General features: G+C 42.3%; 13 protein-coding genes across 23 annotated transcripts; 6 read left to right on the forward strand and 7 right to left on the reverse strand.

Moving 5' to 3' along the window:
- Positions 1-2736: 2736 nt before the first annotated feature.
- LOC118319416 (serine protease 23) lies at positions 2737-7473 on the forward strand. Its single transcript, XM_035649798.2, has 2 exons — positions 2737-3026; positions 4769-7473. The coding sequence occupies exon 2, from the start codon at positions 4783-4785 to the stop codon at positions 5938-5940; it is 1158 nt and encodes a 385-aa protein (XP_035505691.1). The 5' UTR covers positions 2737-3026; positions 4769-4782; the 3' UTR covers positions 5941-7473.
- Positions 7180-13226, reverse strand: cfl1 (cofilin 1). 2 transcript variants are annotated; one of them, XM_035649801.2, is made up of 4 exons: positions 13069-13226; positions 9333-9643; positions 9176-9252; positions 7180-8193 (listed from the first exon to the last, which is right to left on the reverse strand). In XM_035649801.2, the coding sequence occupies exons 1-4, from the start codon at positions 13069-13071 to the stop codon at positions 8081-8083; spliced, it is 504 nt and encodes a 167-aa protein (XP_035505694.1). In that variant the 5' UTR covers positions 13072-13226; the 3' UTR covers positions 7180-8080. The 2 variants fall into 2 exon arrangements, with proteins under 2 accessions (XP_035505694.1, XP_035505693.1); XM_035649800.2 differs by lacking the exon at positions 13069-13226 and adding an exon at positions 11138-11218.
- Positions 13227-17321: 4095 nt separating this feature from the next.
- On the reverse strand, positions 17322-24318 carry atl3 (atlastin 3). Its single transcript, XM_035650022.2, has 14 exons — positions 24145-24318; positions 22537-22759; positions 21716-21850; positions 21369-21473; positions 21233-21283; positions 20978-21034; positions 20790-20882; positions 20517-20655; positions 20267-20394; positions 20114-20170; positions 19938-20009; positions 18815-19006; positions 18412-18651; positions 17322-17676 (listed from the first exon to the last, which is right to left on the reverse strand). The coding sequence occupies exons 2-14, from the start codon at positions 22738-22740 to the stop codon at positions 17614-17616; spliced, it is 1536 nt and encodes a 511-aa protein (XP_035505915.1). The 5' UTR covers positions 22741-22759; positions 24145-24318; the 3' UTR covers positions 17322-17613.
- A 488-nt stretch (positions 24319-24806) lies between these two features.
- si:ch211-145o7.3 (forkhead box protein N2) lies at positions 24807-30333 on the reverse strand. Of its 4 annotated transcripts, none has more exons than XM_035649073.2 (6): positions 30169-30333; positions 28731-29388; positions 28295-28416; positions 27582-27637; positions 26495-26836; positions 24807-26133 (listed from the first exon to the last, which is right to left on the reverse strand). In XM_035649073.2, the coding sequence occupies exons 2-6, from the start codon at positions 29337-29339 to the stop codon at positions 26021-26023; spliced, it is 1242 nt and encodes a 413-aa protein (XP_035504966.1). In that variant the 5' UTR covers positions 29340-29388; positions 30169-30333; the 3' UTR covers positions 24807-26020. The 4 variants fall into 4 exon arrangements, with proteins under 4 accessions (XP_035504966.1, XP_035504964.1, XP_035504965.1 ...); XM_035649071.2 differs by having other exon boundaries at positions 28731-29395; positions 30169-30332; XM_035649072.2 differs by lacking the exon at positions 30169-30333 and adding an exon at positions 29643-30107 and having other exon boundaries at positions 28731-29395.
- A 600-nt stretch (positions 30334-30933) lies between these two features.
- yif1a (Yip1 interacting factor homolog A (S. cerevisiae)) lies at positions 30934-37858 on the reverse strand. 3 transcript variants are annotated; one of them, XM_035649079.2, is made up of 9 exons: positions 37518-37858; positions 37086-37137; positions 35377-35621; positions 34561-34665; positions 33444-33522; positions 33301-33358; positions 33038-33193; positions 32776-32869; positions 30934-31674 (listed from the first exon to the last, which is right to left on the reverse strand). In XM_035649079.2, exons 2-9 carry the CDS (start codon positions 37114-37116, stop codon positions 31516-31518), a joined length of 927 nt encoding a protein of 308 aa, XP_035504972.1. In that variant the 5' UTR covers positions 37117-37137; positions 37518-37858; the 3' UTR covers positions 30934-31515. The 3 variants fall into 3 exon arrangements, with proteins under 3 accessions (XP_035504972.1, XP_035504970.1, XP_035504971.1); XM_035649077.2 differs by having other exon boundaries at positions 37514-37856; XM_035649078.1 differs by lacking the exon at positions 37518-37858 and adding an exon at positions 37374-37494.
- A 3541-nt stretch (positions 37859-41399) lies between these two features.
- Positions 41400-44863, forward strand: fosl1a (FOS like 1, AP-1 transcription factor subunit a). The gene is made up of 5 exons (XM_035649076.1): positions 41400-41591; positions 41700-41840; positions 42127-42384; positions 43338-43445; positions 43562-44863. Exons 2-5 carry the CDS (start codon positions 41724-41726, stop codon positions 44114-44116), a joined length of 1038 nt encoding a protein of 345 aa, XP_035504969.1. The 5' UTR covers positions 41400-41591; positions 41700-41723; the 3' UTR covers positions 44117-44863.
- A 974-nt stretch (positions 44864-45837) lies between these two features.
- Positions 45838-51277, reverse strand: ccdc85b (coiled-coil domain containing 85B). The gene is made up of 2 exons (XM_035649080.2): positions 51140-51277; positions 45838-48561 (listed from the first exon to the last, which is right to left on the reverse strand). The coding sequence occupies exon 2, from the start codon at positions 47706-47708 to the stop codon at positions 47106-47108; it is 603 nt and encodes a 200-aa protein (XP_035504973.1). The 5' UTR covers positions 47709-48561; positions 51140-51277; the 3' UTR covers positions 45838-47105.
- On the forward strand, positions 51232-56053 carry fibpa (fibroblast growth factor (acidic) intracellular binding protein a). The gene is made up of 11 exons (XM_035649075.2): positions 51232-51557; positions 51663-51747; positions 52396-52594; positions 52746-52872; positions 53055-53155; positions 54011-54144; positions 54571-54679; positions 54779-54842; positions 54952-55038; positions 55191-55288; positions 55756-56053. Exons 2-11 carry the CDS (start codon positions 51663-51665, stop codon positions 55823-55825), a joined length of 1074 nt encoding a protein of 357 aa, XP_035504968.1. The 5' UTR covers positions 51232-51557; the 3' UTR covers positions 55826-56053.
- A 1535-nt stretch (positions 56054-57588) lies between these two features.
- efemp2a (EGF containing fibulin extracellular matrix protein 2a) lies at positions 57589-66785 on the forward strand. Its single transcript, XM_035649069.2, has 11 exons — positions 57589-57796; positions 61567-61888; positions 62479-62527; positions 62632-62820; positions 63345-63467; positions 63587-63703; positions 64315-64434; positions 64536-64655; positions 64804-64930; positions 65619-65814; positions 65920-66785. The coding sequence occupies exons 2-11, from the start codon at positions 61787-61789 to the stop codon at positions 66079-66081; spliced, it is 1305 nt and encodes a 434-aa protein (XP_035504962.1). The 5' UTR covers positions 57589-57796; positions 61567-61786; the 3' UTR covers positions 66082-66785.
- Positions 66786-81681: 14896 nt separating this feature from the next.
- npas4a (neuronal PAS domain protein 4a) lies at positions 81682-87665 on the forward strand. The gene is made up of 8 exons (XM_035650814.2): positions 81682-82261; positions 82666-82829; positions 82941-83043; positions 83147-83450; positions 83559-83668; positions 83826-83961; positions 84076-85856; positions 85983-87665. The coding sequence occupies exons 1-8, from the start codon at positions 82087-82089 to the stop codon at positions 86009-86011; spliced, it is 2802 nt and encodes a 933-aa protein (XP_035506707.2). The 5' UTR covers positions 81682-82086; the 3' UTR covers positions 86012-87665.
- Positions 87666-89977: 2312 nt separating this feature from the next.
- mrpl11 (mitochondrial ribosomal protein L11) lies at positions 89978-125799 on the reverse strand. 3 transcript variants are annotated; one of them, XM_035650151.2, is made up of 6 exons: positions 125680-125799; positions 113108-113286; positions 95877-95972; positions 92538-92631; positions 91953-92112; positions 89978-90219 (listed from the first exon to the last, which is right to left on the reverse strand). In XM_035650151.2, the coding sequence occupies exons 2-6, from the start codon at positions 113228-113230 to the stop codon at positions 90108-90110; spliced, it is 585 nt and encodes a 194-aa protein (XP_035506044.1). In that variant the 5' UTR covers positions 113231-113286; positions 125680-125799; the 3' UTR covers positions 89978-90107. The 3 variants fall into 3 exon arrangements, with proteins under 3 accessions (XP_035506044.1, XP_035506046.1, XP_035506045.1); XM_035650153.2 differs by having other exon boundaries at positions 125684-125789; XM_035650152.2 differs by having other exon boundaries at positions 125556-125694.
- Positions 98031-108144, forward strand: tmem265 (transmembrane protein 265). Of its 3 annotated transcripts, none has more exons than XM_047334475.1 (2): positions 98031-98218; positions 105162-108144. In XM_047334475.1, exon 2 carries the CDS (start codon positions 105164-105166, stop codon positions 106226-106228), a length of 1065 nt encoding a protein of 354 aa, XP_047190431.1. In that variant the 5' UTR covers positions 98031-98218; positions 105162-105163; the 3' UTR covers positions 106229-108144. The 3 variants fall into 3 exon arrangements, with proteins under 3 accessions (XP_047190431.1, XP_035506043.1, XP_047190430.1); XM_035650150.2 differs by lacking the exon at positions 98031-98218 and adding an exon at positions 98545-98700; XM_047334474.1 differs by lacking the exon at positions 98031-98218 and adding an exon at positions 102170-102478.
- A 2025-nt stretch (positions 125800-127824) lies between the features above and the next one.
- On the reverse strand, positions 127825-137114 carry si:rp71-46j2.7. Its single transcript, XM_035650351.2, has 16 exons — positions 136803-137114; positions 136232-136334; positions 135556-135769; positions 135056-135198; positions 133576-133750; positions 133386-133441; positions 132292-132482; positions 132089-132199; positions 131827-131952; positions 130721-130819; positions 130486-130644; positions 129528-130170; positions 129002-129065; positions 128737-128921; positions 128552-128640; positions 127825-128460 (listed from the first exon to the last, which is right to left on the reverse strand). The coding sequence occupies exons 1-16, from the start codon at positions 136983-136985 to the stop codon at positions 128362-128364; spliced, it is 2640 nt and encodes an 879-aa protein (XP_035506244.2). The 5' UTR covers positions 136986-137114; the 3' UTR covers positions 127825-128361.
- Between the last annotated feature and the right edge of the window lie 2505 nt (positions 137115-139619).

The raw sequence follows: 139619 nt of genomic DNA on the forward strand, positions 1-139619 counted from the left end.
CTAAATAGCCAAAGGGTGACCAATAAAATGACGGTTCCACCTGGTGTTCATGTATAAATGAGCACAGTTTGTGATGTGAACGTGTGTTTGCAGTGGGGAGAACACGACACCATCAAACAGAAGCAGCAGTGCATCAGTGTCATGGGGAAGATCCTTCTACAGGGATTTTGTTTCATCTGGATTTAACAGGTTTTCCCTGCGGTCAGTTGCGTGCCCTCCGACATGCCAAAGACATGGAAGTAAAGTAAATTTAGAGTCCCCCTGTGATGGATTGTCTGTGACTGTGAGAGTTTATTTATACTTTTCCACCACCAAAAGCATGCTAGGAGATTATTTCTAGGATCCAGCGTCAAAATGTTTAACTGCTCCTTCAATAATTGTGTCTGTATATTCTCTCCCCCTGGAAAAGAGAACGGGGAGGACTTTCTCTGAGGAAGAACAAAAAGAACACGGAAGAGAAAAAATCCAAAGAGGAACACAATCCAGGTTGGTTGATGCCAAACATAAACACAAAGGACATCTTGTCCTCACAGTGATACCATCTTCACACACAGCGTGCTCACAGTGTTACACCTCTCTGCTTTTTGCCTGCTACCTTCCTTCCCATCCTCAATTATTTCCTTCACTATGTCTGAGGGAATATAGGACACTTATTCTTTCAACGTAAAACCATCCAGGGTGCAGTAACAGTAGCGGTGACTGTCCCATCCCAGGGATGAGGAGCAGGTTGGGTAGGTATTTCCTCCGGGGTGACGTTTTGGCTCTGAGGACAACAGCGGTCACACTGTGCTGACAGCCTGACCTGTGTCCTTGTTGGGAGATTCCTCAGCATTCCTGAAAGCACTGTCGCTGTGACTGGGAGCTCTGTTTCGGCACCCCTGCAACTGAGAAAAAACCCCCATGGGAGCGTCAGTTTCGCAGCTTCCCAAATTCCACAGGTTCACGGAGAGATGAAAGACCTCTTGGAGATCAAGGTCAGACAGCAGTGGAAGAAGGTGTGTGCTGCAGCCAACAAGCCCCAACAGTCCTCTGCCTGCCTGCTAGTTGGCACTCATGATAATTGTAGGGCACTAATTCCAGAAACAAGACTTTTCTTGGTTGGGTTACCGTAGGCCATCAATGTACGTGCCAAATGCCTGATATGATTAATATAAACACTTTGGATTTATAACTGAGTCAGAAATGGAAAAAGAGCAATCTATGTTGAATCATTGCTGGATGTTTATTATTTCTTCATTTCATGTATAATGAATAATTGAGTGATCAACATTTCTTTTTTAAAGGCGTATGAAAGTTTTGAGCCACAGTGGTGTCAAGGCATGGACGTTGATGTCTAGTCAGTTGATCAGTCCAGACTGAAATATCTCACCAAATAGTGAATAAGATTGCCCTGAGACTGTGGCGATCGCCTGACTTCTCCTCAAGTGCCACCATGAGGTTTACTTATTAGCTAGACTGCAATGAAAATGGTACTTCTGAGCTTGTGGTTGTGTCTTGGGAACTCCTGCACACGGCATGCTTAATGTTCAAGTGGTTGAGTCGTGAGAACACGGCTGATAGTCAATGGCAACATGAACTGTAATATTAGAAATAAGCTAGCAGGCATGTAACATAATGCAGTAAATACAAAAGGCACAATGACAGGGGGGAAAGATGAGACCTTTGGGAATGTCAACATCGTCCTCAGACATATTATAAAAGTCTTTGAAATTACAATATATTAACTATGCAAACACGTCACAACTCGTGAACTCTGAGCTTTCTGAAAATCCCAAGGTTTCAGGTTGTGGGGTTATGCTTGTTAGCGTACTTGCGTAGTATGTTCTCATTATGCTAGCTGTATGTTAGCTGTATTTGACCAAATCTTTGATGTTCTCTTCTCTTAGCCTCAGCTCTACATTTGTGTTTAGTGCTAATTAGCAGATGTTAGCATGTCTCATTAAAATACTTGATATTTTTGTATTTTTTTAAGCATGTTAGTCTGTTTGCATAGTTGATTTTGAACAAATGACTGAACTGATAACATTCCCAACAGCCTTAGCTGTTTGTTTTTTAGTTCTAATTAACAAATATTAGCATGCCAAGACGATAAACTATGATATCTGATAAATATTCTTGATTGATTACCCTCTAAACATGTCAGTATTTTTCATAAGCATGTTAGTATGTTAGCATTGTTGAATTGCGTGAAGTGCTAAAATAGCAAATGATGTCATAATTTGAATTTGCTTAAATTAATATAATAATCATTTCATTTATATAGCACCTTTCAGAAGTAGTTTCACAAAGTGCTTTCACAAAAACATACAAATCACAGAAAAATTTAAATCAGCATTCCAACAATAATACGGTTTTCAGGTCACATATCTGTATAAAAAAAAGATATAAAAAGACGATATAAAAATCACATAAAAGCAATTCTATAGAAATGGGTTTTTAAAAGTGACTTACAATAAGGCACAGACTCTGCCAACCTTATAAATGAACCATCAAATGTGCTTGTTTTCTACACAGGCGTGGTTTTCATGAACATATCTCCATGTGTACAGTCTCCAACCTGATTTACTCCACGTGTTATTCAATGTTATTAATATAATAAATGGTCTTAACTTGTGACGATAACGTGTAACTGAAGGGTTACACCAGACAGGGTCCCCTCTCCGCGGGCAGGGGCGGGGCGGGGGAGAGGAGGGGGCGGGGCGTTGGGACGTGGGACCGGGAGGAAACTCTGTGTTTCAGACAAGAGACTTTTATTTGTTGCTCTGTGTCTGAGCTGGGCGGGTTACTGAGGAAGGGCCGGACATCCATCTGCATCTCGTGGGCTTCTTCTGTGTGTGTGAAAAAAACTAAAACGAGAGAGATCTGTAATTGCAGGGCGAGGAGACGGAGACAGAGGAGGGACAAAGTACCTGCCTGTCACCGGAGATGATGAGGAAAACCTGGCAAGTGATCGCGAAGGACTCGTCTGATGATGAGGACAACTTGACTGGGATGTGAACACGGACCATCAACCCCCTGATCAGGAGGTAATGTGATGTATTAGATTTGGTGATGTTTCATTTTAGACGTTCCCAACAGAGACAGGGCAGAAGTTCCCCTCTCCCCCTGGTCTGCCTCTGCAGGGATGCCCCACATCGCCAGACTGACACACCATCACTGTCACCTTAACAGCTGTTATTAATACATGCAAAGTAATGGATTGTGTAGCCAGATTTAAGACGATCATTCGATCATTCGGTCCAGATATTTGGGTGAAATGATCATCAAGACATTAAATGTTGCATATCTTGTGTGAGGTTTCAGGTGTTTTAGAGATCCCCATGTGCTCCGTAGTGACAGAGGACAGGGAGTCCTCCACCTCAGTGTTTTGGATATCTGCTTGTATCATTTCTACACTAAAAGTTTCCGTCTTATCTGCTGCATAGCATTTGTGAAAATAATAATTTTTTCCTTCTCAAAGCATCCTATAGTGTCCAGACTCCACGTTGGTGCTGCTGCCCCAAAAAAACATTGCTCTTGCCTCGTCTCCGGTCGCGTGTTGCTGCAGGGATGAGTTCTGGATCACTTTCCTGTGGTTTTCACAGCCTCTTGACCCCGAGCGAGAGCTGTGGTCTATGGTTTTAGAGCCTGAACATTTTAATCGAGAGAGTCAAATAATGTGTTTCGAGGCTGGAGCGGGATCTGAGAACAGTCACTTGGATCCCATCAGTGTTACCACAGCCTGGTTAACAGCAGTTGACATTTTGCTTATAAACGCATCAGTTTTTATGGTTTTAAATCCGCTGTACTGCAGGTTCATGTCCTATATCTGCCACTCCTTTGTCAGACAATCTTCCACTTAAGATCTTCTGTCGCTGGAGTGTGCCAGAGCTGTCATGTATCTCAACACATCAACATGGCAGCATATTTGCACTTTCCCTGCCTACAGGAGCTCCTTTTTGTGACTCTGCCTCCTTTGTAGTGCTACATTGAATAGCACATAGGTGTGTGCACAGGCTCCACCCTGTTTTTTTGTCAGCAGTACTGCTCTGTTTTAACGCCGTGCCTCGACTTGTTCTTTTTTTTCTTCCCACTTTTTACACACCTGCTCTCGTCGTGCCATGGGTGCCTCGGGGTCCACAGCGTCTAGAGGGGATCAAGTATCTCTTTGTCCCTGCTAATCTGCCTTGAAAGCCCCACGTACACTGTGAAGTAGTTAATGTTTGATAGAAAGCAACTTCTTACCTCTGAGCTTTGACAAACATCCCAACCTCTTGTAGACATATTGAGTCTGCCACATTGGACTATTTCTGTCCTGAAGATCATGTCTGGGAAACAATATCCTGATTTAAAAAAAGACACGTTGTTTCAAGTAATCAAAAACTGGATTTATTTTCATTGTGGAGCATTTACCACTCAGCTTTGTTCCGGATTTTCAGCTTTGCCTGTGGCCACTACGCTTCCTCTGCGATTGAACCTTTCCTGGGACTTTTTGTACCAAACAGACATTAAAATGCTTGTTTGCTTCTGTCGGGCTGAAATCTTATTTTCCCGCTAATCTATATGATTGGAACAAGAGGTTCATTGTTGCCTCGACACACGAGATGAAACTCAGGCCTGCATTGCAACATTGGATTTTCAAGCTGCCCTCACTTAGGCATAGGCTCTGTGATTTATAATGAGCCGTGAGAGCGATTAGGGTTTGTGTGTTTGTGAGTCCATACAATCTCTCAGTGATTAGTTGATCAGCTGTTCCTCTCATGCATGTGATTCTTTTCTGTCATTGCAGTGTTTCCCATCACCATGATGACGCCACGTGAGAGCTCCCTCCTCACCCACCTGCTCCTGCTCCTGCAGCTTCTCCTCCCCCTCACCCTGTCCTTTCTGCACCCTCCTCACCCCCCGCAGGTCCACGTCCCCACACTGGTCCCTCGCACACCAACGCCGCTCACCCGCTCTCGCTTCAGTGCTCAGGCTCACCTGGACTTCACCACTCACTGCAACTCCAGCTGCTTCCACAGAGGAGAGCAGGACGAGGAGCTGACCGACAAACTGGCCTTCGAGACCCTGTACGCTGACGGCTCCCGCACTCTCACTGCTGTGGACGTGGAGAGCGAGGATGATCTTGAGGGGGATGTTCGTCTCTTTGCCTACTCTTCACCCAGCAGAGGAGCCAGAGTGAAGCCCAGACACAAGCGTGTAAGGCGGCAGATCTATGGGGCGGACGGCCGCTTTAACATTCAGGGCGACAACTTCCTGTTGGATTACCCTTTCTCCACAGCTGTGCGGATCTCCACGGGCTGCACCGGCGTTCTTGTGTCTCAGCAGCACATACTCACAGCTGCGCACTGCGTGCATGATGGGAAGGATTATGTGAAAGGGGCAAGGAAACTGAGGGTGGGCTTCCTGATCCCACCATCTATCAATAGCACAAAAGAAGACCTTAATTCTGCCAAGAAGCCTCTGGTCCGCTGGGTGAGGGTGAAACGTACCCGCGTGCCAAAGGGCTGGATCCAGGGCCCTCAGGAGGTCAGCATGGACTTTGACTATGCCCTGCTGGAGCTGCGCTGGCCTCACCGACGTCCCTTCATGCGTCTCTCTGTGGCTCCCTCCTCTGATGATTTGGCAGGGAAGCGCATCCACTTCTCTGGTTTTGACAGCGACAGACCCGGGGAGCTGGTTTACAGATTTTGCCCTGTGGAAGAAGAGTCCAGTGACCTGATATACCAGCACTGTGATGCCCGACCGGGAGCCAGTGGCTCTGGAGTGTACGGAAGAGTATGGGACAACAGCCTAGAGCGCTGGGAAAGAAAGGTCATCGGCATTTTCTCTGGTCACCAGTGGCTGGAGATAGATGGGGAGAACCGCGATTACAATGTGGCCGTGCGCATCACTCCTCTGAAGTTTGCTCAGATCTGTTACTGGGTACATGGTAACCGACTAGACTGTGTCCAGGACTAAGAGGGACAGAAGTAGGAGGATGTGAAAGTATAGCATGAGAAACACAAGAAAGCACTAAGTGACTAAAAATACATGGTGGAATGTCATTTCACGTAAAGAAAACCGGAGTGAAACAGGATTAAATCCATACAAACATGTCAGTGATTCATTAAAGCAGATTTACTTTGTGACTTTTGGACCTAGTTTCCCTCCACTAAGGCATTTCTCTCTTGTGTTTAATTTACTCCCTGTAATTCCTGGGCCTATTAAACAAATCTGCCTGTGAGATCATCACTGCGGCATCTTTTAATATGTATTTGCCAAGAGTCAGTGTTTCCACTGTATTAACATAAACCACTTTTTTATAAGAGGGCAACAAAAAAAACATTTTCCATTTTGTGTGCCGTGTGTTAGTAGACACAATATTTTCCATCTGTGGAGGATGGCAGTCTACTATGTCTCTTCATGTACTTTATTGGGGAAATGGTTTGGTATTTTGGTACAGTAGCTCTTCAAGGATCATTCAGCTTCCTGTACCATGATCTGCATTCTGATAGAAACACAGCTATAGAACAACTGACCATAGTTTATTGAGACCACTGAAACCACAGCAGGTTGTTCTTCTCAATGTGGACTGGAAAGTGTTAATTTTTATTTTTAAAAAGTGCTTGTTATATTTTAATAAACAGAGATCTATAGGTGTTTGTGTCGTTTTGTTTTCTATTTTAAGTTGTGTTGGGTTGTCCTCCTGTGGTCATAACAGGTACTGCACCACCAACTGACATGAACAACGGGGAAGAGATTCAGCTTGGTTTACATTAAGAGTTGTATTGATAAGTCAGTTGATGTGACATGATCATTAATCATTTTCTCAAATTAGAATGCTAAAAGAGAACCTGAGAGCCAAATATTTGAAGTTTTTTTGCAAACCATGATCAGTTTTAGACTTGGTTGGACAAAGATTAGTAAAATATTTAATCTTGGGATTTCAGACGCTTATTTTACATTTTACCAAACAAAGAGTTAATACTGAAAATAATAATCTGCCATAGCACTAACTGAATTAGATGAGCAGCCTCTTGTCATCCAATCATTTGTGCAGTAGTATCTGAACCTGAACCATTCACCATGATGCCATTGGAGGTGAAATTAATCTGATGTGACAGATGACCATATGATTAAAATATGACAAATTTGAAAAAGTAGGCAAAGAGGTTTGATTTTCCACAAGAAAAAAAATAGCAAAAAGCAGAACAAGTCAATAGTTTAGTGCTTTTTATTAGAGATAAGGAGACGATACAAAACATCCACCATTCAATAATCAGTCTGAGCTCCAACTGCTGGTCCTTCATATACACATCGCTCCCCATCAAACTTCATAACACCAAAGATTTTAAATCAAGGAAGTCCTGGTTTTAACATGTACAAGGAATGTTGTATGTTTACTACATCAAATGCCATGGTTTTTCTGACCCAGACCTGAAAATAATAAAAGGAATTGCTTAAGTTTTGGAATTTGCATGTTAATAAAATGAGGAGAAAACCATGGAGAAACGGGAGAAAGAAAAAAAACAAGAACACCCAACCACACGCGCGCACACAGAAAAGAAAATATATTTAACCATGTTCCCCCAGAGAAGGTTTTGATACATCTTGTGCAATCAAGAGTAAATTAGGTCATACTACACTTAGTCTCAACTACACACTTAACTAGAAGTTTGGCAAAAAAAATGTAGCTGAATGAAGATTTGTCGGGATTCAATGGTTGGAAAACTAAAGGTTGATGCTCGTCCCTTTCTCTGTAATTTTTCAATTGGAACCCAGGAAGAGCGAAACCCTGTTCTTAAGCATGAATAATGTGTATTTATCATCAACATCCTTCCTCCGTTGTATCTTTTTTTTCTTCCTTTGTGTATGTGATTTGTTCATATCCTTTATGTTTCTTGAACTGGAATGACAGTTTTTATTTATGGAATCTCTCTTTTTTTTTAATCTTTACTCTCACTTGACCCTAGCCCACCCACAATATCCCTCCCCGAGAGTCCCGCATATGGTGCCGATTCTGCTTTTGCCCTTTTCCGAACCCCACTGGAATGAACAGCTAAACTCAACAGATGTGTCTGAAAGGCCTCGATTGAAGCCGGAGAGGAGGAGGTAATATTTATATAGGTAATCCTTCCAGACTGACTACTGACGTGCCGCCAAGCCTTTCTGCCAGGGTGCGCCGATCTTTGAGCTCGTCCAAACCGTTCACCTGCCACTCGTGCTTGATGCCTATGGGAGAGACAGATCAGAATTACACACAAAAATGATGAAAAATTGATAAACAGAATGTCAGACTATTCCTTTAAGTAAGCAATTGGTCAATCACCATAAGGACTTGAAGTTCCCACACTGCTACAACCAACAGGCTGACTATCAGTGAGAGATGTGTAAGTATTATGAAGACAGACCACTGACTTCAGTGACTAAATGTTTAAATTTAGATACTTTGAGACTGACATTTTAAAAATTAAATAAATAATCCCCATCAATAATTATATGCTTTCTAGTGGCTTTTTGTATGATAATTTCCAAACATTTAATTTCAATCAATCCTTACTTGAAAAATGAAAACAGGGCAAATACTGGATCTATAATTTTGTTGTTTGAGTTTAGATGTATGAGGAGAGAAATGTTGATTGACTGAAGACGGCTAGTTTAAGCAAAATGTTACATTAACGGCTTTAAGATTTTTTTAAACTGTATTTATTTGTCCACCTGGGGGCAGCCGAACAAGAGGTTAAAAAGCTGACCAGCTGACAAAATAGTCAAAATATTTGCTTTTTTAGTTCAGAATTTTGGAGAAAAATCAGATAATTCCTGAATGATACATATGGCTCTTTAGCTGCCTAATGCTACACTGTGTCCACCTGCTCGTTGCAAACTTTACCTGTTCAAACAGCGGACAGACCATATAAAGAACAGAGCTTTTTCACCTTACTATGAAAGTAGGAGAGTGAACCTGACGCGTATAGAAACACAAAATAATGAGCTAAAAGAGCTCAAAAAGCTGGCTGTAGGTAAGTGCAAAGTCGGGTCTTCGTTTTCTGTGGTGTGTCACTGTGAGCAATTCCACATTTGACCCGTTTGCCTTGTGCAGCTTCAGGTTCACGTGTGGCTTGGTGTGCGGTTAAGGTTGTTTTAATCAATGTGTTTTTGCAGCTTGACGATTCTCCATCTGTTAATACTGTAGTATATATATATTCTGACTCGCCTTCAAATTTCCTCTTGATAGCATCTTTCGAGCTGGCATAGATCATCTTGCTCTTCAAGGGGGCATTTTCTGGAGCCCTGTGAAGGAAGGAAAATGATTGAATTTTTTTTAAATGGAAGCTCATAAATCCCTAACGTTTGATAGTAGTCATCCTTACCAGAAGATAAAGACCAGGTCCTCCTTCTTTGTTTCTTTGGTCTCAAAGGTGGCGTCATACAGGGCGTAGCGGCAGTCGTTTGGTGGCAGCATCCCCACAAAGTGCTGGTATGGGTCCTGGACGGTCGTTCCCACGTCACCCTGCAGGATCTGTTTTTCTTCATCCAGGACAATGCTCTTGAGGTCCTTGCTCAGGCAAAACAGAATGGCCTTCTTCCTCTTCCTCTTCTCCTCCTCTTTCGCCTGAGCCTTACGCACCTTCATTTCATTGAAGACCACGACAACTTCATCTGTGACTTTAACACCGGAGGCCTGTGGAGAGAACAAACTGTTGACTCAGAGTCTAATGTATTTACAGTTGAATGTGGCAATTATCATTACTTCAAATATAGTAAAAGACTCACAATAACCCTCATTGATAATAATAATAAATTATATATAGGACAAAATATATATTTTTTAAGGTAATGTATGCTACAACTTTGAAGTTATACCTAACTTTTGATTAATATAATCATGAACAAGACAAATATCAATAGTTGGTGGTCAATTTTCATCCATTTTGAAATATCATTTTTGACTTTTTCTTCTTCAAACCCGACAGCCGCACCATGTACAACATGTCCCTTCCTAACTCCACTAAAATCAATTGACTATCAATCAAGTTGCATTAACTTTCTCTTGATCAACTAATCAATAATGTACTAATCTTTGCAGCGCCAACATTTATAATTGCTGATATTCCAAGTCATCAAAGATATTGAACTAAATATCTGCCTTTAAACTGTTGCAAAATTAAGCACTTAAATATAACATGGGCTTTAGGAAATTACGATGGAGATTTCTTTTATATTTTCTAAGCATTTATGGACAAACAATCTACAAAAAAAAAAAGACTGACAAGGAAATAACTTAGTTGAGCTCTACTCCACTGTGATAGCTTTGTCTAAACAAGACAGCAGTTGTCATTGTGTTTCACCGGCCAGAAGTGACGACTCGCTCGACGGAACATCATGAAACTGAAAAAAAGGCCTGAGAGGGCGTCATGTGACTGTCACACAAATCAAGAAGCTTATGGCTGATAAGGAGGATTGAAATGTAAAAGGTGTGGCCCTGATAAGATGTTAGCCATGGCGCTGGACGAGTTGAGCTGTGTATTACAATCTGAAAAACTGCCAACACAGTGGATGAAAATGAAATCGACACTGACAGTTCAGACAATAGAGCTATCTAAATCCATGTATTATGTACGAGGTCAGAATGTAAGAAAACTGAGGTACAGAAATAAAATATGTGGCCAGTACTGATTGTACAAAGTCCACTTTGAATGACTCGGGCAGGACCAGCAGGTATAAAACCTTACGCAAGTTCCCTCAGCAAGCACAGGGACAATCAACGTATCTCTACCACGCCACATAGATGAGGGTGTAGTCAGGAATTAAGTGTTTCAGTGCAGCGTTCTTCATAGACAATGGGGCTTCTGTTGAAATATAGAATACACTGAATCACAGCTGCCCTATAAACTCAGTCAGATCTTCTGACTCTGTTTAAGGCACTCAATCACAGGAAAATCCAGTCTCAGGAGACGATGGACGAAAACAGCCATCTACCAGCAATGTGTCAGTGTGTGATGGGGGGGAAAAAAAAAAAAAAAAAGACAATGAAAAGGAAATAAGGGACAGGAAAGATAGAAAAGAACCTAACTGCAAACAGCATGGGCAGCCACTGTTTGCTCAGGGCGTCAAAGGCCTGTGTGAGATAAGTGAATCTTAGAGTAATAATTAACCAGAAAACAACTGTACTCACTTCCTTACTCCTTCCATCAATAAAATAAGCACTTCGATATGAGCGTTGTGATATCTTTTTCAACATTCCCTACTGCTGAAGCCATTTCCAAAATATTTTCCTGGATATGTAAATAACTATGGTCTTTGCACACGAGTCAGAACATGACACATACGTCTCACTGCAATCGTGACAAAGCAAGATCAAAGTCTTTTAATTTCTCATTTTCATGTGAACATTACATCACCTCACCGCGGCTTAGTTTGGCCCAATTGGTTAAGATTGTTTGTTTTTGTTGTCGTAGCAGCGAATTTCACCATGGTGACCACTTAACTGTCACTTTATCTAATCTGAAGCATGGTAAATTTTCTTTACAGATGTCAAGGTTCAAGTGACTCAATCCAGATCTAGTCTTGAATACCTTTATATGCTCAAGATTACAGGCCTCGTAGGCTATTATCACTAGTCCATGTTGCTCTAGCAAACATTGATGATCTTTAAACTCTTAAAAAAACAAAAAATCCATCCCTGTCAGGGAAAGGGGAAGGTGTGCAGCAGGCCGATTCAGTGCACGTCAGATTGTTAATGGTGCTGACTCAGCAAAAAATGAGATGGACCACACAGATGGATGCTAAAAAAAACGGACAAAATGTATTGATTTGTTTTTTATTTTACACATAGTAGAGATACCAATCAACTGACGCATATTCCGCGATGTCCTGCATGGGAATGAATGAATGAATGAGCCGATGTTAATGTTTGCCTCTTGGTAGTGTGTAGTTATCTGAAACCCTGACGACCATGTGGTGTAAAACAATGATAAACAAATTAGATGCGCAATTTATAAAAATAGAAAAGAAAAAAAAAAATCAAAATCAAAATGCGCAGCGGCCACCACGAACATTCACAGCCACTGGCCCGTTAGCTTCAGCTAGCGAATCGGACACTGCCAAACATTTACCGTTACATAATGGTGACAATTCTGTCTAATATCTGCTACACCCGAGTGGAAACATCGCAGTTTTCCCCACGTCGCCAACGACAGCAGATGAAACCCGGAGCGCAGAGGCGCTAACAGACGGCACCGAACAAAATGGTCTTGCACCAAATTCAGGGTGGGGCCATGAATGCAGCACGCGCACGTGTGTGCGCTAGCTTGCTATATAAGGCGAAACTCGGACCGTTCGTCTGTCAATTCACGCGAATTCCGTCACGACGCGAAATTGGCCACAGACGAATCACAAAAAAATCGAATCACAAAAAAATCGGGTAAAAAAAATGGTCAAATTGAGAGCAAACGGTCAACCAGGAGGCCGAAGGACCGGTAGCGAGGGAGCCGCACACAGACAAAGAAGGAGAAAATCAGAGCTAGCCCCAGTCAAAATGGGTGTCATTCTCCGCCGCTGCTAACGGAGCTAGCTCAGCTAACAATAGTGTTAGCTCGGCGGCCCCGCGGCGCCGCTGCACCTGTCGGCGCCGCGCCGCTCCTCGCCAGAGAAGCTGAGGCCAAATTACGAAAATATGATACAGTGAAAACACAGTGGACCAGTGTCCGAACAGCGGCGCGGGCAGACGAGCAGGCGGGGCCTGCAGTAAGTCGGCCTTTATATCAGGCGAAACACCGGCAGACGAACGTAATGGCGCCCGCTGTGTGGGACCGTTATGTGCCGCAGGGCGAGTGGTGTAACGTGCGGCCCCGTCGTGCTGCGTCGAGGCATCACAAGGTTTTCCAGCCTCCCGCAGCGGGGGCCGATCACCGCCTAGCCCCGGTGCTAGCAGGGGCTGCTGCGGAGACAGAGCCGGCTTGACGCCGAAATCAATTCCGTTGTCCACATAAAAACAATCGAATTAACTGTAAACCTCCCTGAGTCTTGAGGTCGACGGTACGACGGACAATGGAAGTAGCGAGAAGACATATTGTGGTTAAAAACAAAAAACGTCTTTCAACCTACCATCGCTGTGGATCGGGCAGGTCAGCGCCGGGGCAGAAACTGAATGGACTGTGACGATCAACTGCCGCTCGCGCTCTCTGAATACGTAACGGGAGCGCGCCTATAAGCGCGACCCCGGCTCGAGCAAAGTGCACGAGCGGGAGCGCCCGTCTGCTGACCATGAGCAGGCGACTGTTTTTATTTCCTGCTTTCGTGTTTACTATCGATACATGTATATAATCACCAGATCAGAAATCAGCTTCAGTCTGTTAAACACACACTGAAACATGTAATGACAGAATTTCACCTCATCATTTCATTTGTACATTCAGCACATCTTTCCCCAGTGATATATTATATTCATAGTTTTATCACCGACACAATTCCAAAAGGGGCAGCGGGGAGCATTATGGGAATATGTGTTTGTGTTGTATTTGAATACAAATCCCTGTTGATAGAGACATACTGTCAAGTATATTATTTAAGTATTGGTGTACAATAGGAGTGACACCATACATATATTTATTGTAACACATTAAAAACAAACTTTGCTAAATGTATATTTGTGCGTGTGAATGTGTAAATACAGCGATGTCCTTTGAGTTGAATGCGTGCTATTAATTATTACACCCATGGCGTGAGGGGTGATTAATAAATAAGGAGGCAGTGCTTGGTTTGACCGACATTCAGCTGCTCGCTCGGCGCAAAACGGTTTTCAAGGAGGGAGGAAACGCTCAGCCGTCTCTCCTCTGCCTCCCCCCTCCCCCCTTCCTCCCTCCCGCCCCTGCGGTTTTTGTTGAACTCACTTCCAAATATGGAAGCGAACGGTGAGCGCCGGCGGAGACCGGTGAACGCGCCTCGCTCCTCGCGCGCGAGGAGGGGTCGAGCCGCGACGCTCATCACCATATAAGGAAACAAGGGACACGAAATTCTCTATAGCAGATTTTTTGTTCGGCACCGCGTCGAGAGAGAGAGAGAGAGAGAGAGAGAGAGGGAGGGAGGGAGGGAGAGAGAGAGAGAGAGAGAGAGACACACACACACACACACACAGGGGAGGTCAGTGAGGGGATGAGAGGCAGCGGTAGACTTCAGGCTGTGGGAGGAGAGGAGCGGAAGATGAGCAGGAAGCTGGATCCACACATTTCTACAGAGGGATAATATGATGCTTAAATAATATGATGCGCGCGCACACACAGACACAGACACACACACACACACACACACACACACAGCCAGTGACGATTCACAATGAGGCAGTGTTTGGTTTCTTTGGGTGGGACATGTGACCAGTAACCTATTGTGGTCGTCAAACATAACGCATATTAACTGTGACCTATATTAATTTAAATAAATGTAATTGATAGCACACAAAGTAAATTTGAGACCCGTTTCCGACCAAAATATGCAGCTATAATGGAAAAAACAGTAGTGAGGGTTCAGCCTAGAGTTACTTATTGTATCATTTAAAAAAAGAAAATCAGAATCAACCACTTCATAAGAAGAAAGATTTATTTATGTAACTTCACCCAACTTTTTGCTAAAATCTGCACTTTCTATTTCCTGTATCTAACGGTTTTGACACTGCTGACGTCTGATGGGGCTGAATGAAACAGGAACTCACAACGATCTTACTTTTAGCATATAGGTCAAACACATGTCATGACAGCCTGCAATCATATACAACAACAAATTGGAACTACCATCGTTGCCAACAGCAGACAAGACACGAGACTCATAACTTGTCTACTCAGGTCTTGTGTTGCGGAAACTGAATTAAGGATTTCACAGACCCCTGAAAATGTTCTGTTTCACTCATCTTTCTGTACATACTGATCATCAATGGTGGAAGAAGTATTCAGATCCTGCTTTCTCACACATAAAATTTAAAAAGGAGAAAAAATGTATTGTACCTATCATAGTTGCATCCCACTATGTCATACATATTCTATACTGCTTTATTTTTCATTTTATACAGTCATTCATATTTGTAATATCTATATGGACTTTGCAACTGTTTACACTATCATTTACTATACATGTCTGTCTATAATCTGATGTGAGTCAGATACTCAAATAGTCTGAAACTAATACATTTGTTGCAGCACAATTACATTGAAGGACAACCTAATGAAACAGAAGCCTGACGTAATTAGTATTTTTGTGAAATAGAAGTGAAATAAAAAAATATTCAGTTGTTTTATCATTACTTTGCCACAAATAATTCATTTCTAATAGTGAATCTGCTGTGTGTGTGTGTGCGTGCGTGCGTGCATGCGTGCGCGTGTGTGGTCAGGGACCTGAAAAGAGCCTATATCCATTTTTTCAGTTTTACATAACCTTTATACAACTTTAATCAAACTTCATCCCTGGGGTCATTTTGTAAAATAACCACAATTATTGCCTCCGACCACAGCTATTGTTGGCACAAAGGCAGAAAAACAATTGAATTAATGTTTTGGAAAGATGCATTAACACTGTCAAGCCCCGTCTATTTTTCTATAAAACAGCATTCCTCAAGTGAAGGCCACCTCACCCCCGCAAGAAATGATAACAATAGCCGTCACTACAATATAGCACGCATTTATTCACTTTGGAATGAGCAGTGTGCAAAAAGCACCAAAGAGAAGAGTAAGTGCAATAGTCTGTGCTTGTAAAACATCTGGGAAGTTTCCTCCTCTTGTGGAAAGGGAACAGCCATGGAATGTGCAAAATGATGGTCAAAAATCGTGGACCATAAATTTCTTAGTTTCTCACTCTCCATATTTCTCACGGTCACTTTTGGCCTTGAATTCTTATGACTTATACCAACGGTGGCACATAATTAGTGTTAGTAGTGTTTAGTGACCAATCAATCAGCTTTGTCTTTTTATTCTGTATAAAATAAGCAAGTTCTTTAATAATCTTAAACAACTTGCGAATTTTATACAATGAAAATTATGACAGAATAAAGTTTTCTTCTTTCGCAATCAGGTCACACAATATTGTGGAATTTAGAATCATCATATTCAGAGATGTAGGGCATAGTTGCAAATTAGTCCTTTAATCCAATGCCTGATTTATTCTGATTTGGCCTGAGACGCTCTGTTTGGGCCTCCCAATGGAAAAATAAAACCTAATAAATCCAACAATTAATCCCAAATTCATTATTTTTCCTTTCCTGGAATGCAGTTTGATTATGTTATGCCACATTTCATGTCAGACATTTGACCTGAGCAAGCAGAGTCTTCAGGCTGGATTGATCACCATGTATAATGTTTTTTATTTTTTATTTTTAGACTGAAAAAAAATTGAAATTGTGAAATAGTTGAAATGTGCAATGTTACCTGAAGCCAGATGAATGATGTGAACTTTCTGTACTGCTTCACAGTGCGTTTTCTCACAGTGGAGCTGAAAGCACAGGTCACTATAAAAAAATAACACAAATCATTTCTGAGGTGCAAACATACAAACAGGAGGACTATGTGTTAAGGATTTTTGAAAACGACCAAATTTGGTGATAATCTGTCCAAGTGATATTTTGAAAACTGAGGTGCATGTAGAAAAAGGCAAACAGTCCAAATTACTGGTGCTTGTTAAAATTGTGGTCTGCACGGTATGTTTAAGGCTTACACTGTTTGAGTAACAAAGCATTTTTCCAACTGCTGTCATTGCAGTCATTTTTAATTGTTTGAAGGAATAACTCCAGTTTACATGGCAGGATATATTTTAGCTGATATTTCCTGATGTTTGAAGTCACAGGAGTACGAGGCCTATGTATAATTCAAACATTTAAAGCTGTCTCTTTGGTTGTGTTGGGCGGTCAACACCTTCTAGTATTACAATAATGTCGTTTTTATTTTGTTTTGCAGAATATAAGTTCCTATATAGATTTTTTTTATTTAGAAGAGTCTTGTTTATAGTATAAAAATCTACAAAGAATAAACAGCAAAGCACTCAACCGAATTCCCATCACACGAAGCTTCCAAAACCTGCTGAACTAAATACAAAGTGCATTTCCTCTTGACCTTTCAAAAGTAGTGACAGTTCACCCGTCTCTTAATGCTCACATACATCACATAAACAGCAAATCTACAAACGGAAGAACGGAATGTTTTAAGCCAAATAAGTAAAAAAAAAAAAATAGAGCGACAAAAAATATGTCCAAATGTATAAGCATTAAAGCCAGCATTATTTAAAGATATACTGCAGAAGCTTTGTTTGAAGAGCACCCTGACGACCCCTGCCTGAACAATATACAGCCATGTAAGATGCATTCAGGTCAAATAGAAAATACGTTGTTTTTTTTAAGTAAACATTGACTTGTCTGTTGAGACTAATTGTAAAATGATGGCAGTGTCAATTTAAGACATGATGAGAGATGAGAGAGACTGGGATAGTTTAACTCCCCGAGTGATTCTGCACCAACAGCGATGCTGGTGAATTGGCTTCATATTTGAACCCTGTGCCAATGCGGTTTAGCTGCATGTTTGCTCCAGTGGGTGGCATAATAAGGCCCTACTGCTTGAATGTGTGTTTGTGTCGTGTGCTGGTTGCATTGCATCAAGATCATGAAGGGTCAGACGTCCTCTAACTGGATTTCTTCCCGTCACCAGTGCTCGTCCCTCTCGATTTGTTCATCACCACAGTGGCCTGAAAACAGAGGGGGGAGGGGGGTGTAAAAAAGGGGAAGACAGTTCGTTGAAACTTTGCAGCCACCGGTAACGAACCAGCCACTGGGGACTGTTGGGGCTTTAAGACTAAACTTAGCTGTTATTGGTTTCACTTTCTATGTCTGCTCTGTTAGACTGACTCACCGAATGTAGGCTATAGGTATAAGCCCGCCACTTGCCCCATGTCTCAGGCAGCATTCTCCTCCCTGACTGCTACACGCCTGCTATAGTTTTCAAAATGTCCCTTTGCTGCGGGTACAACAACCTGTGAGCTAGCAACCAACAATGTGGAAATGCCAAGTTTTCACAAAGGTTTGGATTATGCAATTACAGGATCGACATATACGACTTTCAATGTTTTTTGTGGCGTTTTCTTTGTTGGGAATTTACCCTTTAAATGACATTGATCACCTTGCCACATGAAAAGTTCCATCAAAGCGAGTTCCCTTAAATTCCGACTCAATTGTGCAGGGGCATCATTGCAAGCTCATCATCCGTTTTACCACACGTTGGCAGGTGAGTCAGGAACTAGATTTATTTATTCTGTGACTGTTAGATACTGTTCTGTTGTTCTATCCAATATTGATAGCTCCCTCTAGTGGCTTTAATGGGTTCATGCACTGAAACCAATTTCACTACTGGTCATGAACTGAAAAGCTGCGAAACCCATTTGGACAGAAAAACACAAACTGAGCTCCAGTCTCAAAATTCTCACCTGCTCCAGGACGACACCTGCAGCCTGGTCGATGGCTCCTCCTACGGTCCGGTACCGACCAGAGTAGCGGATGAAGGCCCATGTCAGCATAGACATCATGACCACGCCCAGAGTACAGTCACACACCAAGGCGAAGGTTGACAGGCCAACAAAGAGCAACACCCCAGACAGCACGTACAGGAGGCACACCAGGACAAACAGCACTGCAGGTGTCCGGAAGGCGCTGAAGACATTTTTTGACTTTTGCAACAAAGAGAAAAGCAGATGATTGGGAACAATCTTGAATTCACATCAAAGTAAAAAGAAAACATGCGTATCAAGTACTTGTGTTAGATTCAGACGTTTAACTCTTAAAGTTTTGTAATTAAATCTTAAATTTTATGTTTTTGAAATAGTCCTTTACCTCATTGTATTTGCTGAGAGACTGCCACGTTTCCTCAAGCTCCTTCTCCAGCTGTGCCTGGTACTTATCACAGAACTCCTGTCCGCCCATCTTCTTCGTGGACGCGAAGGCGTGAAGAGCCTCTTGGAGGTTGAACTGATGCTTCTCCTCCAGATGGTCAGGGGCCACATAGGGCAGGTCTCCCCCACAAACCTTAGAAAAGAAAAACATAAAGGAGAGAGACTTAAGGCTGAGCTCATGCATTACGATTGTTGTGCTCTTTATCTGATCGGACCAAGTTGGACCGTGGTCTGTGGACTATGTTGACAGATAAAACCCTTAGTCTTGGGAGATCAGATCGCAGGGGGACAGCTTCTACATCAGTTCAAACCTGACATGTCGATTAGTCTCCAACACACCTGTCTCCAGTGACCACTACATCATTTCAAATGTGTTGTTGTTTTTAGTCAGTCTCACACACTGCCAGAAGAACGTGGCCATAAGCAGCAGAGACCACTTCCGAATATCGTCTGCATCATCGGACCACAAATGCGTCCTCAGTGCATCTTGGGTGAGCTAACAACTGTTACTTAACAGGATCATCTGCAACGCATGTTAAGCCAGGTCTGAACAGGGCAAACATCTATTCTCAGGTCTTCAGATCAAGTTGTTCTCATGAATTTTTTTTTAACATGTTTTTGAGTTTGACTAGTGTGTCGCCCCAGGTACATGTTCAATTGAATAAACAAAAGAACAAAAAGAAGGCGAGTGGGCAAATGTACGGAAAAACTCAAATGGAAGATCTCCCCCAAATGTCACTGTATATAAACAAAAGTCACTTATCAGTTGTTCAGTTTGGTGTCTGGAGTATTTATTCAGGTGTAATGTTTATGCTCCTTCCTGACAAATGGAAAAAAAAGTCCCAAAAAGACCTGTTCAAATTGGTGGAAACAATCTTATGTATGGTTGGTCCAGTCTTTGCAGATTTAGGTTTGTCCTAAACTTTATGAAAGAAAGCTTGTGGTCATTCATATAGTTTGAATAAAAGATTATTCATATTTTCAATATTGTTTACAGAAGCAAATAATCTCTGAAGCACAGGGAAATAAACTTAAATGAAGTGTTTGATGCAAAGTGAACTCACCTTCTCCATGCTCTTGTTATACTGATCTTTGGCTGTTGCCACAGCTGCCAGGTTGTTGGCCTCTGCCGTAGCCTGGTGAAACAAAGATGGAAATGTTCAACAAAAAGAAGTAAAAATTACCCCGGCTCATAGTTGAGTGAATGTCTTGTGCACAGTTTTGTTAATCCTGCACATACCATGAGCATCGTCTTTGGCTGTGGTAAGTCTTCCCCCTGGTAAATCTTGATGTAAGCCTGGTAAGACAAGAGAATATGCGAAAAATGATGTCAGACACACAGTAGAAAACTGATTATGGTTGAGCAAGAACACTCAGGTGAAGACGATATTACCTTGAAGAACTCAAGAAGGCCCCTGCAGGTGACCTTGTTGCCATTTATCTCTTTCTCAGCCAGACGATCTGGATGCAGCAGCTTAGGAATCAGACTCTTCAGCTGCTCTTTGAACTCTGGCGCCACTTCTGATAAAGTTAATGTACCAACAGTTTGGACAACACTCAGTATATTGGGCATTCTGCTAAAACAAACAAAAAAAACCACCAAGATAAACAAAGTGGAATAAAATCCAAAAATAGATTTTTACCACTAAGCTGTCCCTCAAATGCAGGGTTGGTGGCAACCTTCAGCCCAGGGTGAGGCAACAAGAAGCAGGAGATTTTGGTGAAGCAAGAATGGATGTGATCCCTCACTGTTTGCAGCTCCGCGTGTTGGTCCTCCTTCACCTGTGAAAAACAACAAACTAGTAAGATAAAAATCCCAAACTCTGAACTCAAATTTCAGATAAAGCAACTATATGTAGCTGAAGTCCAAGTTCTACATATAATACTCAGCCAATTCAACAAGGCATCGCTGGTACCTGTAACCGTTTATCCAGGAATTCACTGCCTCCCTTAAAACCGTAGATGTATTCATAGGGAAAGCTCCAATCCCTGATTAGAAACATCAAAGACTGTAGGAAGAAGGGAAAGATATTACATTGAAAGAAAAAAAAACCATTTATGTCCAACATAAGCAAAAATACATACAATTTGTGGCTTCTCTTACCTGAAAGGGTTTTTGAAAGATTTCATCCATAGCAAGACGACCATACTCTGTGAACAGCTGTGAGGAGGAGGCAAAACATTAATCAATAATTATTAGAGATGCAATAGTCTACGAAAGAGTTTCAGGATCTTTACATTTCATGTCATTTGTCTTGAAAATCAAGACTTAATCACTCTCTTTGATGGAAATTCAAAGCAGGTGTTTTGCATCAGGATACCTGAGTTCCACATCAGGTTGACTCTAATGTAAACAGACCTGTAGCTGCTGCAGGTCGTCCTCTTGAATGTTCTGTGACAGGTTGTAGATCTACAAAGAAGAAACTATGTGAGCATACCTTACAGGAATATTGAGAAAAATATATAATCAGTGATGATCGAAAGAGATCCGTCACCTGTATTGAGCTGGTCATGGTGCTCAGGGCAAAGATGGTGGCACAGTCCTTCACGGTGGACTGATCGTCAAATGCTCCCTGAGTGTCCATCAACAACACTGCCACCTACAGCCGCAGAGACCAAACAGAAACATGATGTGGAACAGGGAGTACTATAAGAGGGAATACTCCTATTTGTGTCTTTTTAATGGATGGGCTTTTAATAGGATTTCTTCAAGTTACAAACAAACAAAATTTCGAGGGAACAAAAATATAATAATACTAAATGTAAATCAAGTATCGAATACTTTTTCAGGAATCAATGCTGTTTGTTGACAAAAGAATGAATAAGTAAAACGTGCGAGCACCTCTGTTCCATCGCTCCTTTGGATGAGGAAAACTTCACTCCACAGCTGGATGCCAGTTGTCTCTGGTTCTGAACCACCTCTCCAGGAAAATCCAGTCAGTGGCTCATCATCCCCACCCAGCCAGTTCTCTTCCCCCTGAAGAACACAAACTACTCTTTCAGACCTGTGAGGGGAGGGCTGAGTGTTTTCACTGAAACTAATTTGCCTGCACTGCGTAGATGATAGAAAATATTAAAAGATAACCAACAATAAGCCTGGTGGTGGCACGGTAGGAAAGTCAACAGAGTTATCAATACAAAAAGATTTATCAATGAGCAAACATAATGCGAAGCATGAAGTTAGTTTTCAACACACATACAGAAAAACAAACAGAGAGCTCCACTCCCTAATAAAAGACATAACTAAATTCTCGGTTCCTATTGTTCAGTAACGAGTTAGTTTACATTGTAAAACTGGTAGTTATGTTGTATGACTGCATGTTTTTTTTTCTTTTTTTTTCCTTCATCTGATCTGTGCCAAAATGCAATGGGTTCTTCCTTGACCTGCGTCCAATCCTACCACCAATTCTCATGGAAAACCATTTATTAGTTACTGCATAATCCTGTTAACAAATTAGCGAAGAACCCAACCAACCAACCAACCAACCAACCATCAAAAACCAACAAACAGACAGGGGTGAAAACATAACCTCCATGGCAAAGGTAAAAAGGACTCCAATTATAAATCAACTATTATCGGCTAGTGATCTTGGCCTGAGTACTTTGGGCAGATATAATGTCTGGACAAGTGAGACGCAGAGATCGTGTTGCAGCTCGACTCACCTTCCTGTACATGTAGCGAAGCATGAAATCCAGCAGGAAGCTCTTTCCTTTTCTGAAAGCTCCGGCCACTGACAGCACCACCACATGTTTGTCTTGGACCTCAGGAGCCAACAGAATCTGGGACAGAGCCTCCGTGTCCAACCCGAAGGAGTGATCGTCCTTAGACACTGTTACGATCTGAACTGGGCCTGGTTCAACCCTCATCCTTCAGACGTTCTAGTGCCTGTGGAAACCACACACAGAAAACATCAAGTTGATTTTAGTACTGGACCAAATTTTAAAGCAACCACTAAAAACTAACATCATTTATTTTTGATTTTGCTGACTATTATTATTATTATTATTATTATTATTATTATTATTATGATTATATTAAAGTGTTTTGATGAATTGCATACTCTATATCTGACTATTGTGACAATTGAAAATCGAGACATGCAACAAATATGAATTTACTGATTACATTGAGTTCAGAAAAGCAAAGTGAAGCTTTGACATTTTTCCTGTAAATAAACGAGTTTGACAAAGAAAAATAAAAAAAGAAGTGGTCATTTACTTGGCATAAAAAAACTTTTTTTTTTAAATCCTCTGAATCTGCCCCTTACTCCACCACAGCACCAAAATGTAATGGGTTCTTCCCAGAACCCCATTCCTGACGAAAAGTTTGGTGGAAATCAGTTTAGTAGACTTTGCATCATCCTGCTAAGACATAAACCAACAAACAAATGAAATCAACACACAAACACTCGGCGGAGGTAATGAAAATAACCATTACCATGACTGATTTTCTTTCCGGCTTCACTGAGAGAAGACATTTGGTTCACTGAACGCCGTTAAAATCACCTACTTCAATATCATTTCAGAACAATCAGTCATGCACTGATCTCTCCAGGGGAACAACATCCAGCTGTGTGTAAAGTTGACTGTGGTGTGTGCGTGTGGGCATCATGCTGCTTTGCCTGCAGCAGCAAACACAGCTGCTTCAATGGACTGCATTGTTGCTGCTGTCTGAGGAGGATGCCCGCTCCCATGATGAGTAACACAGGGAGTTGGTGCTTTCACAACAGTTGATCTGTGATCGCAATACCAAAAAGCTCTCACTCTCTCTCCTCTCACAAAAACGCAACGCCTCGAAGGTGTGGCAACCAGGGACACAGCATACCGGGCATTTCTCTGCAGTGAGTGTCAAAAGACCCGAGTTGAGCAAGTGTAAAAAAAAAAGAAAAAAAGAACAACTTGTAATTTGTAATCCGTCTGTGTTTCACATAAGCAGGGACCGCATGAGACCAAGTAGATTATATCTTCAGTACCACTGTTCATATCATATTGCAGCTGCCACTGGGCGCTGGCAGCGATGTTGGCAACGTTGGCAACGCTGCAAGTACTGAAGCTAAACAGTTTCTTCACGTGTTGAATTGATTTATTCCATCAGCTTAGAAGCGACCCTCACCAGTTTAAGCCCATAACTATTAACGGGCCAGCTAACTAGCTCACACTACACATGTCACGCTGCGTGTGTCCAACCACAAACAGTGACAAGCAATCGAACACGTCAACCGTCGTCATTCGCAGGAAACTTTTAGGACACAAGAGTTAGCTCGTAAATACCTTCTCGTTTCGTCGTTTGCTGTTTCACTGAGTTCTGTCACCTGTGGTGTCTTCAAACGGCTGCGACACAAGTGTGGACAAACTGTTTTTCTTTTCTTTTTTTTACTGGCATGGAAACAATCATGAGAACTTTTTTCCAACCACGAAACTCGCTCACTTCCGGTTCCAGCCTGCGCAGTGCCTCCTGGGAAATGGAGTTCAACTGTGGTTTCCTGCTCGTGACTTTCGTCTGTGTAGGAAACACGTTACCCACTGTTCAAACGTGAAAGCCTCGTAGTTGTGGGAAATGTAGTTTTTGATATACTAGTTACGAATGCGGAAGTGTCCGGTAGGTAATCTAAAGCAGGAGTAATGTGTTTATTATATCTGAAAGATATGAACAAGACACGGTTGCTGAGCAACAGGTTTCTTTTCGTAGGACATGAATATTTAACAGACTTTGTTTAGTCTGCTGAGATGTGATGTCACGCCCTCTAATGGTGAAAATCATATAAACAGCAAAATATCCAAACGTGTTTGTCGTGTACATCTAAGCAACACACTTGTAGTTGTTGTGTGTCTCTTTTGTTGTTTTGCATCTCTTTGTAATCGTCTTTTCCTATTTTTTGTGAACATTTCTAAACAGAAATGTAGAATATCAAAAGCCTGTCAGGCGCGTTCAGTCATTTTAATACACATCTCAGATTTTATTCGTTACATTACAAAATCCTGAACTTTTCAAAAAATACATAAGATTTACAAACAGAAATGCAGTGTATCCTGAAAATGTAACATGTTTCAAATGGCAGTGGGTTCATCTTACATTTTAAGTAAAAATTCCAATCAACTTTTCCTGGTTGAACACAGCATAGCTAAGTTTACGAGATCTTTTTCAAATTCGCATAACATCATAACATGTACATAAAAACAACTGTGGGGAACATGATCTGAAGAATGACAATTAATAAGTTAATAAGATATAAAAATTGATAAGAGTAGAGTAATGTAGTGCTTTCTTACTGTTTGAGTACAGTCTACAATTTGACCTATATTATAAATAAAGTGTTTTTTACTACTACAACTACTTTTAGAAAAACAACAGACTACAATAAGTGTTAGAGGGCAAGATATTCAACTTGAGATTGTTCTTTTCTCATAAAGTAATCTGTGCTAAAACATTCTTATTAAGAAATGTTGCTTACCAATTGAAAGAATTGGAAAATTGGTTGGGAAGACATTTTCATATTGAAATGTTAACAGAGTAGCCGTGAGTCAGGGTATTCAACCAGAACACAGCTACTTTTTTACTGTCATTGTGCAGCTTCCAATCCTATATAAATCCTGCTTTGATTTGGGAAGTATTTAAATCAAGGAACAGTGCTTATACTTCAGGTAGAACAAACCACTCCTTCCACTCCTGAGAATGAACTTATTCTGTACAGAAAATCACAGTGGAAACTGTAATAACCTATTGTATTGAAGACCATACACCACTAATACTTTCTTCTCAGTTTTTAGAATCTCAGAGTATAATTGTGTCCATATACATCAGTTTAATGTTACACTCTCAAGTCTTTGGTTGAGAGCAGTTATCGTATGGCATCGTATGATGGTAAACTCAGCTTCTTGTCTGTTTAACTCCCACCCGGGTCACGGCACCAATGTAACAGGGGTGTCCTGGAACACCCCGACGTCCAGCTTGGGAGACGGACATTCTAGCAAGGAGGCTAGAGTGTTTACACACACTGCACAGCACTTGACTGGCTGCCCTCTGTTACATCTGGATACAATCAATGTCATCCACAGTTTTGTTAGTCCATCAGTTAAGTTGAGCTATGTTTTAATCTAACTACACAACAATTCTCATTCTCGCATGGGGGCAGCAGGAACTGCTCATCTAAATCCCGTCTGTTTTCCTTCCTGGTTCTTCAATGACATCAGGACAGCAGAATCCCTTGAATGCTTCCGTCGCAGGTTGAAAACTCACCTGTTCAGACAGCACCTTACTCCCTGAATTTATCAAAAAAATGTAATTAAATTAGAAAAAACAGCACTTTAAGCTGTTTTTGCCTATTTGATAAATGTTTATGCACTCTAAGATTGTTGCACTTTGGGTAATATCTTCATGGTTGAATGCACTTATTGTAAGACTCTCTGGACAATAGCGTCTGCTAAATGAATGTAATGTATTGTAATGGAATACACAAGACACAGGGCAGTGTTGGTGTCTCAGGAAGAAGCAGCCAATTTACCAAACATGACACGACATAAATCTCATTTACAGTATGTCGCTCTGCTGGAGTATTTGCTTACAGAGGATTGAAGCATTGCATCAGTTGTGACTTAAATGAGATGTCAAGTTAATATCCACCTCCTGCTAGGTCCAGCAGTGACCCAGCCGCCTCCTGGGCCTCTGCATCCAGCTGGAGGATCTCCACAGTCTCCAGGTCCAGCTCGGTGTCACCAGGCAGCACCAGGTACTGGTACTGTTGAGACTGGTAGTAGTGTAACTCGATGTACCCGCTGTCTGACAGGGGGTCCTTCTCCATCTCCTCGCTGACCTGCTCTTGGTTGTATTCAGCCGACTCCATGGTGATAAGCTCCTCGTGATCCAGATTCAAACGGCACGTTGGGTTTTCAGCAAAACTTGGATTGTCAAGGGTCATGGTTTGGGGTGAGTCCATGGAGAGGAGGAGGGTCTGAGCAAGTGGATCTGCATAAACAAAATATAAATGCATTAAAAGAAGAACGGAATAATGATAATATATGATTATTTTGCTATTTAGGATGTGATAAGGATGTAAAGATTTATCCGTCCCACTTCTCTTCCTGATTTCTCTAAGAGGAGTTGATATTATGTTGTCGAGCTGTCTATGTATGTATCTATCTAAGGTCTCAAGTCATCATAACAAGTACATTGTTTGAGGTTTATGTCAAGATTAATTGTGAGTATGGAAGTCAAACTTTGTGTACTCTTTTCCACTAAAGTGTTGCAAATATAATTATATGGAGCCCAGGGAGGGTAGCTACTGTTACAATATGGCAGCTAATGGGGAATTGAACGAAAAAAAACAAATCAGTCTTAGTGCAAGACATAAATATTAATGAAGCTTTGAACTACCACTTGTCAGATTCTTCAGTGAGCACGTGGACCAATATAGTGCATATGCTCGCAAATAAAATGAGGGGACATAAAGGACTCTGAGCTAGGCTACTGCTGGTTGCCACGGTAATAGAAGGTTGTTGCCATGACAACTGAACACAAACACAGGAACAATGTTGCATGCTGAGAAAGCTGCAGAGACGGAGAAAAGCTGCAGGTAATAAAAGTGTCACAGAGAGCTGTTACCCCATTGATTAAATATAATGTGTACCAAAAGAAATTCATAAAGTGTCAAATATGAAAGTTCCTGCGCTAATTAAGTGACATGAGCCGACTGTGAGTCTCCATCACGAACCTGAGATTTCCATAGAGTCGCAGACTTCAGGCACCCCATAGTCAGCTCCATCCAACCTGAACACAAGAAACACAGAGAAAGATCGTTAGACAACTGGGAAAATATAGTTTGTTTGTTTGTGTTTTTGAAATAAACCTATCATAAAATAGAAACAAAGTGTAATTAAAATGCAAAAATACAAGGAAAAGGAAAATACATATTTCTATAACTCTGATGGCAATCCAGAAAATTTTTATAAAAAAACAGAAAATAGTGAAAGATGCCCAACGACAACTCTATGTCTTTCATCAAATTCTAAAATTTTAGAATCTGGTGCCAGCAAATATTTAAAAATGTCTGTGGATAAGTGACAACAAATTACCAAACTGTTGCCAAAATATTTTATTCTTCAATGAGTTACAAACGGTTTGTATTACCACTATTAAAATTTAAACTACTATCTAACCTAGAGTCAACAAACAGAAAATATCTATTCCACCTTTAGTTCTCACTTATTTAAGACATTAAGTTAATACAGTAAACCCAGCAGCTGGTTCAAACTATTCACAGATGCAAGGTGCTATTTGCTCTTATTTAGCCAATACTGTATAATGATTAATTGAACACTTGGGGGCTTTGGGAAATTTATGGAGTTAAACATTAATAAAAAAAGATGAAAAAGAAAATCATTTTTGCTGTTGCTGCACACATTTAAGCCGTGTGACTCTACTCACAGTGCAGGCTTGTTTATCAGATTGCTGTCAGTGCTGTGATAACTGTGGGTCTTCCTCAGCACCTCGAGGAGCGCTGGCCGATACTCTGGACAGACACACCACAGCGATCCCTTCCCCACTGACTGGAACAGAAACACAAAACAACTTGAAACACTGAAACAGCAACAAACTCACACAGAGATTACAGTCTTAAGAATCACTGACACATTACATAATATAAGAACCTCAACACATGTGTGGTACATTACAATCATTTCCCTGTAGGGTAGTTTAACTGCTGACCTCACTACAGGGCAGCATATGTGGATTCAATGTGTCACTTAAAGGCATTTCAGCAGGTTAGATGCTTTAAGATATTGATTCTTGAATTATCTCCAATAATTCAAGCACAGTCTCTTTACTTGCTACATGACCCTATCACTCTTAATGTCCCCACCTGGCTCTTGTCCCTCTGAATGCGACAGAAGCTCTTGCTCAGCGACAGGTTGTGTCTGACGGAGTTCCTCCAGCCTCCAGACGCTGTTTTGTAGTACGGGAAATTGTTCACAATCCATTCGTAGATGTCCTTAACAGGAAGTCTCTTGTCAGGCGAATCCTCTATCGCCATGAAAATCAGACTGCTGAAGGAGTAGGGCGGCTTGGACAGAGCAGGGGGAAGAGGCTGGGTAGGTGCGGAGGACTCTAGCTGAGGCAGTAGTGTCATTTTGGGAAGGGGCTGCAGTGGTAGCAGGTTGCCTCTCTGATGTAGCCAGCTGAGGCAGGTCAGGTCATCCTGGTCAGATATGTTTCCAAGTCCAGGGCCTTCTACATTTTGTGTTTCGAGGCACTGAGTTGCTGTGCAGTGTGAGAGAGGGGAGGAGGAGCGAAAGCACTCGGCTGTCGCTGGAGAAAGTGAGCTTGGGGACGGGGGGAAGGAAATGGGTGAGAGTGGGAGTGACATTCTGCCGCTGCATGTCTGCTGTGGCGAGGAGGAGAAAGACAGGGACCCTCCAAAGGTGTTGGGACATGGGGACGAGGGTGGCAGTGTTTGAGAGGAATTATTCATCTCTCTCCCGGCATGAGGAAACTTCCAGGGTCATTCAGCTGTACCGCCCCTAAAATCTGACAGAGATGAATAAAAGTTACTGCTGCAAGGAAGGATTCATGTAGAAGTTGGCAACTTTGCACATAGTACTGAAGTCGAGTGTGTTGTATCTACATTGAATCCCTAAAATTCCACATTTGCCTCAGATGGATAAACAATACGTGCAATATGCAACCAGAATAACCTACTTGACTATATATCATGTGTAATACTTCGTTTGTACAGAATAGACAGACAATATCCAAACCTAACTTGAAAAACTACCTTTCAAAATGAATGCAAACTCAAAGGAGCAGGCTCTCTACTCCAGGTTCATAGCAAAATGTTCGACGACAGCCAGATTCAGTTAAATGTTAGCTCTCCGTTCTCCTCAGATGAGCATCGTCCACTAACAGAAGATCAAAGTCCACGCATGTGTACTGATGTGTTCTCTACAGGAGCAGCTCCCGTTTCGTCAGACACACACAAAACATTCTTTTTTCCCTAGGTGCACAAGTGCAGGTCGCTTCATTAGAAACTCAAAGTTGCTCGTGGAAATACAGGTGCTCTGACAATGGCGTAGATTAAAAAGCATTTAAATAAACTAAACGGATCGATTTACTGCGAGTTAGATCAGGCTTATAACACTCAGAGATTGTGTGACAGTCTACCACATGGCTCAACAAAGCAGTTCACAGGGCAAATGGCGGAACAATATAAAGTTTCATTTAGTCAAGGAAGGCGCCTTTTCCCCCCCTCACAGGTGAGTCGGTGATGGTCGCCCGTGCAAAAGCAAAATATCAACACTCACCAAATGAGCAGAACTATTATTCTGGCGGATTTCCTCTAGAGTCCACAACACGTCGGTGAAAAGTTAAAAAGTGAGATTGTGGTGTAGAAAACTGGAGTCTAGGTCGGACAGCTCCGTCTGCGTATTGTGTTGCCGTCCGTGGTTTCCAAGGAAACGAATGGGACGCTTTGCAGTGCGCGCGCGCTCCCCAGGCGCGCTCCCGCAGCCGTGGGTCCGGTCCACCAGGGGCGGTGAGGTACAATACACTCGATATACAGTACCTCGTGCTTTTTACTCAAGTAAAAGTATGGACAGTGCTTCATCAGCAGCAACATTTTAGTGATGTGAACTTATCAATAGTTAGAATCCAATAATATATTACTTATTCCGAAAATGAAAAGAGTACCAGAAATATGCTGTATCATAAGTAGTCATTACGCAGGATAATAACCTTGATTGTATTATTATTGCTATATTAAAAATGTTATAAATTTATATACGAAAATGGCACAGTATGCTGCCAAAGTGTAATGGAGTACACATAAAATCCCACAAAATGGCAACTCTTACATGACCCAACAAATTCACCACAACACAGTCATGTTGTATAAATGAATTTCAGCTACGTTCCACTTCTGAAAACAATTGTATAATTTTGCAACCTATATCTGTCTCATAATGTCATGAACAGATATCAGAAAGGAAATACATTAAATGCAACATATATAAAATAACATACCCTCAAGATGTAGCCACAGAAAAAAAATTGTCACAAACCATTCCAACTGAATTCGCAACGCTAAATATATTTATTTTTTTCTACCAAAAATCGAAACATTGTCATGCTTTTTCAAATGTAGATAAATAAAATCCAGGAGGGCAGGTCATTCAGCAAAATTACCAGACAAGAAACACAGTACAGGAATCATAAATGTAATGTACGTTTCTGTTTGTGGGGTGTGTACTGTCTGGCTGTGATCTGTAAATACTGGAAATCGTGTCCACTGACATTTTATAAAATGAAACTGAATCCAAGTTATGATCAAAGGAATCTCAGTAAAAGCCCGTGTTCAAAGTTAGGTGGCCAAAAACTAGCATTTGCCAGTGTTACTGTGCTCTCACTGGGGAAAACAAGTCTTCCATTGAGACTTTTTCTGTCAAACTTTCTTGTTAAAGCAATGAAACGACTGCATTGTGGACACGTCCATCTGACAAGCTGTACACACACGGCAGCTCAACACTGTCTATATACGTTTTGGGTTTACTGATACAAGTGTATAAATGTACATTAGGTGTACAAACTCTCAACCACAACTTTTTTTTTTGGGTCCAGTACACATGGACTTCAGGTTATTAAACACCTCGAGGTCACCTGACCAAGTGAGAGGTTAACCAATATATAATGATTGGCTGAAAGACTGCGGTGGCCACAGTGATATAAAGGCGGAACTGAGGTTTGGCACTTGATCCCGTTCCCATGGCGTCCGTGGAGAGAGAGGGAAGGATCTTCATTTTCAGAGATCGAACCTGCAGAGATCAAAATAATGACACAAAAGTTACAAATCTGACTTCCTTTAAGAAAAAGACCGAGATTTTGGGAAATGTGCTAATCCGATTTCTTATCAGGAGGTATATGAGAAGACTGACACCACTCAAGTCACATGCTGGTTCTGCCTAAAGCTAAGAATATAATAATAAGTTCACTTTTTCACATGTTACACCCCGTTTTTAATCTTTACAAAAACTAATGCTTATAGCAGCCATATACACCAGTCTTTGTGCTAAGATAAGCTAACCAGCAGCTGGCTGCAGATTCATATTTTACTATGACATGAGGTGTACTCATCCATTCATTTAACTTGTCAATACATACGAAATATTTCTCAAAATGTTCAACTATTCCTTTAAAAATCCATATTGATTAATTTTGATTGTAAATCAAATAGCAACAAATGGATTAAAAACATTAGTAACATAATAAAACAGGTTAAACAGTTCCGTCCTTCCTTTGGCCATTAGGTTTTCTTTTTCTCCATTTTTCAGCAGCATATTGCAGCATTTATGAACAAACTGCTACCGTATTTTAGTTATTGATGTAATTAAATGTAATAATACAACAGTGCAATAGTGGATAATGCTAAAAGCTGACATATTTTGATGTTGCACCCTGTAAATCTGAAACCTACTGAATGTTTACACGATGTTGCATTTTAATGTACAGCGATTGAATTAGGTTTTGTGTGTTGTCCTTTTGTGTGTTAGTTTCTTCAGTATTGTATTTTTAAACATCCTGAGGAAGAAAGAAAAAATAAATGGAAAAGAAAACACCATCTAATTATGTTAATATCTGACCTAATTATGGAATATAATGAATTATAATTACATAGACAATCAACAACTATAATATGCCACTGTAAAGAAACATAAACTTGCATTAGGGAGATAATTAGATTGGAGCTTAGAAATTTGGTTGTGTGGAGTGAAATAATAAAAAAGGTGTATTATATAATGTTTAACCACATATTATGTTGAATATTTACAACTCGTGATAATATTGAGTTTAAATTAGTGTAATCAGGCTGGGCTTTAATGTAATGGAGGATTTTACTAAGGACTCATAATACTTACAATGAAGAACATAAGGGCACAAGAAGACCAGGCAAGGGCCACAAAATATCCATCACTGCCAAACAGTAAGCCACACAACACCGTGAAGATCATCCTGGAGGAAAGACATAAAAATATTCAAACCGTTTACATGAACCAAGTTACAGTTTGACCTGTCCTTATTCACTGAAACAAAAACTGAACCACTGCAACAGCGTGCTTTGTCAATAAAGAGTTATTAATTGATTTTATTTTTAAATATTTGCATCTGAGGTCTATTTACCCAACATATTTGTATCCACTGTAGGCGATGAGATCAAAAGTTGACAGGTCACTGTGCACTGTCAGCAGGTACAGACTCAGCAGCATCACCAGGACCTCAATGATGACCCACACCAGAGCAGTGCTGGCACACAACCCAAGAACCTCTGGACTGAACCTTCACCCAAGGACAACACACACTGCTTATTTATCGTCCTCGGTACAAACACATTTATTATAATGTCATAAAATAAATTAATAAATACACTTGGAGGAATTACTCACCTTTTCTGAATGCCAAGGGCCATTCCAGCAAGTAAAATGTAGGTAATGAAAGCCATTGCTAGAAGACAAAAAAAACAGCTCACACAAAACAGGCGTCTCAAAATACTCTTCAATTGAAAAATGAGTTTTTATAGAAAACTTACATGGTATGTAAAGATCAGGGGCATTTACATCTTGTCTTGGAGTCAGCGGAGTGTCCCGATGGTAACGAACTTCCCAGTCCTATAAGACCACACAAACACTGGTGAGTCACCCAGGAGAGTCGAACAGAGTTGCATGCAAATGATGCTTAGTGCTATTTTGTGTATGTGGGATTGACTCAAACTAACTACATGTTAATTGTTCTGAAGGACCATGTCAGGCGTTAACTCGTCAGTTGACAGTGCAGTCTAGCAAAGGGTTAACCAACATGAAAAGAAAAAGGCATTAACTTGTCAGTGGAATGGATTCTACAGAGGATAAAGTGAACCAGGATGCCACACGATGTAATGCCAGTTGAACACATCTGATCCAACATCTGCCAGATCCGACGGTCAAATACTTTTTTGAGACTGGAAAAAATATCAATTTGCAAAGAGTGATCTATGAGCATTTTGTGTAAGTTATTAAATATTGCTGGATGTCCCGAAAATGCAAAAGTCCATCACAACGTTTCACAGCACACATCATCAAATGCTAATTCAGTAGACATAGCCCAACCCTTCTAACTATTATGATCTGTTCGTTGTTTCAAAGGATTTGTTGATGACAAAAAAGAAAAGAAAAAGAATATCACCTGACTAGCTCCTGTAAGTAAACAGGAGCTAGTCAGGCTACAGCCATGATGTATTCTATGCAGACTAAGTAGCAAATAAGTGTTGAGTAAATAAGTAGAAAAGAATAGTCAGGGTCATACAGTCCAATCTATGTGACCCTGTTCTTGTAAGGAGATATTGCACTCTGTGTAGTTTGTACATTATCAGGGCACAGAATGTTTGGAGTGATGACTTAATTTACAATCTGTATACATTAAAGTGTGTGGGAATGAACAAAGATTACTGTGCTTTGGGACAGGCACACCATTATGATGTTCACAAATCTAGTTGGAACACTGATTAAGTGGCTGTTTATCTTGTGTGAATGGTTTCAATGTGATAAGCAGTTAAAATGATATGCTACCGGAGAAAAACTACAGGCATTATTTAAATATTACATGTTTTGTGTTGTGCCTATACGTTGTTGTCCGGACAAGGTCTGACAGAATGAATGGTTTTTGATTACCTGATGTGTATAAGGGAACATGAGGATCATAAGTTTCTTCATTACGTATCTGGTATCAACGGCAAAGAAGTATTTCAGCTTGTTCACAGGCATGAATCTGCTGATCTGAAAGGAAGGAGAAATGCAAACATCAGCTTATCAAGTGACGAGTGATATTCTGCCAAAAACACGAGTCACTGGCCTCGGGATTGTGCATCACTTTGGCTTGACACCCAGTCTATGAATTCTGAACCACCTGCATATTAAAGCTGCCAAACCAGTATAACAACATCAGTATTGTTTATCTGCCATCCATGGCTAATCAGTTCAAATTTAAAGAGAATCGGTTTAATTGAAAACCTGTCAACACGGCTCAGGATGTGACTAATATCAGGCAAAAGATCCTTAAAGAGTAGCTGATCAGCAAAAAAAAAAATGCTTCTCCTGGGGAGACACTAAGTCAATGTGAGAACACATCTGTGTTTCTTTATGATGAAAAACATCAAGTTATGAACTGTCCGTTAAAAAAATAGGCACAAGAATACACCTTCATGGAGGAAAACATTGTTACCCAGCTGTAAAACAACTTGCTGCATTTCAGATGGTTTAGTTGGGTCTAGATCTGTGAGCTCAGTCCAACGGCTACAGAGAAACTTCAAAACTTTGTGAAAATGATTCAGAATGTGGTTATGGGTGCATTCAAGCCCATATTTAGGACTATTAACTTGTGTTTAAAACACAAATGTTGCAAGTTACCCAATCTAGGCCATGACCTTAACTAAAGATGAATATACACCATATCAGAAGGAACCCTGTGAATATCCTTCTTTTCCTCACCTCTTTGTTCACCATATCCTTTCCTTGGTTGGCTAAGGAGGAGCCGTACATCATTGCAGCGTTGGCCATTGGGTCAGCGAAAAGGTTGTTCACTGCAGGACCTCCCTGCATGTCATTTGAGGGTCCTGCCATATTGTACCCAGGAGTGTAGTATCCCTGACTGCTCATTGCCGGTGCTCCAGAGCTGGTATCTTCAAACAGGACAGAGTCGGCTGTGGGGGGAGCTGCACGAGCTCTCGGTTTAGCTGTGGAAAAAATGGACACAACGGAGAAAGTGGTTACTAATTTATTATGAACAACATTAAATTCACACACATACCCTTAAATCTACCCTGATTGTCTATTATGTTAATCCTATCAGTTAAGATACTCTGTGCGATGACCAAGATAACATATGAAGCTCCTGCTGTTCATCAACATTGTAAAGAACTGGTGATGTGATACCTCGTGAGATAAGTAATGATATCTCAGCAACAACCCAACCCATCAACTATTCTAAAAATTCATAATGCATTCTGTTTAGATATACGTTTAAATATGGAGCTGTAAAAACGCTTTCAATTAACGTGAGAACCATTTTTTATTTTTTTATTTTTACCAATATCATGGGCGATACGGCTAATCAAAGTCGGAGTCCCGTTAAAAAATGTAAACTTCGTTAGCCCAAATCTCCCTTACTTGGGATCTGACTGTGAGACATGCAATTTAGGTTCCATGGGTTTCCTGTGTGACCAAATGAGCAAGTCAAATACCTAGAACGATGCGGGCCAAGAGTGTGAAGACTTAACGTGTTTTGCACTTTGGTTGTTTAATTTCTTACACATCAAGCAAAAGCATCAAACAAAATCAATCTGCAGCATGACAAAGACCCACAACACACAGTCCAAGTCACAGAGAACTACAGTATCTTCAGTGACAAGAACACGGAGTCCATCAACAGATTGTCTGGTCCCCACAGAGCCCGGGGGCCTGTATTACGAAGCAGGATTTGCGGTTATCGAGGTTAACTCCATCCCACGAAGATGGTTCTCTTCTTCTCGGGGTAAATCACCATGGTAACTTATGCTGAACAGCTAACCTGCTCCAGAACAGGTGAGGTGAAGTTCTAGATACTAGATCAAAGCCAGTCAACAGTCAAACAATGAGATCACTGGAAACCAGAGTCGCCATTCTACATGATCCTGACCAAAATGACCTGCACGTATCAGCGCTTCTTCTAGTATCATATTAAAAACTATTATCTATGGTTCTGGCGATGCCTCATACAGGCTCATAACTGGGAAACCCCACGGTTGACTGCGACAGTTGATATCCAGCTTCGTAGCACAGGTTGTCAGGACGGCCAGTGTTAGGTTAAGTCAATCCAGATAACTATATCATGTCCTGGGTATGTTGAACTCACCCAGATCTCAACATTAACTTTATTGCATTATGATTGAAAACAGCCTCTCTTTATTGTAAGTGCCTAAACCTTTTGTGCAGAGGACAGACATTATAACCCACATGAAGATCGAATGCAGCACAGGTATGTGCGTCTGGGTTAGTTAGTTGAGTTGCACCTGCAAGTGCACATCAACAGCCTGATGACAGCACGTCTAGTGTCTTCAGGGAGAAGACAGGAAGTAGCTACTTTGGGTGGACATTTTGGCAAAAGAATTTCAGAACTGTTAACAGATGGTTACGAGGTGATGCATCTTCTACACACTTACTCGCTCGGTACCCGTGTTGAGGCAAGTCCATCGTGACGCTCGCTGACGTTAGCTTGAAGTAAAAACAGTGACACGTTAGCAACATTTCATCATCCTGAACAGAGTGTGTCGTGGAGAGCGGACTAAAGGAGAACAACGGTAACACGACGCGTCGAACTCAACACGGTGACTCCACTGCTTGCTAGCTAGCTAGCTAGCTAGCTAACCTCCGTATAAACTTATTGAACGGAACCGCCGTTGCTGCTAGCTAACGGTGCTAGCGTGCTAAGTAAAAAAAACAAAACATACTATTTCCCGGTGATTCTCCACAAATCAGAACAGGCGACACGCCGACTTTGATACGCGCTGTTGCACAACGTAAACGCGACATGCTTTCAGCAATAAAAATGACGACAAGGAGGAGAAGAGCGAGGACAAGAGGCTCTTACCTACACCGCTAACGGGGGCAGCTAGCTACGTGGCTGCCGGACGGCCGTGTCTGACCCCGCCCACCCGCTGCAGTTGGTCGACTCCTCTGCCTGCGTGGCACGAGACATGTCCGTCCGCCGGCGACACTCTTCTGTCCGCTCCTCTCACACGAGACGACCAGGGCCGTGGAGTCCACACGACGGACACGGAGACCGACGCTATCTCCAACAGTCCCATGCTACAAGCAAAGTTCTTTATCCGCAAATCCAAATGGAGGAAAATGAAACCACTTTTCTCTGTTTAAAAGGGACCTTGTTGAAAATGACCCGAGTTCCTCGGAGCTCATGAAAAGGAAACAGGCCAAATTGCTCCTCAGAGCTAATGACTCTTCGAAAACCTTTGAACACTGACCTCTATGACCTCTATGACCTCCTGTGCGCTCAGGGAATCTACTTTTTCATTATTATTTATGTTATTATTATTTTATTTTATCATTATTTATTTTGCATATTATTTATTTGTTATTTTTTGGACACTTGTTTAATGTATCCTTATGTGCCTTGAATGTTTTGTAAGGGTCAATATTGAGATCTTAATGACAAATGTTCTGTATATGATCTGTGTTCAATAATAAAAATAAAAAATGTCAGTCCACCGGTTCCTCAGTGTGGTGCTCTCCATGTGTGAACCTTCTGCTTTGTGGGCACAAGTTGCATTTTAACTTTGACGAGCCACAAACTAATGACAGTATATAAATGTAGTGCACATTATAAGCTCATAAGACATTACTAGAGCCCTCAGTGGCCTATTGGCTGTGGAGCTGCAACAGTTAATCGATTAAATCGATTAGTAATCGATTACTAAATTAATCGTAGACTATTTTGATAGTCGATTCATTGTTTCAAGTAGTTTTTATGGGGGGGGGAAGTAAATATTCTCTGATTTCATCTTCTTAAATGTGAATATTTTCTGGTTTCTTTGCTCCTCCATGACAGCAAACTTAATATATTTGGTGTGTGGATGAAACAAAACATCATTTTGGGGTTTTGGGAAACAAGATCAACATTTTCACCATTTTATGACATTTCATGGACCAAACAACTAATCGCATAATCGAGAAAATAATCAACAGATTAATCAATTATGAAGATAATCGTAAGCTGCAGCCCAAATTTGCTGTGGTAAAATTTATCAAAGCTACATCAACTCTAGATTATACTTAGTATAATAAATATCATAAATGATCATCACAATTTCAACTAAAAATAACTGATGTCTAGAGTTTTACAAGATTTGTCTTTCTGTAACGCAATGAATTGATATATTAAGCAAACTAGAGCACTCAGAGAGTGCCTGGACGAAAAAAGAAAGAAAAGAATCACAATGTGCATTTACTCGAGTTCTCTGCTGAAGTCGCATTTTGAGGTGCTTTTTCTCTGAGCATTTTTTATTTCATTTTTCAATTCAGGATTCATAATTTTACAACAATGTTGATGTATTAATAATTGTGTGGCTCTGCACCTCTAAGGAATAGGCCTTCTGAATGACTCATACATCAAGGATATACTTGAAAATCTATTATATTATATTTCCTACAACATTTACAATACGAACAGTGTATTTGGATTGTTGTAGTATGTATTTAATATCATTCAAATGTCATTTACTTGTAGACACTGTCAGTTTATCATGATTGCAGGAGAAAGGACAAACGTACAGTATGTCAATATTACCTCAATAAACCATGGCTGAGACAACAAGGTAAATCTTGGTACAGTGATGTTCCAAACTATAGTGTTCCTTCACAGTGAGATAATGTAGAGTGAATCGACAAGGCATGAACTGCAACACCCACTAACCAAATAAATTCAAGTGGCATGAGGATGCAGTTATATGCGCGTGGGATGAGTATGTGGGTGTGGGTGAGGTATGTGAATACATGTGGAGATTTTAGGGATGAGTAAATTGTAATGGAATCTAACCCACTGGGGTCAACCAGTAAAATCTATGAGAGGGAAAATATGTAGTGAGACAGAAAACGTTTAATAAAACAGCAAAAAATGTGAAGTAAAATGCAAAGACAATAATTTACTAATGATTCAAACATACATGGACATAAAAACATTTTTATTTAGCAAAATGGGAATATGTGTGAAGCAGATTTTTCCATACATATAAAAGATAAAAGACACAATAGACAGATGAATGTAGGTGTAATCAGAGTTTTAAAAAAAATGGTGGTCAACATGTTGTGACATGATACTATTCGAGACATAGAAAGTGTCGTCATTGCATTCCTGATGCTTGAGTCATCTTCGCTCACCTTTATCCCATATTCTCCTCAAACCATCCTGCATGTCTGTCCTCATTATTACAGGGTGTGTTATTGTTGTAATGTGAAATATGAAACTCAGCAGTTCAGTGGGTCATTGAGCAGCAGGTACACACTTTGAAAATTGACTATTGTTTTCTGTTTCTATTCTCATTCATAAATTACAGTATAATGGTTCAATACCTATGGATGCAATGTTTAATGTTTAAGTCCAGAAAGGAGACTTCTTTTAAGTTGACTTTTTAATTAACTTGGATTTTTTCATTAGGCTTATTGACAGTCTTTATTCCCAGGAGTAGTATTCATAGTAACACGAGACACTGTCGCAACAGTCAGCAGCCAGGAGAAACCAGCCTTTGCCGGGAACTCTGTCCTCAGCAAGGTCAGCAGCTGTTGACAGACTAAGCTCACCAGATCTACAGTGTGCAGATTTTAAATCTTTACTAGGAGCTATATTGTGCTTGCAAGTAAAAAAACAGTCCTTGAAAAGACTTTGAAATAAATGAGCAGCTTTTTGGAAATTGCCTGACTCATCTCCACAGGCATGTGCACATTGATGTGGTTTGTGAAGTGAGAGTGACTGCCAAAAACCTCAACACAATTAGGCACATGCACCCAACTTTGCCTTCACTTTAATTTACTGACTGTAATATACGCTACATGCATCCTTGAATCTGATTCATATAAGAGTCGCATTTATGTCTTCCTGATGTTTCTCTAATGATAAAAGTAATTGCCCTTCGACCTGAAAAGAAATGGTGGAATTTCTTCTTGTGATGTAACAGCATTTTAACATTTTGGAGAACATTTCAAAGTCCAAAAGTTCACATTAATATAAAATATTAGCAGGGTACTACATCTACCACTACATAGAAATGTTTTCATCATTGCAAGATTAGTTCTGGCTTCAAAGTAAAAATAAAACGAGAAATTGTAATTTGACTTGACTTAAATAATAATAATTATAATAATAATAATAATACAATAATAATAAATTGTATTAATTTACATTAAGTTAATTATAAAACAATTGTTGATTATTAGTGGATTTAACTCCTGCACAATGTTTTACACTGCGAATTTAAAGTTAGTAATTTCACTTTGATAGTCAACATAACTCTACTAAGTGGCATACTGCATTTGAAATGACATTTATTAATGAATCATATTTTTTTTAATTCATTCTCCACAGGCCCTGGAAATTGGAAAGTCACAAACGGTAAACTAATATTTCTTAAAGTTACATGTTAACAGTAATGTTGATGATCGCATCTAAAAGAAATAATAGAGCAAACAAAACATTATATGAGTGCCTACGCTTTCACATGAGCAGGAAGTAATAGTAACATTTCCACCACTATACGAGAAAGCAGAACACAGAAGCTACTACTAGAAACTACCAGAATCGAACCATGAGGTGAAGCAGTCTGAGGAATCCCGTTTGTTCCTCTCAGGAGGAAAGTCTCACCAAATATGGTCAATGACGTGGTGGGCCACGTGACGAGGTTCGTGAGAGATTCCAGACAGCACTATTTCCCGTAATCACAGAGGGGCGTGGTAAAACTAGGGCCCCGCTTTAAGACTTTACAACTTCGCGATCATCCACAGACTGTGGCTTCTGGACGTGTGACTAACGATGACGGCGTGTTCTGAAAGTCACTTTCGGAGGTTTTAGCGCCATTTGAAAAAAGGGTGAGGCGATTTCTTCTTCCTTGTCCCCCCTTGGAGACGGAGCCGGTTGGACTCTACCGACTTACTGCAATAAGGTGGGCTTACCCCCAGTTTGAATTGACACGCGATACTCAACTCGAAAGTTATCTCGTGAGTCTTGAAGGCCATACATTTCCATTTGGGAACTGTTTTCTCCTCATTAGACGAAAAAGGGTTTAACGGAAAGGATGTATCGCAACTTTGCGGGTCAAGGACGAGGCAACCCGACGCACCCAGGCAGCGTGTCCGAGTCGAACGCTGCATCCCCGGGAAGCAGCAGCACCTCAGCTACACACCAGGACCAGGTAGGTGAACCTTCATTGAACCAGGGAGTCGGATCAGCTTCAGACTGTTTGAATGAAAAGTCACCAAAAAAGTTGTGACTTTTGAGTTACAATAATATAGGAAGCATATAATACCCGTAATATTGTTCACTTGATGTGTATTGTTATGTAGTTATTTATACAACTTATTATACTGCCCGTGTATGTAATAAAAAGTTTAACTTTATGTATATTAACATTATTTTATCATCTCCTTCATCAGTCATCTGGCACTGTAATAATTTTTGATTTTTGTTTTGTTTTATAGAAATATGCCATGGCAGGCACCAGTCAGTTTGTACCAAGCCTCAATGCCATCACGAGCAGCCAGGACCTCCAGTGGCTGGTCCAACCCTCCCTCATGCATCCACCAGGCCCCTCAAGGTCCCCAGTGCCTCCTTACCCAATCCTCTCGGGGGTACGGACCCTGGGTCCACCACTGTCCCATTCCCATCTTTTCAGACCAGGGGTCATAAGAGCAGCTGCCCACACTCCAGGTTCGACAAGGCGCAGGAACGATGAACATGTAAGTAGTACCTAAGTAACAGAATCTGAAACTGTTAGGACTTATATTTATATTAACACCAAAAATCTATTTCGACGAGAAACAGGAAATCATAGATGTTTTGTTGTGAGGTGTGGAGAGAAGCTCTGTAATTTCGGTATAATATATAAAGTATGTGTGATATGTTACACTGTGACACGTTTTATTTTCTTTAGACTTGTACATTAGATTAATGCCTTTAGCAATTGGAAGATAATTTTTTTAAATGTTATTTAATACCTCATTTAAATAATACCTCCAGAGGCAAATGCACTTTTTTTCTGTTCTTTTTCTGTGTTTACCTTGAGTCGATGTTGACTCAGTAAAATGATCACCTGTGACGCAGTGTTTGTAAAGATCTGCTTTCTTTCAGCAGAGCAAAACAGCAGAGCAAAAACTCATCAGAAATTTTTCACCACCAGAAAATTATTTTTTGGGTTTCATTGGACACATGTTGGCACACATCCCTCTCACAATTTGGTTCCTGGAGAGGTAATTTCATGGTACAGGAAGTATGTCATGTCATGTGACTCACAGGGGCAAGTCATTTTCTATGACTCACACCCGAGTCACTGCTGGAGTGTGAGCGTGACTCATCATCTCAAAAGGGCGGGAAACATGGGACGAGTGGTAATTATTCAGTAGGGTGCTGGATGAAGTCAGAGTTAGGGTGTTACAAAGGCACAAAAGCTCCGACATTTCAAAATCGTTCATCCGCCATTGACTGTGGTGACTCAGAGCACACACATGGTGGTAGTGTTTCTCCTGTTTCATGCTGCGTATGGTGGACTCAAAAGGTCTGACTATACAATTGATATATATGATAGCAAGAAGGCCACACAATCCCACTTAAAACATGAAATTGGGCTTTGATTTGATTTGATTTTCATTTCATATTTTTCAAAAATATGTTTTTCTTCTCTTTCTCATCAAAGTTATCCCAGGAAGAGATGGACAGACGCAGAGTTAGAAGGGAGCGGAATAAATTGGCAGCAGCAAAATGTCGCAATCGCCGACGGGAGCTCACAGACTCGCTGCAAGGTGTAAGTAAACATTGTTTAATATGTCATAACACACCTGACACCACGAGCTACCAGTCCCAGTCAAGTGTCAGAAGATTCTAACACTGTATGTCTTTGTCTGTTTTCCACCTGTGTAGGAGACTGACGAGCTGGAAGATGAAAAGTCCCGTTTACAGAAGGAAATAGCTGAATTAGAAAAGGAGAAAGATAAGCTTGAGCTGGTCCTGGAAGCTCACCGTCCCATCTGTAAAATAGAGGACTCTGATTCGGATTCTGACCCAAATCCATCAATTTCCTCTTTGGGAGGCATCAAAATGGAGCCAAAGGACTCCATTAGATCTGCACCTCGACCTCAAACGAAGATAGAGAAACCCAAACCGAAGATAACAATCCCCACCAAGCCTGTGACCTCATTTGCCTTGTCTGTTTCCACTGAATCGGAGTCACTCCATACCCCAGTACTCACGTCGACTCCCTCACTAATGGCGTTCACAGCTGGAATGGTTTTCACCTATCCCTCCTCCTCATTGGACACCAATGCCTCCATCGCATCCCATGCTAGTACATCACTTCAAGGGAATGTCCATCAGCCTCAGGTCCCACAGCCCTGTGGGATAGCTCATCGCCGCAGCAGCAGCAGTGGCGACCAATCAGATCACTCCCTGCACTCCCCGACCATCCTCACACTGTGACTGGTGGCCCATTGATCCTGGCAAAACACTAATGTTCGTTTCCACACAGTCCTTACGTGTGTGTGTGACAAAAAGGATCTCTGAGAAACCTGACGGAAATGAAAATAATGATATGATAACCAATTCAAAATTAACCACGTACAGCTGCTTCATGTCATCTCTTTAGAAAGTTGATTCTGTACGTAGATAGCGTGCAAATTAGTGGATTTATCAGGTTCTGAATGTTACTCTTTTTTGAGATTTGATATAAATATACACTTTATATTTCTAATTTTAAAAAGCTATATGATGTGCATGCAGAATATATTCACTAAATATTCATGAAAGGATTATACAAGCCTTCTAAAAAATAACTGTGATAACACCATCTAATGATGTATAACAGTAATAATTCTTATATAATATTATACATATGTATAATTTTTCATTTAATGACCTGTTACATTGTTACATCACGTTATGTAACACTTTATAAATTTCCTCTGCAAGGAAAATAGTACTTACAAATTAAAGGGCATTATTTTTGTATGAATCTAATATAGTCTATGCAAATTATTGACCTCTAAGGCTGGGCCATAGGAGTTAATATAGATTTAATAATCACGTATTTATTATTCAGAGTGTAATATATTTTTGGTAGTGCATTTTTAATTTCCCCAGCAAATGAACTGTTTGGGTGGGCAGTGCCTTATTTTTATGTTTTGTCAAAGCTGTACTACTTCACAGATAATAAAGAATAAACGTTCATAACTGTGTGGAAATTGTTATTATATAATATTGTTTGTTAAAGACAGACAAACAACAGGATGAGTAGCGTGAAATGCAACAGATTTATCAGATTCTGAAAAAGATTTGAACAAATTTGTAAAGTGAACACTGAGATGCTGGATAAGTCCAAACTGGAATACAATAATGTGGGAATGAAACTGAGATTGTCTCATGCATGCAATCAAGCACAAATATAAAATATTCTATGCTTTACTCTTTTTCCAAATTGAGGATTTGCTTATTTTCTGTTTTGTATATCAACGTAAAGAGAATATCTTTGACCCTAGTTAGAAAAAAACCCAAGCAATTTAAAAACATTACCTTTGACCCTGGGAAATGATATTAAGCCCATTTCATTATTTTGTTAACATTCGACAGATGAAACGATTAATGGAGAAAATGATCAGGAGAACAACTGATAATGAGAAAAGTCATAAACTGAGGCCTTTTTACTGACGCTTGGTAGCTGCAATACTGACAAACTGTAATGACCATCCTGTAAACCCCTGTGCACACTGTTTTTTCTCTGTTACACCATTTCCAAAAAATGAAGCGAATCTCTTGCTAATACATACATGGCTCAGAGGGCATCAGATCACTCTGCTAAAAAGGGGTTAGAGAGAGAGAGGGACATGGAAATAGAGCCAGATTGAGAGCTAGGGAGCATGAGGGTAAGATCAGTGTGTACATGCTGCTGTCAAAGGACGTCTGTGCATCACTAAGTGGGTAAAAGCATCACTGCCTTCTTCAGCTCTGCAGACTAAAAATAAAACTGATGAACATCCATAAAGTCAGTCTGTGTGACATAAAGGGAGCATCAATAACGCACAGTTGGTTCAGACATGAAGGTCAAACCAACAAGTGCAGAAATCAATCCTTCATTCTGTGTCATATGAATATGAATGCTTGTTTCTGCAAAGTCAAACACGTAAAGAAAGGGTCCGAACAGCACGCAAGTGTCATTCCCACTGTATTAAAAGCTCTCCAATGCTCTATGAGCATTGCCCACCAATAAAAACAGCTAACGACAAAATAAATCGTTTCTAATCCATGTGCATTAGCTATGATTTAAACTGATATTGGTAAGTAATGCTAGTTAAAACAGATAAATCAAGATAAATGAGGGTCAAAGTTAGGAAAGTTAAGATCGCTAAAGTTACAGGGTAAATACAAAGCATGAGTTACAGAGGAGGAGTCTGACCTTTGCCCAACTTAAACAAATTGTGATATGCTAATAAAACATCAGCGACAAATAGGTAAGAAAAATAAAAAGTCCTACGAGTGAATTTAAAGAGCTTGGCTTGGATAGAGGAGAAGAGAATAGAAATAATTAAAACTTGTAGACCTTCCAGTTTGATAAAAAGAGTTCCCAGTTGGATTTAAAAAACGTGTCAGAACTGACTCAGTTCAGCTCCGAGTGAGGTCCAGGGACATTTATCATGTCTTAACAAGTGCGCTGGCTTGCAGGCTCCAGCACGTTAACGTTATACACAGCAGCCCCACCTGCAGTGAACCTGAAGGGCCTTCAACACCAGTCTGCTTCACAGGCCTGTACAACGTGTGACAATCATCATGCACATATGGCACTCCAATCCTGTCCTGAGGAAGAGAGTGCATAAAATATTACACATTATTGGGCATCTAGCAAAAGCAAATATCAAATAGTCTCATATTTTTTCTGTTTATCACAACTCATCATCTCTGTCAGTGCTATTGGAATTCAGAGGACTTAATATGGCTCAAAACTGGATTGAAATGGATCTTTAGATCTGGGATGTAAAGATCCAATTGTAACGCTGTCCAGTGCAATAGGAAAAAGGCTTCTACCAGTGTGGGCTAGTCCAGTGCATGAGATAAATTTATATTTGTGACCCACTTTTTTGGTCCCATCCTTTTTTCATTTTTTTTCCAACAACAGACCACTGAAAAAGAATTTCCCCAAAAACAGACGAGTCTTTAGAAAAAGCACTGTGAAATTTAAATACATTATCATCTGGCAAACATCTAATGAATGTCCTTTGTAAAGTCCTAAAAATGTCTATGAGGAATCTTCGTCAAGCTGCAACCTAATGGCACACGCATCTTTGCAGCATTCAGAAGGCCCTTATGCATTTTGCACCAGCTTGAGTTGTACTGTCTGACAAAGCTTCTGTGTCCGTGTCACCATCCTGTCAAGGTTAGTCAGGTCGGAGAGGTCCAGACTGCCGACACACATCTGTCATCAGTCATCAGGTGAGCACACCAGGTGGAGCTGGTCGGGGCTTCCCACGCTGCCTGTGCTCGAGCTCCCGTCCCCCAGGTCCCGGGCCACCATGCAGGGCAGGTTGAGCTCGGTGGACCCGCCGGGGCTGGAGTCGCTCCTGCTGACACACTCCTCCTCCAGCACCAGACACAGCTCCTTCAGGTCGATGTTCTCCTTCACCAGGCCGTCCTGCATGCGCTCCAGGTCGGCGAGCTTCTTCAAGTACCCGCCCAGGTCCTCCCGCATCACTTTGGCGGCGTGGTGGCCGAACAGCTGCCATTCCCTGGCCAGCTTCTTCACTTTGAGCCGGTCGTCGTCCAGGAAGCAGCACAGGTCCCGCAGCTCCACGTTCTCCTCCTGCAGCCGCTGGTTGATGACTTTCAGTTCCCTGATCTCGAGGAGGTGTCCCTGCAGCTGTTTATTCACCTCTTTTATCAGTCGCCCTCGCTGGATGAGGGCTGACATCTTCTCCGACTCCTCTTTACGCAGCCGGCTCAGCAGCTCCTCTTTGGAGCACGCCAGCAAATCCTCGTCGGACATCTTTGACAGTTCTCTGTTTATCATCTCACCTTCGCTGCCCATTTTCTATGCAAGACCTAAACCTCGAGGGGACCTGAGAAGCTATTCGAAGCGCTGAGACGATACCTCGGAGCTCAACATGGAGTCGTCACATCCTCGCCTTCATGTTCATTCGGTGTTTGGGTGTCATGAAGACCATATGCAATCCCTGCAGCACCAGAGGCCAAATCAAGGCAGAAACATGTGATGTCTTTATTTAGACGGCTGTCTTCGAGGCGCAGCGACTTCTGTCTTCTTCTCCGTGGATAATGCCTTAATGAGGTCGTGTATGAAAATGCACCGCAAACCCTCATTAATGTCAATCTGTCATCCTCTCAGCAGCAGGCTGTGTTCTCCAAAAGGCCTCCAGCGATGCAACTGTCCTCGTTTTACCTCCCCTCGCAATATTTTGAAGGCAACAGTCGCCCCGTGGTTTTTTTTTGTTCCTGTGGCCTACGAACAAAAGCCCGGTCGATCCACGGAGGCTTAATCCGGCCGCCTCGGATGCACACCCTGCAGATGTTGTGATTTCACGTCGCTGGCATCGTCTCGTCAGGCTGAGCTCCGCTCGCCTCGGCTGAATGAACTCACTTCACCGGTGGCTGCAGGAGGAGGAGTCCGCGCGGTGCATCGGCGTCTTATTGTTGCTGTTACAAAAATATATCGATATCCCAAACGTTTCATTCCTTAGATGAAAATACAATAAAATAAAAAACAAATCTAGCCCTTCAAAATAAGTGCACCGCCCCTGCTCATCCTCTGGGGCCGGGCAGTCACCACAACAATGTCCGCCTTCACCACTTTCACGGCTGTGACTCCGCTCGTCAGCGAGCTGCGCGTCAAGCTTGAAGCACTGCCGGAAACGCATCTCCGTGGCCTGCAAAATAAAAGCACCAATTCGTTAACGTTTAAGGAAAGAAGCGAGGAAGTGTTATGAAATAAAGTTTGGGATTTCATTTAAGTATTAAAATAGATTTAAAACATTTAGCAGGTTTGATTTTCACAGCAGGCGTGTTGATCTTATTTCGATGCAACCATGTTCCAAAACAACCCTGCTTTTATTTCGTGTAGTTTCACGGAAGCTGTACATTTTTACGATGACTGCAAATTTGACACGTCGGTTAGATAGTGATCAGAAATATTTGTGGTTTCCTCTGAGGTTTCCAGTGGCTCTTGTACATACCACACTTATGCCATGGCAGTGAATGGCTAAATGGACTAGATCACCTCTGTGATTGGGGTGAACTGACTCCAACCATCACTGTTACACTGGGAGAACAGCAAGATGTGGGGCTGAAGATCTGCTCCATCGGTGAATAACTTGTGCCCCCCGCCCCCCTCATTTGGATTCAAAAACATATCTTAACCCACATTATACCATGGAAACCAAAACAACATGGATGAGCACAATTTACAAACGAAATCAACAGGAGAGGCCCAAGTGAAGCCACTTCCTCTGAGATTTCACTGATCTGTATAAGTGAAATCTTTGTCCCCAAATCTTTTCAAAACATGAGACCCATCAGTGTCATATACCTGTCTCTATTCTCCACTAGAGAAAGGTATGTGAGTTACAGTAGGCCACATGGTTACACGAGTGACTCCTGGGTGTACTCGTTTCTTTTCAAAGAACACTGGCGGAAAGTGTAACTGCAGCCCTTTTTTTTCCGACGGGTTTATGCTGAGGCATTCAGCCACATCCTTCCGCCCTCTGTCCCACCTCCATTGTTCCACTGAGGCCATAACAATGTGGGGTGTTAACCGTGCAAGGGGGAGCCCGGGAGGGAATCAGGGTGTCATGTGAGGTTAGAAATGAACGTTGATGTGCCGCGAGAGATGCGACAAAAAGACATGTTGACGAGGTCGTTTTCTCCCATGTTTTGATTTTGAAGGACACATGCAGAAACACAGAAAGGGAGGGTGGGGAGAGGGGATTTACGGGGATTTATTCAGATTAATCGCGGGAGGAAAAGAGAGCAGATTGTGTAAACGCAGGCGAGTCGCTGGAGGGGCCTGGTGCTCGCAGAGGCCTGTCTCTGATCTGACATGAGCACAAATGAAAGGGCAGAGATCAACTATAGGCTCCATCTTTACTGTCAAATGCGTAAACTGTAAAAAAAAAAAAGAAGAAAAAAAAAGGTGTAATTTGAGTCCTTCAATGGTCGTCCATTGTCGTTTGATTTTCGTGTGGCCACATAAGACTTTCTTACTGTGGTTTGAATCCAGTAGTGGGATTTGAGTAACAGATCCCACTGACAGATCAGGAAGGGGGTCTTCAACTCAAACATGAAATAGATAACATAATAATAAAAGATTCCACCACAAGAAAAAAGACTGAAACAACTAATATATATGAATTGTGTATAATTCTTATATAAATTGCTGTTTTATAAATGTGCAAACCCCAATGAATGTAATATTTCGTGTTAATGGGACCTAAAAAGCACTGTCCTTTATGCCTTGTTAGATTGATCTGCCTCAATATTATTCACCGCCCATTAAAGTTCCCCATCTAATAATGACAGACCATGTTCAGTTTATATAATCAGGTCAAAAGGATACAATGTATTAGTTTATATAATTAGATATTAAAGGTTAAGATCGCTGCTCGTCTCGGAATTCTGCCAGACTGTATCCACAAATTGATGGAGGTGACGTCACCTTTATTGGGTCAACTGTAACTATAGCAACAACGAACATGCCTCAGTCTCACACAGAATCAGTTTATTTGTTGTGTGTTCATGTTACAATGTATAAAATAAGAAGAAACAAACACGGGAGATGAACGTAGAGATTAGAACGTTAAAGTCAACTGTCGATAAATAAGAACACAGAGGGAAACCTAACAGTCATTTCCGGTATGGTTGTTTCAGAATAAACGTATAAGCCTCGAAAATGCATTGGGTGTAAAAATACACAAACAATAAATTCACAATCCTTTACAACATCACTATGTATCCTCAGTAATATGTGCTTGTAATAATTAGAAAAATATATATGACAAGGTTTTTGCATTTACTGTGCCTGATATGCACTTGCACAATATATAACATTTAAAATAAGACCCACCATAGCTTGTTGCAAACAACAACAAAACACTAACAAACAAGGAACATGGGAACAATAAACATTCAATAACAAAAGTTCAACGCAGCCAGGGGCACACACATGATCAAAAGGTAGTAAATTAATATTCAAAGAAAATAATTAATTCATATTTTTGTTGTGCGAATAAGGAGATAATAATAATAAAGGCAGTGCTGGAAGAATTAATCAAATCTTACACTTAAAGTAAAAGTAGAGGCGACGTTATGCAGAAATATCATTATTATTATTAAAGTACCAATAATAGTACACTAATACATCCTAATGAATTTGTTAAATTAATTTTGTGTTTCTAATCTGAATCTGCAAAGTAACAACTAACGAAAGTAAATAGTAAAAAGAATATTTACCTCAGATGGAGAACAAATACTACAGTAGTACTGTAAATGTGCTCAGTCCTGCGTAGAGACCGGTGACGTCACAAAACCGGAAGTCCGTGTTCGACGACTGCCGCTGTTGTTGACACTGCGGATCCACGACTGTACAATGACAACAGCGTTTTAGTAGATGTTCGTGTTCTGAAAACAAACGTTAAAAACTGCAACTCTCACCCGAATATATCTTCATGTTAACTTGGTCTCAATTGACCGTTTTATTTAATAACTTTGCGACGCAGCTAGCACCGGAAGCTAAGCTCCAGTGGAGGAAGTTAGCTAGTGAGCCATGGATAGTCAAGTTAAACTCAGTTAATACAATTAAACCATCTACTCTGTGGTGTTTCGTTAGCTTTGGTGCTTAGATCTGGCGAGGACAACGTGCTAATCAAAGGTAAAAAATCACTCTGGTGTTTGTGTTCGTCGACGGTTACTTGAGCTAAACGTTTTGTGTTAAATCGCCACATGACCTTATAGATTTCTGCTCGTCTCCACGCAGATGGCCGTGGAGCTGGATGTGTTCGTGGGTAACACCACCATCATGGACGAGGAGGTGTATCAGCTCTGGCTGGATGGACACACAGGTACCGGTCCCTTCATAGGTTCACAGATGTCTGGGTCACTGTGTGGGCGTAGGAGTGTGGGCGTAGATGGATGTGGAGGTACTTCTGCAGAGTCCTGATGTATTCGAGTTTTTTTTTTTTTATTGCATTGTTATCAATCTGGGTTTTGTAATCCCAAGCGAGTGCACTATAAACTTTAGGTTTTCTAGATGATAATCAAGATAGAGAGGAAAGGAATTATTTTGCTGCAGCAAAGACAACGACAATTCACTCCTTGGTTGAACTTGGGGCAGCACGTTAATTCATGAATAAAAAAAAAAGTGTCACAAGTCATATTTGGAACCAGAGGACCTACCTCCGCCAAGACTAAGGGCCTGTCTTGCTATGCCCCAAAATTTGGTTTCTTTCTTGGGTCATAACCCCACCCATCTACAAAATGTCATAATAGGTTCAGTAGTTTTTGAGTAATCCTGCTGACAGACAGACAAACAAAAAACTAAATTACGTACTGCAGCATCTACCTCCACATCCAGCAAACCAGTAGCGCCCAATGTGAACTGTGACGTTGCAGTAGTCATTTAGTCCAGCTGTAGGTTATATACTATAATAGTTCAAGTTTCTAAATATGACCTTTGAACTATGCTTGTCCAATTTTTCTCATCACAACAGTGAATGACGCGGTGAGGGTACGCATGGAGGGAGGAGTGCTGGAGGAGTGTGAGGCGAGCGCAGATGTGCTGCTGAGCGACACCATGGACCAGTACAGGACTTTCCAGATGTGTGAGCGTCTGCTGCACAGTCCAGCTAAACTAGCCAATCAGCTCCTGTTCCAGATCCCCCCTCATCGACAAGCCATCCTCATAGAGAGGTGCAGTAACGATGCCCTCATATATTTAAGTGTTTTTAGTTTCTGGCTGGCAACATTTTATCAAGGATTTACCTATTTTTCGACATTTTCTTATCTTTGGAATGGGCATCTTACAGATTTCCTTTTTTTGCCCTTATGTTTCTTTGTTTAGATACTATGCTTTTGATGATGTCTTCGTCCGTGAGGTCCTGGGAAAGAAACTCTCTAAAGGAACAAAGAAAGACTTAGACGACATAAGTGCCAAGACAGGCGTGACGCTAAAAAGCTGCAGACGACAGGTAAACACGCTTTGATTGATTATCTCTTATCAGTTTTCAAATTGGCAGTGCTCTGCAGTGTTGATCCATTTTAGTTTTGAAACATGGATATTATTGTGGTTCTTGTCTGAATTTCCTTTTCATAAGAACTCACCTTGTTGCTGCTACTCTATATTTGCCTTCTGTCATGTGTTTAATTTCAGTTTGACAACTTCAAACGTGTTTTCAAAGTTGTGGAAGAGCTGAAGGGACGCCTGGTGGAGAACATACGTCAGCATTTTCTTCTCTCCGACAAGCTTGCAAGGTAATCAGTGAGAAGAACAGAGTATGAGCCTTCCCTCCCTAAACATTGGTATTTCTTCAGATGTGGGGTCTGTACCAAAAAGCAGGATTTTCTGGTAAGTGTGGTAACTTCAGGATAAACCCCAGTTGGGCTAAATCACCATGGAAGGACCTGATACGGAGCTGGTTAAATTTGATCAGATCAACAACCTGTCAACAGCCCAACTACTGACCAATCAGATCAGAGTTGCCATTTCTACAGGATCCTGACGGGGACAAAAGAGAAGAGTTTGCAGTAAAATACATAATTTGTATCACCTCTGATGTCTTTTATATGAAAAATTATTCGCAAGTGTTAAATATTTCCCCTGATTATGAATGAACATTTCAGTCACATTGACCTCATCAGACTTCATCCTCTTCTCTTCTCTTCTCAGAATCAGTTGGACATTACTTAACTTTTTAAAAAACTGCATCACATGTTCATTATAGTATATTTATCATCAGACAAAAAAGTAAATTACTCACTAAGTAATCAACTTAATACAATTACTGTGTTTGGTCACAGTATATTAAATTATTTTGGAGTGCCACTTTCCAATCTAGTAATTTGATAATATAATATTTATTTATGTTGTGCTCGGTGAAGCCAAATAACAAAAGCCCATCCTGGGTAAGTACAACTTGTACCGGACCCCTGCTTGTTTTAGTAATAGGATGAATTACCTCATGCTACTTTGTATTGTTTTCTATTTCTGACACAATACCTCATTAATGCTGTTGTTCAGGTAATCCAAACCCCAAAAAATCAACAAAGTTCTATCTTATTCCTTTTTTATTTTTTTATTTCCTATAATGCCTCCACTGGTTGTTTCAGGGATTACGCCGCCATTGTTTTCTTTGCCAACAATCGCTTTGAGACGGGGAAAAGAAAGCTACACTACCTCACTTTCCAGGACTTTGCCGTCTGTGCTGGGCAGCTTATCAACAACTGGACTGTTGGGGCAGCGGGTGAGCGATTACGGTTGTTTCTTTTGGCCATTTTTGCTGAAATACGACGTGTATGGCTCCTATCCCTTTTCTAACAGTGACTTACAGAACAAAAATATGAGATAAACTATTGAAACTGTACAAGATAAGGGCTTAAAATAGAGAACTGGTCGGCTGCCCAATGTTGGCTGTGGATAATAAATAAGGAACATTCAGTGCAGGGCCTCTGTCAGTGAGGCCCTCTGACCACCAGAGGTCCTCCAGGGTTTGCTGGTCCTCATTGGAATATGGATGAATTTTAAATTTGTAAGTTACCCTTTTGAAAAAGTGAAAAGGGTTAACTGGATTAAGGAGAGTCTGAATAATGTCATAACAGAATAATTGTCTGAAAAAGATACGATAAAACGTCCTTTACGCTGATTTGACCAACTTGAATCACTTTTGTAGACAACATGGTGGAAGACATGGACATCGATCTTGATAAAGAGTTTTTACAAGAGCTGAAGGAACTGAAGATTTTAATCGCAGACAAAGATCTGCTTGATCAACACAAAAGGTAACCGAAATATCTAAATATTTTTGCTGATAGCTGAAAAATGTACTAGTTTCCTTACATCATTTTTATCCACAATCTGTTTTTGTTCTCTCTGTTCAGTCTGGTCTGTACAGCTCTCAGAGGAAAGACTAAAGCTTTTAATGAGATGGAGGCTAATTTCAAGGTGAGAAAGATTACACCTTCCTCATGTCCTAAATATAATCGGGCCAGTAGCTTTCACAGTGAAACAAGAAAAGCAGTTTTGAGATGAATTTCTCTTCGTCTTCCGGCAGAATCTTTCCAGAGGCCTCGTCAACATCGCCGCCAAGTTAACGAACACAAAAGATGTCAGAGATTTCTTCATTGATCTTGTGGAGAAGGTTTGTGCTTTTTTTTGGCAAAATGTAGTTTCACATGTGTTGTAAGCAAAGACGCACCATCCAGCCAAAAAATCCTGATGCCTGTGCCAACTTTAAAGTCTACCTTTGAGACGGTGTGATGTAACATCTCCTCCCCTCCTCTCCTCCTCCAGTTTATTGAGCCGTGCCGTTCAGACCGATGGACAGCTGCGGATATGAGACTCTACCTCACTCACTACACAAACTCCGCACACATACTTGACACATTCAAGTGAGTCAATGTGCTTTTATTCTGTAAAACCTATCTGGCAGAGCATGGCACCGACCCTGCCAATGTAATCAACTCCCAAAGGGGCAGGCAAAGCTAAAAATACAGCCGTGTTTTTGTGGAGGGCTTCGTGATGATTAACCAATAGCTGAGTTGTTGGTGTGTTTAAATCCTCCCATTAATATTGACGTCCATATTCTACCATTGGGTGTCTCTCTGTCTTGCCCCTGATTTCTTAAACAGTAGTTACCTTGTTTCTCATGCAAACACTCAGGAATGTAGTTAAGAGTTGACACAGCTCCGCACCACTACGTGCCTAACAAAGAGATATTCATAAAAATAAATGTAGACCCCCCTCATTACTCCGAGTGGACAAAGATTGCCTCATTTACCCTCTTCACCCAGATTTCACAATTACAGTCACACTCTTTGACTCGGTTTAATCTGGCTCTCTGTTTTCCGCTCCTCAGACACCAGGTCGTGTGGGACAGATACATGGGCGTCATCAAAAGCTGCATCTTCAAAATGTATCACGACTGAAGCCTATCTGTTGCGGCTCTCTCCTCTCTTCTCTCTGCTATTCGTCTGGTTTGTTTCCTCCCGCCGAAGCCTTTATCTTAGCCCTTCAGTTTGCGCTTTCTCTGTTCGCTGATGAATCGTTATCTCGAGCTCCATTATTGTTTTTGGCTCTGGAGTTTGCTTCCCTAGCGACCCGAAGTGTCTTTAAATTTTGTTTGTAAATAAAATGAAAACGTATTTACATCAAAATGTCAATCTTCTTTTATGGTATCGTTTAAAAGGTCATTCTGTTTTATGTCATACTTTTATCTTCTATGTTAAATGAAAAAGATGTTTACATTTACTCATTCCAGAGACGGGATTGACTGATCGTGTGAGTGCTGGATGGAGAAAAGAGAGAGAGAGAGATACATTTAAAAAGAAAAAGTGAATATTTAAGATTTGTTCGCAGTCTGCACCAAGTGTTTAAGATTTTAAATATGACCTGCAGATTCAATGTGTCATGAAGAGCTCTCACAGTGTGTGGGAGGTTTGTGTGTGACCGTAGGCATAAGGGACCTACCGGGGGGCACAGTTGGTCCAGGTAGGGGGTTGTTTGTGTGACTTTTAACAACACCCCCATGTAATAGCAGCTGCCATCTCTGTCACCACCCAGAAACATGGGACAGATAAACATTCAGAGGCTAAGTTTAGGTTTGTAAACCCACTTAAAACTGCAGGTTTACTTACAAAAAGACAGGATAAACATACAGGAATTGCTCCCATAATGCAAAACAGCATGACTGTTTTCTAAATATATAACGACTATTATGTCTATTAAAGAAATTCAAAACTTAAAAGTTACATTTTGTAAGAAGCCTGCAATTATAGCAATGTGGATGCTGTTGATTTAATTTGAAGAGGCTTTTGTTTTGTGGGGAGCACAAGGGTGACCTTTGTTGAGGCAGTCTTCAACTTAATAAGACTAATGTAGGTTAAGCAACATCTTCGCCAGTTTACATCACAACACTGCAAATTGATTCCAAGTGCACTCATGGATTAGTCGTGTCCATACACAGGGCAAGCAGCAAAGTTAGAATGTTGATTAAGAATAATAATAGCTGTTTATTTTTAATATTTTCTCCCCAAAAGCCCCATCGGTTTTATTCTGCGAAAATAAGCTGAGAAATTTTTCCGAGTAGGTCTCCACACACACACACACACACACACACACACACACACACACACACACACTTCTCCACTCTCTAATTTTTATCCACATTCCATTAACTTCTCTCTGCTCAGCTATAAATATCCTGCATGTCAGATTGGACTAGAGCAAGGGCTTTAGTCGCTTTATGGAGGGAAAAAAAGATGGGGGAGGTAAGTATAGATAGATGGGGGGTAAATGGGAAAATGGAGGAAAGGGTGGGAGAGCTTGGGGCTTTTGTGGGGATTTGGTTTAAATGAAACCAGGTGTGTTGTGGTACCAGTAAGAGGGGCATTGGGTAAGAAGATGGGGGGGCATGTGTGTGTGTGAATCTGTGAGTTGTTGTTCCGCCTGCGATTTGGACCGATTTGGAATTTGGGAATTTGGGCCGCAGACCAGGAATTTGCATCCTGGGGGGTCAGGGAGAGGGGGTTTGGAGAGTGGAGGATGGCAGTGCAGGGGGCCAGAGGGGGGGTAAGAATACTCTCTCTCTCTCTCTCTCTCTCTCTCTCTCTCTCTCTCTCTCTCCCTCTCTCTCTCTCTCTCCCCCTCCCTCCCTCTCTCCCTCCCTCCCTGTGTCTCATGGTCTCGCTCGCTCTCTCTCTCCCTCCCTTTGCATGTGTTCAGCTGCTCCAGCTGTCGGTCTCCCCACTCACTCTCTCAGGGTCATACAGGCAGGAGTTTAAGGGACCACTTCTGTACGCCAGCTCAGCCGGGAGCAACGACCGCTTCCAGCAGAAGGACACATCGGTCAGCGGGACACTTGGACTCAGACAGAAGCCCCGACGGAAAAACATTCATCCGTGAGTTTTCCTGAGTTTCTCTAATGTCTTATCCGTATGTAAGAGGAGGAGATTTGTGTCAAAACAGAGAACTTATCATTTTTTGAGACAGTTTGGTAATGGAAGTGAGATGTACCTCTTAACCACTTTTCTGGTTCTGGCCATACACGTCACAGTTGCACCGCTGCTCTGCTGTCTGCTCTGCTCTCATAGCTACACTTAGTTCCTCACCAGAGCCAAGAAACTGTGGCCCACAGTCTGTGCGTGTCTTGGCTCAGTGCTCCAGAGACTGTAACAGAGGGGGTAGACAGGAAGAGAGGCCGTGAGTCACACAGGGCACGTATTATTGTACAGTTTGTTACAAAATTCTTCCACCTCATCCTTCTTGTACAACAGTTAAAGGCTGTTTCACAATCTCAGCTTTGTTAGTCATGTGGGGGGAAACTACAGTAAGACAATGTGGGTGGAGTAGTAAGTCGATCTTCTGAGAGAAGGCAGTCGCCACAGGTGCCAGCGTCAAACACACAGGATAAATCTTGAAACCTGGATGACAGGGGGTGTGTGACGCTGCCTTGCTATTCTATTATCACTATTGTATCACTGTTAATGGAGTTTGCTCCTAATAGCTAACATGTGTCACCCCCAGCATCACTGTAAAGACTCAAGTACAATTAATTATAACAGGCCAGGCAACAGGAAGGAAGAGTGTTACCCTCAGAGCAGCCCATCATCTAATGCCACATTGTCTGCATCTACTAATACATCTCAGCCCTGTAACAGTCCTTACAGAAGGAGACAGAGCAGCTCAGTGGGGGACAGACTATGCAGATTCTCAAAACAGGAGTTGGACAGTGTGTGAGATGCAGACCCCCCCCCCCGACTTGCAGGTTCACAGCCACAACGGTAGCCGAGCGCAGCTGGATCGCACTGGGCCACCATGTTCTCAGGCTGCTCCACGCACGACAGAGCAGAACAACACAAAGAAAACTACGTATACAGTACAAGACATCGCCATCCCGCAGTTTACACTGTGTGTGTGTGTGTGTGTGTGGTCCAACTGTTTGTTTTTCCCGGTTCCCATGTGGTCACTTTTATGAGCCGCCTGACATTTCTGCTTGTTAAATTGTGCTGACTGTGTAAATTTAGAAGTTGGTCAGACGCCTGTTGTTGCTGAGGCCAAGGTGAGGCCTGAACACTAATCGTGTTCGATAATAAATATCATGAGATTCAAGGTGAATGAAGTACACAACAGATGTTTTGATATGATCTGCAACTGCTGTAAGTGTCAGTCATTTCCCTTATCGATTCTTTGATTATTTCTTGATATCTTGATAAATCATTTGGTTTACAAAATGTCAGATAAAAGTGCCTTTCAAAATATCCTAAAATCCAGGGTGACATCGATTTTTTCCAACCAACACACAAAATCCAATCCAAAACAAACTTTTCAGGAGCTGAATTTTAAGCAAAGAAATGGTCTTAACCTGTTAAATTATTATCATAATTGTCACTGATCAATTTCCGTCAATCAGCTTATCAATTTACTGATTTACCATTTCTCTCTAGTAATCACATTTGATTGAAATCATTGTATCTGTGCAGGTAATGTGAACGTGAAACACAACAGGTGTCAGAGCAAACAGCATTGGTGAGGTGGAGTAACAGTGAACCTGTGTCTCCGTCAGTGGTCGTCCAGACCCAGACGGTGACCTTCTGCCGCAGGGGCACATTCTTCGACATCCTCCTACACAATGAGGAGAGATGTGAGGTTGGGGAGCAGCGGCTAGAGGTTTGGCACCAGCTGTCTCTTATGTGAACCATGGGGGGTTTCCCAGAACCTGATACTCTGGGAACCTCTGCCGTGGCAGGGCATCCCAGCTGAGAACTGGCGCCCACATCCTCGCCACGGGCATTCCAGAGGTCCACCGCCACTTGATCTCCAGCGGCAGCAGGGCAACACCCATGCATCCCTGCTGCCCACACCCAGTAGCCAGTGAGTGACTGGACCCTGGACTAATGGTCAGTTTGTTTTCGGGTGGTTTTTGGGTCACATACTTGCTGGGTATAGGTGGCTGCCTGTCCAGTTCAGACGGGTCACGTTCTACGGTAGTCTGGTTGCATGGTGGTATGTGTTACCGTCTGCGCTGACAGGCTGAAGGGATGTTTTGCTGCTTTCGACCACAGAAAGGTCACAAATTGCCCGTGATGTCATCCGTGGAGTATTTGAGGGTGTCCACGTCATCCTGTGGACTTCTGTTTGTCACAACACTAAATATAACAATAGGCAATGACCGTAAATGTGGCCTCCGGGAGTTTAGCTCAGAGTGTGTCTCTGTGCACGTAGGCAGGCAGTGACTATAACTTTCATGTCGTTTCATGATTTTTATGCCTCCATTTGGCCTGCTTTCTCTATTTGAGCTGGAAGAGATTATGTGTTTATGTGTGGAGTCAGCAGAATCACTTACAGCTTCTCTCCAGGAACATTAACTGAAGGATGGTTGTGTCTCTGCTGGGAGAACAGCCAAGTCCATCGGAGCACTCAGCAAACATAATACACTATAAATATACCTCCAAAACACACCACGCTCTACAGAACACTGCAGAAAAGACCCGTGGTGGTGGACGCACTGAGACGCTTCGGTAAATGCAGCAGTGTATCAAGGTTATAATACTAAACGTCCTGCCTTCATCCTCAATTCTGATGAAGTAAAGGTCTACAAGCAGTACTTTAAGTATCCAGAGTAGAAGTACACCTTAATGCCTCCTCCAGAGTGTTAAATCATGTAGATCCCAAAGTCCTGAAAGATTAAGATATTTTAATCTTATGCACACAAGATAAAAGTTTATGTGCACAAGTAAGTCATGATCTTGTAAAACAAGTTAAAATTTAGTGAGTTTAGTTTATGTGCAGGACAAGTTGCAGCTTTGTGGTTCTTCAATTCAATTCAATTCAATTCAATCTTTGTACAACAGCTCTAATCAGCCACATACCTCAACCTCTGTGGGTATATATAAAGGGCCTTTAATCTGTAACAACACATCATATTTGATAAGCAAATCATATGTGTGTATGTGTAAAATCAAAGAAAACATTAACTGCAGTTGTAAAAAGTACTGTAAAATGAAAAAAAACAACCAGTTCTTGACTGTAGTTTGTGACTTTCCACCACTTACAAAGAAAGATGCACTCTCATCCTACAAAGACACAACATTAGAGAGGGAAGGAGATTCCTTATCTGAAACTGAAGCAACGAAACAAGAGATGCCATTTTTTAAAATATGGAAGCGACAGCCAGGATTTATGATTTCCCCATCGATTTTGCTCTGATACACAGCAAACCGAACCTCGGGAGGCAGCGGCCGGCAAGACTATCATTCCAGTGAGTGGTAGTCTGCCAGCCTGCAGACACAGAGGGCTTTCTGTGAGCAGCTAATATGAAAGTATTTCTGCGATGTTGACTTTGTTATTTTCAGCTGAAGGATGGAGGACGTCACAGTGTTTATGTTTTTACCTGCCAGGCTCATTTATTCCATTTATTCTCGCTGCGATCGGGGGGTGGGGGACTGTTTGGTTGACAAGCAGTGAACAAAGTCTACTGTGAGCTGTGCGGTCAGAATGACCTCTTAAAAAATTGGCTTCTGCAGGTTTTTTTTTTTTGTTGATTTATGCATTTCAGCTGTGGGAAACAACTCACAGCACCAGCGAGTTTTGAGAGTTTGAATCAAAGCATTTTGTGATTTCTAATGTAGCCTCTCTCTTCTCTTTCCCTCTGTGTCTCTCTGAAATACAGATCCCACGTCTCGGCTGCCCTGTACACCACAAAGTCTCCTCTTCAAGGCACTGCTACCTGTCTGAAAGCTGTGTGTGTGTGTGTGTGTGTGTGTGTTTGTGTTTGTGTGTGTGTGTGTGTGTGTGTGTGTGTTTGTGTGTGTGTGTGAGTGAGTGTGTTTGTTTGTGTGCATGTTGTACGTGTGTTCATGTCCTTGTCTCCCACCAATTAATGCATTAGTATGCAGGGTGCTGGTGTGTCAAACTTGTGCGTGTGCATATGTGTGTCTGTGCTCCTCCGCAGTGCTATTTCACAGCCACCTACAGAAAGTGACACCTACACGGTAAGGATGGCTGATTCTCTCTCCCTCCCTCTCGTCTCCTTTCTTTTTTTCTTTGCATCTTGTCTTTTATCATACACCACACCTGTTTTGTTTTTTTATTACAGATTTGTTTGTGTTGAACTGTTGCCCTTAGCTCTCCCTTTCCATTAGCTGCTCTTCTTTTTCCTGTGTAATATTCCACAGCAGTTTTCCCCCTTCCAACATTTTATAGTTGTACTAACTGGAGGTAATTTTACTTTTAATTCCATGCTTTTCTTTCCATGCCTCTTACTGCAATATATATTTCCCAGAATGATAATGACCCCTCTTCCAAACAGTGGCCCTACATTCTTTGTGTTTGAAGTGACACTTTAAAATGTCATACTTCGCTTACCAGCTGCAGACTTCTTGTCTTCTTGGCACAGTGCTCCAACATGACTACAGGAGAAAATGTGTTTCTCTCTGCTCTGCTTCTATTTTTCCCCATCCTACTACTGGGGAATTTATTATGTATTATAATTATGCAACTTTGAGGCTCAGAGCGGCTGTTCACATCTTTCTTTCCACCATTTTCTCACGGTCAACTTTGCTCTTTTGTTCCTTCTTTGTAGGAATGCACAGATGGGTATCACTGGGACCCTCAGACTGAGCACTGCAAAGGTTAACGTTCTCATCTACCTGCAGTCATTTGCAACTCTACGCTCATTTTTTACGTGCAGTAACAGTTCACACTCATCGATATCTGTCTGTGCATCTCCCGTCAGACATAAACGAGTGTGCGACCATTCCTGATGCCTGCAAAGGGGAAATGAAGTGCTTCAACCACTATGGCGGGTACCTGTGCCTCCCTCGCTCTGCGTCAGTCATCCCAGCTCCAGAGCCCCCCATTGCGCCCACCGAGCCCTTTAACCCCTGCCCTCTGGGCTACGAGCCGCAGGGAGACAGCTGTGTGGGTGAGTGTCTGTTTTGTAGGTCTGGGGGGTCGGAGGTGGACAGGTGGCGACAGGATGAGTGATCATTAATCACATTTGTGTGTGTTATTGTGTAAATTTATTGTCGGTGGCCACAAACTGCGAGGGACAGGTGGCCGTAGCAGGTGTTAGGGACTGGAGGCAGCGTGTTGGTGCAATCTGTGTGGGTGTGAGTGAGTATGAGTCCACGCGGGGCAGCCGCAGTGTAGGAATGTGGAAGATTTCACACTGGGACAGCTGCTGTGTTTTAATAACCGAGGCAATACTTGAGCTGGAGGATGGCGAGGTGTTCGTCTGGGTCTGCGTTAGGCAGCAAAAACTGTTCAACACGAAACTGTTCAACCACGATGTGATGTTCTGAGCTGTTTGGGTGCAAATGAGGGGAGGGGAGCGGACTCGCCACCGGTGAACCTCCGAACAATCACAGAGCATTGGTCAGTCCAGGCCGGATGATGCTGCATTTGCTCACCATGCGTGTCCCTGTTTCACTTCACCCACAACCACAGATGTCGATGAGTGTGAGCGAGATGAACACGACTGCCAGCCCAGCCAGCAGTGTATCAACACACTGGGCGCCTTCACTTGCCAGTGTCCGGATGGTTACCGCAAGGTTGGCACAGAGTGTATCGGTGAGATGATCTGGATTTTTCTCGCAGGAGGTTTAAATATGGCAAACTTAGTTAGAAGTTGGTTACAGCCGCAGGGCCTGAGGTTACTTACCTCTTTTCACTCTTTTTCTCTCTCTTAGACATCGATGAGTGCAGGTACAGATACTGCCAACATCGCTGCGTCAACGTCCCCGGTTCCTTCTCCTGTCAATGTGAACCTGGTTTCCAGCTGGCAGGAAACAACCGATCTTGCATTGGTGAGTCATGCAACCAGTAATGGAAGAAATAATAATCAATTCAAGCCACCTCGGTAAAAGTAGCAATACAATTTAAAACTAACCCCATAACAAGTTAAAGTCCTGCATTTGTAATCTTGTAAAAGCACAAAAGTAGTAACAGCTAAATGTGTCTTTAAAAGGCAATTTAATGTTGTGGCTGGTCAAAGTCAAAGAGTTCATTTGAACTACTTTATGTGCTGTTTGGTACTTTAATCTGTACTCGTACGTAATTTTCTATAAACTAAGTAAAAGTATATTTTTCAGGTTAAGATTTGAAACGTCACAGATAGAAGTCTCATGGCGAAGGAACCAATTGTTGAACCAAGAGTCTCAACAGTTCACGTTGGACCCCATCACTCCTCGTAATAAGCCGACTAGGGAATCATGTTTTGAGGGCTTTTTAGATTTATTTGGAACTTTCATTCTGAGTTGTGCCTTCAGTTTGAGTTTTCTATCCAGAACCCATAAAAAGTTTTTGGGGATGTGTGTGCGCTTTCCAGTCTGTCGTCCCACATAAAATTACAAAAAGCTTATATGTCTAAAGTTGACTTCTTCAGTGCTCTATAAAATCCACCTTACCTCCATTTCAGATGTGAATGAATGTGACATGGGTGCCCCCTGCTCTCAGAGGTGTTACAACACATACGGCACCTTCCTCTGTCGCTGCGACCTGGGCTACGAGCTGGGGCCTGATGGCTTTGCTTGCAATGGTAAGAGACCCCCTGTCATTTTTGCGACATGTCTGTGTGCCCCCTTCCTGTCTTCAGTAGTGGGCAGAGGGTTAATAAAACCTGAACTTGCAACTTGACAGACATTGACGAGTGCAGCTACTCCAGCTACCAGTGCCAGTACCAGTGTGTCAATGAACCAGGAAAGTTCTCCTGCGTGTGCCCTGAAGGGTACCAGCTGCTGGGAACCAGACTGTGCCAGGGTAAGCACACACCTGCCCCCCCTTTTTCCTCCCAAAACTAACACCTTCATCTCCGCGCAAGTCACTCATTCTTTGAGAGCGGCTCTAATCCTGCACACTCTTGTCTTGTCCTGCTCCCGGTGATCATGAGACATTTTTCCCTCTGCAGATATAAATGAATGTGAAACAGGTGAACATCAGTGTACTGAGACGCAGACGTGCGTGAATATCCACGGAAGATACCAGTGTGTGGACAGCAACCGATGCCAAGACCCGTACATCCAGGTGTCTGAGAAGTGAGTGACACCTCGTGAAAGCTCGAGCGTGTTAACGCACAAGCACACACTTTCACACACCTTTTCCCAATTACTCAAATATGTGCTGGCCCTCGCCTCAGAATATAATCAGGGCCTTTATTGAGCATGGCTCAAGATTTTCCCAATTACTTTTTCCACACACGAGTCCAACGTAGCGACCTTCTTTTTGTGAACACGGTGCAGTGCAATAAGAAAACTATTACAGTCGTGAACAAGTGTTGGATTGGTAACAGGTGTGGGACACGATTAACATATCCCTGGTGATTTGTTTAGTATTAAAGGGGTTTTAGAAAAACAATGGCTACTGTCAATGTTTGTTAGGATTTTCAGAGCAGAGATTTTAAGACTCTTTAGGCTTTCCTCTTTGAAATATTACTCCCTCTGCTGGCTGATTTATGAACTACTGTTGTAGTTTTCTGCTCACACTATCAGAGATGGATTATTTAAGGAACATATTGGCCCATTAGTCAGAACCTATGTTGGAAATGTTTCTTGTTATAAAGTCAATTGAACAATTACAGGGACAGAATGACCACGAAAACCAGCAAAACAACAACATAAAGATGCAGAATGACCACAAAGACACACAATGACATGCAAATGCCTCTGAATTGTCTTCCACTCTGTGTGTGCGTGTGCGTGCGTGTGCGTGTGTGTGTGTGTCCAGTCGCTGTGTGTGTCCCGTCAGCAAGCCCGCCTGTAGAGATCTACCTTTCTCCATCGTCCACCGCTACATGACCATCACCTCGGAGCGCTCGGTCCCCTCCGACATCTTCCAGATCCAAGCCACCAGCGTCTCTCCGGGGGCTTACAACACCTTCCGCATCCGCTCCGGTGACGAGAACGGAGACTTTTACATCAGGGTGAGAACTGTCAGAGAGCAGAGCATGGAGAAGAGCGTCGTGGTGATGGTTAATGAGAATTAATGTGGGTTTTGTACTTAGTAATATTTGTTTTGTCTTCTCCAGCAAATCAATAATATCAGTGCCATGCTGGTGCTGGCCCGTGCTGTGTCGGGGCCCAGAGAGTACACGTTGGACCTGGAGATGGTGTCAGTTAACCCTCTGCTCAGCTTCCATGGCAGCTCCGCCCTCAGACTCTCCATCTACGTTGGGCCTTACACTTTTTAAAGAGGAAGAAGAAGAAGAAGAAGAAGAAGACAACTGGAGGAACACAGAGAAAAGATGGAGAGAAAGAGCTGGGGAGAAGCACAGATGCAAAAAAAGAAAAAAAGAAGTGGTGGATGCAGTTCAACCAGTCACTGTGATGTTACACTCTTTGCTTTTTTACTTGTCCGAAGAAAACCACACATTTTTTTGTCAGCCCACAATATTACGTGTAGGAATATACATACAGTATACAGTGTACAGTATACGTGTAGCAGTATTAGCATTAACATGTTCCCTCTGTCAGTTTTTTTCCAGTTTCTCAATTATTTTTTACTGCACTTTTCTCTGACAGCGTCATCCTGTCGTCAAGTGTGTGTACAAAAAAAGGGGGATTTCTTTTCTCCACACTTGTTCAGGGTGATAACAGATCTGTGTCGTCTGCAATCAGCTGGAGTGATTCACGCCCAGCGTCACTAGATTAATCCACGTTCACCAGTTTACATCCTCATCTTCAGTTCCACTCCGTTTGTCACTTTACTCTCGTTTTCCTTTTTCACAGACCAGTAACCACTCATATCAGACGTCAGCATCCACACTCCTCCCTCCCCCTCCACTGTTCTGTCCTATGTTCAAGCTCTCCATAATTGCCGTTTGGCAGATTGTCACGTGTTGTACTTTTTTTTCTAAGATTAAAATTTGAACCCAAATAAAACAATATACCTTTACATCTCTGTGTCACAGCATTCATCCATCTGGAGCTTCTAATATTCTTTAGCGAACAAAAGTAATTGATTAGTTGATCGACAGAAAAGTAATTGGCAACTGTTTTATATGAATAAAAAAGGAAACAGTTAATTGTATTTAGAAAGTATTATGACTATATTACCATTTGCTGTGGTAAATTGAAACACTTGATTTTTTTAAAACATTTCATAGACAAAATTAATTAATAAAAAAAAAAGTCCGGTTCAGTTTATTGTTATAACTGTAATATTTGTTATTGTCAGCGTGCTGAAAGTTGAAGCAGGCAAGTCTACGTGGTCATAAGGTGGGCACCCTGTCAGTAAGTCAGGCCCACGACACAGCATCACCACGGATCACTGTGTAGCTGTGTTCAAATATAAGAACCACCTCCTTCTCTACCTGCACCCACACAACATTCACTTCTGTCTACAACATCATCCAACATCGCCACGAACCCTCTCCTGTCCAACACAAGCTCTATGCTAAAACACTCTCCCAAACTATGATATGAAATAGCACAGTCCCATTTTGATTCCTCCCATCATCACCGATGATCTAAACATGTTTCAAAAGGCAGATTAAATCTTGTTTCCACTTCCTGACCACACAGACAGACACGTTTCAATGCACAGAATACACATTATTGTTATTCATATTTCAAGTTATTATAGTTTTAGGTCTGTTTATATATATATATCTTGGTTGGAGCAACTGTAACAAAACCCCATTTCTCCTGTGGATCAATGAAGTATCTATGATTCTGATTCTAGCTTCCTGAACTTCGGAAACAAAGGCAGAAAATGGCTGCAGTTTAAACGAAAGAGGACTGAAGCTCTGCAGCCTTCTACTTTTACTGTCACAGCACTTCCCTTGTGTGCAACTGATTCTCTTGACAAAAAAAACAACAAAAAAAGACATGGGGGGGGGAATAGTCAGAGAGAGAGGGGGGAGCCCTTATTTTTCTAGTCCACTGCTGTTGGCTCCGCCCAGTCCTACACACAGACACACACCAACCCACCACACGGTCACACCTCCCATCTGTCTTCACTGGGGGGGTGATGACTCACACACAGACCCGATTTTATATAACCGGAGCAGGCGACGACGTGCAGCCGCCAGGTGGCAGCAGATCACACAGATCTCCCCTCACAGCAGCAGCAGGTCCAGGAATAGAGAGAACCTGAGGAGAGTGTGTTGGTTTTATGACCTAAATGACTAGTGAGCCCACATTTTCGCCCCGTTTTCCATGAACTCACGCACCTGTGGGAGGACAAAGTGAGGGCAACTTTGTCCCCACTCCCAACAAATGACGTACAGCGCGTCAACGTCAACATACAAATTATTTTCAAGCGCTGAAATATGTTGTAGAATGGATTGTTTTGTTTCTTTAAATTTCTTACATAACTTGGCATCTTGTAATGACGGAGAAAAGAGAAGACAGATCCAGGTCACAGGGTTAAAGAGAAGGAGAGGAGGTGTGTGTGTGTGTGTGTGTGTGTGTGTGTGTGTGTGTGTGTACCTTCTGGGAGAGTAGCCTACTGTTATACTGTAAGTCCTTTGGCATTTCCTGTTGGTATTCCGACAGAAAGAAACCTGACTGACTGACTGACTGACTGACTGTCAGAGACTGAACAGGCCCTCCAGGCGCGGGGGCCCAAGCTGTTTTGGGGGCCCCCTGGGCTTCACCTGCAAAATGTCACTAAAGGAAACACAAAATGGCCACAAAAAGAGGCAAATTACTGAAAAATATACGAGAAACAACTGTAATTATACACAAAAAAAATGCAAAAATGAAAAACAGTCGAAAATATAAATGTGAAGGAACTTCAATGCAAAACCAAAATAATGAGCTAAAAGCAACAGCTAAAAGAAAAGACACAAACGACCACAAAGAGATGTAAATTAACTATGAAGAGATGCAAAATAACTTAAGATAAATGCAAAATCAACAAAACAGACATGCATGAAATAAGTATATATAAAATGACTACAAAAGGCCAAACGAGAGATCCAGAATTGTTCAAAATAGATGCATAATGACTAAAATTAGACAAAACAACCAAAATGAGATGCAAAACTGATGGCACAAAACAACCACAAAGAGATGAAGAGCCACCACAATAAGATATACTACGACGAAACTTCTTCAACACCACAGTGGGCACAGAGGAGAGAGTGTTTGAGAGTGTCTGTGTGTGAATGTAGTGATGTAATTGGAGGAATCAGATAAAGCGTTTTCAAAATGTATGCTTCAGTATCTGAACGCTCCTGCTTGTGTCTGTGTTTACGTGTTTGTTTGTGTCTCTGTGTTTGTGTGTCTGTTCGCAGGGTGTGGGTGTTTACATAGGGGAGCATGTGTTTGAGCGTGGCAGTGCCCACACAGACGGGTGGGAGGAGTGTTGGGGGGCGGCAGAGGGGAGTGCTGGAACGCCTGGGCCTCGTTCCTTGGCACCGTCGCCTGAGTGTGATGTCATCCCTGGGCAAGCCATGCCCTGTAGGCCGCAGTGGGGGATGGCGTGGGACCGGAAGCGGGCAAAAAACGAAGGCTCATACTTGCCACGAGTGAACCAGCAAGTCCAGTACAATGGATCAAACGTGTTGGACAGAAAAGGGAACCTATACATGATACCGTCCCATTGAGACCATCAGTTTGATACAGGCTGCCATGATGGAAGAGCAGTGTTTTCCCCTTTGATCTCCTCCCATTGCATTACAAAAAGCTCTCAGTGCCAAACAACAATGCAGCTATTATAATTATGAATGAATGGGTGAGGTGGACTGTCCCCCCCCCCCCCCCCCCTGAGCACCGAGATTAGTTCATTAACGAAAAGAGCAGGCAGTGGAATCTGTGGCACATCAAAAACAGGCTGCACAATACAAAGGAGCGCTGAGTGATTTGGGAGTGTAAATTGGTGAGGGCGATCAGGGCATTAGGCAGGAAATGGCTCTCTGCTCCGGATATTTAAATACAGTATATATAGATATATGGAGAGCAAGAGAGAGAGACAGATAACAATCAGAGGGGAAGGACAGTTACACAATAACAGGCAGACAATCACATTAGTGTCCAACACAAACAACGACAATGAGAAATCTGAGTTTGTATTCAGGTGCCTCTTACAGACCAATTATTACATGCAATTTGTGTTTCAAAGGTCAGTTAATTCTGTATTTAGATTATTTACAGTATTAGTTTTATATCAGTGATCCAGATTCTGGATTGTTGTTCTTAAATTGGATTACTAATGATCTTTAGTACTGTCCCTTTTATAATAAGGTGCTAAATAAGGTGTATTCATAAGCAATACAAAATAATTGGTTCTACTTTATGGTCATACTGTGCTGGTGTTGAACTATGAATCATATAGAGAAGTGTGTCCTACTCTCATTGGAAGATATGGAGTGGAAAAAATAATAGAAACACCTGTGAATATCCATATTATGCACAACAGCACCACAAACTGCAGCCACCAAAATGATCATAAAGTTGAATCAGCACCTGTATTTTAGAAAAACGATTTACAATTTCACATAAGAAGGATTGATGTTAGGATATTTGTAGCAGTTGAAGCTTGGTGAACATAACATAAATATATATTCAAACATTGCACGTTTTGATTTGGTTTTCCATGATTTAGCAATACGTACTGCAGAATTGTCCTCTCAGATCAGAAGTGTCCTCCGCATATCAACCCAGGAACTTGCATGTGAGCTTCCGCTCATGAAATGCAGCAGCAGTAGCAGCAGCAGCAGTCGTTTCTTGTTATCGCTGGAAATAATTAGCTTGTCAGTCTGGTCCAATTACAGGTTCAGTTGCTGGGTATGTTCATTACTTCGGGTCAGCGTAATCTCCTACGAACACCCTGGGAATTTAGTGCAGGATGGTGCAGCGGACAGGATAATGGGTCACATGTCAGTAATTAACAACTGCGTAATTAAAAATATGACTGCGCTGAGAGGATGACTGCACATGTAACATGCTGCTCCAACTGAAGCCCGCATGTGTTGAGATACAGGAGCATATGAAAACCACTTGAACACATTCATCCATTTGTCATTCACACAAACAATAAAAAACTTAAGCAGAGATGCAGATGCCAGAGACTTCAGGTCCAGATGTTGAGACAGCCCGCCCCCCAACTCATCTCTCCTCTCTCAGGAGCCTTGGATAGATTTATATAAGACTCTAAGTTATGCCGACTCTACCTTCAATTTCTTTAGTCATTGCGCAAATGTGGTTACCAAGAAACGACAACATGTTGCTATGGGTGTGTGGGTGGCGGCAAAAAGGGGCCGATGCTGAAAAGACATTCAGCCCTGAGAAAAATAATAGAAATCAAAAAAAGAAAAAAAATCCAGTAAGGTATGTGAACTCCAGGGAGCAGGAGCTGGAAGGAAATCTGTGAATCACAACACAAATTGCTTGTGAAACATATTTGGGCTGTGAATGTTGTGTTGCTGAGGCTTTTTTCGCGTTGGCTTCAGATATGGAACAGCTCACTCTCTTTTTTTCACGGTGGATTAACCAGCGGGGGGATGTAACCGAGTAAATTTATTGAAGTTCTGTATGTAGGTAGAGATACTTAAGTTATTTGACTAATTTAGTTTCTTTTCAATTCAGATTATTCATATAAAATGTAATCAACAAATAACTTCTGATTTATAATGATGGTTTTAGCTATATCAAGCAGTAGTAGTAGTTCAAATTGACCCCACATTTACTGTGAAGTGCTTTTATTTAAGGAAAAGAATGAATACTTCTTCTGCCACTTGGTCTCACTAGGAAGTAGTGTTGGGAAGAAGTACTCACATGTTTTTCTTAAGGACAAGTACCAGTACACCTATGTAAAACAACTGTGTCACAAGACCTGCATTTAAAACTCTAATCAAGTACAAAAGTATAAGAAGTAAAGTCAGAGTACTTCTCCCATGAATAAAATCCCCCCCATGACTGATATATCATTAAAAATGACTTAATTAGCTGATGCATCAGTGCGTTGCATTTTATAGTAATTTATAGTACCTGGTCGGGTTGGAGGCACTTTCATATAGAAGAAGTTCAGTTGTTTATTCCAGTGGTTCCCAACCAAGATGAGATGATAAATGCAGCAGAGAAAAATAAAAAAAGTTCTGATACACAAATCTATTTTCATATTTTCAACAAAAAAAATTAGGAGGAATATCGCCTGCTGAGATACTCTGTTGTAAAAAAAAAAAAGGGTTGGTTTAAACTTCAACAGTATGATGTATTTCATTGGATTAAAAAAAAAATGTTCTTTTAAAAATACTTGGTTAATGTAATTAGTTCTATATCCATCACTGGACCCCAATAACTCTGAAATCCCCTCTCCTAAAATAGATGAAATCACTCTATAAAAAAACAATAAAAATCATCCAAATGCTTCTCAACAGGAGATGGACAATATGACAAACCAGCAATTATTTATTTCCAACCCTGCTTTTTACAAGTGTTTCTAATTCAGTGTTTTATCAATGAGCTGATACAATAAAAGGCTTTATTCCTGGAAAAAGGCTCATCTACGATCCGTTATCTGTTTTCCAGCTTGCTGACACCACGCAGGTCTTGCTTGTGTGTTAGTGTATTTTTGGAGCGCTCTGGGTAGAACTCAGGCCTCAATGGGAAGAAATGAGCGAGCCACGGCTGACAGGTAATTGACCCCGTCCAGTCATGAATCAGCCCAGGATGAATGAATGAATGACTGAGAAAATTGCTCTGGACAGTAGACGGCACAGAAGGGGGGGAACAAAATGAAGCAAACTGTAATGGTTATGTGAGAGGAGTCATGTGATGGTTATCAAAATGTCAGGTCAAGAGATATGTATTTTGAGCCACGTTGCAAAAGGACAATGACAGAAAAAGAGGACGAATGGATGAAGGGAAGAACAAAAGATCTAAGAAAAGAACAAGGTACAAACGTGGTACGAAGCCCATTCAGCACATCTGTTCCTCCCTCAGTCCCATCAACCCACTTCATGGCTTATGTTACACAACGCCTCTATCTATCTGCTCATATTGAACATAATGATAAACATTAAAATGAACACTGAAGCTTGACCATCCACACACTAGGTCTTTGTCTTTTGCCCTGTTTGATTCCTGCGCTTGAAATCTTGATCTGAAAATTAGATTTTATGGAAGAGCGCCGGAGACACAGAGCGAGAAACGGGGAGAGAAAAAGGTAGAGAGAGTGTCTCAATGAAAGATCTGCTGCTAGGAGGTCTCTCATGATGTAACACATCTACATCACGTCACCATGGCAACCCCGCATCAGCACCAACTTACTGTGGGGAGAAAAGAGTCAGTGTCTGTGCTGGCATGTTACAGTGTGAGAACGGTGTATGTCCACCACAAAAAAAGCCATGTTGTAAAAATGAAATGTTATATGCAAATATAAAATTTGTATGTGACAATTTCCAAATGAAATTGATTTGTCTTGTATTCAAATGTTAGTGTGATGCATGTTCAACCTAAAAAAAGGATCATCTTAAATGTACTCTGATACAGATCTTATCCTTGAGCACACAATGCCACACATTCAATCTCTCTCACTGTTATAAAGCCTCTTGTGGCAGACGACAACCTCGATGGAAATGTGTCGGCTATTTACCACGTTATTGTCCCCATGTTCTCTTGGGAGTCTAAGTATAACCCAAGGGACCTTGAGGAGACGGAGAACTTGAACACAACTAAAGAGCACTGGAGAAAAACCTTCTGCTGCCTGTTCAGTGCCCTGGCTGCTAAAAATAAACTGGATATTGAAGAGCAAAGAGAAAAGGTACAAGGCTACCGGCTCACAAAGCCAAAATCGAGAGGAGGAGGCAGGCAGTGATGGATAGAGGCGGGAGGTGAGGAGCAGGAGGGTGGGTGGAGCTCTGTGCGTGGGAGTTTGTGTGGTTTATAGTCACAAGTTGTCTGTCGATGGATCCAACAGGCTTCAAATTAGACAGAAGGACATGCAGTGAAGTTGAAGTGTGACTGCGTGTGAACTGATTTCTTTTTTTTTTTTTTACACGTTCGAAAATGTACACGTCTTCTCGCTATATACCAGATTTATTTGAAAATTACCGAATAGAGTCTTTGTGGTGCTGCCGATGAATTTAGAGACACACTTTGTGGCCTGAACTAATGATTGTTACATTTCCTATACTGCTCAAAGCCATGACTGCATCATACATAAGAGGTAGAGCATCCCAACCTGAAGGACCGTGACACATCTGAGGGCCCATAAGAAGAGTAAAAGGAAATACGACTCCTGATATACAAAGTTATGCAGATTTTTTTTCATGGGCTTTTGCTTTTATTTGGTAAAATATCTGAAAATATGTACTTCTTCAGTAGAGAGAGAGAGAGAGAGAGAGAGAGAGATGAGTCTGAGGCATCAGGGAGAAGCTGAGGCATCAGGGTGGTCGAGGGGTCTGAGATATGAACGAAGTGCAACATTCCCCGGTTGATTCAAGCCCAGGACCTTTGTTAAATGTCACTCCCTCTTTCTCAACACACCGTGTCCAAGTCTCAACTTTTTGATCAAAATGTTCTTTAAAATGAAAAAAAAGACAGAAAAGCAGACTAGCACTTCCTGAATGATTTTAAGACGGACGAGGAGAAGAGAAATGACATGCAACACACTGCAGGTGGGGGCCAGATCCGGAAATATGGACAGTGGTTCTTCATGGACCCTATAGTCCATCAGGGCGCCCTTGAATACGTTTTGTGTAATGTGACTGACTCATGATAAATGTAAAGGTACGTGCAGAGAACTGGTTCCATTCCGTCTCACACTGAACCTCTATTCTACCTGTTCTCTTGAGCCTTATGTCGCTGATTGACAGAAAGCAGTTATGTGAAAGTTGAATAAGGCGACAGATACATTTCATGCACAACAATCAGTCTAGGAAAGTGTCCTACTGACCTAGTGGTTGAAACACCTCCTTTATCTGCATTACGTCTGTCATATTAATAACATAGATGCAAGAGTGTGTGTATCTAAGTATAATACTTGTGTATATACTTCCATCTTTAAGGCCACTATCTTCACATCTTAAACACAAATGTTCCTCCTCCAGCTTCCCAGTCAGCTCAACATGTTCCCAATCGTCCCTCTCTACTGCTCTGTCCCCAAATTTCTTCATTTTTTCTGTAACTTTCCTCTTTACTCTACACCCTCCCTCTCTTTCTCTCTCTCTCTCTCTCTCTCTCCTGCTTCGATGGAGGAGTGGGAGGTGTTGCTAGGCGACAGATTAGCTCCTTCCTATCAAGAAGCAGATCGCAGACCTTGACTCTCTGGATGTAAAAATAAACTGAAAATGAAAAAAGACAGTCTTGGTCTTAGGACAAGTGTCTCTCGCTTCTGGGATGAGAACCATGCTAACTTGGAATTATTTTCAACAAAACTGGCCCCATCTCAGCCTCTTTTACCTCCCCCCCATCTCCTTCGCCCTCTTCAGCGTTCCAGAAATAACCCAATTATTTATGGCCATGTTTACGTTTTGAGATGAACACAGTCTGTCTTGCCATCATCGATAAAACCGTCGACATTTCAGCCGTGATGAACTTTCGCAACCCGCACCACAGTGCGATGGAGCTGTTGCAGACACCGATGATCTATCCTCCCTGTTCCCTGTGATGTGATGACTAAGGTTGTGGAGGAACATGCTGCTCGTCCCTCATCCGCAGTTTTTAGTCTCTGCCAACGGCCGAAGCTGTGAAACTCACACCTGTTGGCGACTGCAAATATCTCTCACTGTGTGTGCGTGTGTGTGTGTGTGTGTGGTGTGTGTGGTGGTGTGTGTGTGTGTGTGTGCGTGTGTGTGTGTGGTGTGTGGTGTGGTGTGTGGTGTGTGGTGTGTGGTGTGTGTGTGTGTGTGTGTGTGTGTGTGTGTGTGTGTGGTGTGTGGTGTGTGTGTGTGTGTGTGTGTGTGGGAAGAGCCAGAACACTCCTGCCCTTTGTACATCTGGTAAGTGTGTGTGAGAGAGTAAGTGTTGGTTAATGAGAGTGTGAGTGAGATACTCGGCGACTAAAGTGAGTGAAATGTGGCTTTTTTTGGGAAAGTATCCAAGGGAGTGTGTGGGTGAATGAAGGAGTGAATGAATGAGTACATTACAGGTTTTCTTAATTGCTCAAGCAACATTTTCTTTGCAATACTCAAAAAATACATGACAGTTAACAGCTGAAACTTGAAATCCTTCATTTAGTCGAGGCGGGTCTGATGATGTCGAGGCGGGTCTGACGGCAGACAAAGTTTTGCTTCTCTGTCATTTCTCAATGAGCCTTACATATTGTGTGACCTTACAGTAAAAGTCAAATATTCTCTCCAGCCAGATGAATAAACAGGACTGTTAACAGGGATTACATCGTCAGTGTGCGCTACTCAAAGAAGATCCTTATCTATAAGCCGAATGAAGAAAAGAAAAATGATTTGTTGCATTCATTTGGATGACGCTTTTGTCCAAAGCAACTTACAATCATTGAGGCAGGTAGTGATAAGGGCCTTGCCCTGGGAGGGGATGACCTGGAATCGAACCCCGACCAAAGTCAATCGGTGTAACCCACTGAAAAATACCAGCTGCTATTTAATAAGATAAGGAACTGTTTAAAAAGGAACAAAAAACTGCTATTCCATCTGATATTCAGAACTTTTAACATGATACCTGCTCCTACACGTCTTTGCCATGATGTTCTTACAGATGCATGTTGTCTCCTCCTGTGTCCAGCTCGGCCTCTTCTCACAGGGATTTTATGAATCTACTTGTAACATAACACAAAGTGGACAGAGATAATTGGCACAGTATCGCAGAGAAAGAATACTACCATATACCAGACATGCTGCTGTGAATGAGCGACCGAGTAAAGAGGCGAATAATGAAAAAAGTAAAATAATGAGTGAGCAAGTGAATGAGGGATGGAAAAAAGTGACGAGTGAGTGGGAAAATCAATGAGTGAAAGGGTGAGCGCCTGAATTAATGTGCCAGGATGAGTGATTGTGCTTGAGAGGGTTATAAGATTAAATGAGCCTCCACATGAATATTGACACAAACAGGAGTTTCGGGCACAAAGACGGCCCACTAATTGGATTCATTTGAGTCCATTTGTTGTCAGGGGGATGAGGCACTCATCCCTCCGACCCCTCGCTCTTCACCCATCCGCCTCGCCACGGCCACGTTCTTCTCCGCCACCCACCCACGTTACGGGCACAACCCCGTCTCGTAACAGCAGAGATTATCATGACAACTGCAACAATGGCAGCACTCGAGACAACGGAGAGTGTGGGACACCGGGACAGCTTGAGTACCTCCGCGCCTGCCGGGTGAAGAAAAACACAAACAACTTTGAGGGGTTTCGTTTTGGGAGCTCCTACATCATTTTCACAAAAAATTACTTTTGCAAAGTGCCATATAATATTTTTTTTAACTACTCATTCAACAACTCTATACCGTATGAGTCAAGATAACATGTGCAGTACCAGATTCATCAAAGTTCTGTCCAAGCTCCAAATCAACTATCATCAAAGTGTTTTGACAAATTTTTAGTCAGTCATCCTTTCTTTTATTTTTATTTTACAGCTAAAGTTTGTTATTAATTACTCTAATGATGTCCAATGTAAGACCTTGCAGAAATCTCAAATTTGTCTTCTCATGTTTTCCCCCCATATGTTTTTGAACATTTTAGCATTTGTAATGACGGTAAAATTCAGAGGACCATATTTCATATGTCATCACTCAAAGAACATTTCCTTTTCTCACTGCAGCTGACGCAAACGGAAACATGAAGATTACGGGTACGTGCACGTTGGGTACATTTTAGTCAAACTACCAGTGAGCGGTGAGACATCAGGAGGAAGGAACGATGCAGGATGAAGCTGTTCCTGAGGAAAATGTCAAGAAGCTGAGTGTTGGGTGCTTCACAGAGAGGCGCCGCTCGGAGAGACGGAGGGGGAGTGAGACGGTGTAATAAACGACCTTTTCACGGGAGAAAGGAGAACGTTTTAGATTATGACCTTCAACAGCATCACTCCTCTGAATGTACAGACTAATTGGTTGTACCATCAGAGTACAAACCAAAACATGCATGCAGGTACAAGGTGAAAGGGTGTGAAGTTACTGAATGAGACGGAAACATATTTTATACAAAAGGTGTTTTATAACCAACACATGGGTCATTAAAGAGTCTCCACCATCAACGTTCACTGGGAAGTCACAGATGACACTGTTCAAGGGACGTCATTTTCTACAGCTTTCCACTGTTGGGTTGAAGATTGCATATTTATTTAAGGATTGAAAAAAGAAAAACTGATAGTTTCAGCTATGCAGATTTAAGGTTTTCCATGTCCTCTATTTATATTCACTTGTTTGAGGATGTGAATGTATGTAGATATTATGGAACTGAGGAATAATTAGAACTGGTCTATAGGTATTTACCTGCATCTGTGTGGTGTCATTAATCCAAACATGACAACTATAAATCTGTAAAATCTGTTACTTTAAATCTCATTATGGCTAACCCCCCCCCCCCCCCACCCCCACCCACCCCCACCGGCAGCTTGATGTCGTCCCTCAGTGGATTATTACCTGGATGATCTTTAATACCAAACTGACTCAACAGGGTTCACATCGAACTAAACACAATGGTTATGTTAAGCACCTGAAACAAAGAACATGACTCAACTTTGGTCTTTTCAGCATCAATTGGAAAAAAAGAAAAAAAAAAGAGAGATTTGCACCATATTGGTACAATTACGTCTTCTTTGAGTGGAGTGTACTAATGAAGGAGTGTGACGCTGAGTCCAGAATAGACAAGAGGAAAACTAATGTCACCGTCCTGAGTCTGACACATTATGATCCCCACTTTAGCAGCAGACTGCCATGTGATGTATTTCTCTCTGCTCTGGCAGCGCTGCTTGCCTCAGAGATAACTCATATGTCTAATTTCTGAGGTTTCAATTGGTAAAGCAAATCAAAAGAGCATGTATTAAAAATGAGGACTAGAGGTTGTTTGTAGTGGGGGGGCAAGTTCTTCTTTTATCTTGTTTCTACTCTGTAGCACTTTGAGATTGCTTTTAGCAATGAAAAGTGCTCTATCAATGAAATGTATTATTATTATCATTAATATTAATTTAACTGTATATTTAGGTTTTTCTCTGGTCGTGTGACAATCTGCTTCTTCTTGGGTGATTCCATAAAAGGGGAATCAAATGATGTAGAGATGGCTCCATGAGTCATCCAGTAAGAAAACCCAAAAGCCCACGAGCACCGGGGCAAGAAGACACAGAACAAAGGCCAGACAGAGAGACAGGGAGCAACTGAAGAAAGTTAAAAAACTGAAGGTCCCCAACAACAAGCAGGATGAATCACCCAGGAGTCACCTCCTGCATACTGAAAAGTGTCCCAGTAGGTAAAACGGAAGTTGACCTGTCATCCGTCCTCATTCATCTGGATGAAAGTAGATAATAGATCAGGTTCCGCGCCACTGCAGAACTAATTTGTACCCACATCCTCCCTTATTTGAAGGTTTAAATGTTGGTTCTTTTTTGTTGAAACTGTTTTAGAGAGGTGTCAATCAACTCTATTATCATTTTTGGAGGACGTTGTGCTGTTGAGTTGTGTCCTATCCACCTAACAGGTGTTTCTGTTATTTAGCCAATACCCCTCATTGATGTAACACAGACAAAAGGAATACAAACCGTCAGAACAATGCAGCATCATTCTGCACAACATGCAGCTGCCTCCTCACTGAGACTGTGTCAACAATAACTGGACTATAACCTTCATGAAGGGAGGGTTTATCGTAGGTCTGCATTCAGCTGGGTGTTCCAAAAAAACACACCAAATTGAGTGTACTACCACTACTGCAGCTTTAAAATCAAGTGCTACTGAAACAGGCCAGAGGAAATGTGCCAGAAGATTCTCTCCATTCATTTGTAAAAGAAAACCATTCACCACCCCCCTGCCCCCAACCCCTCCCGTCTCTTCACAGCAAAATGGATATTATAAAAAAATAAGGAAAAACGGTATGAGTAGGAAAAGTGATGCCCGGAGGTGTGTGTGTGTGTGTGTGTGTGTGTGTGAGTGCGACACAGATACAGATGTGTGTGTGTGTGCGTGCGACACAGATACAGATGTGTGTGTGTGTGTGTGTGTGTGTGCGACACAGATACAGATGTGTGTGTGTGTGTGTGTGTGTGTGTGTGAGTGCGACACAGATACAGATGTGTGTGTGTGTGCGACACAGATACAGATGTGTGTGTGTGTGTGTGTGTGTGCGACACAGATACAGATGTGTGTGTGTGTGCGACACAGATACAGATGTGTGTGTGTGTGTGTGTGTGTGTGTGTGCGACACAGATACAGATGTGTGTGTGTGCGACACAGATACAGATGTGTGTGTGTGTGTGTGTGTGTGTGTGTGTGTGTGTGTGCGACACAGATACAGATGTGTGTGTGTGCGACACAGATACAGATGTGTGTGTGTGTGTGTGTGTGTGTGTGTGTGTGTGTGTGCGACACAGATGTGTGTAGGGGTGTGTGTGTGTGTGTGTGTGTGTGTGTCTGTGTGTGCACATGTGGAGCACATACTTCTTCGGGGGCTATAAGTGAGACTATGAATAGGATCGATCGCAGTTGGATGCGGGGGCGCGCCTCGCGGTCCTTGTGGCGGTCACCGGTGGAATCTATTTTTAGACACGCAGCCCCGGCTCTGGGCCACCTCACGTCACGTGTCGTACTGGCGTCAGGTTTTGCAGGTTGCGCAATTCATGACTGCTGTTTGCACACGCTTCGAATTATTAATGTCATTCAGAAAAAATAATCATATAGTGAGCAGAGGAATCACACATGACGTTTCGTATATATACCATCGCGTAATTTATATGTCAAACGACAGTCACAGGAGAGAAAAGTCATTGTGAAACTGTTTCATGATGTAGTTGCTTGTGTCTGTTTCTTATGGGCAGCTAGTCATGCTCTGATTGCTTTCTATGATCAGCATGTCATTATATTATTTTACTCATAATACAACGTATTGTGCACGTAGAATCAAAACATAGGTTTTAATTTAAATCCTTTCAGTGTATTTCACTGTGCCAAAAATGAAAAAGAATGACTAAATTCTCGATTCTTACCAAGACAATGTTTAATTGCTGTGTGTCCACGGGACATGATCAGTATTCATGTTTCATACCATCGTATATGTGTATAGCTGTGTGCATGCACAGCAGCTGCTCAGGAATGATTTCCATTCATAAAGACGAAGGAGACACGGAGCGATGTGAAAGAGTCGCAGCCTCCATGTTCACCTCCTGTCGCGGCAGCTCGGTGACTGAGCTCGGTTGTGTGCTGCTCTGCGGTATCTTGTCTGATGCACCGTTAACATCGCATGTTCCCAACGTCGACACTAAAGAAGCATGCACAGTGAACCGATGGAACGGGCGGTGAAGGGTACGTGACTTTACCTCCGGGGCCAGACATAGAAACACACAGACCTCTTTCGCATGCATCCCCGCCTCCCTCGCCTCTCCATCCCCCCTCCCCTCCCCTCCCCTCCTCCGGAGTCCGGTGGCTCCGTTTACGTTTTACACTTGCCCCGCCCCCTTTTCGGTTTTGTCCAAATCGGGCTTTTTGCGTCGACGGAGCTCCCGATTCCAGGCCGACGTCATCAGCGAGTAGAGGGAAGCGCTGACGTCGAGGACGAGTCACCGAGAGGAGAGGGCACGGGTGAGGGAGGGGGGGGTTCCACTCACATCTCCACCCCCCTCCCTCCGTTTTACGTCGGTGTTGGTGCGTCGGGAGCCCCCCTGCTCCGGCGGAGTCCCAGGCTATATAAGTGACCGGCGAGCAGAGTCTCTCAACCAGATTTACGGGTTCCGGTGTTCAGCGCGAGAGACGGCTACCGCAGCCGACTGACCCGCACTCCGACAGGGGCACAGACACGCAGCAGCCGGCACCCGAGCTGGACGCGGTGGCGGCGCGGAGGCAGACGCAGACAGGACAGGAGAAGGGTTTTTAAAACCTTGCTCCGAACCCCCCCCCCCCCCTCCCCAAAAACAACAACAACAACAACAACAACAACAACAAACAACCCAGAAAGAAAATAGCTGAGATGAAAGTCCTTTAACGCGCCTCAGAGATCGTTCTCCTCCTCTCTGACAACCTGTCTCTCCACACTCCTCGGCCGAGGCGCGACGTGGAAGCAGCACTCCGCGCTCACAACTCTGCAACTCGCATCTGCAGGACTTCCGGTCCGTTACCCGCCGCGCCAGCCGGACGCGATGTACCGCTCGACCAAGGGGGCGTCCAAGGCCCGACGGGACCAGATCAACGCCGAGATCCGGAGCCTGAAGGACCTGTTGCCCATATCCGAGGCGGACAAGGCGAGGCTCTCGTACCTGCACATCATGTCGCTGGCCTGCATGTACACCAGGAAATCCGTCTTCTTCACCCAAGGTAACGCATTCAAAGAACTCTTCTGTCGTGGACGGTTAAACGACCTGTTGGTGAATCTCACGCAGCACCGCAGCGTGTAGTCGGGAGGGGGACCAACAGGTGTCGCTTAGTAGGGACATGCGGTGCGATTATGATCCGATCGTCAGATTCACCGCGGAGCTGCGGGCGGTTATCTGATCGTCAACAGGCGACCGACTCCGGAGCTGATAGAATCGCTTGAACGTTTCCTCCGCCGCTGTCCGCGGTGCTGAAACACGCCGCGCCGCTGTCCGCGGTGCTGAAACACGCCGCGGCTTCTTATCACACTGCGGAGATCAGATCATGTTTTGTTTCATTCTTGTTAGGTTTGGATTCATTTACACATGTTGTGTCCCCCCCTCCTCCTCTTCCTCCTCCCCCTATAGAAGCGGGAGCCGCTGCTAGTCTGGAGGAGAGCATGCGGTTTCTGTCTTCCCACGAGCTGTCGGAGCTCATGCAGGCGCTGCCGGGCTTCCTGATGCTGCTGACCGGGGAGGGGAAGCTCCTGTACATGTCGGACGGCGTCTCCGAGCACCTCGGACACTCCATGGTGAGTCTTGGCACGGCCGAAACTGACTCGTTGCTTGGTGAAGGGCTGTTTGAGCGCCGCCACCTCGCAGCTTCACACATGTAACGGTATTTCTGTGTGTCATTTTTACAGGTGGATCTCGTGGCACAGGGCGACAGTGTGTACGACATCATCGACGCCTCGGACCACCTCATCATGAGGACCAACCTGTCGGCCTCCACATCAATTGAGATAGGTAAGAGGAAAGGAAGCGAAATCGATGAATTGACAAATGTATGTCTTTTTTTTTTCTCCACCTAAAATATTTTTATATATAATCTCTCTCATCTCCTCCACAGAGCGTCTCTTCCGCTGTCGTTTCAACACCTCCAAGTCCGTGCGGAGGCAGAGTGCCGGGAACAAGCTGGTTCTGATCAGAGCTTGCTGCCTCTCCCCGCCCTCCACCCCTCCCGCCGCCGGGTCCTACTGGACCTCCAACCCCGTGTGGGTGTGTTTCTGCTCCCCCCTGGAGCCCCACCCGACCCGCTCCGGGGCAGAGAGGGAGCTGACCACCGCCCCTCCCCTGGCTGACAGCAACTTGTTCCTGTCCTGCTTCTACTCCCAACACGGCCGCGACATGAGGCTGGAGACCGCACAGGACAGGTGAGCTCACGCAAATAACATCTGCACCCGTTGCTTTAAGGTGGAGTGGTATGTGTTTTCTGAGATAAGTGAAGGAGTAACACATCACCACCCACTCTCGCCCCGCAGTGTGAGCGCCTATCTTGGCTTTGATGTGACAGCGTTACGCTCTCGCTCCTGGTACAGCCTCCTCCACCCACAGGATCTGTCACATGCCTCTGCTCAGCACCGCAGCCTATGTAAGTGTACTCTTCCTCACGCAGACGTACCAATTACAACCATCTGTGGCCCACACAACTACGCACGTTGTGCCCACTGGCACACTGGAAAAGCACCACGATGTATAATAGGATCACAAACCGATGCCAACTTTTGCTGTGACTTTTCGTTCAACAGTGAGGGAGGGAGGAGAGGGCAGAGCCGAGATGGTGGTGCGTGTGCAAGCTCAGGACCAGTCTTGGGTTTGGCTCTACATGGTGCTGCAGCTGCAGCCTGGAGAAATCCCCATCAACAGCAACAACTATATCATCAGGTATTTATTCATCTTCTTTAAAGCCACACACCATCAATCAATTATTTATCAGAGGACTGATAAATAAAGATTAAAAAAACACCACCCTAACCCCCTGTTTCCTCTCCTCCTCAGTGAGTCCGAGGCCTGGTCAGTGCGTCAGCAGCTCAGCTCAGAGCAGACCCGGCTCACCCTGGTACTGACCTCCGGCTCTCACCAGGAGGGTCTGAGCATGCAGTCCCCAGAAACCCTGTCCAGCCCGGACCAGGTCTTCACCCCAGGCAGCAGTGGTCTGTCGGCCCAGTCCTTTGACTTCAGCACCGCTGGCTGCAGCGTGGGCTCCTCTGATGAGCCGGGGAGCTCTGCAGCTGAGGCCATGCAGGTGGAGGGCGACCCTCGTTCCAGTATCTCCTCAATGGAGGAAGAAAGCTTCTTTCAGCAGCATCCCACTGAGAGGCCATCGGCTGCCTCCTCCCCCACCCCAGTCACCGTTGAAACAGTGGCAGACCTTGACTTTTTAACCCAGACCATTCTCCTGCCACCGTCCTTCCAGCTCGACCCTCCGCTGCCCGCTCTCCCCCTTCCCCTCCCACCTGTCCCCACCGCGCAAGCTCAGCAGACAAAAGAGTTTGTGTGCACGCCACCCTACACTCCACACATCAGTGGGCCTAGCTTCCCATTCAGTGAACCACTCTTCAGCTTTGACCCCACGGGCACTACCACACCTCCGCCCTCTGCTACAACAGCCACTGCCACCACCTCTTTAGCCCCCTCAGCGTCTCCCTCTGCTCCACCAACTACCGCCTCCAGCCCTGCTCCCCCTACAAACCTCTCCACCAAGCTTCCCCTCGCTCTACCCACCCCGTCCACCGATCTCCTCTTCCCCATTGAGCCCTGCAGCGGCTCCCTCTATGAGAAACTGCCCCCCACACCCGACAGCCCCGGAGACGGCGACTGCACAGTGATGACTCTGCCTGAGGTACGGGGTCCACTGTATGTAGACGTACCACTAGGGCCCCTCCAGTGTCCCCCTGATGGCCTCCTCACCCCCGAGGCATCACCTGGTAAACAGTCCTTCCTCTCTTTCTTCTCCCTGGAGAGAGAGCGGGAGAAGGAGAGGGCAGAAATCTCTCTCTTAGCTCAGCACATCAGCTCCCTGGCAGAGGGATTCTACCTGGATCCGCTCTTGTCCAAACTCTCTCCTCCCTCCATGTCACCCTCATCCTCCCCTCCGTCCCCCTTCCTCTCTCCCACCATAGAAACAGTTGATGTCGATTCAGTCTACATGCAGAGGGAGTTTTATCCCATCAAAGCATGGAGAGGACTGGACATGCCCATGTTCCTAGATGATGATGACTCTCTGTTTGAAGAGAGCATCCTAGAAACCCTGCTCCAAGACGACTTTGCTCCTCCTCAGACCCCCCACCCCTCCCCCCCCTCCCCGTGCACCTCTCCTTTGCCCAATCCCTCCAGCCCAGTCTGTCCTCTAACCCCAGTGTGCTGGCGCCAACCCTCCCAGTTTGAGGGAGTGGGCCACATCTGTAGCGTCCAATCGGCGCAATGTAACTCCATGGCTGGGTGTGGGGCGACTGTGGCTTCTGAGGCTGGGGTACAGGCGGAAGGGGAGGGGCTAGCGGAGGAAGCAATGGAGATTGAGGTGGTGTCATCTCCTGTATCCTCTTGCTCCTCCATTCCAGCTTCCCCTCCCCTCATTCTCACTGCCTCCCCCAGCCCCGCCATCTCCATGCCCATCGGCTCACCCACGCCCGCCATGTCTTGCACTCAGTCCCTCCTGGAGGAACTGGCCGTCCTTGAACCCATGTTTGGGGCAGGTGCCTCGATCGCCCCTGGCTTAGGGCAACAACCTGAGTTGTATCAACTCCAATGTCATCCATCGCCACAGTGCTTCCACAAAGGTAAGATACTTTCTAATTTTTCTCAAATATTTTATCTCACTCCTGTTGAAATTGGACGAAAAGACATTCTCTAAAAATGCTCCACTAACGTCTTCCTTCTTTCTTTTCCTCTTTTTGTCCTTTCAGATGGGAGTGGAAGTGTTCCTCCGTTCTAAAATAAGTCTGTGACTTACTTCATTAAGTATGGCATATTGTCATATTTTGTGGAGCCACTTTTACTGAAAAGTAAAGAATTATTAAGTGTATAAATATACATAATGTATATACAACTTAAGGACTTTAACTCCTACATGTCTCCTAAGAACAAAGATTGGCTTTATATTTTTGTTCAGTCATAGTCTGTGTACTACTGCAAAACAGGTGCAACATTAAATACACGATGGTGCAACCGCATGGGCCCATAACTGACTGGGTTTTGGGTCCATGTGGTGTTTTTCAGCTTCTCTGTAACACGAGTTCCAGATATAACCAGACAGAGAAACGTCTCTGAACTTTTAAGCGCTGTTTTAACTTCCAGACGCGCATTTGTATTCACTCGTAGTGAAAACTCTGTCGTGAACAATAGCACTTTTGCCTGACATGCAGCAACGCAAACCCAAACCTCAAATGTACTGGAAGTCAAATATTTACAAATTGTTTGCATCCCTAGGATGACCACTATCAGAACATGAAAAGAAGCATGAGTTATTGCAGTGTAATCTTCAGTCCAGTCTTCAGAGCTGCTACAGCTCAGGTTTGACGGCACTCTGCCTTCACAGCCTTTAAGGCTTTTATCAAATCTCTCTAATGATAATAATCAACTCAACACTTGAGAAACTTTGAGCTTCGGGTTTGTGCTTGAAACCTTTAACATTTCATATTTATCTCTCCATCTAAAATCTTGTGTATCAATGTGATGTGCAAAACAAAACAAAAAAAAGAAAACACGTGAAGAGATCCTGGCATGTGACGATCTCAAGAATGTTAGCGGTGTCCATTGCTTCACGAGATGAAACACCAAAACAAGAGATTGTCTGGAAGTTTGAGATCTGATCATGCCACGAATTCACTGCTACGTTGTACTGTACATTAGACTCTGAATGTGTGCTCTTCAGGTCGCTCATGGCCTGAGGGCAGTCGGCTGGATATTCTTGCAGCATCAATATTTGCAATGCTGGCAGCTTATAGCGGCTCCTGTGTGCCTGAAATGGCCCTGACCTGCTGAACTCTTTATCATGTCCATTCAATGTGGACAGTTGCATCGTTGCTCCACTGGAGCCGCGGTGCAGTGAGGCACAATTGACTATGTGAATGAGCGATTCTTCTTTTTTGAGAGGGGTTAGAATACTAAAGTTTTGTTTTAAAAAATGAAAAATAGGGATTGGGTGCTATTTCTATTCAGTTACCAAGCGACACGGCTTGAGAATGGTACTATTCCCACGGTGTCGACATGCTCACGTAGAGTTGTCTACGGTCAAGTAAAGGATTGATTCCTACGTTCTAGCTATTAAAGGCTAAGTTAATATACATGTGTAAAATTATATAATTGTATGTGTGGTATTTGAAAAAATGATGTTATTGCATATGCATTATGTCTGAAGATACAGGCATATGTTCTTTTCAGAAAGGTTGTACACATTTGTACATTTGTATGAAACAGTTATTGGTCTGTAAATATGAGAAAGAGATTTTTATTGCCAAAAATGGAATATATTCTGAACATCTTATTTACTGCAGAATGGACATTGTGGACCAGTGTTCTATCGTGATGCTTATAAGTGTATTTGGTTGTCATACAAATGCATTTATATTAAAGTGCACTTAATGCGACTGATGCATTCTTGTCGTCACAGTCAAGCCCCCTGTTCCTCCCTCTGCCTCACCATCATCACCATCATCATCCCTGCCTCTTTCCCTCCCTCCCGTACACTCTCCTCCATTTCTTCCCCTGGAGCGAGTTTCGCTCAGCAACAGCACTGACGCACACACATGACGAGACAGAATGAGACACTATCTGACTCAGACTGACGCACACACTTGGCATCGAGGGTTTTTGTGTGCGAGGACATGTACACAGGCACACACACAGTTGGCCTCCCACTTACGATGAAGTGCTCACGCACACCAACACACGCACACAATAGTAGGCATATGAAACCCCCCCCCCCCACCCCCCACCACCCCTCTATAAAACCACAGTCGCCCACATTCACTCGATGTACCTGCAACTCTCTCGTCGCTCAGCGTGGTGTAACACTCCATATATAGGCATTCCTGCTCAAGAGCTCTGACTGAAGCAGCCTCCCATCTATTCTCAGCCTCCATTCAGAAGGATCGGGGAGGGGAGGGCTGGAGAAGGGGGAGACAAAGAAAGAGTGACGGGAGGCTAAAATTAGAGGTACAGTAAAGAGGGATGTGGGACAAACTGATGCTCTGTCGCCACAGAATGAAAAGGTGAACAACACCAATTCACAGAAAAAATCAAAAAGCAAAGTAACACAATTTCTGCAAATCATTACAGAAAGAAGATGGTGGTTTTTTTGTATACATATGCACCAAATCTTCTCCTTCCAGATCTAACAGAATAGATAATATAGACTTATATATATATACATATATATATATAAATATTAAACATTTTATTTTTTCTCTGAGGGCGAAGATTTCTCGTCCATTAGTAGCTGCTGCAGTGTTTGTGATGGAGTGAAGATGAGCAGTGGAGGAGGTGCTGCGCGGCTGACTGCTGCTATCATCTGGCAAAAAAAAGTATTGCACCAGAAAGGATAATTTTGTAAGAAGCCATATTAAGAAAAAGGTTTGGGAGGAGGAGGAGGAGTGTAGGGACATAGTTTTAGAGTTATGGTTTGATTGACCAAATGATGTCACAGGTAGATCCAAACAATACAAAACTAAGAGAAAAAGGTTGAGTCCATGTGTGGCAGAGTGACAGAGTTCAATTCATTATTAATACATCAAAGATCTGATTTAAAAAATACTCACATGATCATATGTATATTGTTGGATGCTGAAATTGTTACTTCTGCAGTGGACATGAAGAAACACGTCATGAAGACACATATGGTCCTCACAAGGATATAAATGAAATTTATTATTATTATTATTATTATAAGTACACACACACACGCTCTCTTGTCTAACTCGTGTAACTGTCGTGACTGATCATTTACCAATGAGCCTCAAAGAACAGTTTGAATGTTTATAAGGGCATGTGGTTCTAGTTTTAAGACAGTTTAGAAAAATGCAAAACTATCCTCAAATAACAATATTCCCCGGTGTGGATATACAGTACAGTGCATTGTGATTTGGTAAATGCCGAAAAATGCACATTCAGTACAAAAAGGTCAAAATGATGTTCCAGGCGGTGAACTGTGATCCATTTAGGACTGAAACTAACCTTTATAGTCACAAATGTCACGAGTGTGAAAATTGCCCAGTAAAAGATCCCAGAGTCCAAAGTGACATTTCTAAATTGCTTGTTTCTTTGTTTTTTTCCCCCCCAAACCAACAATCCAAAACCCAAAACTTACAAGCCGTAACCAGATGGTTGGAATTATTTCATGGGAAAGTGAATTAAAAGGTTCAACAAAGGGTTGACAATTGTTTTACAAAGACTGTGTAAAACAAAAATTCAATCATCACAGATTTCAGTCAATAGATTTTTGTGGAACACTAAGATTCTATAAGTTCTTTAACATATTTAATCTCGTCCTTTTCTTTATGATTCCAGTTAAAGACAAGAAACAATAACACTGTTATAGCCAGTTCCAGTCCATGGGATTTCTGCAGTAATTCATGTGACGAACCCTTGAGATCAATAAGACGCGTGTGAAATGTGCAGGGGACCATCTGCACAGGCTGCCAAAAAGCCAAATCTCCCCCAGCAGCAGTTAAATATAGATAACAACATCAAAGAGACTGAATGTACAATTACAATTACAGTTTCATTCGCTCAGCTCACAGGAAATGAAACGCTCAGGGTCATAAATATTTCCAAAATTTGAGTGGATGTTTCTGTCAAAATGTATGTGATTGAAAACTTTCCCAAATCACTCTAGAATATTGAAACACAATGCAATTTGCTGCAAAGGTAAATAAGGACACAGAAGAATAAAAAAAAATGATCACATAACAAATGACTCTTTATTGAGATCTGAACACGAACATTGTTTTTGTATGACTGGTACATATATAAAGTTTATATATAAACAGGAATGGTGAGGGGAGGGGGTAACTTTTTGATGTTGCAGGTCTTCATTTCCTTTTACTCATCAAAGCGTCGGCCTCAGCGGCTGCGGCTGCTGCTGCATCAGCTTTCAACTTCTCCCTCTGCTCCAAGAAGACTTTGTATTCATCCGCCTGGAGACTGAAGAGGGGCAGGGAGACAAGTATAGAAACATGATACTGTGGTACTTTGTAGTGTGGTGATTTAAATGTTAACTGGAATTCCCGCCTGGCGGTTGTTTGCCTCGTCCACCCAGTCAAGTAGCAGTTTACATCCATGTCTGTCTAGACTCATTGTGTTTTGGTCAAAAACACAGTGACCTTGGCTGTGGCCGAAATGTAATCCCTTCATCCTTGAGTCCAAATGAATTTTTTAAATTTTTTTAACCAAATTGAAGAATTACACACTACCACCACCGACATGTTGCTTTCATGAGAGCGATGTTAACAGACAACCTGAATAAAATAAAGCCCCTAGAGTCAAAGAGGAAGAGCTTTTTCTGAAGTCTCCACAGTGCAGCAGTGTTCAACAACCATCCAGGGAGAAAGCCATCAAAATAAAAAAAATGTAAACCCGGCAGAGATACAAGTTTCTCCACTGACAGTACTCTCAATAAATCATAATACACTGCAGCCACAAGACATGTTATGTTTAAAGTGAGGGGAAGAAAGGGATTGTGAGAAAAGTAAAAAAGAAAAATCATTAACTGAAGACGAAACAGAGGGAAGGGTGTGAGGGAGTGGGACTCAGCTTGAACGCTGAAATAAAACAGTTTGTGGCAAAGTAAATACAACGCCGTGCAAAAAGCATAAATAATAAATATCAGGTGTCAGAGAAAAAACACAGGCGGATCTTAAGATGCAAAGCTCTTCACAGGTGAGCAGGTGAGTCTGCAGGGAGCTATGGTGGAGGCCACGTCGTAGGACCACAACACGATAAAGAGACCGGGCCAAGAATTGATGTACACTCTTCTTCGTCAATTTTAAGGGCATGCGCAAGCGGCCAACCAATGAACAAGCGCATTCTTATCGTGTTCTTGGTACCGTATTGCAGGGGTGAGGAAATGTCACACCTGTAAAATATGAAAGCATTCCAGAGTCCACCTCCATGTCACATACTGACTGTATACCGTATATACTGTTTGAAGCAGACTTCCCCAGAAATCTGGGTTAAGGTGATGTGGAATTCATGCTTAATAAACGACTGAAGTGATGAATAGATTTTTTCAAAATTACTGCCAAAATCGTATTTTGTCTTCTATCTGTGCCTGTCATTTGGATGCATATGACAGTCTGGACTGGACTGGACTAAGTGGATAATCACAACCTCACCGACACAAACCGAGTCAGCAACATGACGGGCGGCACGGCGTGGCAGTTCTTCCCTTGTCTGTGTGGGTTTTCCCTGGATACTCCAGGTTTCTCCCACAGTCTAGCCAAGACATGCAGATTGGAGCTGGGTTAACTCCAGACTCTAAATTAACCGATTGTGTGAATGTGAGCGTGAATGGTTGTTTGTCTCTGTATGTTTAACTCTGTGAGCTTGGATTCGCTCCAGTCCCCCCACGACCCTTGAAGGACAAAGGGGTATAGATAATGGATGGATGTATACCAAAGCACTTTAATATAACTCTGACCTCTAGTGGCCGTTTTAAGACCTAGCAGCCTCTGTAGACACGGCTCATTAACTTGCTGCTTCTTTGCAAGTCTGTGGGAATAGATGTTAATGTTTGTGTGTCCTCGTTCATTTAAAGAACTAAATACAAAGTGGCAGCAGCAGTGTACCGGGACCTGACAGCGCCGCTCGTGTACCCACAGGTCAGGTTTACGGTATTTCCGGTTGGTAAAATGAAAGAACACAGAATCAGGACTTACTCTTGGACAACCTTGATGCCCAGGGAACGGGCCGAGCCGATGATGCATTTGACGATGGTCTCCAGGGTTGTGTTCCTTATTTTGAAGCACTCGTCCTCTGCTTTCACCTGGGCGATCTCATACACTGCCCTGACTGACACCATCCCCGCCGTCTCGTGGCCTACGCACACGCACGCACACACAGACAGAGAGAGATAAAGAGAATGAGAATGAGAGCAAAGTATGAATAAATAAAGATTGAAAATTCAATAAATGTACCAGGAAATATTTAACACAAAAAAGGACAAAGTGGGGGAATGTGTGTGTGTGTGTGTGTGTGTGTGTGTGTTAGGAGTCAACAGCTGAAATGAGTGTGGACATAGCTCAGAGCGTAAAAGGTGGAAATCTATAATTCTCTTTTCCTAACACACCACCTTTTGCCACTTCCTTCCTCTGCCGCAGTTCCCCTGCACGTCATGAATATAACATCAATCACAGCAGAGCTCAAAACCGAGCCCATGGAGAGACGCATGTCCGTTTCAGGGTAGGCTCAGCAGGTGAAAATCTGAGTGAGAGCAGATACGTAAGTGCAGCAGCACATCTCACCTGTCTTGCCGGCACCTTTCGCAATGCCCGCCGCCTGCTTGAGGAAGTAAGACACCGTGGGCTGGCCGATCTTCAGGTCATAAGTTCTGTCAGGCTGAGGAGACAGAGAGGAAATAAAACTAAAACCTGGGATCAAAAGTGGGCAAGTGAACAAATGGGATTTTTCTCTCTCTCTCACTGTAGGCAGGATTTAAAAGACACTGAGGTTTTTGCTCCCTTAGGAAACTTATCCTTAGGCACCACCAGTCTATAAGACTGTCTTTTTTCATTTTTATTAGTTACGGATGCGGCAGCAGATTTTCCATCAAAATTCATAGTAATCGTTGGAACAAGGGAGTCCTTGATTTCAGACAAAGATAAAACAGACTAAAACAACAACTGTCGCTGACAGATTTGAACAGTTTTCCACAGCTTCATGTTTTTAAAAAACTTGTTTTGAAATGGTGCTGTAAATACGCCCTTGACTACAAAACACTGCAGTTTCCAGGCAAAAATCATCATCCTGATGATCGGTGCGGAAGACATAACGTTGAATAAATAAACAGTTAGTTCTTTTACAGTCTAGAACAAGTTAATCTATTATGATGTACGATAAGGAATTTGTTCCAAGAAACATACTTTTAAAGACCAAATTTCACATTTGGTTTTTTTTTTAATTTTAATCTAATTTTTCTTTTATTGGACAGTCAGTGGTGTAGCAGAAGAGATGGTGTTCATCATGCAACACAGCTCCACAGTATATAAAGGGCTATGAGAACTAACACCAGTGTGTTTGGCAAACATATGCCTGTTTCTGGTAAGGTCTGCTATGGTTACAAGATCTGCCAACGTTAGCTCTGTTCCCCGAAATTGATTTGAGAAATTAAATTCTCCTCACCTTTTGAAGTCAAGCGTTGTGTTTTCAGCTAAAAGGCTCGTCGGCAGGACATGCTAATGATTGTAGCTGACGTTACAACCGATAAACATTATGTTTACTGGTTTTCACGCACACTTCTACACTTATGGTGATGTGGAAAGACAAAAATAAAAGACACAACCCTCCAAACTGTTTCAATGTGAATTATTATTCTGTTCCAGCCTCTTGCACACTGCTTCATCATGCAGAGAAATCCACAGATTGACAGGGCTGTCGTGTGCTAACAGTTATTATCTTTGAGCACGACTGTTTGAAGCCATCACCATGCTGCCAGGAATATAAACCTCGGTGCAGAAATACTAGATTACTTTCTACTTTTTCTGAACAGACTCATTTAGAGTTTAAATCATTTATTATCATCAGCTAAATACGTTACTGTCCCAAACACAAAGTTAACATATTGTTTTATCTTTGAGAGCTGTTGTTGTTCACCATAAGACAATAATTTAAAGCCACACTGATTTAATTTTTGGCCACTCAAAGTTAGTAAATTGACACCAACATATCAGGAGAATTTAAATTGAGGCCTTTTTTTGCAAATGGTTGCTCAAAAAGCAAAAACTTTGTTCATTTAAAGTCATATTCCTGATCACATAGTGAATTGTACGTCCAATATTATATCCACCCTCCTTTTATCTCCGTTTGAGTCTCTACCAACTCCTGAATGATATCTCTGGCTCTTTAGCAGCTAAATGTTCCCCTGTGTTCACGAGATAGTTGCTCGTTTTGACTGTGTGCTGTTTGGTGCTGGTCAGGCAGCCTTTTATGGATCTTATAATTTCAGTAGAATAGAAAGAGCGTTGATTATGAACCACAACAAAGAGCTGAAGAAAACTGGAGAATCACTTGATAAATATCTGTGGGTTTGCAAAGTAACCACGGCCATTTGCACGAAGTGTTTAAATTATCCCGTCTTCCTCTTTGCAAGCGCCTGCACATCTGTTCTCCTGCCTGATTCGCTCGCCTTTTTCCATCCTCCCCTGAGGACCAAAATAAAAATAATCTCTTCACCGTTATTCTGACCCTTTTCTTTCAGATTCATCCCCTCGCTGGACACACTTTTTTTTGTGACATATAGATCCAATCAATAAATCATCTAGGGAAAGTTTGCTTTGGATCATCGGTTATCTGTCACATAAAGAATAACAAAAAGAACAAACATCAGGCAATAAACAGTCGGCTGAGCGGAGGAGATACCACAGAGCAGGTGATTTGTCATCACAGTCGTGTTATCTAACCGCAGTGACCTTTCGACAGAGGGAACAGAATCTCTCTCCATCTATGGAAAAAGCTTAAGGTCCATTGGGTCGCTGTTGTTTCCACCTCTATTTTATAAGATGAAAACAACAGTAACTGCACCAGCCTTTTTTCTCACAGGCAAAACAAGAACGCCAAAGACAGAATGGGAGTGAAAAGCCCCACTTCCCCAAAAACACTTATAGAATAGTTCAGCATTTTGAAAATATGCTTATCAGCTTTCAAGAGTTTCAGTAGATGAGAGGCTTTTAGCTTAGTACCATGAAATTTGAAATGCGCATTCCTGTTTCCCCCCGAGATGAACTGAATTAACTTTGTTGATCTCCGACTTTTCCTCCAGCACCACTGTCAGATAAAAACTTTAATATACCAGATTTTGCACTTCTTGTACTTTATGTGTGGCGCTAATTAAATGTCTTTTAGCAGAGAGCGCCACTGTGACAGAGCACTGGCTCTCTCGTCGTGTCGCATGTCTATTTGTGTTTGGACTAAAATGGTGAGAAGTAAGACAAAATGCTCGGTCAGCAGTGCTCAAGGCCTCTGGCAAGCCTGAGGTAAAGTCCAGCTGGGAAACATTGTTTTCAGAGGCTGAAACATGATGAAATCAAACATTAAACATTACATATAGAATATTCACACTGAAAACTACCACCAGATGGTGGGCAGCAGTGAGGCCCCAGATGTGAGGGCAGAGCGGTTGCTGGATATTGCATGTCAAAATAAATTCAAGTCTTCAAAAAGATTAGGCTTCCCCCTTTCCTTACATCACAAACCTCATTACAACACACATTTATTCAACTGAAAGGACACACACTCTTGACACAAATAGGTGGAGGGCGGGGCGGGCGACGAGTCAAAACGTCATGTGCTCGTGTAAAATAAAAACTAAAAGCCAACAACACCTCTATTCTGAGTAATTCACATCTCTCGCAAGCGCTTAATGCTTCTTGACTCCAAGTTCCTCTGGGTATTGGTTCATTAATGAATGCAAATGGAAAGGCTTACTTCTGTGGTAGAGTATGAATAATGGAAGTGCTCTGGTAATGTTATGCTGCAAGTGGAATTTACCACAGCCGTGGGAGGGAGGGAGGGAGGGAGGGAGAGTGCTAAGTGTAAAGGGGTCAGGGTTGGGTAAGTGAGACCAAGACCGAGCCGCACAGACGCACCTTCACGTGGATCTTGATCGGGAGGGGAATGCCCTCCTTCAGCTCTTTGGTTTTCTCATTGAAGTCCTTGCAGAACAGGCCGATGGGGATTCCTCTCTGGATAGGTGGGGGAGAGAGAATACAGTGAAATAAACATAGTTAACAATGAGTTGCCTTAAAATATACGAGGATTCTGAGCTCACAAACATTCAGTCAAACGCCACTCGTGTCACACTGCTGGAATACAGATGCCTGAGCTGCTGTCAGGCAGTCAGAGCTGCAGAGAGGTCGGAGTACAGTCAAACACACGTGATTGTGTGTGTGTGTGTGTGTGTGTGTGTGTGTGTGTGTGTGTGTGTGTGTGTCACTCGAGCTATGACTGAATGCATGTTGGTGCCCCGAGCCAGAGAAACCCAGTGATGAATGAGGCTCCCATTTTCCCGCTCCTGTGAGGCCAACCAGAGCGAAAAGCAAAATGAATGGGTGACATTAAGTCAACACCGGGCCAGCGCCCGCTCCTCTGCACCGTTCATCTTTGCAGCTGAATTCAGAAGCGAAAAACTAATAGAGAATCTAATTATTACTGTTGAAATTCAAACTGACCTTCACCCGTCATCATTCCCAAAGGCAACACGCGCTGATTGAAATGTTCATTTCAGAAATGAGGGGAAGAAGATGAAAAAAAATGTTTTTTTTATACAAAGTTTAATGGACTCGGGAGCTTCTATTGCTCGACGACGAGCAAGCCAAGAGCAGAGCCAAGCCTTCAGATTCTAATAATGGATCTGATGAAAAGTCAGTCATCCTGAGACCATCTCAAATGCTGAGCGGGGGAAGACATTTATTTGAACTTAACGGAGCAGAAAGTTCTCTGAACATCATCTCCACTAAAGGCTTCAAATGAACCTGATGAATGCTAATCAGTCACTCAATCTGCACAGGCCCATCACTTCATTAGTGTCTAAAAACAATGCACAATACTCGCTGGAATTTTCTGTGCATCTTGCGAACAAAATAATAAACTGATTGGAATTTCAAGGCATCGCATGAGTCGTGGCAGGTTATTGTTTCAGAGCTGATGGGTGTTATTTGAATTACAATACCTCGCTAATGAAATGAAGCACAGTAACATCCCCAGAGCCCCTGTGAGGCTCTACCTTCCCTCCCCTCCGGTGCTTATTAATAGTAATCCCATGCCAACCACGCTACCTTCTACTCGTGCCCTTCCCTCCCTCCACCTCCCATAAAACAACATAGAAATGGTAAACAAGCGGGGAGGGAGCTCTGAAGGAAAGTCTAATTAAATTTGGATTAATGTAAAGGCTATGATGTTGGGTGCGAGTCAAAGAAAACCCTGCGGCTCTGCCTCACACACACACACACGCGGCTCCCGCGCCTTTCCTTCTCTTCAGCCAGTGGTGGATAATGATTTCCTCCACCGACTCTTCATGCCACACAATATGAAAGGGCCTGGCTGACCAGCCAGAGATAATGCCCGATGCTTCAAAATTGTGCTAAAGGGTGAAAAGCAAGACATTAAACAGTCAGAGGAGGGGTGACTGCTAAAGATAGACAGAGGGAAAAATACTTCACACGACATCTCCTCGCCAGACGGCCCCTTCAACGCTAAAAGGGCTTGAACAAACACGGAAAAAAAACTTAGGTTGAGAAAGCGAAGAGGCGACCGGAGACACGACCCACTTGGGGGACGGCAGCAGATAGTTTGCCCCGAGCTCCGCAAACAATCAAGTATGCACCAGAGACAGGTAATCATATTTTAATTAAGCTGTTCCACAAGAGTCCAGGCATCTCATCCGCAAGTTTTATATTATCCTCAGGCTATTTAATAGTTTAACTACAGTAATAGAAGTGATGGGACCGTGTTGGAAATTGCAATCACAGTGTGTAAATGAGGCAGAGGGCTGGCACGCCATGAAAGCAGGGCTCAAGGTCTGCTCCTCCAACCTCCCATGACATTTATCAGAGAGAGAGAGAGAGAGAGAGAGAGAGAGAGAGAGAGAGAGAGAGAGAGAGAGAGAGAGAGAGAGAGAGAGAGAGAACTAGAACAGTAACAATCACGCATTGGCCAAATCGCTAACCCCGCTCACTGCATCTGAGCATCTAATCATCCTCCAGTCCGAGCTGCCGGATAAATCCTCTGTCTCCCACCATGACTGATTAGAGCCGGGTTTTCTCCAGAATAAAATGGCTGCAGCCCCTCACCCAAAAGCGGGGCCTTCCACGCCGGCTGTGGACGAGGAAATTCAGTCGCGCCTCTTCTAAGACTTCTGAGATCTCGGGCACTGGGATTAAATGCTAATCGACTAAGATATTTCTCGCCGTCAAATCCGGCGGCGACAGCGGTGAGTAATTGCGATATGATCCATTCGAGATCAGCATGGCAGGGTCTTATTACTCGTAATTATGATAGCAATTAAGCATTTGCAATTAAAATCAGAGAAAGGTCCATTTGATTCAACCCAACCACCATATTCTCTGCAGTCTTTTTTTGACACATCCACTGTGCTAATGTGATTGGCCTTTCAGCTTCACTAACTCTTTTTAACAAGATGTAGCACTGGTGTGGCAGGAGGGTGTGTGTGTGTGTGTGTGTGTGTGTGTGTATGTGTTCGTGAGAGAGAGAGAGAGAGAGAGAGAGAGTGTGTGACTTGGGGAAGAGAGGCGGGAATGGAAAAGAGAGAGACGGCTGAGGTGTATTAAAGTTGTCAGAATGTGGCCAGTGATCGTCGTCGATATCTGAACAATGACGGCAGGTTTGTTTGACCGAGGCGAACGACGGGAGAGAAGAACAGAGGAGGGCCGCAGGGGTTCCTCATGAATACGGGTGAGTGAGTGTGTATGTTTATGTATGACTACTTGGACCTCATTTCAATCTGACAAGACTATCAGTTGAGGAGAGGATATCGGTGCATATTAAGCTGCCAGAGACTGCTGACAGTGAGGAAGTGTTCACTGTGTGTGGTCGCAGGTGTTTCTGAATCTGATAGAACAAAAAATAAATAAATAAATAAAGAAGGGGGAGGAGGGGTGGTGGTGGAAGGAGACGAGAAAGAGAGGGAGGTCAAGAGAAGTACTGTGCTTATGGAAGTGTGGCAAACAGGGAGATAGAGGAGACGGACAAAGGATAAGGCCCTGGGGCAGGAGTCAGAATTAATTGCCCCTGGCACATAAGGCCACTGGATAAATTGCCAAAGGTGGCCGACTGGAGGGAGGGCTGCGATACGGGGACAAAAGGTGTTACAGTGGAGAGGCTGGTAGGAGGCGAGGTTAATTAAACTCTTTAGTGTGAAACACTCTCATTCATTACCTTGTCCATTTGATCTGCTCCAGTGTTGGGATTTTATCACATTCATCGCATTGTAGCGTCATACAGCTGATTAGGTTTCCTGTTGAACCCCTCAGTGGCAGAACAGAGGGGCAACCGAGAGGGATCCGCTGAGCAGCTGGTCAGTTTAGGTCATGGACACAGACACGCGCCATAAAACAACACAAACATAAACTTGAGTTCAATGCTGGACATGCGTTTTACTTGATTTTCCACCCTGGAATCAGTGGATTAGTCCTAGAAGTGGAAAGTGAAAAACGATTTTCACACCCTTTTGTCCAGTGAACTATGCTGAAGCCAATATGGAGCCCTGCTTACACGAGCACGAGCTCACAACTGATGAACCACAATCAGGAACTCATCTATAACCAAAACAAGCTAAAACTTCACTGCAATTTCTGTGAAAACAGAATCTTTGCTTTAAAAACCACAACATAGTCTTCACTTTGTGCGCCCGGCACCAGAGGAAGAATTGGTTTGTTTTGAGGGCACGGTGAAAGCAGGCGATGTTGGAACAAAATGGATGGCACTGCGACAAAACATTCCATTTCCAACTCCATTACGTCGCCCTGTTAGTCTTGACAGTGTTGTGCTTTTTGCCACTTCACATGATTAATCACATGTGGAGCAAGGCAGCAGAAACACAGGAGCCCAAACTGCAGGCAGCTGACACTCTTCACTGGAGAGGACTGGAAAAAAATATATATCACAAGATTCACTGACACGTGAAGGAGGGAGAGACGGAAAAAAAGAAAGAATCAGAGGGTGAAATAAAGTCAGACTCCAACAACGGGTTAAACAAAGCTTGCGTTGGGTTTGTGTTCAGAGAGAAAACACACTAACGGTGCTATTTAAATGGGATCCACCAATGTTACACATGAAAGCCTCCATACAGGAGCACTTCTTCATATGGGGGGGGGGGAAATGGCTCAGTAGGGAGCTGCACAAAATCTGATGAACTGCCTTGTGTGATGCCACATGAGGCGTCGGTTGGGTTGGGTTAAGAGTAAATGTTTGTAAATGGAAAAAAAAAAATTCTTGGGGTGTGCAGCCACAAAGCGAGCTTACAGTACCACAACCCTGTAGCCTGCTCCTCATCTCTGCTTGAGGCTCGTGACTCGAGGCTACATTAGCTGTTAATAGCACAACACATCCAAATCTAAGAGCCACGTGTAGGCAGTTGAATTACATTGTGGGTAATGTAGGCACCAGGGCGCCAAAGCAATGAAATAAATAAGGCAATATTTCTGGTTCCGCTGCATTAATTTTAATTATCTGTGGTCCATGAAACCATATTATAGTACTTCAAAGCTTAATCAGTTCTTAACTCATGCCACGCGCTGATATGACACAACGAAAGAGACAAGAGGACGAGGAGGAGGAGGAGGAGGGTGGAGGGACCGAGTTCTCCATAGTTAACATGTTTGCTGAGATCAGCCTCAGGTCAGATATAGAGCATGGCTCACTGTTGAGGCCTTTAGCTTTCTTGGACAGGCTGTAACCCCATGTGTTCTTCCAAACTTCCCCAATAATGCCGAAAAAGTGATGACTGCACAGTACTGTGGACAGCATGGCCGCCTGGCCGCCCCTCGCCTTCCTCTGCTATTGTCACTGTTCCCCTTCTGTCCTTTTTCCTGCATCGCCCCCCCTCTCTCTCCACTCTGAAAGTGAGCCAGTGTGCAGAGTGACCTTCAACCACACCCACAGGGAAGAAAAAAAGGGGGGGATAGTAGCAGGATGGAAGAGAGAATGGGATCAACACAGGGAGAAGGGTGAAATAAATGCAGCAGAAAGAAGAAGGGAGAAGAAGAAAAAAAAAATCCACACTGAAGTGAGGAAAATGGAAAAATCTCTCTTCTCTTGGAAGCCAGCGGAGCGCAGAGTTGAATCTGACAAGAAAGATGAGCCTCCATCCCCTCTCTCAACAGTCTGATTAAACCTCTCACTTAAAAAAGAAGCCGGCACACACAGAGCCACGGTAACGAGCGAGTTGAGGACCTTGAGCCTCTTCGCTAAAAGGTGCGGAGTGAAATGCCTACAGATTCACTTGAAGACGCAGGACCTTGAGGACAAGGTGATGCCGTGAAATCCCCCCAAAAACTGCAGCTGTGGCTGACAAAGGGAACAGAAATGGAATTCTCGAATGAGCACGGCCCGCCGGCTCTTTTCAAACTTCAAAAACTGTTTCCACAAAGATTAGTTTTTGACCAGATCTGTGTGAGCAATTCCCACTCCTCCTGTGCATTAAGCAGCTGTAATGAGCTAATGTCACACAGAGGGACGCTTTCCTTGTGTGACTAAGACAGTAAGTAGGCAGAGGGAGGACTAATTAAAGTTGTAACATCTGCCTCCTGAGCACTAAATGTGTCCACAGGCTACGAGCATCTTTCGCTCCACTTCCCCACTCTTGTTTCAACCGAGGAGGAGGAGGGGGAGGAGGAGGAGGGGGAGGGGAGGGGGGGTAAAAGAGGCATCTGCCTGCTCCCAAACAATACGATTTATCTTCTGCAATAAGTGGCACCATCATGATTCACCATAACCAATGAGTATACTGTAACTGGGTGCTCTAAAATATTCATGGCATCTTCTTCCAGCTAAACTTCCACAGCTGGAGGAGGAGGAGGAGGAGGAGGGTGGGAGGTCTGCACCGGAGCACGTAGCCTGCTTACAAATTAACACCACAAGCCAACTCGGGCGGCACGAGTGAGTTTGTCCTCCTCGTCCTCCCGCTGCCCACCCTGTCGCGAGCCATCTCCTCCCCGGTCGGATCGGGGCTGCGGTCGGTCTCCACTCGGACGATTCATGCGTCGCCGCGGACGCCGCTGCTGCTGCTGCTCCACTTTGGACCGACTTCCCGCACGGCCGGGCGACGCCGAGCAGCCGCGGGGGTCCTGCACGGCCCCCTGCCCCGGTGTCGGGAGACGAACCGACGGCGGCGGAGCGCACACTGCGGGGGGGGGGGGGGGGGGGGGGGGGGTGACGGCCCCAGATCGCGCCTCTGCAACGGAGCCGCGGATCCATCCGAAGGAGCGGTGATATGAGCCATGCCAGCACAAGTCTTTTCTCCTTCTTCTTCTCCTTCTTCTCCTTCTTCTCCTCGTGGCAGTGGGCGAGCCTGACTGGACGCACACGGCCGGACTGTAAGAAGAGACTTCATCACCGAGCTCCGGCGCGTCAACGACAATAAGAGAGACTTTCGTCGGTCGCTTACAAACACACCACGTTGCTGTAAATCAAGCCGGCAGCATCGAGCCCAAGTGCAAGACGAATGGTTTGGGTAACTACAATTTTACTTTGCCGTACCAGCTATGCACGGACCCCCCCCCCCCCCCCCCCCCCGTACCTGCCGTGGGTCTAACGGGGCGGTTATGAAACAGGTGTTGCAGAGAAGAGCGGTTTCATTGCGATTGTTAAACTGCCACAGGACGTCGCACATAACAGCCCTGCAGCTGCTGATAACCACCTTTCAAGGAAAACTATCGAAAACAAACCTGATAAGTCTGTTAAAAAAAAAGAAAAAAAGAACGGGGCCGCTACCTGATAAATCAACAGATGTTTTTTTGTTGTTTTTTTTAGTCGCGAGGCTTTAAAATGTGGAGAGGGGATTTATCCAGCAGCCATAATCGGGGATTTGCACACCGCTCCACATTAATTCATTAGTTTGCACACAATGGCAAAGATGTTGTCCCGATGCCCTTGGTGCTCCATGTGCCACCTGTGAAAAAAAAAAAAGACTGGCGAGGGATCTGGTCTTTAATGGGACTCAGAGCTGGGTGAGGTGTGTTTATGGATATGAAGTGGGTGTAGACAGATTAATCTCTGCAGCTGCATGGATTTCTGTCCACCTGGAAATCACCCAATATTAATAGAAAACAAATGCAAGTTCAAGACCTCCAGGCTTGGCTTCATCTCTGTCAGCACGAGTGTGTCGGCTGCACAGGGACTGGAGAGCTCTTTTGGAAGATGGATGGGACACCTATGAACATGGAGGGGAGCCATGTGCACTAGTGTTTTCATTGAACACAGACTAAAGGCAGTAAAAATATATTCACCTGCACAGTGCACACTATTACATGCCATTATTCATTGCTTACAGTGAAATGGGTTGTCTCACCTTGTCAACAGCAGTGTCACTTCCCAGACAGGGGAATGATAAATTTGGTGATTATTGATGAGCTGAGTGGACACGGACAGGCTGTCATCCCGGTCCATCGCTCGGAGCAGAATAAATTACGCCGCGTTGACAGCGAGTCACAACACAAACACAGGTGCAGGTGGGAAGAGGCAAGGCCTCCTTAAGAAAAGAAAAAAGCCATGCTGCAACTGTGGCTGCAAACTTCTCCCTCCCTGCTTCCCTCCCTTGCAGAGAAAGAAAGATTCTAGTGTCCAGCTTGTTGGAATCCATTACATTTTTAAGGGTATGATATTGAAGTGGCAGTGTGCGGTGAGACAAAAGGCTTCATAGGAAACCAGATATTACAAATGCTTGCATGATCCATGCCCGTCCTTGGAACATGCCTCTGAGTGGAATAATCAGACGAGATCACTCCTTATTTCATCTGTTTCAGAACAAACTCTAATGTCTGTGATATTTCAATACCCACAGCGGATGAATACGTTGGGGTTCATCCAGGCCCCCCCAGGAAGTGGGTGGAAGTCACTTATCTGCATTTCAGTCTTGTCCCCTTCATCACGTTCAACCCCCCCTCTAACCCTGAGCTTATTTATGAACCATCATACAGTTACATTTTATCGGGCATGTAGACAAGCCTATTAATCTTTCATTTGCTGCCTTATGATCATTCTTTTTCTCCACACACGCATAATCTCAAAACCCCCTTTTTCCCCCTCGCTGGAGTTCCTCGGCCCTCCTCAGGGACCCAGGCAGCTCAGAGGAGATTTCAGAGCTCCTGTTAGTCTTTACAGTGAGGAAAGTGATGTGTCTTCCATCGGGCGAGACATCAATACATATTTTTCACCGGCAGACTTTTCTCAGAGGCCGCAATCATACTCACAATATCTCGCTCGATCATGCTCTAACTGTTTCCGTTACGACACATCTGAGATGGTAATGATTTTATATTATGATGTCATCGATCCTGCCGAGGGGTTGACACCCCCCGAGTGTTGCTGAGCAGATAAACAGACAGTCCAGAGGGTCTGCGCTGTGATTTTCCGCTAAATACAACAAACAGATGCTGGTTCGATTACACTGTAAAGTAAATGATAATTTTCCATGCAGAGATCAATACTGAGGTTTATACCGTCAGTGGCCGAGATATGAGCCACAGCGGTCAAATTAAAAAGCCAAATACTGAGCCACATTAGCATTGCCTGCATGCTCTCAACCAGTCATACACAGTGTGTACACAAAGACACAAGGCGTTTCTGTACAAATAGCGAGTTATCAATATTCATCTGAAACGAGAGATGATTAAAGGCTGCAGCACAGTATGAGAGTAAACATGGCAGACTATGGTGGCAAAGAAAAGGCTTTGACAGGGCACCTAGCTGCGCCTCAACACAATTAATTAATTATGAATAAGCAGAGTACAAAAAAACCCCCGCTACAACAACAATGAACAGGAAAAAAAGTAACATGGGAGACTTTGGGAAAGCCTCAAAATCAAAAAGGAGGAATGTTAGGACGTTTATGGAGAAGAGAAGACTATTTAATTCAAGAGATGCTGAGAAGAGAAACAATTTGACAGGCTTTTCAGCTTAAGCATCCAGGATGAAGCCTTGGTCAAGGACGAAGGGTGTTCACCGCTTACTCTGCAGTGTCTCAAACCATAGCAAAAATCTAACTATTTTACATTTAGTTTTTAAATAGTCATGTTAAATTTTCTTATCCTGCAAATGTGTCCGTTTTCATGGTGATTGATGGCAGCATGAGGAGTGATGTGAGCAGAGTTTGAATTCTGTTGATTTCCCGCTGAGCATCTGTGCGTCTCTTTCAGGCATGGTGCCCACGCCCCAGGTGTGCGTATCAACCCTGGTCACGGTGAGCACGATGGCAGTGGTGGACCTCTACCTATTGGAGCAGAGCATGCTGGGGGCTCATGGTCCTCCAGGGCCTAGTGTCTGGCAGTGCGTGACAGTGTTGCTAGGTGACGTAGGCTTTCTGCTGGCCCTGCGCTTCGTGTCAGCGGGCGTGGTGTCAGAGGTGCGGTCACCACGACGTGGCTTTGCCAACGCCCTCTGGTTCCTGTTCCTCTCCCTGCTCCAGCTTAAGCTCTTCTTCGTCTGCCACAACTACAGACAGGAACGTCGGCCGCCCGACCCCCTGGCCAGGAAGACACTGACGCTGCTGCTGTCCATCTGCCTGCCGTCCTTGTTCCTCATCCTGACGGGAGCTGACCACATGACCCCTCAGCGCAGGAAGCAGGAGGTGCGGGGTCGGCTGCTGTGGGTGGTCGTGGACCTGCTGGATGTACTGGACCTGCAGGCGGGGCTGTGGGAAGTCCAAGGAGGGGCCACAGCTGGGACTGGAGGGGTCGTCGAACAGAAGCTGCCCATCTGGGCCGAGGGCCTGGTCTTCTTTTACTGCTACGCCCTACTGCTGCTTCTGCCGTGTGTGGCCCTAACAGAGCTCGGGGCCACAGGTCTGCCAGGACAGAGGGGGCCCCGCAAGGAGGCTTTGTACCCTTGGCTCAGCTTGGTCACTATCAATATCTTCACCCTGGCCCTGAGGGGCACGGGCATGCTGTGGTACCGGGACCCCCGTGTGTCCACTGTGTTCCTGGGGAAGAACCTCCTGGCTCTGGCTGTGAAACTGAGCTCAGCCTGGGAGAGACACAAGCAGGAGCGCGCTGCTGCAGGAGCTGGGACTGTGGCTGGAGCAGAGTCAGGAGACTCAACCCTACCAAGGCAGAGCTCGGAGCAGGGAGAGGGCCAGGCCCAGGGGAAGGCTCCTCCCTCTCATTATCACACACTGTCTCACTCCCAAAGCCACACTCTCTCGCACGTCAGCCTGGAGCCCACCGAGACGCCCTTAGGTCCGTCTTTCATCTCACACGAACTGTAGAGAGCCTCTAACAGTCTGAACATGCACACGTGCACAAAAGCATGTGCGCACACCCACACTCAAGACTCAGACCAGCCCAGGCAGTATCACATCCACACAGATAACTTGTATTGAGTTTCAGCACAGCAGTGATGGGCATAATGCAGAGCTGTGGAAATGCATTTGGCAAGCTCAGCTTTCTGCACATTTTGTTGTGCTCGGAAAAACTCTAAATGCATTGCTGTGATTTGTGGGAGTGTATTTTTAAATTGAACACTGTGAACACATCTATCAGAGTTTGAAAAAAATATTCCAGAAACGAAACCTCAAGTCTGGCAGTGTTTATTCTTGTAAAAATCTGGGCACTACTGCCTCAACTGCCACAATTTGCTGAGCCCTGTCCTTCACACAGCATTTTGGAAGTTGTATTTTTAGCTGTACTTTTATAACTTAAGTTTGATTTCATGCTAAAAATGTGATGCCATTGCATATACTGAATCTACGTGGGGTGAGAAACACTATTCACTTATCAGTTTCTGTTCTTGTGGTTAGTGGGTTAGATCAGAACTCTTCTAACATTGGATGCCAAAAAATGGACTGTGACCATTCAGTATACATTTTGTCTGACACTTTACAGGGAGAAAAAAATAATACAGAGGAGGAATGATTTTTTTTTCCTTCAGTACCACCGAGGCATGATTTAAAATCCATCTAGCAGTAAAACTCACTGTACACTGTGCTCCAATATTTCAATGTAGAACTCGGTGGTTCACAACTTCTTTGGTGACCCTTTAAATCAAAGTGACGCGGTGTGATGTTCCCCAGATTTATTTTTAATTTCAATACATTTTATAGTTCTAAAAAAAATATTATTATTATTTTACACAATATTACAATGCAAATGATACAGAGGAAGATACTCTTTTCCCCCAGCATATCATGTTTGTCTTTTTCATAATCTCCCTGATTTATCTTGCAAACCCTTCGAAGATCCCCTGCATCAAGGTTGTGCGCCCAAAGTCCAATGGTGTTAGATTTTCATTCTGACCCGAGGTAACACTGGCTGATTTCATTATTAGTTAATCTTCTCTGGCAGAGAATGTTAATCAGAGGAATCAGCCACTGTTGTGTTTGGTTAGAGGGGAAAACCTACTGACTCACAGGCCTCATGCTCAACCATCCATGCCTAACCGTGTTTTTGGTCTTCTGACATTTTTTTCATTTGATTCAAATGCTGAGTTTGAACATGAATTAACTGGCTAATCCATTTTAATCAAGAGTTCAGAGATGAATATGCCGTGTTCACATTTTCATTTCAGAACAGATTAGGCTGTTGAAACCATCCAATAGACACTTTAACACAACAAAATGTGCTTAATTCAAGATTCCTACTGTTTCCAATGAAAGACACTGTTTCCATAAATTAAATATTTTGTGATGTGCAACAAGCATTTGGCATTACAGGTCTATTTTGCTGTACTGTTTGCAAAGACAGAATACCAGTGTACGTATTGACGACAAACTCTAAATTCATGTTTTGCCATCTTTTGTCATCTGTACCTTTCAAAAAAAGTCTCTTTGCAGCTGTCCTACATTCAAAGTCATCTTTTCCACTTCTGATGAAAGAGTTCACTTTTAATCCCACATGAATTATGGATGGAGCCTTTCATTCACACATTTGTTAAAATGTGGGTGTTAGTATTTGGGTGTCATGGGATTATGGGTTAGAGCGGCAGGTGTAGTGGATGTTCAGTTCAGTCAAGTGCCTTGTTTCCTCGTGGAGATACGAGCCTCAAGGTTGTCAAAAAGGCGTACGCATTGTGGGCACCATGCAGAACTTGGACATATGCCATGTGTATACTGTGAAGTTATTCCACAGCTGTTGTCAGCTACACCTCCAGGACAGAGTGCAAACTAATAAAGTGTTTCATACTCGCCTAGTGTTGACAGTTCATTGGCTTTTATGTAGGAGTGTTATTGGCAGCCTGTCGCCCACACATAGGGGGAAAAAAACATGAGGAGTCAGTTCATATTATTCCAGGCCAAAAGGCTTTAGAGACAAATAACTGCCTGATACTTGCAAAGTCTTCATTAAGTCAATCAGCTCCCATTTTGCAGCCAAGGAATATTGCATGTTTTATGATTTTCTCATACTGATCTGGTGAAGGGAATGGAAGCTATACACATATTAAAGCAGGGAGGGATGCTCTTTGCACGCTGATGAAAGACCGACGTTCATCACAATTACGCCAGCGGCTCAGATCCTCTCGCAGTAATCCTTGAGTGTGCTGTTGTGTTGTCTATCTTTAATGTTGAAAGACTGTAGACTTGATGTGATGGAGTGTGTGTGTGTGTGTGTGGCGTTTCAGGGGGAACTGGCTCTTTGCTCACAGCGGCCGTGAATGCACCCGTCGGCCTCTCCTCTGAGATTTAATGGTCCAATTAATTGAAATTGAGGCTATTTGTCAAAATGCAAGCGCTTATTCTCACTGCTTTATGCATGATTTAAGACTGTATTTACAGGATGTATTAAGACTAATGTACACACACTCAGCCACAAAAACAAATTTATTTGAAAAGTTTCAGTGGGGAATTTCTCCCCGGTTCAGAGAGACTCTTAAGGAAAAGCCACAGAGGGATAAACAGTGTAGTAGACAGCATCCGAGCCTCGTCTACCCACTTTCTTTCATCTCCTCCACCGTCGCTCCCTCTACATTTCAAACACATACCTTCTGGATGCACTCCCTGTTGGGCAACATCTCATATTTCTATTGTACTCAAAGCAGCGACTACATAGGCGGCAGCCTCGGTAAACTACTTCCTAGAATTTGGTACACCTGTTAAACTCGAGATACAATGCTCAGCATTTTCCCCCGGCTCCCACCGACTGTCATAACCTGTTCCTGAAGAAAAGAGCGTGAGCCACTTTCCTATTTGTTTTCTCTATTTTGACGCTCTCGTCGGCGCTCTGTATTCTTCCCCTTGGTTTGCCTGTGCTAATTTCACTCTTATTCTCCCGAAGCAAAGATGTCAGTTTCCTTTTTTGTTTCTCGTTTCTTATTTTATTTCTCTCGTTTGTTCATAATTTTCCTGCAGCCGACAGGCAGCCTACCTCTATGCACTTCCTCTGTCAAGGGTGGTTAGTCAGAGACGAGGGAAAAAAACTGAGCAGGAGAGGTTGGCTAAGATTAAAGGGCCGGGCCATTGCCTAAAGCAGAGCGGCTGCCGACTGCCATTTATTTACTGGTGGCTATACACAGTGTGTGCTTGGTGGCGCAGGAGAGCCCAGAGAAACAAACGCACACAACATGCTGCCTCGACAACAATGACATCCCAAACAGTCAGAAAACCTTTAGACAAACATATGGTTTTGCTTTGCTTGGTTGAGCACTTGGTTAAAGCCCATCTGAACTCATTACCCATGATGCTGCGACAGCTCCGGTATGCCTACGAGCTCACTTCCACCGAGTCAGGCACCAAGAGCCACATTTAGCAGACAGATGTCTAAATCATTCATCATAGCACACATCATCAGCACCATAGCGTTTGGAGAGCACTTCAAAGTATGTTCCATGAGAAGGAAATGATGCAAAAGAATGTGGGACTTAAATAACACAGGTTATTCATGCTGCTGGAATTGAAATTAAAAAAAAGGAACTGGGTTAAATCATTTAAGTTAATTAACAAACAGAAAGGTGGCTGCTGACAGAAGAATTCAGATATTTAACTATAGCATGACGACTGTGTAGAAACGTACTGTCACAGAATGGATCATCTTAGAAAGAAAATCATCGGAGGTGATGTATATAGGCCACTATATATAGACTACATAGACTAAATTTGTCCCTCCATGGTTTTATAATAATATGAAATATTTTTACACAACATAAAAGATCTCTCACTTAGTGTTTTATGCCTTCGCTTCACTGTAGCGCTGTATGCGGCGCTCTTTGCCCCGCTGTTTCTCGCTCTCTTTTTGTCTCATAAACGCATTGACCATCTGTCACAGTCAGACTGACCATCAGATGGAATCCACCCCTGTTGGTGTCCTGTTAAAACACCCGTTAAGTTTTACCATCCTCGGCAGAAAGGGGGAGGATTCAACATAAACTTTTGAGGTTCGGGTTCACGCGACAGAAATACAGTTCTCAGCAACAGGCAGATGTCAGCTTAACACCAGCCCTGCTCTGCATGAGCATACTCTGTCTTCACTCGTTGAAGTTGGTAAAGAAACCACTAAAGTTTGTATTTTATCTAGGGCTGTCACACATTTCACATTCTTCAAAATGATCAAATTCCAACCAGATCCCCTTTGGGAAAGGAGACAAAATGGTGTATTTGAGAGTAACTTAACAACAGAGTGTTGGTGGGGGGGTTTTTGAGAAAAGAATGCCACAAAAATATCACAACACCCTCTAACATACCAGCACTCATGTCACTCGTCTGACTAGTTTTACATGACATGAGAGAATAAATTGATTGTTTAAAAATTCATGATTGCTATTGTTTGGAGTTGTTATGTATGCCTATTGGTGGCTGCCATCAAAAATATTACCTCCGCCAGTCAAGAGTATAGATTTTTCTATAAAAGATGTTTTTTGCATATAATGTCAACGTATTCTGTAACGCAAAATCAGGTAACACGGTATAAATACATCTTCAGTTATATTTTAAAGTTCCCAAGTCAGAAATTGCCAAGAAGAAAAACCCAGTGACCTCTATAGAGTCTTTCTGCTTCAGCTCAGAGGTATCCAGTGTAGCTGAGGGAAGATTTAGCTGAGCCTTAAATGTGATCAGTAAAAATAAAATAAAAAATCAATTATACATCCAACTGCTAAACACTGCAGAGATGGTAAAATTGGTTTATTATGGCCTCTTTACTTGGCAGCAGTAACATTCCTGGCTGCTGTATTTCTGAGCAGAAAAAAAAATGCATGCTGCAATGGGCTGAGATTAAAGTATAGAGCCTCCTCTTTATTATTGGATAGAAAATGTCTGGGTGTATTTTCCCTCAAAAGTCACTCTCACAGATCGATGTGCCAGAGTCTTGAGAGTTCGACAGCTGACGAATCATCACCATTTGAGTTGATGAGGAAAATGTTTCATATTTACACATCCAGAAGATACAGACACCCAGAGCCAACATGAACATGTGCAGTAAACACATCATAAAAGCCTGAAATGTGAGGGGTAAAAACACTAATATCTACACCAGCCATGCATTAATATGGTCATGCTGCAGCCTCTCCTCTCTGGCGCACACACACACACGTCTCCACTGTCGCATCTGTGCTGTCCTGAGAGTTGAAAACAACTACGTGCAGCAGAGTGTGGTGATAAATCTTCAAGGATTTGTTGCAATATTACACTGGTATGCGAGTCATTATTAATATCAAAATATTGATTAGTGCAGCTTCAAGTGAGGTCTCCAAAAAAAAAGACTTATTCTTTGTTATGTGTTGTGTGTGGAAAAACTTGTATTTCTAACACTTTCTGACTGACCAACAGCTTATGGAAACCAGTAAACTAAAACTAAAAACGTAAAAACGTAATCAGAATAGAAAAGAACAGAGTCTAGAACAGAGTTTTATGGCTGTGAGAGGTTGAGTTACTTCATTAAATCGAGTTGTAAAGGAAACCATTGGAGAGAAAGAAAAAGGCAGGATTGAGTAAATCAAAGAAGTAGCGTTGAAACAGTCTGGAGCACCAACAACATGCACCACCCACACTACACAGAGGTTAAATAGCTGGGTTTTTCACCAAAAAAATAGTTAGAACTGAGGAAGCCTCTTGGATAAAACGTCTTCAAGAAACTACAACCAAGTGCAGTTGCTTCTGATTCAAACCCTTGTAGATAACTATGATCTGGATGAACGAGAATCTCCTCTGTTTTCCATGCTCCTCTCTGAGTGTCGTCATTAAGTCACAAAGATTGATTAAGTGTGGGAATTGATCTGGTTTCCAAGTGTGCAACAGCATCCAAAAGGCTGATGAGCACAAACCATTAAAGAGACTAACTGGATCATTTGTATGTACAGAATGAGCCACTGGGTTTTTCATTCAATCTTGTAAAGGACAATCATATTTTAACAGCGGAATGACCGTTAACGCAGAGCAGATTGTGACTTTATGGTGTAATATGAAATATACATTTACAAGAAAAAATTTAAAAGGGACATATTTATGTTAGCAAAAATTTTTAGGTTAATGAACTACGAGTTAATTTGGCAGTATTAAAACACAAAACATTATTTTGTTTGCTGCAAAAAATAAGTGTTCTCTTTTTTCGCCGTTTCACACGTGAAGACTGAAGGCTTTATTTTAAAGCCAGTACATAAATTTCTCTTGTTGGAATTGGCAAATGTGGTGGAAAAAGTTGTGGTGATGACTCCCTGAGCAATAAAAAACAAGACAACCTCAGCTGTCTCTGAAGCAATTGAAGCAGAGAGACATGTACAAGAATTTAAGACAAAACCTTCACAGGTTCGATCCCATTTAATCAACTGGCTTGTAAAGTGTGAGACTAACGTGTATGGACAGTTGCTGCAGACAGAGGTGTCTCTGGAAACTGTGGGAAAATAGTTGCAGACTGAGGCTGAGTGTGGCACCCACCTGCACAATGGAGCTGTGCGACTAGAATAAGAATGGGAATATAAAGAGAGCTATGGGAGGAGATGGAAGTGGGGGCGCAGATGCACTATGAGGAGACTGAGGGGAGAGAGGCAACTATGTGATTGGCAAAGTGAAAATGGGGACGGATCAGGCTGTCTCGCGGTTAATGAAAGCTGTATGCAGAAAGCCAGTTGATGAAATGAAGCCCTGCTCCTTCAATTAAGTTAATACTCCCGATTTATCTGTGCGAACAAATGGAACGTAAAGTGAAATCGTAAGTTATTTTACCTGTCCCAAAATGGGGCCAAGGGGGGGTCCAGGGGATGCTTGTCCAGACCTCACTATGGCCCGGATTACACTGCTCGTATCCAGTTTCTTCACAGCCTTGGCTGCCTTTGAGATCTTGGACATCCTGGTCTGTGTGGAATGACTTAACTCTGCTCCTGAGTCAACTGAGAATCCATTCACTGAAAACGTAGAAGAAAAAACAAATGAGCATTTCAAGCATTCTCAACAAATCACTTACACACCAGGCTCATTAAAGCATCATGGACTCCCGTCGATACTGATACCAACAAGCAAAACCTTTGCCTTTCCATTTTGCAGCAGGCAGGTAATTAAAAAAATCTTTGCCTTCGATTGGTTTAGGGAGAGTCACTTTCCCCGAGGTGTTTGCAGTGTGGATCAGCAGCGGAGTGAGATGTTTGCCACGTTGAAGAAACCTGAGAACCGACAGGATTTAAACTTCTCACAGGAAAATCATGGGGTGCATGCCAAATAATGCCTCCATCGCCTCACCTCTGTTTCGGATGTGTCACCACTAAACTCTCTGTGCTGCAGCATAGCTTCCTCTGCACCAGTAGAGGCCAAGAGTCAATGGCAGAAAAGGATAAGTACCAATACTAATACACAGAGAAGGGGTGGAAGAGTCATCCCCATATACGAAAGCTAACAGCGGTTAGCTTTTTCATTCCACCTTAAAATGCATTTTCAAAATCAGGAGTCAATTAGTGGAGTGCAGAGAATGGCCTGAACTCCTGGCCTTTCTCTTGGGAGGCAGAACACATAAAAGCAGGCCTATAATCCTCTGCTGGAATAAAAGTGATACTGACACAGCTCTAGAGAACAAAAAAAAAAGAAGGACAGAAAAGATCAATGACTGGAGCCAAGGGACAAATACAAGTTTTAAGGTTGAGCCTTGTGTTTCAGGGGAACAATGCATTCAATAAAAATAAGTACTTGAGGGGAGAAAAGACGTCCAGCAATGATTCATTGTAGGCAACAGAGGGTATCCAATTAGATCAACAGAAGAGACAGTACCAAAAAGATATATGGGACCTCATGCTGCTTTAGAGCAACAAAGGGGGAGAAACTGCATCCAAGAAAAGTTGTGATTATATCTGGGCTGCTGATTATACCGCAACCGTTAAAGCGCAACAACCACAATGAGGGAATATCACATTAAGGTGATTTGCATAGTGCAAAAAGAGTCCCAAATAGAATCAATTTAGTCTGAATTCCCTCAATAGCCATCTTTGCAATGCGACTCACATATACTACTACTTCTCGGAGGTACTTTCCACACTACCCACAGAATGTGTTCAGCTACTTCATTGAAGAAAAAATATGTTGCGCTTCAGATCAATTTCAGAGACAGTTAGTTAAATCTGAAGTGAGAAAATCCACTTCTGTTTTCACACAATGAGAAATTCTCAGGAATCCTGAATGGGGAAAGCTGCACAGTATTCTTTGTGGGGACATACAAAAAACATTAGCCAAAAACCTACTGTACTATACTTTACATCCAGAGAGAGGTTTAACTGGAGTTGTGTGACTGTGAGGGGAAAAAAACAATTAGGTCCAACATCAAATGTTGGATTTAATTCCAATTTTGGGCAAAAGGAATAACAGTTCTGAGAGGGGAAATGACAAAGTCATGCTCTAATGCACCGCAACTCCAATCTCGGTTGGAGTATGAATAATAAAACTGCAGTTCACTCCCAAAATGAAATCACTCATCACAAGGCCATGCAGTGAAGGCTGAAGAAGAATTGACCTACATAAGGGATCACAACTGCACTGACAGTGTGCATCTCGCAAATGCATTTGCATTGGATTCAGGGAATAAAGCAGCATTGACTGCAGTGGCAGAAACATGGTTCAGGGCTGTATAATCAGAGCTGGGCTAATGTTTTGCTGTGAATAATCAAATCAAAGCTGCAGTAATTTGGAAGGAACAGAGACAATTTTCAGCTGCTCTTTAGGCAGAATATTACATTCCTACGGCAATTACTGGCAACAGCGTCGTTGATAACAAGGACAACACAGAAGGAGCAATTTGTCGGGACCGTGCAGCGTTGTAGCGTAAGAGCACTTTGTTAAAACATGCTTAATAAATGGCACGTAACACAATCAGCCTTTAAATGACTACCTAATAAAGAAAGGTCAGGGCGGCTATAATAGAGCGGGGGAAAAAACGCAAATGTTCTCCAAATTGTTGTTGCAGCAAACAATGTCATTCAAGTTCCCCACACCTCAGGCTGAATCTACTTATTGTCCTTACACTTATTCCCTTAGGATTTGGCAGCAGGTTTCTGGTCATCAACTCAGGTGATCTACTAACCAAACCTGCGCATCATCATCACCACCTAAATGAAAACTCTTGCGTTTCCCAGCCCGTCTCGGAAATCATGAAGTTTTCAAGCGTTCTTGCTGCCTGTCAAACAAACTACCTAGGATGGAAACACAACACCTTTGACGGAGGTAAACATGTCAATAAAACTGCACACATGGGAGAAAAGCTGGAGAAAAATCCCACCTGTCATCATAATGTGTAGGTCTACATAAACTGTTGTGCAAAAGATAATATGAGATTAGGCCGCTCATGTAAAACCTCATTACATTTTTATTGCCATCATTGCAACGCGTCTGAAATTTCGGAGGGTTTTCACAGGACAGTAATGGCAGCTTCAGTGTTGTGCTTCAACATAATTAAAACAGACTCCACTTCCAAGGATAATGCTGACTTTGATTAAAGAAATTAATCAGTTTGCTATTAAAAAATGTGGGGCTTAATTGCACTGGTGTGGCCCACTGCTGTTTGTTGTTTAGACTATTAGACTCTCTTTAGTCTTCATTAAGGAGCCAAACAGTCGCCAACATCAGTGAAGCTTCTTAATGAGCAAATCAAGGTTACCACTGATGTCTTTCTTTAAAAAAGATGTAAACAAAGGTCTTTAACAAACCCTCTTAAAGTTCCAGACCTTTTTCAATATACAATATAGACATTCTTTCAGGGAGGAGGTCTTCTTCTCTGTCTTTCATGACTTTTTTTTTTTACTGCAGAATGATGAAATGATGTATGATGAAGGCTGAATACCAATTAAATTTTTTCAATGCGACCAGGCTTTGCACCTGCAACAACGCAGGATAAAAGTCTGATTACATAACCTTTGTTAAACGCTATCTGCCTTCTCATCTTCATATCTCTGCTAAATTAAAACTGAATAGTTGAAGAAAATTAAGTCCAATATTTTCTAATAACATGGATTCTGTGTTGCGGCATGAAATAAAGAATAAAACATTCTAATTATCTTATCAAGGAAACACTTTGACAAAAGCTTTATTTGAGAGTAAATGCAGGGTCAACCTATTAGCTGCCCTTTAGTCAAAGCTTTTTTCAAATTTAATTTCTATCAGAGCAGCTTCGTGGGGTTGGTTTATGTTTCTCCACAGAGAATGCTTTTCCTCTTTTCATTCTAACCACCTTTGGCTGGGTTGGGAAACTCAAGTCCCCCACTTGTGCTTGAACATTAACATACTTGTCATTACCTCCGCCAAGGAGGATGATTTCACCCTGTGTCTGTTTGTTGATTTGTTTGTTCCTTAGCAGGATTATGCAAAAACAAATAAACAAATTTTGATCAAAGCTGGTGGAGGGATGGGGCCTGGCCCTGGGAGGAACCCATTTCTTTTTGAGTTTATGGGGCGGATGTCGGATTTTTTTGGGAACTTTCTTTTTCGGTTTTATAAATACAAATAAATCCTTCCTCTTTTCTTTTATATTTCTACTATAAGAACTTGACGTGATGTGTAGGACTGTTCAGCCCTTGGCGGGGGTATGTGCTCTACTTAGTGCCATTCTAGTTTTAGGCCGATCAAAACAACAATATCAAAAGTTATCACAATATACAATTGCTCAAAAGAATTAAGTGAACACTTAAATCATACATCAGATCTTGATGAACAAATTATTTAAGTTGAAAATCTTTGTGTCTCAACAACTGTTGGATGAATGATAATTTTATAGGACTTGGAACAGAAAGTATCGTCATTACACCTACAGGATGAATACTAATGACTTTGGTGAGTCAATGACTTTTCATATAGAGCCATGTGCAGGTCAAACTTGTAATTTAAGTCTATCCATCTACCTGATGGGCTGGCACAGGACTTTGTACAGACATTCATATTTCCCAATGGACCATAATGACTCTGGTGATCCCCTGACTTATCATCTAGCAGAGGGGCGGAGTCTAACTCAATTTTACTAAGAGCCAAACTGGATAATGAGAATCACATCAGAAGCCAGACATGCATAGGTTATTGACATGAGTTTATTTAATTAAAAAAATAATACATTTTTGATTGTATTGTTGCATGACTATATATTCTTCTCTCATACAATTTGGTCCACACAAAGCCCTCAACCAATTAAGAGAAATTCATCAAAAATGTTGCTTAGTCATCATTGCATTAGGTCAGGCAAAACGATTCATTCTAATTATATTATTATGTTTACCAAACAGCCAACTGACCACAACCTGTTTCACAGGCCTGAACAAGACAACTACTGTTTGTAAAAGTGGTTGCAAAAATAAATAAAATCTTTGATCATGTAATTTGCATACAGCCTAACCCTTGACTGCTCATAAAATCCTACAAATTGCAAATAAACTCACATGCAGCCGATTTCACAGATGTAAATCTCACGCATCATTGATGGCATAGATTGAACAGATTGGTCAGATCATGACATGCGTTATTTGATGCAAGTTCTATAGTTCTTGGCTTATAGTCCTGAGCTGCAGCCACTTTCTGAATGAATGTGGATCTGTGAAAGGATTCGTTGATCTTTATCACAGAGAACATTTGCTCAGGACACAGGCAGCCTGCAAACTAAGCTGTGGCATCATGTTTATCTGCTTTCAGAATTAACCTCTGCACTAAAATTTTATTGAGAATCTTAAATCCATATGCGGGCAGGATCAAATTCTGCAAAGGCTGGATTTTGCCCATGGGCCTTAAGTTTGAGCACGAGGTTGACAGTTGCAGTTTTGAGTGAAGTGTCTACCGAATGCAGTCTGGAAATATTCATGCTATCCACCAGATTTATCTTAAAATCTTAGTGATCCCTTAATACTTCCATTATGCAAAATTAATGACCATCCATCTCGTTGCGTTGGTAGCGTTGGTAAATGTTGATGATGAGCATTACATCTGCCAAACATCAGTGTTTTAACACTGTCATTGTGAGTATGGCTAAGACACTGGTGTTAGTAATCAATGTGCTGTGGTGACTATTGTAAGTTCAGTCTTACAGTGTCTACACAGTCTGACCATTTTAATCAGGATATGAAATAAGAGAATAAGAGACAATTTCAATTTGTCAACCATGTGGGTTTTTGTTAAACCATTTCTACCGTTGTAGTTATCCTTTCATTTCCCAGGTATATTAGGTCACATTGGGCAAGGTTTCAAAACTAACATGTGAGATAGGACTTCAAAGTTTCTTTTTTGGAGACATCTCTGCTTTCTTTTTTCCACAGATTTGACACTAGTGAGGTGACAGGAAATATTAATATGGGAGATATATTGCAAGGTCCCTCTCAAATTCATGCTGCAGTCACAACATGGTGTCGATATTATATGACAACACAATGCCCGGTGAGAGAGGATTTTATGCATGTTACCCACTCCTATTTTTAAACACATGCAGCACAAATTTTAGCTTTGTCCTTCTGTTCTCCGTGTGTTGTGTGATAAAATAGTATTTACAACTTAGCTGATAATTCCCGGGCCCATTAGGACTGTTTTGGTTGATATAATGTTACTCGAGCGGGCTTATATTCTGGGTTAGGTTTGAAATGTGTGATCCATTACTTGATACACATTTCAAGTCCTGAGGGTTTAATTTTGTGGTAATGTGATAAGAACTGACGTATTCTTATTCCAGTCTCATCGCTCAGTCTTAACAGTGAAACCCTTTGAGTTTCCATCTCTTTAAACAGATAAAACCTGTCAGAATCCATTTCCAAACAGACGAATGATTAGTATTCTTTGAAATTACAAGAAAGGGGAAAAAATTCCTTCTTATCTTCCACTGACACCTAAACCAGCTCTGACAATTGGTTTTGTTCAACTCTTAGTTTTGCAGTCCATCTAGTGGTAGCATTCACCTTTACATTTGATATGAGACATAAAGAAGAGAGATTAATAGACAATGAGTTAGCTGCACAATTCAATCACAATAAACTGTGGGTGTCCTGGAATACATGACGCAAACCTCTGTTAACAGCACAGTAAACCGCAAAGGAAGGACCATCACCTGCAGCAGGAAACTCTGGGATGACGTATTTGTTTAGAAGGCACCATGTTATGAATTAGGTGCTGCAGATTAACTGTAATCGATAAACCTAATGCAGCGACCAAACAGAACAAATGTACCAGGCTGTGATCATTCCCTGAGCCACACGAGAGACACCCTCAATAAGATTAAGAGATAACGCCAGATATAAAGTTATAGTGAGCCAGTTATATGCCAATGCTGTTCCACTACATTAGTATTCATCCCATCAAACTCCGGCCCTGGAGCTATTGATTGCTGAATGCCAAGTGCTAAAGGCCAGTCAAATAAAACGAAGAACTCGAGAAGAGTACGAAAGATCCCACAAGACTGAAGTAAGCTAACTTGGGTGACCTGGTTCAACCTAGATCATGAACCTCCATGACTCATCTCTCCGAGATCTTAACTAAAGTTCAGAAAAAAATAACTGATCTTTTTCACAAGGAATAAACACATTTTCTATCAAACAGTCTGAAGTTAACACTTGATCTACAAAACAAGCAAAAAGCAGCGACAACTGCTTCACATAAAATTTTCAGAGTGCATTTATCTTGGAAAAATATATTCCGATGAAGCTAGAACCGATTCGTCTTACATTAAGCTCATATGCTACCAGCGTAGATAGACATTTAATCTGTGCCAAAATATTATCATATTAATCAAAACCAGAGAGTGAGTGTTTTACAGCACAGAGAAACATCACAAAATGTCTTTTATCAATCTTCACATACTGATCATTCAACTGGCCTCCATCTGTCTACAACCACCAAGCTCATATTTACCATAGATCATGATGATAAATGTTCTAAAAGAACACTTTTAAAGACCTGTGACCTGAATAAATATTGACCAGGACATTTGTCAGTGCTCTCTGGTAGTTAAACAGTGCACCTGCAAAACTTTCTTAACAACGTCCATTAAACATATCTTTGGAATTACTCAATTTTGGTTACTTAAAGCCCCAGTGTGTAATTTTTTTTAATTTTCTGGCGGCATTTGGTGGTAAAGTTGCAAACCACGACCAACTGAGTACCCGACAGGGATACTTTATGGTGGCGCACCGCTCATTCCAGTTTCAGTTTCCGGCAGCGCTGAAAATTCAACGCAGATGCAACATATTCTGGACCAGTTTGTGTGACATAATTCAACACGAAATAGCAGCCATGGCGACTTACACAGAGGTTGGGTCCATCTCATGTAACTATAACTCATTCAAAATTGACGAAATAACATTGGTACTTTGTTGCAGCTGATTATATGAACACATAGTTATGGACAATATATTAAATTTCTAAAAGTTTTTAAAGTTCTTCTAAATATAACACACTGTAGCTTTAATGACCAACACTTAAAGCAATAAAGGAAAGGCTTTAGTGTTTCCCATTAATTACTTAGGCTGTGGCCGCCCACCATAATGTAATTTGTCCAGCCACAGTTTCATAGTAAACCAAGATTTTTACTAACTTTGACTTTTTATTGTAGAACTGGGTGCGTCTCTCTTTCTATCTCCCTCTAACTTGCTCAATTGTTCACTCTCTCCCTCACTCACTCTCTCTCTCTCCCTCAACAGCACCGGATTTGGGCCATCAAAATCATAAAGTTTTTATCATCCTCGCTGGCAGCCAGACCTTGACATAGTTTTGGCTGCAGGTGAGTGCATTCCCGCGGGGGGCCATGCAGTTCTCAGCAGGCAGGGAGACACAAGTCTGCACTCTGACCTGTCACTCGGGTAAGAAACAACCACTCCGAAACCCAGCGACATTCAGACAGATATAACGTTAGAAAAAGAGCAGCAGCAAACTCCTCACATTTGAGAAACTGGAATCCTTAATGCTTTTCATTTTGCTTGAAAATTGAATGCATGTCGAATGTATGTATGTCATGTAAGTCGATCTGTCAATCGACTAATCAATAAATAAGAAATCTATTCTCTGCATGTTTTACATCCCAAAAGCATACCATCACGTAATGTCTTATTTCAGTCTTCATATACCGAACACTACTGATTACTACCTACAACTCTTGGTGTCTGATCTAGCATTACACACTTCTGTCCATATACTTGAGGACTTTACTGCGTGTTTCCAGTGAAGGGAAATCTGAATGCAGCAGCATACAGGGATATTTTAGGTAGTAATGTACTTCCAACAAATTGGTTTTCCTGCACAGAGCCCTGACCTCTACTCCACCTCACCACCTGTGTTATGAACTCGAGTACCAACTGTGAGTGAAGCTTCGTCGGCAACATTGTCGCTGAACCGCACCAATGCTCCCGTAGCAGAGCGAGAAAATTATCTGTTTGCAGCCAGGTCCTAAGATGTTGTAGTGAGTCTTCACAGAGGACTAACATTCATTTCTATACTTTTGGGATGAGTTGTTCGATTACGAATTACATATTATTATTGGCCACATTGTGCATTATATTAGTTCACTTGCCACCATGCTGAAATAACACAATAAGAGCAGCAGCCATCCTCTGCACTGTTTTTTTTGCTGTTGTATGGGAAAGAAAAAACAGACTACTGAAGCAGCACATGCCCATTACCGCAGCTCAGGTTCAAACCAGGACCTTGTACTTGAATAGTGATGACTCCCAGTCCAAAACTCCCTGCATGTATTATATCTGTTTGCCTGTGATCAAGTCCCAGAGAGGCCGTTTTCTTTACTGGCTACCCTGAATTTCAGTCCCCTCTCTCCATCATGTTTGAATGGCATGACAGAATTTGTTACAAACTGCCTGTGCTTGGTATAAATCCAAAAAGGCAACAAACAGCAGTAACGAGGCATCACTGTGGGGGGGGGGGGGTTATAGAGAAGGGAAAACAGCACAGTGTCCAGATCATCTTGACATATTTTGCAGGGAGGGAGTTTTTTATATGCTGTGGCTACATAGCTGTCTTTTTTTTTTCCTAGTGTCAGAGCACAAAACACATCAAAACCACTGACTGGTGTGGCATGAAACAAAGTTGCTGTCACTTCTGATCCACAACAGGACATGTTAGGTTTTTGATGCCGTTCCATGATTTATACGGCCTGGACGCAGAAAAGGGAGGAAAAAATAAATTTTCATAGTTCTTAACATCCAAAGTGTCAATGATGTGATGCACAACTAGCGATGTGAGAACAAGAAGAGAAAAACAATAAAAACAATGCAGTCACAGTTGGTGGCAGAAGCATCACAGCCATCAAGGAGGCTTGTGGCTGCATAAGGCTCTGACATTACAAAATTCAGTCTTCAGAATTACAGCTCAGAAACAGCAAGCCAAGTGTGACGGCAGCCAAAGTGTGACAGTAAACACCCTGAACTCTGGAGCCATCTGCCCTTCTCCTGCTGGAGCCAGACTTCATATTCAGAATAATGGCGAGGTGTTAATATAGAACAGCATGGATGGGTGAGTGGACTTGGGAGATGGCACCAGAATTAACAAGCGGCAAACCTGAATCACTCCACCTACAGGAAATCTACAACTCAGATTTTTATTTTACAGCAAAGGACGACGTGCAGTTAGGGAATGACTCAGCTATTTTACAACACTCTGGGAGGCACAAGATCTGATCCGCTGTATCGACCACACGTGACCAGAACAATAAAATATACTTTCTTCAGTGTCACATTCATTTACCGAAGACAAAGCCATCAACTCAGTTTTTTTCCCGATCCATCAAACACTCTAGCCTCGTGTTCCCTAGTATAAAAAGTACATCACCATGTAATGAGGGGTTCCTAACCTTTTTAAATATGTCTTTATGACCTTTTTAGTGGTTGGTCATAGATTTATTGGCGTAATGAGTCACCCAACTACAAAAAAGCAGCCAGCTTCACTGCAGCATTTTTATAAGTTCTCTCTTCCCTCCTCCTACCAATTGTTTTGGATGTCAAAATATCACACTTATTTGACATTGTGTGTTTGCATTTATCCTAATTTTGGGCTGTTGGATGTGGTTGCACAAATAACCCAGGTGGGAGACGCTTAAGCAAATTGTTAAATAAAACAGTTTGATCAATTATTTTAGAATCACAAACGAGGTGCAGTTATACTTTAGCATCACTAAAAGTTACCTTCTGACCTATTAGAATCAGTAATTTTCAGTGGTGTTATAAATTACTTTAGGTGACCTATAACACACGTTTCATACTGAAGTGGACATATTGTAGTTTTTCTGGTGATAATACTTTGGCCATGGCCCCCAGAACAAAAGGTTTAAGGACATATACTCTTATTAACTGAACTGCATCTCATCATTCATCTTCAAGGATAAAAAAAATAAAATAATTATAAGATGGCCAATTAGTACATGATTAAGATTAGCAGATTCCAAATTTGGGAGCACAGAAACTGCACTCGTGTGACCAGGGGAGTGAAGAGAGTGAAAATAAAGATTAACTGTCCCTTTTCACTACAAAAAAATCTGACATGTCAAACAGGTCTCTCTGGATAATATCATCGTAGAGTGAATATTTTCAGACTGTTGATGATCATACAAAACAAGACATTTAAAGAAAAGTATTTTCTACAAAATTCATTTAGGAGACAAAACGAATAATCACCAAATCAGGAAGATAATAATCGCAGCCCTACACCGGTGTAACTGACAACATGTTTCATTTCATTGCAGCATTATACTGCAACAACTGCTCGAACAAAGTTAGTGTTATCTGATTAAATCTGATTGATTTAGGAACGATTAAGAAACCAACACTCTGCTCTGGTGCTAGTAAGACAGTCAAGCTTCAGGCAAGTTAATAAAACAGTTACAAGATGGACAGAATTTTGGCCGGGCTGGTGCCAGTTATGATGAAGTAAACAAGTCGGTCAAGTCCAAAATGTGAAGAGGCTTGTTTTGCTGTGAAGTTCATCATTGGTGGAGGTGGACAGAGTCCTTTGTGTATAAAAATTAATTCAATTTCAAGAAAGTCTTGAAAATCCTATGTACTTCTTTATTTAAGAAAAAAAAATAGAGCTTAAACAATTACTTAATTAATCACACAATCCTTGTTGGGGTTTTGTTTTTTTAGATAACACAAAATGCCAGGTCACTGCTTGCACCTTCTTAAAGATGAGTTTTATATGATATTCAAATAAATATCATTGTGGTTTGTACAGTTAATACTGATGAACAAATTGAATGCGGGCTAGTCAATTAATCAGCAAAATAATGGATTAATAAAATGACTATTAATTGTAGATCTAAACCTCACAGCTGTCTTCGGAATTTACTTCAATTTTTGCCAAATTCTGATATTTGATTGTGTGTAAGGACATTTTTTCCCAACTGACAACACAAATACATAAATCTCTTACTGGTGAAAACCACAACTATGCCTGTCACTTTGTGTTCGTGCAAAACTTCTTTGCTCATAAAAAGAAGCTGATGAAATGATGTTCAGGGCCTTTAAGGTGCACATTTAAAATGCAGATTTGGTTAGTTAAAATGCAGATTTGGTTAATTAAACTAACAGTAATCATCACTGCCATGTATTTTTCTTCAGTAGCAATTTTAACATAATAATAATAATAATAAAACATTTCATTTATAGAGCACTTTTCATTGCTTAAAGCAATCTCAAAGTGCTAAAATATAAGTTCAATATATATCTGTATAATGCCATATATAAAGCACACAATATTATTTTGAATGTTATACCTTGTCCTTTGAGACCATGATTTACTGTCTTTAATCCTGAAATAACTAAGGATCTGGTTCATTATAGAAATTGACATTATAGGTAATGTGTGTTAACATTTGTGTTCATATTGCCAGGCCATGACAGAAGCATGCATTTCATAATGTTTTGTTTGTTTGTTTTTAAAAACAAATGTCACATATACTTCGCTTTATTACTTCTCCGTCTTTCAAGCTGTGTTACTAATTGGTCAACAACAAAATCACCCTCATCCTTCCAGCACCGTGCTCCCATATTCTCTCTGAAGCAGGCCGACCTTTGACTTTGTCTCCAGTTTGAATCTGGACGTGGAGCTTTAGAGGTTCATTTAAGACCATCTCCGCTGAGAAGCCATTGAATTCATTCACGAAGAACAGTCTCAAAGTGTGTGAACAGCGCAGGTTGATCTTTGAAACACTTAAGAGAGTCGCTTCTTTTAAACTGACCGTGACGCACACGCGAGCCACGCTGTGTGTCCTCGGCACATACAGTCGTCGTTCAGTCCATGAACACACCGTCAATAACACGTCAACATCCCACAAACGGACACAAAGATCGCTGCTTCCATACCTGCCTCTTGTCCTGTCCCCTCACGCTGTTCGCAGCATCCTTCAGGGCGCAGACATGTTGGATTACTGAACACAGCGGACCGTTTCCGGCTGGTGATCCCTGGCCTGCCCCCTGCTGGACTGGAGGAGCAGCTGCAACGGCTGCTGGGAAGCTGAGATGAAAAGCCTTGCTCAGGGACACTTCAGCTACTGGGATTTAGTCCTTTATTTAAACTCTTAAATTCATGATTTCCCATATAAAAGAATATAATAGAATCGATGTTATTGCCATAGGAGAACATTAAAAAAAAATTAAGACCAAGAGCTGAGTACCTTTATTCAAGTACTGAACAAATATTGCTCTGTTACATTTACTTCACATCTCAGATTACTTTACAAATCCAGATTAATAACACAAAATACAACTAATAAATCAAACCATTATATTTTAAAGGATAAAGACTTTAATGTCCAATCCATGGGAAGTTCAAAAGCTACCCAGCAGTATATGAGGCACTTAATATTGTATTTCTACACTGGAGTATTTCTACTTCTACTTAAATGAAAGATCTGTGTACTATTTCCACCACTGTCAAAGCCACGTTCAGTGGCTGCTGTGGAATTTTAATTAGTACCACGCCATCTTAATCCACCCACATTAATGTTTGTGTTTGTACAACACATTTCAGTTGCATTGTACCTCTGCCTGTGTGCCTGAGTGCACTGATGTTTAATTAAAATTGAACATTTTTTCTTCATTTATTGCACTGTTTACTTTCCATTATTTACAATGTAATTATTGAATGTACCTTTTTTTCCAATAGTTTTGATTTTTTTATATTTATAAATATTTCTTTGTTAATCAGACATATGCAGTGGATTTCACAACATTTTATCAGCAGTTGGAGCTGCCTAGATGTGATGGCAACCCCCCACCCTTACCCCCATGATTTTCCATTTTAAGGACATTATCACGTTTTTTTACATTTTGTATCAGCTCATTGAAACTCTTCATTAACAATGTATGATTCTTTCATAAAGTGACATATTAGAAACCAAGACTTCATGATTATTATGGCTGAACCACTAGATGTCTTGTGCATCCCTTTACACACATTTGTCCAGAGTTCGGCTTGAGGCATTTGATATTGTTGCAAGCTGTAGGGCCTTCACTAGAAATTAAAACAATAACAGTAACTGTTAAACATGTAACATGTAACAAGAAACATTTTGTCATGCTAAGTAAACGTTAATGCTTTTCTCATCTTATTTTGATTCTTCGGTTTAACCTAAGCTAACTGAGTTTTACTTTTTATTTTTATTGTGTTTCACTAGTTTTTTGTTGTTGTTGTTTACATTATTTGGGCTCGCTGCTCTTTATGATTCACTGTTGTTTCCGACAAAAATCTCAACTGCCAACCACTCTTTAAACTTGTCCAGTTAGTATATTTTAGTGTCTAGTGTTCTTTCTTTCTTCTTTTAACTCATCTTTATCTTTTACAGCATCTGTGTCTCTTATTGTGTTTTTCATAGATTTTGACTTTTTCCAACAAAGTCATAAATTAACAATAACCATCAAATTCAGTGGATTAAACAATCAAAATCAATGAGTAAAGGCCTACTGATTCAGTGTGGTGATGCCACCTGGCTCTGGGAATAAAAAAAGAATTCATGTTGTTGCACTACCAGATAATCTCCCTCCTGTGGCCTAGACCAGAATAATCCCGTAATTAATTCTGTTGCATAATGAAATAGCATGAGCATTAGAGACAACATTTCCATTAAAGGTTATAGAAGCATGAACAGAGTTGTTTTTGACAAATTGAAGAAACTTTTTTCAGACATGGCTCAGAACTGAGAAATCTTTGTATTCTTCTGCCAATGTATTAGATTGTAGTTTATAGTGGAAAATATGAAGGTGACTGCATTTGTGTAATTTCAGTCCAGTATTTTTACTAATCATTTGAATACGTCACACTTACAAGATCTCTCTCTCCAAGTGGATGAACTTGTTGTACTCGTCTGTACAATCTTCTACTCAAATATTGCTTAAGAGCAAATAAGATAACTAACTAAACTAATGAACTAATTTACATCTTAAAATATATTTACTAAACCAAATACTGTGCAGTCTAAACTCCATTAAAAATCCACAAAGCCACAAATATAACTGTAAAAAGTCATTTATTAAAACATTTTATTTGGAATAAATTCAAGTTCTTTATCTGAACATTATTTCAAGTTTCCTTCGGTACAATCCATGTTTTGACAGATTTATGCAAAACTGTAATGATGAGATATTATATTTTTTATAAAAACTTGAGGTGAAATCATCCAAAATTCACACACTCTCACCATACAGTAGTGCTCAAAGTGACAATATTTGAGAAATTTGCAATTTTTTTTACAGTAAACGTGAGGTGTGAAATTTAAACTAAATTTGAAAAATATTTACTTTCTCCTCTGAAAACACTAAAGGTTTGAAATTCCAAACGGGATTCATCCCAATGACAAGTGAACAATGTACAAAAACAAAAGGAAAAATTCACAGTATGGGTTTGAGGTAAAAATTCAGAAAAGGATGTTTGATATACAGAAGTGGTCTGAAATATTTTAAGTCATTAAAAAAAAAATATACATATAAATAAGTTGATATTTTAAAATGTCAAAAAGTACCATTAAAATGCTGTCAAGGATTCACTGATCAGTTTGAAGAGTTGGTCGCTTTTAGTAAGGCAGCAGCGCTGAGATTGAGGGAATGATCGCGAGGAAAGAATTTCCTTAATATGAATGACAGTAGCATCTGTAAGGAAAAAAAACAGGCTGACAAATTCAAAACAAGATTTATATTTTACACATCAAATAAAATGTGAAGATTAAACATTAATACTCACATATACCAGTTTTTTGTTTTCTTCACAGTCCTGGAAAATATTAAAGACAGACTCCACATCTGTCTTCTTAAGGATGAGATAGTTTGAAGCTACAGAGAGGACATACAAATACATTTTAGATAACTAATCAACTGTTATAAATGACAGAATACTTCCTTTTTTAAAGGAGAAAAGTGTCCCCCTACATCTGGCATTGATGAGGTCATGTGCTCGCTCCCTGGTCTTGGTTTTCTCCTCATCGGTGCGAGAAGGAGGAGGAGGAGGCGCTGCTGGTTGACACTCTGGCCATTGTTTGTCTCGCAGAGTGTCGATGTACGCAGCCATCTCCGCCTCTGTTGGGTTCAACTTGTTTAAGAAAGAGTTCACTTTCCTGTGGATGAACAAAACTAAGTCATTGACCACGATACAACAAATATATGAAGGGTGGAAAAGTGTCAGCAATTAACTTACTTTTTCAAGATTGGCATAACAGGTTTCAGAATGGCATCGAATATGTTTATGAGGATGGAGTTTCCTGTAAAGACAAGAAGTATTAGCTTTGTTTTTAACCTTGCTAACACATGCTGATGCCTAGTCCATATGCTGTTTGTTTTTTTATATATGATGTAAGACATATCATTAGCGAAATAAGCAGTCAGCACCAATACTGGTTATTTCCACCTTGGAACTTGAGCAAAAGAAATCAGAAACCTCAAGCACAGAACCACTCAATGTGGTGCCAATAAAAAAAGTAGTTGTAATATATCCTTATCCATTTCATTACTTTCAAAACATAGACTTTTTTTTAACACGTATGCTCAGATCTACACTGATCTCATACAGGGCCTCTGGAATTTGTAGTAATGATAAAGAACTTAACTCCCTGCATACCTATAATTGTCTTGATTTGTTAATTCTGACAAACCTTGAAATGCATTAAATTTAACTGAACCTTTTCTTCACACCAATGAGTTTTGTTTTTTTAAACTTAACAAACCAGAAATTTCTTTCAGCAGATCAAAAATAGCTTTGGTCGCCTCCAGCTGCTCCCAGTTGCCTTGGCTCTTCTGACCCTGAGAGTCCTCCCCTCTAGGCGAAGTGCCCTGCTCCTTCACTTTGGCCTTGTTCGCTCCAACTGGCGTCTTGAAACATATCTTCTCCTTTTTATTTGACTTCACGCTGAAATTAAGCCAAGACGGGCCTTCTGCACTCTCCCCCGGTGAGCTTTGATTCTGGCTGCAGTGTGGCGAGGAGTCGGAGTCCGGCGGGTCTTCATCACTGCTGTTTTTTGTTGAGGCCAGAGACTCTTGTGACTTGGATCGGGTCAGTCCTCTAAAAATCATTTTAAAGTGAGCGGTGAGGGGAATATCAGAGTCCTCCGTTTTTTCTTGGGAACAGTTTTCATTACTTGTCACGTCCGAGTTAACAGCAGACTGTGTTTGCTTTTCCGTTTCCGCCTCCTCTGGCAGTTCTGAAGAAGGATCACAGTGGGAGATAACGATAGTTGGGAGAGTAGCAACGGGAACATCTGTGCCATTCTGAGTAGAGGCACCGGGGTTTTCTGACGGCTGAGCTGAGGATTCTGGGTGTGGCGAAGGCGATGTGATTTCTTTTTGAGCTTCTGTCCGAGGGCTAGAGGTCTGCAAAAAAAAATTAAACAATTAGTCAGTGACAGCTGAGGCTGTGACACTGGCCTTTATGGTGCAGCACGGCAGACACCAGCAATTTACAAATCCATATATTGGTTTAGCAACAAACTTTTAAAAGGGGCAGTCCAGAGATTATATACAAATTCAGTTTACTCATTATGTGTACGATTATAAAGCTTGAAACTTAACATCAATTACAGGAAGTCTGCTATATGAACAGGGGCGTGTGGAGAAATCCTGCGTTGAGGGAGTAATGTAAAACAATCTTATGTCAAATTGAAGAAAAGCTGACATGGTAGAGTTTACCTCTTCTTCCTCTTGACCCGGAGTCAGGAAGTAGGCCAAGCCGCTGAGAAGGCCCCACACGCCTTCATAGTGTTCCTCTTCATTCAACAGTTTGTCAAGCGGGCAGAGGAACTGAAAAACTGGTTGAGTGTGGCCGATCAAATTATCAGAGACTAATTCCTGGAAAGAAAAAAAACAGATGTTGAGTCACAAAGTGATAATCTGTTAACACGTCTAAGATTTTTGTTTCTTTCACCTGCAGAAAGTGCTCCACTGACACTCTAGCCTCGTCTTTAACCCCACTGTTGACCTCGGACTGCTCCAGTTCCAGGATTGTGGGCAGGGTGGTTGAGTCCTGAAAAGTGCCAAAAGCTGAATCCCAGACTTGTGAAACAAGTCTGGGAGCAGTGTTTCTCCTCCAGGCTCATGCTGAATACATATTAAGGAGTTAACACAGCTCTTGAAAAAATGCTGGCAACTTTCTATGCAGAGAATCCTCTGTTAATGGTTAAATATTCAATATTTATTGCCACCAGAGGTCGCAGTAGAACTAGTAGCACTCTGATTAAAACGAATGCTTTGTGATGAAAATGTCGGCATTCGTTATATGTTCATGTCTGACACACAGACTGTATATAACAATGGACGTAGTCCGGAAAATGAATCCAATGCGGTATTCTCTGGAATCACCAGCAGAGGGCGACTCACTGGTTGCAAAATAGTAACATCCAAATAGTGTTACCTTGTAAGATGAAGAACTACTGGGCTGGAAGGTTTTTCCCAATTAACACATTGCTTTTCTGATACTGCCTCATTGTTCAAACAGCTACAGTATAATGATGTAAATATTTTGGCATTATTCCCCATGTGCATCACAATAGTGGTTAGTCAGTGGTTCAATGCAAGGACTGCAGTGACACACCCATATTAAGCATGGAAATGCTTTTTCACTTTCAGAAAAAGCTTAAATAAACACCAAGAAGATTAAAGTTTGTCTGAAGTGAGATTTTTTGTGAAGATACATTTTTCAGTTAAATTGTTTTTACAGCATTCAGACATTAATTTGCCAGTTTATCATTAAAACAGGTGCAGTCTAATGCAACAGACCTTCAATAATTACAACCTTCATGAGTGTTCTAATGTTCCATTTTAGAGTAGTTGATTGAACTCATTGTGTGTGTGTGTGTGTGTGTGTGTGTGTGTGTGTGTGTGTGTGTGTGTGTGTGTGTGTGTGTGTGTGTGTGTGTGTGTGTGTGTGTGTGTGTGTGTGTGTGTGTGTGTGTGTGTGTGTGTGTGTGATTTAGCCTACCCTCAGAGAGATATATATGTGTTTATTACAGTGCTGTTGTATTGGCCTTTTACCTGCCATCTGTTGCGAAAATATATCACATCCATGTAGGTCTTCCTGATGTCCCACTGTAGGTTCTCCGGGCTGTTGTTCTCCTCCAGGTGAACGGTGAAGATGAGCTCCTCATCCTCCCAGGCGGCCTGCAACAGTAAACTCCTGCTCAGACTGCAGCTCAAACATTAACAAACCATCCAAGGACAAGCTTTTACAGAGCCTCAGCCAACAGATAACAGGCCTCCGGGACATTCCACACTGCCAGAAATATTTATATCTCACATGAGGGATGCTGACAGCCCAGCGGCCAACGCGCCACATCTCATACGACAGCTTGAATTCCATCATGTCCTCTTGGACTGTTGTCAAATAGTTCTCCAGATCACTGTCCTCCTAATGTTGTTTGGCCAAAAAGCGACAATCTGTCATGTTTCACAAATTGTCATTGTCAGTTTAATAGATTGTGTTGTCTGCAGCAGCCTCACCCTGTCAGAGTCCTGCTGGCTGTAAATTGAGCCCTCCCTGCTGCTGACATCGTCCTCGTTGGACGCGTTATCCTGGCTCGCAATGATCCTCATCATCAGCTTCTGCTCCATCATTTTCATCTTCTTCTTCTTGGCCTTCTTAGACTTCATCTTGTCGACAAATTTGGACCAGCCTTTCTTTAACTTGTTGCCTGAATATCAAAAAATGCCAAATAGTGAAGGTCACAGACAATTCCACAGCTTCTTACCAGTTTTCATCACTGGGTTCACTGCAGTACTAAAGGAACATTTTCTTCCCCGTGTATTGAGTTTTCTCACATGGACAGAATAATTATAAATTCTACCTTGACCTGATCTTGACTCAACCAACACTTAAGATGGAAATCTGAATAAACTTTATGCTGTGAGAAACTTCTTCACAGATTATAATTCACACTTCATCGGGCCTGTAAGCACTGTAAACATGATTTATAATGAAACTTTCAGCGTAATGCTCTATGTGATGGCCTAACGATCAATAAATGTCCCATCAGAGCTAAATAAGTCTTTCAGATTTTGACAAATAATATTGTTTTTCAGAATTTATCACCAGACCGTAACAAAAATATGCGCATTTATCATATAGGATGGTTCATTATCACGGCCCAATCATTCTCATTTGGTCATAATTACTGTTGGATTGTTTTCAATACAAAGAGATAGGAGTTGCAGCACTGAATTTATTTGGCATTCGACTTGCTGTTTGTATAATTACATTTCAGGACCAATATAAAGAACAAGCAGGGGACTAATTAGGCATTGAACAGCAGGCTGCTGAAGAAAATTATAATGTCCTGTTGCTGACAACACATAGCTATTTGTCAAACCGATGTTCTACAAGCAAGTCATCTATTCTCTAAACACCCACAAACTACAGTCAATCCATCAGCCTCTCTCAAGTCTATACTTTCCTCATCTAAAATGTTTTTCTCACTCAAAAATAACCAAGTTGAAAGTCACTTGTACTGTCAGGGAGGTTTGAAATGAATGAGCTTTGTAGTACAACAACTAAAATGTAAAAAATATATGAATAAGTAAAAAAAACAACAACACACCTTTCCTTTTGCCCTTGATGCTGGTGCCATTTGAAATCTCTTCTCCCTCCAAGTTCCTAGAAAACCAAAAACCAGCCAAAACCCAGTCAGTTCCAATTTCTCAGACAGAAGGTGTCCAACATGGTCGTTGCTTTGATGCTCACTATGACCAGGTCATGTCAGCAGGGTGCAAAGGATTACAGACACTCACACTTCCCTGACCTCCCCCTCGTCTTTGTCCTCCTGCGACGACAAAGAGTCTTGTTCCGGGTCTGATCCGCACAGATCCTCCACAGAGTCTTTGGGAGATGCTCTGTCGAGTTGGCTCAGCACCAGCTGGTTAAGGTTGTCGGGGTCAGACAGCCACGTCACCAACAGGCCCAACCCTGAGGAAAAACCGCCAACACACTAATCCCACAAACTCCTGTTTGTCATGACATAACACACACTGAAATCCGGAGGCAAAATATTCAGATTTATATCTGGATTGTAATGGGAATTTGATTTCTCCAGCATAAAAAGGATGGAAACAGCCTAGTCCTGTCTGAAGGAAGCTAAATCCACCTACCAGTTCCACCTTCAGCTCACTAAAGCTGTTTGAAGACAGGAACTCTAAAATTGGGTCTGGACATTTTCCAGAGTTTGTCTTTCACATATGACGAACGCAGCAGGAGATCGTCAGAGTCAGACGCGTTCACATTAACGGGAAAATCTCTGGAAAATTCTGGTGCATCTGGTTGGATCATGCAGGAGGCAGGACATGGCGATAACTCGACCGAGGAACCAGTGTTTTTGTTTACAGTCGTCGACACGCCCACTCGCTTCCTGTTAATTTTCTGGAGATTTTCCTGCTGTATTCTCACATGGGCTCAGTCTGATATTTTACATACATTTTACTAAGGGGCTCAGGAGCAACATTGGCCTTTCTGGGAAAGTTCAGGAAAATATCAAGCTTCAGTGCATATCTGAAAGCAACTTAATTAACATTTATGGCGGGTTGAGGTTAAGACCATCTTGGCCTGGAGAAGTGACTTCCACGAGGCAACTTCACACCGACAACAAGGAAGGAACAAGGAACTTCAGAAATCTACATGTTGGAGATGAATGTGAATAAAAAAATATTATACCAAATCTTGCATATCATAAGTTTGGAATTCAAAGTCCTAACGGAGTTTGAAATTAGTGGTGAAGATCTTAATTTGCGTGATCAAATGTTTTCAAGTTTAATACTGTAACTGATAGGAGTAGTCATAATATTATGCTAAAGTAGAATGTTGAGTTTTACTGCAATAATGAAACCCTGCAAATCACTCGTGGCCGTGTATCTTTGAACAAAGCGCTGTGGTCAGAAATGAGCCGTTTCCAGTCACAAACTGAAAACAGTCTGGACGTGCAGATCATTTTTAACTACAGCTTTAAAAATCAATCATGGTAACTGAGCGACACGCGTGATTGCTAAGAACAACGACACAGAAATCTCCCACAAGATTAAACATTTGATCAGTTACTAAAAAAAATGGTGAAACCCTAACGGGAACAGGATAATCACCATGGAAGGAACTTCATGTCCAAAGCTCTGCAATGCCACTGACAATAAAGGATTACATATGATTGTCACTTGTAAAATCATGGGAAGCTTAGCCCTTATGCAACACTACTTCTTGCAAGGAGATATTTAAATCCTTTCTTACCCTTTAAGGCAACAATCTCATTCAAGGCACAGCGGTTGACTTCTTGGCCCCAGAACGATTTGGGAAAAAGGTTACGCACAAGAGCATCGGAAAACTCTCGAAGAACTGCGACCTCATCTGCAGCGGAGCTGAACAAGAGCTCCCTGAGACAAGAAAAAAACAGCAGAAGTAAGAGAAGTCAGCGAAGTAAAAGTGAAGAGAAAGTACTTAACAAGATCGTTGATGTTTATCACCTCACAGCTGTTATCGCTTGATGTAAATCTTAAATCCTAAGTCATGCATTACTCTTGAAACACCATTTACCATGAGAAATACCATAAAGATGTCATTGCAGGTATGATCCAGTAAAAGGTATGGTAAATTATTCATAGGTGATAAAATAAATATATTGAGGCATACATAGAGGTCAGACACATTACTGAGTGCAAAGAGTAACTGAAGCAGCAGCAGCAGAGAATGACAAAGAGTCACTCTAACAGAGAGTCGGTGCAAAGCCTCACCTGTCAGACTGCTTCGCATTGTGCAAGTGCTGGGTCAGAATACGAATGGAGCCCACGACCGCCTGGCAAATATCAAAGTCTTTGGCTCGCTCGATGATGCGGTCTATCACAAAGTCAAATTCCCTGCAGAGCACCTGGTGCAGGGGCTGCTGCTCGCGTGGCTCCGGAACCACGTACCAAGGCGAGACCAGCCGGGAATAGATGCACTCGAACACTGAGTAGAACCAGACACAGTGTCAGTCAGTCAGTCAAAGAAGGAAGTTCATGTCATTCTCGTAGAGATTGAGCTCATTCAAGCCCAGAACAAAAAGCAAAAGGCCAAAAACAACTGATAAAGTTGCATCAAAATAACAGATATCGTATTTCCTGTTCAACACATCACAGCCTTATACATCCTGTCACTTGAGGGGGTGTTTTTCATCATTTCTCTCTTTTGCCCACGCCCCTCCTCCTGTAACATGAGCCCCAGCTGCAGCTGGGTCTCTGCAAAACTGTGCTTTTCTACTGTGTTGAGTCAAAACAACACAGAGAGTGAAAATATGCTCACTAAAAAACACCCTGAGGTCAAGAGCAGGGCCTTGTTTTTCACTCTAGCGCAGAGTTTTCCAACCTGCAATGACGAATGTGCATACACCAGTGTAAAGCACGCTGTGTTTGAATGTAGAACATGCCTCACCTTGTCGTAGAGACCTCTTGACGTGCGAATACTGAGACAGTTGGGCCTGCTCGCTGCTTTCTCCATCCGCCAAACCTCCGAACAGGTCTCCCTCAGCGGTTTCCTTGAAAAACATTAAAAGTGTGGGTCAACTGTGAGATTGAAGGTCACATCTGTAACACCGATTGGTGCTGACCTTTGTGTCGCACAGAACAAAGTTTTTCAGGGCCTTGTGCACAGCAGTCACAAAGGCACCCCGGGTTATGAAGAGTAATAATAATAATACACCAATATTTGTCCCATTTTACTAATCTCATGACACATGCGTTTGTGTAACCCAGTGTGCAAACAAAGAAAGGGAAGATCACCCTATTGGTTTACACTGTGATACGGACTTTTACTACTGCACTGCCAATAATCTAGTTTATAGACTCATCCCCCTTGTTAATGTGAGAGTGCTCGAAGTGGAATGTGATTTCACTTTATTATTAATCAACGATTAGCCTCATGTTCTGGTTGTCCACACAGTTAAAACACGCAACAGTGTAACAATGGAAGTGAACACACAACGACACACAGCGGTGGTGAATACCTGGTGGTCCCGGGACTCTTCTTCAGTCTGAGTGCCGCTCTCTCGCCCGCTGCTCCCCAGCAGCCACGGAGTCGACACACAGAAGAGGAAGCACAGGACGTACTGAGTGACGGTGCGGCCGCAGTCCGAGAAGCACCACAGCAGGCCGAGGGTCAGGGCGATGGACAAGCGCCACAGATACATCTTCCTCTCGGCGTCGCTCTCTCACTTCAGGCCCGCGCCTGTTGCTCATAGTTAGTTCGCCCGCATGCTCTTCGTGGGAAACGCTGCTTCCACGAAGAGGAAAAGAAGAGAAGGCGAAGTTAAATGAAGTGGGGTCGAGGGAGAGCCGTGATTGGCTGCGGAAAGTCCCGCGTGTCTGCTGGTGATTATAACAGGATGCCATCTATTGGTCAGAGCTTTACCTCATAGCAAGAAGGTCTATCTGTCTGTCTGTCTATCTGTCTGTCTGTCTGTCTGTCTATCTATCTATCTGTCTGTCTGTCTGTCTATCTATCTGTCTGTCTGTCTGTCTGTCTGTCTATCTATCTATCTGTCTGTCTGTCTATCTGTCTGTCTGTCTGTCTGTCTGTCTGTATGTCTATCTATCTGTCTGTCTATCTATATATCTGTCTGTCTGTCTATCTGTCTGTCTGTCTATCTATCTGTCTGTCTGTATGTCTATCTATCTATCTATCTATCCGTCTATCTGTCTGTCTGTCTATCTATCTATCTATCTATCTGTCTATCTGTCTGTCTGTCTATCTATCTGTCTGTCTGTATGTCTATCTATCTGTCTATCTATCTATCTATCTGTCTATCTGTCTGTCTGTCTCTCTATCTGTCTGTCTGTATGTCTATCTATCTGTCTATCTATCTATCTATCTATCTGTCTGTCTGTCTATCTATCTGTCTGTCTGTATGTCTATCTATCTGTCTATCTATCTATCTATCTGTCTGTCTATCTATCTGTCTGTCTGTCTATCTGTCTGTCTGTCTATCTGTCTGTCTGTCTGTCTATCTATATATCTATTTGTCTGTCTGTATGTCTATCAATCTATCTGTCTGTCTGTCTGTCTGTGTGTCTATCTATCTATCTATCTGTCTGTCTATCTATCTATCTGTCTGTCTGTCTATCTATCTGTCTGTCTATCTATATATCTGTCTGTCTGTCTGTATGTCTATCTATCTATCTATCTGTCTGTCTGTATGTCTATCTATCTGTCTATCTATCTGTCTGTATGTCTATCTATCTATCTATTTGTCTTTCTATCTGTCTGTCTGTCTGTATGTCTCTCTATCTGTCTGTCTATCTATCTATCTGTCTGTCTGTCTGTCTATCTATCTATCTGTCTGTATGTCTATCTATCTATCTATCTATCTGTATGTCTATTTGTCTATCTATCTGTCTATCTGTCTATCTATCTATCTATCTGTCTGTCTATCTATATATCTGTCTGTCTGTCTGTATGTCTATCTATCTATCTATCTATCTGTCTGTCTGTATGTCTATCTATCTGTTTATCTATCTGTCTGTCTGTCTGTCTGTATGTCTGTCTATCTATCTATCTATCTATCTGTCTGTCTATCTATCTGTCTGTCTGTCTGTCTGTCTATCTATCTATCTATCTATCTATCTATCTATCTATCTCTCTGTATATCTATCTATTTATCTATCATTCTATCTATCATTCTATCTATCTACAATAAACAAACTAATACATAGATGAATAAATACCTTAGATTTAGTGTTGCATTATATTAAATCAGTTTTAATTAGAATGATTTAAAAAAAATCTGTTTTCTAGATTTAACAAGCTTTGATGATGATGAGTGATCAAGAATATTCAGCAATATGTGAAAATATTAGAATTTTTTTTCTATTTTGGAAAATAGAAATTGGCTTTACATCTCATTAGCACTGTCATGTCTTGAAGGAAAACAGCAGCCAGTTACAGTAAGTGCCACAAGGTGGAGCTAACACTGCTCTCCAACTAAAGAGCTGGAGGCCAAAACACCTTCAACATTCAACATACAGCACAGTCAATAGTTATCCACCTGGGTAAGAGGAAATTATGGATTTAAATGACATTAAACTGCAAGATAAATCCTGAAAAAATCTTCAACAATTATTGGAAATGATATTCATGCCGAGGACACAACCTTCAAACTGGAAACACATTGAGTTGGCATATCTCCCAAAGCAGATATTAAAAGAGCCATGCTGTGCTCTCAACATCATGACATCAATTCTTCACTAGAAGATTAATTATATTAGTGAAGCTGTGATACAATCAGCAGATACACTGAGAAGCATATAATAAATGAGGGCTTGGGGTTATTGCTTGACTATTAAAAATGATATTGCCTTTAAACGACATCATTTATTTATTGGTGGTATTTTACTTTAAGCACCCGTATTTAACATTTATAAGCAATATATGAACACTTAATAAATTGAGGAAAACAAGTAGTTATAAGGACATTTGAATTGTTTATCAATGTACAGACAGAGTCATAGATACAGAGAACCTAATGGTGTGTTTTCGTCCAAAGCACTGAGGTCATGCCGGTGGAGTCGTGACGTAATTCAGCCTAACAGCTGAAGTTCCGCAACAGCCTGTCTGACAGAAGACAGAAGGGAAGCTTCACTGATCCCAGACCTGCATGTGGGAACTCACACTTTCTTTCATGTGTCCAGCAGCAGTAGAATGTAACTAAGTAAGCTATGGTATTTCAGGTACTTGTTCTTTACTTAAGTATTTAGGCTTCTATATACTCCTACTTCACGGCATTCAGAGACAAATGTTGCACTTTTTAACGCATTATTTTGACAGA

Source organism: Scophthalmus maximus, chromosome 9, assembly GCF_022379125.1.
Source record: "Scophthalmus maximus strain ysfricsl-2021 chromosome 9, ASM2237912v1, whole genome shotgun sequence".
In the NCBI taxonomy this organism is placed as follows: domain Eukaryota; kingdom Metazoa; phylum Chordata; class Actinopteri; order Pleuronectiformes; family Scophthalmidae; genus Scophthalmus; species Scophthalmus maximus.

Excerpts from the sequence above, each read along its gene's own strand:
- fosl1a (XM_035649076.1), top strand. The coding sequence starts at position 41,724 with ATGTATCGCAACTTTGCGGGTCAAGGACGAGGCAACCCGACGCACCCA. Across the intron at positions 41,841-42,126 it reads CAGCTACACACCAGGACCAG|AAATATGCCATGGCAGGCAC; the intron begins GTAGGTGAACCT and ends TTTGTTTTATAG. Across the intron at positions 43,446-43,561 it reads TCACAGACTCGCTGCAAGGT|GAGACTGACGAGCTGGAAGA; the intron begins GTAAGTAAACAT and ends CCACCTGTGTAG.
- atl3 (XM_035650022.2), bottom strand. The coding sequence starts at position 22,740 with ATGAGGGTTGAACCAGGCCCAGTTCAGATCGTAACAGTGTCTAAGGAC. Across the intron at positions 20,656-20,789 it reads TCCTGGATAAACGGTTACAG|GTGAAGGAGGACCAACACGC; the intron begins GTACCAGCGATG and ends TGTTTTTCACAG. Across the intron at positions 19,007-19,937 it reads ATAACAAGAGCATGGAGAAG|GTTTGTGGGGGAGACCTGCC; the intron begins GTGAGTTCACTT and ends TTCTTTTCTAAG.
- mrpl11 (XM_035650151.2), bottom strand. The coding sequence starts at position 113,230 with ATGTCCAAGATCTCAAAGGCAGCCAAGGCTGTGAAGAAACTGGATACG. Across the intron at positions 95,973-113,107 it reads TTGGCCCCATTTTGGGACAG|AGAGGAATCCCCATCGGCCT; the intron begins GTAAAATAACTT and ends CCACCTATCCAG. Across the intron at positions 92,113-92,537 it reads GAAAGGTGCCGGCAAGACAG|GCCACGAGACGGCGGGGATG; the intron begins GTGAGATGTGCT and ends GCGTGTGCGTAG.
- cfl1 (XM_035649800.2), bottom strand. The coding sequence starts at position 11,203 with ATGTTGAAAAAGATATCACAACGCTCATATCGAAGTGCTTATTTTATT. Across the intron at positions 9,644-11,137 it reads TTGATGGAAGGAGTAAGGAA|GCCTCCGGTGTTAAAGTCAC; the intron begins GTGAGTACAGTT and ends TTCTCTCCACAG. Across the intron at positions 8,194-9,175 it reads TATCAAGAGGAAATTTGAAG|GCATCAAGCACGAGTGGCAG; the intron begins GCGAGTCAGAAT and ends TCTCTCCCATAG.
- si:ch211-145o7.3 (XM_035649073.2), bottom strand. The coding sequence starts at position 29,339 with ATGAATAATTCCTCTCAAACACTGCCACCCTCGTCCCCATGTCCCAAC. Across the intron at positions 28,417-28,730 it reads TTCAGAGGGACAAGAGCCAG|TCAGTGGGGAAGGGATCGCT; the intron begins GTGGGGACATTA and ends TTTCTGTTCCAG. Across the intron at positions 26,837-27,581 it reads CGACTCTATGGAAATCTCAG|ATCCACTTGCTCAGACCCTC; the intron begins GTTCGTGATGGA and ends TTGTTTATGCAG.
- ccdc85b (XM_035649080.2), bottom strand. The coding sequence starts at position 47,708 with ATGGGCAGCGAAGGTGAGATGATAAACAGAGAACTGTCAAAGATGTCC.
- efemp2a (XM_035649069.2), top strand. The coding sequence starts at position 61,787 with ATGCAGGGTGCTGGTGTGTCAAACTTGTGCGTGTGCATATGTGTGTCT. Across the intron at positions 61,889-62,478 it reads CAGAAAGTGACACCTACACG|GAATGCACAGATGGGTATCA; the intron begins GTAAGGATGGCT and ends CCTTCTTTGTAG. Across the intron at positions 62,821-63,344 it reads GCAGGGAGACAGCTGTGTGG|ATGTCGATGAGTGTGAGCGA; the intron begins GTGAGTGTCTGT and ends CCACAACCACAG.
- yif1a (XM_035649079.2), bottom strand. The coding sequence starts at position 37,116 with ATGGACTTGCCTCAACACGGGTACCGAGCGA. Across the intron at positions 34,666-35,376 it reads AGGATATGGTGAACAAAGAG|ATCAGCAGATTCATGCCTGT; the intron begins GTGAGGAAAAGA and ends CCTTCCTTTCAG. Across the intron at positions 33,194-33,300 it reads GCCCTTGGCATTCAGAAAAG|GTTCAGTCCAGAGGTTCTTG; the intron begins GTGAGTAATTCC and ends CCTTGGGTGAAG.
- fibpa (XM_035649075.2), top strand. The coding sequence starts at position 51,663 with ATGGCCGTGGAGCTGGATGTGTTCGTGGGTAACACCACCATCATGGAC. Across the intron at positions 54,680-54,778 it reads CTGCTTGATCAACACAAAAG|TCTGGTCTGTACAGCTCTCA; the intron begins GTAACCGAAATA and ends CTCTCTGTTCAG. Across the intron at positions 54,843-54,951 it reads AGATGGAGGCTAATTTCAAG|AATCTTTCCAGAGGCCTCGT; the intron begins GTGAGAAAGATT and ends GTCTTCCGGCAG.
- npas4a (XM_035650814.2), top strand. The coding sequence starts at position 82,087 with ATGTACCGCTCGACCAAGGGGGCGTCCAAGGCCCGACGGGACCAGATC. Across the intron at positions 83,451-83,558 it reads CTGGAGACCGCACAGGACAG|TGTGAGCGCCTATCTTGGCT; the intron begins GTGAGCTCACGC and ends CTCGCCCCGCAG. Across the intron at positions 83,962-84,075 it reads AGCAACAACTATATCATCAG|TGAGTCCGAGGCCTGGTCAG; the intron begins GTATTTATTCAT and ends TCTCCTCCTCAG.
- si:rp71-46j2.7 (XM_035650351.2), bottom strand. The coding sequence starts at position 136,985 with ATGTATCTGTGGCGCTTGTCCATCGCCCTGACCCTCGGCCTGCTGTGG. Across the intron at positions 135,770-136,231 it reads CAAGAGGTCTCTACGACAAG|TGTTCGAGTGCATCTATTCC; the intron begins GTGAGGCATGTT and ends GGTTCTACTCAG. Across the intron at positions 132,200-132,291 it reads GCCAGCAGGACTCTGACAGG|GAGGACAGTGATCTGGAGAA; the intron begins GTGAGGCTGCTG and ends AAACAACATTAG.
- LOC118319416 (XM_035649798.2), top strand. The coding sequence starts at position 4,783 with ATGATGACGCCACGTGAGAGCTCCCTCCTCACCCACCTGCTCCTGCTC.